The sequence below is a fragment of the Eublepharis macularius genome, chromosome 6, assembly GCF_028583425.1.
Source record: "Eublepharis macularius isolate TG4126 chromosome 6, MPM_Emac_v1.0, whole genome shotgun sequence".
NCBI classification, from domain to species: Eukaryota; Metazoa; Chordata; class Lepidosauria; order Squamata; family Eublepharidae; genus Eublepharis; species Eublepharis macularius.
The window spans coordinates 126,202,373-126,326,509 of record NC_072795.1 but is presented as its reverse complement, the minus strand read 5'-3'; the positions used below and the strand labels follow the sequence as shown (position 1 = coordinate 126,326,509).

The following is a 124,137-nucleotide window of genomic DNA, read 5'->3' as shown; positions in this document are numbered from 1 at the left end:
AATGTGGTATTGGCTACTGTGGGCAGCCAAAAAGACAAATTAGTGGGTTCTAGATCAAATCAAGTCTGAACTCCCTCTAGAAGCTAAACTGACGCTATGATATTTTGGGCACATCATGAGAAGACAAGAGTCACTGGAAAAGTTGAAGGCAGTAGGAAAAGAAAGGAAGGCACAACATGAGATGGATTGACTCAGTACAGGAAGCCACAGTCTTCAATTTGCAAGGCCTGAGCAAGTAAATTATAGGATGTTTTGGGAGGTCATTCATTCATAGGATTGCCATAAGTCAGAAGCAACTTAATGGCACACAACACATACAAATAAACACAATCCATGAAGAAAGAGAAAATAACTATGAAACTGTCATGGACTGGTACAGCCCAAGCAGAGTTGTCCAAGTCCGGTCTGAGGTCAGAGCACAAGTCCAAAGCCAGGAGTGAGTCCAAAGTCCAGAATCCAAAAGCCAAGTCAGGAGGTCTGTAGGTTAGTTACCAGTCAGAGTAAGGGCACTCCCGAAACAAGGTCAAGGCACAGTCCAGGGATCACACAGCAAGGCAAGATCCAGCAGCTTAGCCATAGTCAGAGCAGGATTCTGACGTGTTGCTTCCACACCTCCTGGTCCTCTGTGGCTGGGTTTTATAGACAGGCTGAGCTTGCAGCCAGCTGCTTGGGAGCTATCCTGTGCTCACTCCTCATCACTCTCAACAATCAGCTGGCGTCTGGCCAGGAGGCGTGCACTTTGCCGCCTCTCCTGCAGCTCCACACGCTGCTTTTGTCTGCGGCACTCTCTGGGTGAGGCTGGAGGTGTGGGCGTCCTTGGCTGTGCTTCACCAGAGGTGTTGGAGCTGGAGGGCATTGGTGCCTCTGACTCAGCTGCTGGCTGAGGACTTTGGTCAACTGGCGGCTGGGCTTCACCGGTGGTGTTGGAGCTGGAGGGTAGTGGTGTTGGAGCTGGCTCAGCTGCTGGCTGTGGACTCTGATTAGCCAGCAGCTGTTCTTCCCAATTGCTGGCTTCTGCTGAGTCAGGGCTGGCTACACAGAGCTCCTCTTCTCCTGAGGAGTCAGGGCTGGCTACACAAGGCTCCTTTCAGCGAGCCCAGACTGGCCCATGACAGAAACCTTATGATGTTCCCTATTAGATGAACAGCATGCAACCTAACAGAATCTGCAGTGACTAACCCCATGGAGGTTGTTGCATGAAATTTTTTTAGATTCGGCACGTTGCATCAACTGTCAGTGTTGCAGATCAGTGATTAAAAACAAAACGCTTTCTGGACCAGTTTTAAGTTCAAGCATGGAATTCACCTTTCCTTTTTTTTTATTGATACCTGTACATCCCGATTAATTCATTTCAAACTTACAAACATGCCAAACATTTTTTATAAACACTTAATATGTTGATATTATATATTTTCTTCTAAGTTCAGAATTTCTCACCGAAAAGAAAATGAACTGGAAAAAATGAACCTTACTCTTGAGTCTCTCATAATGGAAGTTAAAGACGGGGAAATTGGTAACCAGACTGCCGCGAGGAAGGCCGAGCCAAAATTATGACAGTCGTAAGAGAGAGCCAGTGCCCCAGATAACACCAGGGGTGGCGTGGCCTGTGTGCTTACCCTGATGTTGGGCTAAGTCAACAACCATGCGCTTTCTCTGTGGTGGCCCCCACCTTGTAGAATGGCCTGCCTGAGGAGGTCGGGAAGTCTCCCACTCTCCTGAGGCAATTTCGCGCAAAACTCCCAGATAACAGCGTCTTCCCGGCGCGATTTCACGCGAGAAGATGGTGTCTTCCGGGTCTTTCGTGTGATGTTCCACAGGCAGGTAAGACGTGTGGAAACGGCCCTGGTTTTCCACAAATGTAATCTGCCTCGGACCTCAGTGAGAAAGGTGAACAACAACGACAAAATAATTTTAGTAACTTTGCAAATATATTATACAGTGGAAAGAATACATCTGGATTGGTTAAAAAAATTCAGAGCATTTTAAAAATTATGTTTTTAAAAGAAATCACAAGATAAAATGATGTTCAAATTTTATTTTTTATAGATGCTTAGGTTTTCCAAAAACAAGACCTATAAACTATATATTTGATTTATAAAATTTATTTGCTGTATTTTCACCTCAAATAGGGTCTCAAGCCAGCAAGTAACAAATAATTAAAATCTTTAAAACATTAAAATAAAATTTTAAATTTATACAAAAATACAATAAAATACAATAAAAGCAAACAAACAAACAGACATACACACAAGCATATATTGGTTTATAACCTTGATATTTTACTATATATGTGTATGTACATTTATAAATCAATACCATTTTTAGAGACCGCTGCAAAAAGCCTATTTACTTAAAATGAATTTGGTCTATATGATTTTTATCAATATAATTTCTTACTTGGCTCTTTTATGTTTAACATATATAGTGTGTATTTATTAAAGAATTGTTTTATGAGGATTATATAGCTTTTGTAATGAATTTGATCTGTTTCTCAGCCTACTTTAGTTTATTGTCAACAACAACAACAACAAAAATTAGCCACACTCAATACTTGCTGGCAAAACTGTCACAGAATGATACAGTGATTAGTACTTCGGTGATTTGGAAAACTTGTGTATTTAAGCTGAAAGGCAAATTCTGAACAGTGTTTCCAAACAGCCTCTTCCGTCTACCAGAAATAGGAACTCGGCATTTTCAAGCTTCAACAAAAGTCAGCAGAGAACCTGTCACACATTCCCAAGCTTGAGAAGGGTGAGCTTATGTATACATTTCTATTCAGGCCATAATAGGAAGCCACCCCGAACTTGCGTCAGCCACAGATCATTGTAGATGCCCCACCTTCAATATTATCTCTGACTGTGAAGGAGAATAATTATATTGTTTTCCCTGACGTGACGTTTTTTAATTCCCAAGCCTGGGTTCCAGTTCAGGGGCCCTGGAGTGTGCTGCAAGCAGGGCCGGTGACAGAGTTTCTGGCGCCTGAGGCCGGGGGCAGCTTCAGGGCTGTTGCCGCCCCCACACGCACGTGCAAAGCACGTGCGCACTTGGGCTGTGTGATGATGTCTGTATGTGACATCATCACGCAGCATGCCGCTGTGAGCCAGCCCCATTGGCGCAGCAGGGACGGCACATGGGTGGCCTCCCAGCCAGTGGCCCCGCGCTGCCCTGGCCGCTTGCCGTGCCTGGCCCGCAGCTGTGTGCAGGCAGCAGCAGCATGGGGCAACTGAGGGGGAGAGCTGGGAGGCTGCCCGCTCAAACTGCCCCGCACTGCCGCCTCCAGTACGTGCTCCCGCCCAGGCACGGCAGCTGCGGGCCAGGTGCGGCAGGTGGCTGGGGCAGCACATGGGCAGCTTCCCAGCTCTCCCACTCAGTCGCCAGTGCTGCTGCCGCCAGCTCCGCGGCACGCTCCCCCCTCCCCCAGCGCCCTCTCCGGCTCCTCAGCGCTCGAGGTAGCAGCCATACCTGCCTCCATGGACGCGCCAGCCCTGGCTGCAAGACTGAAAGGCTTTTGCTGTCCTCAGAAGTCTTCCGTGGACTCATGAACAGATCAGTGATGGTTGTTTAGACAGTTGGAAAGGTCTCCCCACCGCATCTTATGAATCATTGGGCCAGTCCAAGACGAACAGGATGGATTGCTATATGTGCAATTCCCCAGCCGGGCAAAGAGTGCCCCCAGGGCCCTGTAAGGCAGGGAGTTGAAGCCCCTTCTTTCTCTTGCCACAGTCCTGATCTGAATTGGGGCCCCACACACATACACGGGAGATGTGTTCCCGGCATCATGACATGAGGCTGTTGGAACAAAAGATGGGTAATGGAGAATCCAGGTCCTACTCTCAAAAAACTCCTATTTCTAGCTTGCACAGGTGAGAGGTGATATTTTGAGCCTCCTGAAAGGCTAATAATTCCCTGTAAGATGGAAACTAGCATAGTGTGGTAGGAAATTTCCCTCCTGACTAGGGTTGCCAACTGTGGGCTGTGAAATTCCTGGAGATTTGGGGGTGGAGCCTGGGTAAGGTGAGGTTTGGGGAAGGCAGGGTCCTCAGGGATTATATAATGCCATAGAGTCCACCCTCCAAAGCAATCATTTTCTCCAAGGGAACTGATCTCTGTCATCTGGAGATCAGTTGTAATTCCAGGAGATCTCCAGGCCCCACCTGGAGATTGGCAACCCTACTCCTGACTATGAAAGAATTCTGATTTTTTTATTTTTTACATGGAGGAATTCTACAATTTTGACTCTTTCCACTCATAGTGGCCCCACCCTTGTCTAACGGGACAGTTTGTAGCACTCAGCACCAGTGGCACTCTCATTCAAAAACAAGCCCTGCCAAGTTCTAGGAGATTTACTTGCAAGTAAACCTGGGTAGGCTCCATTGGTTCGAAGCCCCACTCTTTCAGGGCAACTTGCTGGGTGACCTTGGACAGGAAAGAGAGCAGGACTTCTGAAGGAATCCATTGTCACGGGGCCCAGCATCCTTTTTGCAGGCAGCCTACTCACGCCTATTTGCTCAACATCTTTTGCTAGCTGCCGTTTTTATTGTTTTAATTGGCCTAATATGTTGCACTGCCTTGTCTGGTCAAACCGTCTGGCCACATTTCTTCCAGGATCACAGATCCAGAGGAGTTAGCCATGTAGTAGCAAAATAGAAAAGAGTCCAGTCGCACCTTTTAAGACTAACCAACTTTACTGTAGCATAAGCTTTCGAGAACCACAGTTCTCTTCGTCACATGCATCTGAAGAAGAGAGCTGTGGTTCTCGAAAGCTTATGCTACAGTAAAGTTAGTTAGTCTTAAAAGTGCCACTGGACTCTTTTCTATTTCTTCCAAGGAGGCTATCGCAACAATGCTCTCACAATGTTCTATGCAAACAAGCAGCCGCAGTGAGCTGCTTGGCCAGAGATGAGAGGAACAGCTTCCAACCTCCCAGGCACCAGCTGCCGCTGGGTCAGCTTGCCCCAGTCATTGTCCTCGGCTGCCTTGGGCTGGGCCAAACCACTCGAGCATCCGCTTAGGATGGCACAATGAAGAGGGCACCAATGTAGTGCAAGAGACTCGCTTTCTCCCAGGTGTAATGACCATCAGAGGAGGTTGGCATCCCCTCCTAGGTCTGCACCACTACTTGTCAGCTGTGTGCAAGAGGTCTCGAAGCGGCAGGGACAGGCATACCTCATTTGGGTTGGCAAAATATCTTGCGGCAAGTCAAAGGATGGAGATCACAAGTGCCCAGTCATTTTCCCACAGGAATTCTCTATGGCTTTAGGTTTCTAGCTTGCTCTTGCTGCATTATTTAGAGAGGCCAACCTCCAGGCGTGGCCTGGAGCTCTCCCAGAATTATACAAGAGCCTGCGTGGTGAAGAGGTTAGTGTCAGACTAGGATCTGAAGGCCCAGGTTCGAATCCCCACTCTGCTATGGAAATTTTGCTGAGTACCTTGGCCGGTTGCATCCTTTCAGCCCAACCAACCTCACAGGAATAAAATGGAGGAGAGGAAAACAGTGTGAGCTGCTTTGGGTCCCCACTTGGAAGAAAGTTGGGGTATAAATAAATAAACACAGAACGCAGCGGCACGCGTCCTTACTGGAACGCCAATCCGAGCGCGCATTCATCCTGTGCTGTGCCAGCTGCACTGGCTCCCAGTGAAGTTCCAGATCCAGTTCGAGGTGTTAACCTTGGTGTTTAAAGCCCTTCACGGACTGGGACCTGCATGCCTGCGGGACCGCCTCTCCCATTACGTCCCCTGCAGGGCGTTGCGTTCTGCATTCAAGCAACTCCTGGTGGTCCCCGGCCCAAGGGACATCCGTCTGGCCTCAACCAGGGCCAGGGCTCTTTCTGCCCTGGCCCCAGCCTGGTGGAACTCTCTCCCGCTGGAGATCCGGGCCCTGCGGGCCCTGCTACAGTTCCGCAGGGCCTGTAAAACAGAGATGTTCTGCCAGGCCTTTGGCTGAGTGCCAGCAGGTGTCCTCCTTCCTCCACCTAAGACCACCGCTTCTTCTGGGACTGCCCTCCGCCATGTGCTATGCTCATATACAGACTCCCAAATATTTATTTAAATAGCCTGCGCCTGGACTATTTTAATTACTCTTTTAAGATTATTATTGATTTTATGGTTTTGTGATTGATTGACTGTGTTTTGCGACTGCTGTTAGCTGCCCTCAGCCCATTTGTGGGGAGCATGGGGTATAAATCGAATCGAATCGAATCGAATCAAATACATACATACTTACCTACCTACCAGGGATCAGTTCCGTTGCAGAAAATGGAAGGTGAACTCTGTACCTTTATACCCCGCTGAGGTCCCTCCTCTCCCCAGATCCCGCCCTCCCCAGGTTCCACCCACAAATCTCCAGGAATTTCCCAGCCCAGAGTTGGCAACCCTGTACCGTTTCTCGGATTGTTACCATAGCCGTTTCATGTTTCTGCCTTGTTTCACATTTCTGCTATCCTTGCTTCTTGGCTGTCTCTGCATTGACTTCTAGTCTCGGTGAAAAAAGGCGGACTACAAAACACACCCGGCCGCGAAGCAAACACCCCCTCGCAGTCAGAACGGGCCCGGCTGGCGCCGCGTCCCCGATTGTTTTTGGGCAGCCGGCCGCATCTCCAGGAGTGGGCGGCGTTCCCAAAGTCCCCGGCGGGCCCGGCGCCAGCTGCCCTCGCCCGGACGCGCCGCGCCTCGACGCCGCTTTCCCGGGCGGCCGGAGCAGCCGCGAGCAACCCCGAGGGGAAGGAAGTGCTCGCCGCCCTGGGCTGGCCTCTCGCAGGGCTGGGGTGAGCCGGCTCTCGCGGCGGCAGGCCTCCAACAGGGCGCCCCGTCGGCGGCCGAGCTTGCCAAAGGCTCGGATCGGCATGGCGGCAGCAGCCTCAGGTAGGGGATCGCACGGGCGCCGACCGGCAAAGCCAGAGCAGGAGCCGCCTGGTTGGGACGGGGGGCTGCGGACAACCGGTGCGTAATTCAGGCTTATTTGGGAGGTTCGACAGGGGAGCACTGTTGGATTGGATTTTTTTCTTAAAAAACGCGCGATCTACAAACTTTCATAACTTGGTTCAGCGTGGACCCTAACTCTGCAGTTACTCCGGTGTCATCATTCTATGGGAGTCAGTGGGTTGGAGTAACTCTGTGTAAAATTATGCTGTGAGTCACACAACACGGGGGACTGCAGTATAACAAGATAGGTGGGATAGATTGGGGTGGGGGCTCAGGAGGATTGGAGTTGATCAAATGATGCCTGGGAAAGAGAAAGTGAATACAGAGAACTTCTTCCTCCTCCCTTACAGTACTAGAATTGGATGGGGGGGGCATCCAGGGGAGCTGAAAGGCAGTATTTAGATATATATTTGATTATTTGTTGCTGCTGCTGTTACTTACAACTTTCTCTTTGAGATTCAAGGCAGATTGCAAGACTGATAAACTTTTCAGTCAGTCGTTTATATGTTTATATTCCACTCCCTCCCCCCCACACACACACCCAATGGAGTCCCAAAGTGACTTACAACTTCGTTCTGTTCTCCATTCAGATCAGTTTTGGACCAGTGTAGGACAAACAAAAATAAATACTTTTGGAAGCACCTCTTTACTCGACAAGTAATTAAATTGCGGAATCCACACATGATGGTCATCATGAGTGTAGATGGCTTGAGTGAGACGGATTCATGGAAGAGAGATCTATGGTTGACTACAAGACATACAGTGAAATCCTAAACAGAGTTACTCCAGTCTAAATCCATTGAAATCAGCGGGCTTAGACTGGAGTAACTCTGTTTAGGATTTTTCTGAAAGTGTCTGAAGGAAGCCTCCATATCTAGAGGCAGTAAACCTTTGAATACCACTGCTGGAAGGCTTTGCCAGGAATGTTTTGGCCTCTGTTTTATTTCTTTTATTTATGTTGTTGATAGACTGCCTTTCTCATGAGACTCAAGACTCAGGGTAAATCAATGCAATCCATAGGATTAGACATCTCATAAGCAATATAAAAGGACTAGATGGCAGTTTGAAAATAAAGGATTAGACATGATATTTAATACACTGCCCAAAATGGACTGCAAAATGTGTATAATATGCATATTCTGCTGAGCTCCTGGAAATTACTGAGCTGCAGTGGTCTGCACAACTGGAGTCTCTGAGCTGACTTCAAGGAGAGACCCTTGTGGACTTCATTGCAGTAATCTAGTCTTGATGTCACTGTGGCATGGATCCTGGTGGCCAGAATGGGACAGGCTTATACCCTGGTTGTTTGGCCTTCCGGGGCTACTGGCTGGCCACTGAGTAGAACAGGGTGCTGGAATAAATGGACCAGTGGTCCGATCCAGCAGGGCTTATGTGTTCTTATGAAGCATGAGATGAAGAATTTCAGCAAATAGAACATTTAGCACATGCCCTGCAAGACTGAGATGGATCATCTAGCTGTTTATTAATGGTAAGCACTAGCAGTCTTTTAGTCTTCATAAAAGGTTTATTTAAAAATCTCATAAATAATACTCTGTATGAGCCAGTTCTCACTACGTTTGACTGACCTGGGGGTAGCTGATTGACAAGAGTATGGCAGCATTTTTTATTTATTGGAGGGGTGGAATTGGCTGCAGTTTAACCATATCTGGTCCCCAAAGTGATTCAGAGTACAATTTAAAAACCTAAAATAAGAAACCTTTAAAATGGTTCATGATATGTAAAGGGGGAAACCATTTTTCCCCACCCTAAAGATAAGTAGGATTTGATTCCAGCAGGTGCTTTTGTGTCCTAGAAACTACTTCACCAGACGCAGTGATCTAGTGTGGTGTAGCGGTTAGAATGTCAGGCTAGGACGTGGGAGACCTGGGTTCGAATCTCCCCACTGCCATGGAAGCTTCCTGGGTGAGCGTGGGCCAGTCACAGACCCTCAGTCTAGACAGCCTCACAGGGTTTTTGTGAGGATAAAATGGAGGACTCGCTTTGGGTAGAGAGGCGGGATATAAATGAACTAAGTAACCGATTAAATGTTGATGCCTCACTTGGAAGTAATTTAATAAGTGAAATGATGAAGAAAAAAATATTAACAGCGGGACCAAAGGGCCACAAAATGCAGGAAGTATATGGCGAGATGCAATTACATCAACTGCAGATATAACCTAGGAAAGTACAGAGGCTATTCACAATAGCAGGAACTGGCAAATCCCCTGGTTTTGCTAAGCTAGTTGACACCTGTGGTGGCTGCGAAGTCCCCGCTGTTTTTTCTCTCCTCTTATGAATGTCTGCCTAGTGAGAACATACAACTTACAAAGCAGCTCTTGTATGCTATGAAATCTGATGGCCTTGTTCGTCTTTATAGTTTCTTGTTCATTTTGGTTGCAATGAACGAACCCCTCTGCAATTACCATCAGATCAGAGAGTCCCTTTGCCAACATCAGTTTAGTGGGGAAGCAACGAATCCATCTCTTGTGGCGTCACAGCTCCAAGGAACTCTCAAACTCTTACCTCCACATTTCCTTTGCCAAGCATACCACTACACTGAACAGTGCATTTGCCCTCGCTCTTTAGATTTGACAAGGGGTGCAAATAACATGTACTTTTGTGGGATGGGGGTGGAACAACTGATTTTCCCCACTTCACCGTTGGCCAGTTTGCACAAAGTAGTAAAGATACAGCTTACATCTTTGCCAACTCTTTACATTCCAGTCCAATGAGGGTTTACTCAGAAGTAACAGAAGAAAAGAGCAAGAATCCAGTAACACCTATAAGACTAACAACATTTGTGGTAGGGTATGAGCTTTCGTGAGTCACAGCTCACTTCTTCAGATACCTCCTGTTACAGACAGACGAACTCATCTTGATCTTACTCAGAAGAAAGTTATGTTTTTTTCATGGCATGTTAATATTCATAGCCTAGGTCTATGTGTGTTAGTTCAGAGTTCATTCAATTAAACTTATTTCCGGGTAACAACAGAAAATTACGGGCAGTGTTGCCTAGGGCACACTTTTCCCAGTTAGGTGTTCGGAAAGCCAATGAAATCAACGGAGATACGTGTGCTGTCTCTACATAAGAGTGCAGTCTTGCATCCTGATCCTAAGTTTATTTACTCAGATATAAACCCACTAATTTCCATGTAACTTTTGTAGCTTTAATCTCTCATTTCTGATGTTACCATTTATTTTACCTAGGTCATCACAGATCAGCAGGGAATTGAAAGACAGTTACGTCTTTGCCTCACCACCAGGGCCTTCAAAACTGTGGTTTTAGTATAGCCTTGCCAAACTGGGGTTGGCCGCTTATGTCTGGATGTACAAGAATCCAACTTGGCTTTTGTGCTTGTCTGTGGACTATATGCTTTCCTTACCTATTGTTTTATTTTTTATTTTGCTTCATTTATATCTTACCTTTCTCCTCATGGGGGACCCAAAATGCCGTCTGTTGTTCTCTTGTCCTCCATTTCCCCCCCTCACATCAGCTCTGTGAGGTGGGTTAGATTGAGACTCTGTGACTGGCCCTGGGTCACCCAGTGAGCTTCCACGGCAGAGTGGAGAATTGAACCTGTGTTGCCCAGATCCTAGTCTGTTACTCTAGCCACTACCCCATGCTGACTCTCTTTGTTGTCATAGCCAAATGTCAGCGAAACTCTGTTTTGCCTAGAATTCAGCATCACCCCAAGATGGGCTTTACATGCTCGCAGGAAAGTATGTGGTTGGATTGTGTGTAGCATTAGGTGCATCAAAGCCCAATGAAATCAGTAGGCATAGGCCTACAGTATTTTCTTAGGCTCTGAGGGTAAGAGTGAAAACACAACTGAGTTTCTCTTCCCTTTTCATGCCTCTTGTTAGCTCACCAATGTAGGGTGGCGGGGGACTTGCTCATGTTCCTTATGGGGAGGTGCATGAGCTGTTCTCACATGAGGAGCCCACCCACGTTACCCACAACAGAGGAAATGTAACAAAGTGGTGTGTGATGCCCCTCCCAGGCGACTGTTATTTTTACATTCATATTTATTAATGTATATCCTGATTTCAGGGTATCGAAAGCCTCAAGGGATCTCACATGTCACATAAAATAACAATAGAACTTTTATCTTCCTCTCCAAGTGAAAATATTTTAACAGAGCTATGAGGTAGCACCTGATTCAAACATTATGTTGTATTGCCTGGTCTGGGGAAGAGTATCTGCTTCTACCCACAAAATGAATTTTTTTTACGGGCACGCTTGCAGGTAATGTGTTTGGTAGAGGAACCCACAGTAGTCTTCAGTGAAGCATGATGGTTTGTAGTGTTCACAGTACATTTGGGATAGTTAGTGATAAAATTCAGGGGTTAATGATTGGTCAAAGGAGAGAAAGCCCCAATGACTGTTATCCTTGAGTGTTAAGAAATATGTGCTCAACAGGTAAGATTTGGCAACTGGGGAACACTAAATGAACTGTTGTATGCCACAGAGGTGAAAGGTTTAAACACTGTTTTCCCTGTCCTTCTTCCCAGATCAATTCACACACACACCCCTTAGTTGCTTTGAAGTTTACAAAAGCCTGGAAGATCCAGTCATGGATTTCCCACATCAGGTCAAGCATTGCCCGACCTTTTGAGATCAGTGGACTTCAGCTTGCATCGGATTGTTTCCTCAAACATAGAAAAGAGTCCAGTAGCACCTTCAAGACTAACCAACTTTACTGTAGCATAAGCTTTCGAGAATCACAGTTCTTCAGATGCCTCTGAAGAAGAGAACTTTGATTCTCGAAAGCTTATGCTCCAGTAAAGTTGGTTAGTCTTAAAGGTGATTCTGGACTCTTTTCTATTTTTGCTACTACAGACCAACACGGCGAACTCCTCTGGATCTATATTTCCTCAAACAGGATCTCCCTTGACTTTAAGCCAGATTACAAACTCTTTTCCTAAACTCAGGCCCTTAAGCCTGCATGCAGATCTCTTCCCCAGTGTGGTTTTCCGGAAGAAGACAAGCTGAGAGGGAATGATAAAATGTTTGTTAATAATTGCAGTGAGTAATTAGCTCTATCAATGGCTTTGTTATGCATTCTGGTCGAAGGACTATGGAATAGCCATACCCCATGAACTGCTGAGCTACTGTTCAATCTCAGGAGTGCCTGGAAGCATGTCTTGGATGACCGCTCACGATCTGCTTATTGCGACTTGAGAAGAGAAAACGGGAGCAAATTGGGGTGGCTGGGCTGTATGTTTGATTTGTGTTGCATTCACATGCTCTCTGCTGCATTTAGGGTTGCCAGCTCCAAGATGGGAAATTCCTGGAGATCCGGAGGGTGAAACCTGAAGAAAGTGGGGTTTGGGGAGGCAAAAGACCTCGGCATGGCATAAATCCATAGAGCCCCCCCCCCAAAGTAGCCATTTTCTCCAGGTGAACTGATCTCTGTGGCCTACACTGTTGCAATTCCGGGAGACCAGTTGCAATTCCGGGAGATCTCCAGCCACTACCTGGAGGCTGGCAACCCTAGCTGCATCTCCTGAATTTTTTTCATTGACAGTGTATGCCTCTGTGTGTTTACTCAGAAGTAAACCTCACGGAGATCAATGGGGCTTTACCATTGGGGGAAATGCCTAGAGCCTGAGTTATTTTGCAGCGTCAGTCCTATGATTAAAACGGTGCGATCTTAAAAAGAGTTACCCCTCTCCGAGGCCACTGACTTCAATGGATTTAGAAGGGCATAATCCCATTTAGGATTACACCATGAATGTGTTAAGACGGGTAAAGAAACAATTCAGTGTATGCAAAAATGAGGAAATGAAATCGCTTCCTGATTTCGCAAGGCTGATCGCATAACTGCTAGTCATACGCTTGCCTTAGCAATGGTCTGGTAACAGTACCCATTCTCACGAAAGCAGAAGCTCAGATATTTTCATTGGGAAATGGATGGATTCTTTCATGGACAACTTCTTAGAATAACCCCATTAGAGTGGTCTTTATTCTTTTAAAAGAACGTAGCGTACATGCTGAATCAATAAGGGAAGCCACAGCTTTCAATTTGCAAGATCTGAGCAACTTGACAGCACATACACTCATACCTTGCCAGCAAAGAACAGCAATAATTTGAGCAAAATGTGTCTTATTTACCCTTTGATTGCAGATCCTACAAGAATTGCCACATTTTACTTGTAGCTTGAGGCAAGCTTGCAGATAGAATAGAAATAATTCACAAAGAAGTATTATTTTATTTATTTACTTACTTTATTTATAGCCCACCTTTCTCACGGAGGAAGCAAGCCTAATTAGGTCTACTCAGATGAAAGTTTCGTTTTATTCAATGGGGCTTATTTCCAGGAAAGAGTTCTTAAGATTACTGCTTGATACTCAAGGCAGATTACATAGGGTGAAACAATGCAGTCCAATAGCATGAGACGTATAATAAGCAGTGCAATAGGACTAGGATTGCGAATTGGAAACAATACAAAAAACTATTGGATATGATATATCAAACCATGCACAAAATGGAATTTCAAGAGGTGATGACAAAGTGGTAAGAGCTGTATAATTTATTCAATAAACCAGTTTGGTGTAGTGGTTAAGAGCGCGGGACTCTAATCTGGAGAACCAGGTTGGATTCCCCACTCCTCTGCTTGAAGCCAGCTGGGTGACCTTGGGCTAGTCACAGCTCTCTCAGAGCTTTCTCAGCCTTACCCACCTCACAGGGTGTTTGTTGTCGGGAAATTAATAACATACTTAGTAAACCACTCTGTATAGGTGTTAAGTCACCCTGAAGGGTGGTATATAAATTGAATGTTGTTGTTATTATTATTATGATGATGTTATTATTATTATTATGATTATTATATATACTATAAACAGCAGCATAGATTACAGTCCTGTTCCTTTTATAAAAATGTCTTCCTGAACCATTCCGTTATACTATAGCCCTATTACCTTATAAAAATGCCCTATTGAACAATACTGTTTTTCATCGTTTGTGGGATGACTGAAGTGCGGGAGCCTTCCTGACCTCCTCAGAATGACCGTACCCCAAGGTGGGGGGCCACAGCTGAGAAAGTACATGTACAGGCAGCTGTTGGTTTTACCGCTTTGCAGGGTGATACCGTCAAGAACGAGGCCTGTTTTTCTTGGCCAAACTTACGCTAAGGCAAGTGTAAAGCAATACCCAAAGAGATAAGCCTAGACATATTTTGCAGAACACGGGTGCAAGTGAAATCATAGAAGCATCAAGGCTGAGGGCTGGTTACAGCATTCTATTCAGATTCTGCCATGGAGGGGAGGGGTCACACCCATCCTGGATTGGGCATTCCACCTCTTTCATGACTTCTTGTAACTTATTTACATTTACATGACCCTTACTCCCTGCACCCTCTCCCCCCTTCCTTCACCACCTATATATCTCTGGCCAGTTTCTTCATACCCTCCATGCATCTGACGAAGAGAGCTGTGGCTCTCGAAATCTTATGCTACAATAAAGTTGGTTAGTCTTAAAGGTGCTACTGGACTCTTTACCATCTGGTTAAGCTATCAGACCCCAGGCTGGGCATAATAGGTTTGCAGAGGCTCATTTCTATGGTGACTAGTTGAATGATGGATCCTAGTCTGTGGCAGCCTGTAGCCTTAGGCAGGTCCACTGTTGTGAAATGTGGCATTACAAATGGTGCAATTCAAATTTCTGCTTGTAAAACTTTTTTTTACCTTGTTTCGCTTCTGCACAGAAGAGCCCCCCAATGCACATGATGTGCTGATTATGTACGGGAAAGACGCTAGAGAGTGGTGCCAGTACCTTCAGAGCCTCTTCCATTCATGCCGAGACCTCCAGACCTACCTCGTGGAGAGCGGGACTCCTATTCCTCCTGAAAAGTTGGAGCTCTTCAAGAGCAGCCGGTGCACCATTGTATTGCTCTCCTGTGACCTGGTGAAGACCTTCCAGGCCCCGGCGGTCCTGAAGAGCCTGCAGGAAGTGCTCCAGCCGCCTCATAAAATCGTGAAACTGTTCTGTGGTGTGGCAGAATGTGAGGATTACCAAGAGTGCTTCGAAGACTGGTCCCGGTGGAAACTGTTGACCTATGATGACGACCCCGAGACCTACGTCGCAGCTGTCATGAAGGCAATTTCAGAAGGAGGTAAGCCGACCGCATCTTAGGTCAGAAACGGGAGGCAGTTCATGTTCCAGCCACTCGTTCCAGGTTCTCAGTGCTTGGCAGATCCTGTGCATAAAAGGGCTGCGTTTACCAATTGCGCTGTCCAAACAGCTTGTAAGGAGCATTGATTTTTCACACCAGTTTGGTGTAGCGGTTAAGAGCGTGGGACTCTAATTGGGAGAGCTGGGTTTGATCCCCCACTCCTCCACTTGAAGCCAGCTGGGTGACCTTGGGTCAGTCACAGCTCTTTCAGAGCTCTCTCAGCCTCACCCACCTCACAGAGTGTTTTGTTGTGGGGATAATAATGACATACTTTGTAAACTGCTCTGAGTGGGCATTAAGTTGTCCTGAAGGGCGGTGTATAAATCTATTATTATTATTATTATTATTATTATTATTATTATTATTATTATTATTATTATAGGGGTCATTTCGTAGAAAAAGAGCAGGAGGAACTCATTAGCACAATTCATTAGCATAATTCATCAGCATATGCCACACCCCTTGACATCACCAGAAGTGTGTCATTAGCATAACTGATTTGCATATGCCACGCCCCGTGACATCACCTATCCTGGCTGTTTTGGACCCAATTCTGGCCATTCAGGGCCAAAATTGGGCCCAAAATGGCAAAAGGGGCTGAAAATGGCCAAAAGGGGGCATAAAATGGTCAGGATTGGGCTGCTGCTGAGTGGGAGAGTGATCCACCACCTGTCAGAGGCCCGATTCGGGCCATTTCGGCCCCAATGCAGGCTGAAACGGGCCTGAAATGGCTGAGGGTCAGGTGGGCGGGGCCACCTGACATGTGACCTCTTTGGGGAACTGCTGGAACTGCTACTACTACTATTCCTATGACGATGTTGAGCCATTCTACTTCAGTTTCACTTTCTCTTTTTTGATGTGAGCATCAGGTGAATCTGTCAATTCTTTATCCTGCCCTCCCACAAAGGAGTATGTTGTGGCATACATGGTGTTCTCCCTTCCCTCTTTGTCCTCACAACAAGCTGAGAGAGATTAAGCTGCTAGTATATGATCCGCAGGTCTCCCAGTGAGCCTCATAGCTGAGGGCCAGACTAGACATGATGGGATCTTCATTGTTATCACAAGGATGCTGTCTCCATTTGAAAGTAATTGTAAAATGCTGTGAGGGCCTAATTGGTTAATAAGGTGTGGGGTTTGTGTGTTCTGCTTCAGGCAGGCGCCGATGTACACAGAGTTAACACGGGCAGAGAACAGGAGCTGGTTATCAGAGGCAGGTTGCCAGAGTTTAATAAGCAGCGTCCGTAATTGTGCAGGAGTTGCCTGTACATGGTCGGTCTTCTGGAAAGCAAGTCTGATACAGCCACAGCAGATCAGCATCTAAGAGCCAAAACAGACAAGATGCCTGATGCGTAGAGGACATGCATCGGTTTCCCGCAAGGTTCCATGGGAAATGTAGTGAAAAAGAACCTCTGCCAGGGAGAAGAGGGAAAGAATCCCTCTTCTCCCTGGCAGAGGTTTTTTCTCTAGGCATCTTGTCTAGTCCACTCGGCTCCCTATTGCTGCTGCCAGTGTGCGCCTGTTGCTCCCCTAAAAGCACTCCATAGCCAGAGAGAGGCGAACGCGCTGGTGGCGGCGAGAGGGAGCTGATTGTGCTGGTGGTGGTCAGAGGGAGCTGGCAGCGGCAATTGGTCCCTTGTCCCTCTCGCCACTGCCACCATGCTCGCCTCCCTCTGGCTGCTAAGTACATTTAGGGGAGCAAGAGGAGTGCGCTGGCAGTGGCGAGAGGAAGCCGAGCATGCCAGCGGCAATAAGAGGGAGCTGGCAGCGGCGATCGGCTCCTTGTCCCTCTCGCCGCTGCCGGTGAGAATCCCTCTTCTCCCTGGCAGAGGTTCTTTCTCACTACATTTCCAATGGAACCTTGTGGGAAACCAACGTGTGTCCTCCACGCATCAGGAGTCTCATATGTTTTGGCTCTAAAATAACATGTTGAAGTCATTCTGAAGGACCCTCTCCTATACTTTTATGCACTTTGATCCCTACATCACGACTGTGACACGTCTCCTCTGGTGATATTTCTCCTTCCTCTGTAACTGATTACTGGTGCTGAGCTTTGAGGCGTAGTGACGTGCGTTGGGACTGTAAATCCCATCTACATCTGCGCCAACATTAATCTTGCGGGTCTGGGGATCCTGGAGGAGACAGGGCAGCTAGCCATATTGTAGCTGAGTTCCCAGTAGCAGCTCCATTTAGAAGCATTGTAAGGATTCAGTTTGGGTTGGGATAATGGCATATGAATGGGGGAGGTAGGAGATAATTAACAATAGTTTCCTTTTTAAGGATTTGAGTCCAGTGGCATCTTAGAGACCAAGTAGGTTTTCAGGGTAAAAGCTTTTGAGAGTAAGAGCTCCCTTCTTCTATAAGATCCAGAGGAGTTAGCTGTGTTAGTCTATAGTTGCAAAGTAGTAAAGAGTCGAGTAGCACCTTTAAGACTAATCAATTTTATTGTAGCATAAGCTTTCGAGAACCACAGCTCTCTTCATCAGATGCATCTGACGAAGAGAGCTGTGGTTCTCGAAAGCTTATGCTACAATAAAGTTGGTTAGTCTCAAAGGTGCTACTGGACTCTTTACTCTTCTTCTCTAAGGGTCGCACAACCTGGGTTTGTGCAGACAGAAAGCAGCTTTGGGGAACGGTGTGCATTAAAAAAGAGAGAATCCAAATGGGCTTGGAAAGCTGCTGTGGGGATAAGAAGAGCTCCAGCCTTTCTCCCAAGCTTCCACCACCACCACCTCCCCCTGTGCAAAAACAATGCAGGGGAAAAGTTTTCCCATTTCTGTTTCCTCATGTGCCCAAAATATCTCCACGTGGAGCAAAAGAAATGGGAAATCCTCTCCTTCCCACTCTTTTAGCACAGGGGAACTTACTAAATGCAGTAGCAAATGATGTTGCCATACCATATGAGCCATTCCATATGAACATATGAAGCTGGCCTTATATGGAGTCTGGCAGTATCTTACCTGAGTTCCTTTTAACTTGAGCCACAGGAGATTGAACCTCGGACCTTTTACAAACCCAGCATGCACTCTACCAACAATCTTCATTCAAGATCTTATTCATTTCAGAAAATAAAAAGTGTTATCCCTAATCAGGGCTTTTTTTCAGCAGGAACGTGGTGGAACGGAGTTCCGGACCCTCTTGAAAATGGTCACATGGCTGGTGGCTCCGCCCCCTGATCTCCAGACAGAGGGGAGTTGAGATTGCCCTCCGCGCCACGTGCAATCTCAACTCCCCTCTGTCTGGAGATCAGGGGGCGGGGCCACCAGCCATGTGACCATTTCCAAGAGGTTCTGGAACTCCGTTCCACCACGTTCCCGCTGAAAAAAAGCCCTGTGGCAAATGCTGATTAATAAATATCTGTGGGGAAGGAGAGAGTAAAAAACAGTATTTTCTCAAAAAATTACAGAGAAGGAAAGGTATCGTTTGAGAACGCCAAATAAGCCCCAGACAGCAAAAGTATCACCTTTGATACTAGTGATATTCCATTCCAAGTTTAACTGAGATAAAATTGTCCAATGGGTACGACAGTTTTACCTAATGGACAGTGCAATTCTGTGCAGTGTCAAGCCCAGTCTACATAGCAGTATCACATAATGATATAATGATATCACGTAGGAATATCACCTAAAGAACAGGGTCATGTTATGGGCCTCAAAGATGAAGGAAAAAACACAATAAAATAATGTATGTATAATATAATTTCTAGTCAGATAAATCATATTAATAAGCCAATTTTAGATGCTGGAAATATCAGTTGCAAAATAAAAATGATTTCCACGGTTAATGGAGATTGGAGTGGTTAGGTGGATGAAGGCTTTAAAATTAATTGCTGAGTTCATAAATGATAATACTGTTTATTAATCCTAAGGTGATTCTGTTCAGTGACAATGATGAATTCATTATGAAAACCTTCTGTTACTTAGTGGGAAATGTCAGAAAGAGCCATCCAAAACTGAAATTGTGACCCGAGCCATAATATTCCAAGTTTTCCATATGTTGTAAGGGGATATATATCTAAGAGACCATAGTTCTAAATATGCTTACTGGCGGGTCATTTTGAAGAAAAAGAGCTGGAGGAACTCATTAGCATAACTCATCGGCATATGCCATGCCCCTTGCCATCACCAGAAGTGTGTCATTAGCATAACTGATTTGCATATGCCACATCCCCTTACATCACCTATCCTGGCTGTTTTGGACCCAATCCTGGCCATTCAGGGCCAAAATTGGGCCCAAAATGACCAAAAAGGGGCCCAAAATGGTCAGGATCGGGCTGCTGCTGAGTGGGAGAGTGATCCGCCACCCGTCAGAGGCCCAATTCGGGCCGCTTTGGCCCCAATCCGGGATAAAATGGGCCCAAAATGGCCGAGTCAGCTGGGCAGGGCCACCTGATGTGACCTCTTTGGGGAACTGCCAGAACTGCATTCCTGCGCGTTCCCCCTTGAAATGAGCCTTGCTTACTGGGAAGTGAACTCCGTGTCACTTATTTTCAAGTAAATGTCTTTATAATCTGGCAGTAACACTGAGAAGATTCTTTCTTATAGAAGTTAAAAATGAATCTTAACCAAGACGAGAGCCGCGCAAATGCTAAAATTAAACCAGTGCTGTACGTTTGTGGGTTTTTTGTGGAAGAGGTTTTTAAAAAAAGAATAGAAATGGCATCATCAAAAGGACATTTTGTGTATGATAAGATAATCAGTGCGGACATGTAACGGACAGAGAAGAAAATGGCACGGCTTTGGCTGCATTTGGAGGCTGTCTGGTGCATTTGTCCACGGTTATACTTTTAATTCTCTAAGACTCAATAGGGACAAGTTGGGATGCTATAAGATGGGTTTGAGGCAGTTGTGTTTCTGTGCTCTGGAGCCTTCTTTGGTAGGTCAATGGATAGCAGGGATTTCAGGGCATTGAAGAGACTTTGAACCTCTGCCCTAGCCGAAGTGAAGGACAAATGTGTGCTCATGTGGAAAGAAAGAATAGAGTTAGATTCTTAAAGAGACAAGGCAGGCGCTAATTTGAGTAGGTTGCGGCCCCCCTGGGGGATCTGATGTGGGGTAGCTTATCTGGTGCCTTGGTGGCCTCAAATCACATGTAATTTCTTTCCTCGTGATCTCTTGAAGAAGCAGTCGTTTCTTTCTGTGCACTGAATTTTACTCATTCCCACTTGCATCACCTGAGACATTGACATTATGGTTCCTAAGGTTCCTATTGTGAACCAGATCCCTCATCCGCCTGAAATCACTTTAAAACCTGATCTGTGACTTTTTTCACATTAAGGCCAGCAGTCTGATCCCAGTGGGATTCAAATGAAGCCTGTCCCTTTTGTGCAAGTTCAGTTACCCTAAAACGTTCCCCTCCTGCCATGACGACCTGGTAAGATTTCAGAGGTTTGCAGGCTTCGCCCGGTTGCTGGTCAGATCCCCTGGAAACAGACTTAAATTTTAAATAGGGAAAAAGTATATATTTATTTGGAAACAACTGCAAATCAAATGTATACTCTGTCCTGCAGTAAAATCCTGTCACTGGGATAGCTCTAACAATCACTTTCCCTACATGAATGAAAAGCCTGGATTTCCTTATTTCCTTCTGCCCAGCCCGAACTTCATAGGCTTACTGCTGGGCAGCTCCTTGTTGATGTTGGTAGAGGCTGCTTCACACAGTCTCCCCCCCCCCCCGCCCTGCATTGAAGCACTCCTCCCATCTTATAACTTCTCTCCCCCTCCTGCCCCCACTTTCAGATACTTACCAGGGGATCTTTCAGCAACTGACTCCATCTAGTTCTTGACCATAACTTAGCAACTTCAGGACACATGTTACAAACTGTGTCCAGAAAGAGTTGGGTGGCCTGTAGATCCCATCTTGTCTGAAAGACTCAGCCGCAGATCTTCTAGCCTCTTTCCTAGGTTATTTGTGCTCTTTCTCCTGCCTTCGCCTTGTTGATGAATTCTCCTTGCCTTCAGCGTCTCACTTACCCAGCTTTTGGAAGGCCTCCGCTGGTAGCTTTCTTCTCTTTGCTGAAGATCTGCCTTCCACCTTTCCCCCTACTTTTTTGCTGTTTCAGCTGCCACTTACTTACCCTCTTAAGAAGGGTATCCACCTATCAGCTGCTGACACTGGATCAATCCTTGTTCTTTTTGGCTCTGGAATCCAGACTTTAGGAGCCCCCTCCAAACATCCTTCCTCACTGAAAACCTGTTCTGAGCTTGAACGTTCCTCTTTAGCCAGTTTGGTGTAGTGGTTAAGAGCGCAGGACTCTAATCTGGAGAACCAGGTTTGATTCCCCACTCCTCCACTTGAAGCCAGCTGGGTGACTTTGGGTCAGTCACAGCTCTCTCAGAGCTCTCTCAGCCCCACCCACCTCATGAGGTGATTGTTGTTGTAGGGATAATAATAACATACTTTGTAAACTGCTCTGAGTGGGTGTTAAGTCATCCTGAAGGGTGGTATATAAATCGAATGTTATTATTATATAAATCAAATATTATTATTATTTAGTGCTTCAACAACTGAAAAACCCATTGTAACAATTTGAAACCCTTCTGCTGCCCCTCCTTGCAGAACTTTCTATCCATAAACAAAACAACATAACATGTACAAACAGTATTGATTTTTCTTGGAGGAGAACCCATTTCTCCACAGCGTCTAACTGTAGGTCTAATTTCAGTTTCGATTAGCAGAGGAGCAGATAAGCATATTGGATATGTAGCCTATGGATAAGGCGCCTGGACTATTTTAATGATTGTTTTAAGATTGTTACTGATTTTATAGTTTTATGATTAATTTATTGTATTTTATGGATGTTGTGAGCTGCCCTGAGCCCATTCGTGGGGAGGGCAGGGTATAAATCCAATCAATCAATCAATATAATGAGAACACAAACACTCCAATTTAGCTCTATAAAATAGTTTACTACATAAAGGATAAAAGGTTACATTGGAATAAAATGAGAAATGCCTAACTAGGCTACATCTTTGCTAGCTAGAGAGACTGCTATATCCTAAGGTTTATAGGTGTTGACCTATAAAGCCCTATGCGGACTGGGCCCAGCATACCTTCAGGACTGCCTCTCCCCATATGTTCCCCGGAGGTCGCTTCAATCAGCCACTAAGAACTTGCTGATGGTCCCTGGCCCCAGGGAGGTCCGCCTGGCCTCTACCAGAGCCAGGGCCTTCTCAGTTCTGGCTCCGACCTGGTGGAACTCTCTGTCTGAGGAAACTAAGGCCCGGCAGGATTTGTTATCTTTCCGCTGGGCCTGCAAGATGGAGATGTTCCACCGGGCATTTGGTGGGGGCTAGGCTGTCCTCTCGCTGGCCATACCACTGAAGACCCTCCACCACCCATGCAGGACAATGCTGCATTTTAATATTTAATATTCTACACCCGCCAATTTTAATGGTTTTCTATACGATGTTTTAATGTTTTTATAATGTTTTTACTGTTTTTCGTTTGTTGTCAAACCGTCCTGAGCCCGTCTGACGGGGAGGGCGGTCTAAAAATGTAATTAAATAAATAAATAAATAAGAGTGAGTTTAGACTGAATAAAGAGCAATAAAACTTCAGTATATCTTTCTACTTAATTGCCCCTCCCCAATAAACTGGTTGCCCAATAGAGAATCCTAATTCTACTTCATTAAGAATAGAGACTCTTTTCTGTGGTGGGAATCCTCACTCGAAGCCTAAGTGGTTACATGCAAATAGGTTAACTAACTAACATGAACAGTTTACATTCAGTCATGAAAGAGTTAAACACTTGCCAATTCCCAGCAAACAAATCTAAATGTCTCTTCTCCATAGTACTGTCATCGCACCCACACGCTGAGACTGTATAGCTGGTCCAGCATGCAGAATCAATAGCATTTCAGAACACATTTCCTCGAAGGTCTATAACTTTAGCCTCTGGTGTACCTGCAGCCTCCCGACTGAGTTTCCTAGTGCTGTTGCTGTCAACCTGTAGAATGACCGTTGCCTTTCCTTCTTCTGCACTATCTAGCAGCCTGTTTACACAGTACAAACTTCACGTCGAGTGAGCGAGTCGTGCGGGCAATGTGTCCATCCCAAATCCTTCTAGGTGTAAACACGGGTGTTTCATAGCCTATTGGCGATGCAGTGAACTGGGGCTGAGCATAGCCAAGCTGGAGGCATTTGCTTATTCAGGGAAATCCCCAACTGTATAGAAAATAACTCATTTGGAAATTAACCCACCACCCCAATGGCTCAACAATGAACGATTATGTGCGTTGCCCTTTAAGAGTCACATAATGTTGATGGCAGCTGTTTACAATGGGGGGAAGGAAACGGGGGAAGCATAGCCCATTCCCTAGTAGGTAGGCATGACTTTCATTTCTGACTCTGATTACTGATTAATCAATGTTTGCTGTTAGTAGCAAAGCCACTAAAATGGTTAGCAGTGTCGTGAGTGCATTTGCCAGGTTTCAGATAGTAGCACAATTATGTTGGTCGTTGTTATCTGTGATAGCCGTTTTCTCCAGGATTTTATTGTTTGCTCACTCAAGTAAATCAATAGACACTGTGGCGTCCTTCCTCCGATTTGTTTCCTGGTGCCCACATGCTCTTTTCCTGAAGTATTTATTTCCCATAGCCAGTCCTGGCTTTTCGCTGCCTTTTTGGAGAAGGAAGTGGAAGAATTTTTGTGTGTGTAGGAAGCAACCCCCTCACAAACAGCTGCTTCCATTATTGAAAGATGCTTATTTATTTTATTAAAATAAAATTAGACTGCTCTCCTCACAAGTGGGCTCAGAGCAGAGCATAATAATATACACAGAAAGATAAAAACAATGGTAGCAATTACATTATATAAAAGCATCATAGTACAGTGCACATAATGTATCCCCGTTTTTCTAAACAGTAGGGCCCGCAGGGAAGAGTGACCAGCCATCTGATAGCAACCTAAGTCAGGAGGCCACATGTTCCCCCCAGCCACCTCACCCTACTGGCAGAAGGCCTGTTGGCGAACTGCCTGCCTCAACTCCCATAAGCCTGGTGGAACATCTCTGTCTTACAAGCTTGGTGGAACAACAACAGGTCCCGCTGGGTTTGCATCTCCAAAGACAGAGAGTTCCACCAGGTGGGTGCCAGGGCTGACCGGAGCATTCTCCGGGGAACATAAGGTGAGAGATGGTACACTTAGCTTGCAGCTTCACAACCTTCTGTAACTGGCCACAGAACCCCATGGCAGCCGTTTTTGTCATGGTACCCACTCCCTGTTCTCAACATTTCCAACATGCCCACCTGCCTACCAAGACTGGGAACCCCTGATCTAGATAGCACTGCTTCCAAACAATTGCTTTCAAGTATTCCCCACATTCTAAAGCCTGCATTAATTGCTAGGGGCTCTGTTGTCCTGCAGTAGGGGTCCCTTTGTACATTATGTTTTAATTGCCTCTTTCCTTTTTAAAAAGATGTTTTCTCTGCTTAAGCATAAGTGCACAAATGATTCTTTTTTAAAAAAAGAAGCAGATGTTCAAACTTATTTGCTTGGAGTTGCCATCCTTGTGTGATTTTTTGGCAGAAATAGGCATAGCAAGGTTGTAACATGGCAGGTAGCACTGTATTAAATGCTGTCCAGAACCAGGGTCATTTACTCGTTCCAGCTGACTGCAGAAAAGTGATACTTGAGCGGTATTAAAGGGCCATAATGTGGAAGGGACCCTAGATGTAGGCTTACCAGTCCCTCAGTGATAATGGGGGATCCCCCACTCCCACCTCTACCCCTACCCACTCACCTGTCTGTTGGTGGGGAATGGCGCAAGAATGGGCCTCCTGGGCATGCTCCAAGGGCGGTGCGATGATGTCACTTCCCAAGAGTGACGTCATCGTGCTGCTCTGAGATTGCTCCCGCGCTTTGCAGTTGGCTGATTTGGGCCCCAGATGGGCCGGATTGGGCGCATTTGAGGCCCAAATCGGCCTGCTGTGAAGCATGTGAGTGCTCCTGCACCTGCACAATGACGCCACCTGGAAGTGACGACACCACAAGTGACGTCATGGGACACAGAGAAGGCTACCTGCCCTCCTGCCAGGAGGGTAAGGGAACCTGGCAACCCTACCTGGGCATCTTCACGAAGGGTTCTTCTGTCAGTGAATCTCATGTTCTCTGCACTCACATTGCAAAAAGAAAAGACTTTTAAACCCCAACTAGAGGTATTTTTGCAATTTAGAATGCTGTTTGGATCTTGGATTGCATGAGTGTGATGAGTACTTTGGGGGATAGGGCCCGTTATATTGTGAATAATAGCCCAGGTGAACCTGTTATTGTCAGATCTCATGAAGCTAAGCAGGGTCGGCCTTGGTTACTAATCTGATGGGAGACCTCCAACAAAGACCAGGGCTGCAGAGGCAGGCAATGGCAAATCACCTCTGTTTGTCTCTTGCCATGAAAACCCCACCAGGGGTCACCATAAGTCAGCTATGACTTGAGGGCACTCTCCACCGGAAAACCCTTCCTCTACTTTTGCTAGGTCATTAACGGAGGCTTCCCCCACCTGGCACCGACCTGATCTGGACAGTTTCGGCCCCAATCGAGGCCTAAATGGCCCCAAATTTTTCAAAGTCAGGTGGACCGGGCCACCTGACTGTTGGGGGAACTACCGGAACGGCGTTCCAGTGCATTCCCCCTCCAAATGAGCCCTGCGTTAACCTAAAGGGAAATGGACTTTGTGGACCTTTTTGAGCTTGTGAGCACCTTTGGAACTCTCTTACACAGCATGGTGGTCACAGCCGCAAAGTGGGTGCCACAAAATGGCTGTTGCAGGCACAACTCCTCTATAGTTTGATTAGGAAACATCGTGAATAGGAGCTTGGAATGATGCTCAAAAGTTCCATCCTTGACCATTTCTAGTCATTCTCATGAAAGGAAATGCTTTGTTCTCATAGGCAGGCTGGGCATTTGGAAACCAAAGTGTACCTTTCCCAGTGAGAATAAAGCCCTTGAGTCATACAGTGGATTCTTAGGGTCAAGTTAGACGGGGAGGTTTTTAAAGGGGTTGGGTACAGGCTTCCTATATCCAACTTTGGATTCCTGCAGCCGCACAGCATAACAAATGGCCTCAGAACACCACTAAGGGAAGATGAAGGGCTCCTGCCTCCCTCCTCAAACTGTTTTCCAAAATTGTGTGTGTGTGTAGGTGTCTCTGTTTTTGCTGCTCCATGTGATGTATTTTGTGTAAGAAAAACAGGAAAAGGCCCTCCCCTGTGCTCTTTTATTATTTTTTTATTATTTATTTAATTAATTAATTTATAGCCTGCTTTCCCCACATGCAGGATCAAAGCAGATTTATAACATAATACATAAACAATTAAAACAGTTAACTACATTGATAACAATCATAAAATACACTATTAGACGTAACAAGTCCAATATGAGAAACAGCTGTGGGGGAGGCGGGAGTGCTTCCTCCCCCCGTGGAGGCATTCGGAGGCTATTTGGGCTCTCTTTTATTTTTAACAGCCATTTCCCACAGCTGCTTTGTGGCTGCAGGGAACTCGAGTTGGGTCTGGGAAACCTGCACCCAACGCTTTAATAACCTCCCCATCTAGTCTGACCCTTAGCAATGTCTGTGTCTAGATACTGTTGCTAGACACTGTCCAGGGGGGTCTTTTTTTATTCCAGTATAGAGACTGATGCAGAATCTCTGATTCCACACATGTTGGATAATGCACTTTCAATGCACTTTATCAGTCGTTTGAGGTGGATTTTTTGTTCCGCACACAAAAAAAATCCGTTCCAAATGATCTATAAAGAGGATTGGAAGTGCATTATCCAACGTGTGTGGAATCAGCCCTTGTTTGGACAGAACACATGTATCATATCTCATTTCTGGCACGTTCTTTTCCAAACACCTAAACCACATTAATAACTAACTAACTAGTTATTTATAATAAATAAATAACTAGTTGCTGAAGTAACAGAAATAATGTTATTCTTTGTACTCTCACTTAGATTCTGGTTGTGATTCGGTGACTGATGCAGACGGGGAGGATGTCAGCGATCGACGTGACTCCTGTAATACGTCAACGCAGCGGCAGCGTGGGATGTCAGGGACCAAAATGGGAAACCTAATTGCTGTACAGCCGAATCGCATACGCTGTGGGGTACAGTATGTCTCAGCTCCCTCAAAAGGATCGTGAGAGATGGCATAGTGGCAAAATGTGACCGCTCTGGGAACGGCGACCTGGTTCTGTTGCCACCCTTGGCATTCCAGGCTTCTTGTTACATGGCTAACAAAACCCAACAGCCTTGTGGTGATCTTGGTCATGGGTGCAAATAACCAAGCTTCACTTTGTAAAACAAAACGATACCAATGCAAAACCGAAACATAAGAACATAAGCCCTGTTGGATCAGACCAGTGGTCTAGCTACTCCAGCATCCTATCTCATACAGTTGCCCTGGATGGCCAAACAAACGGTATAGAAGCCAAGGCTTTCCCCCAGTCTTACTTCCTGGCACTGTTGTTCAGAGGTTGTTTGCCTATGGAAGTGGAGGTTCCCTTTAGTCACCATGGCTAGTAGCCACTGATACTAATAAAATGTCAGTAAGAACATGAAAATCACTTCACGTGTCTGCAGTGTGAGTCAGAAGTGCCCATAAAATTTTGTAGGTATTTATTTTGATATTTATACTCTGCTTTTCTCCCTGATGGGGACCTTACAAAATATAATATAGTGAACAAACAAATAATAAGCTGCATCTTGGGCTGTTCCTAGATCCAGTGTCCTGGCTCATGTATAGGCACTGGCTATGAGCCACAGGTTAAAAGGCAAGGGATAACAGCCTTTTAGCTCTTGCGCTTTGGTGTATGCCTTTGGCCATCCCCAAGCTTTATATCTGGAACAGGAAAGGAAAACTCAGGCTCAGCTAAAATCTTACACAGCTGCCAGAGGTTATTCTCCTAAAGCTGTTTCTTGAAGTCTTCTATAACCGTGGTTTGTCGATGTTTGATCTGGATTTTTCTTAGGTAGTAGATTTGGATTTCTATCCTGGGCAACTTTCCAAGGGCAACTTTATCATACCTGATGAGTATATTCCCAGCTGAAGTAAAAAAAAAAAAGAATAGGAAATGTTTTCTTTAGAAGCAGGTTTTGCTTTCTCAAAGGGTCACGTACCTTCCTCAAGGTATTTCCTCAATCTTGGGTTTTTTTAAATGAATAGGCCGCTAGCTTCATCACTGTTCCCGTGTTGTTGATACAAGACTCAGTCAGATCTACAGATATCAGAAAGAATGGATGGATCCAATTATTTAATTTCCTCTTTCTCTGAGGCTAAGACAAATTGTTCACAGCAGCCACCACATTAGGAAAGACGAGTGTAGGATTGAGGCTTTTCAGTATCCTGAGGTTTTGATACAGCATTGTACTATATTCTCCCTTTCCTTGGGTCTTTGCCTATGTAGGCCTTCCCACCTTTTGTGTGACGACCTGCAGTAGTTTTGCTCTGAGCTTCCTCATTCCCTTGTTTTCCGTCTGTTACCTTTTGGTGTTTTCTCAAACGGACTTGAAAAAGCTCAGAGAAACGAGGAAAACATAAAGAACAAATACAAACTGAGAACATGCAGAAGCTCTGAGAGAAAACATTGGCACCCAAAGTGTGGGAAAACCTGTGTGGGAAAGACTCATTATGAGTGGTCGTGGGTTTTAGGCGTGACTAAACCCAAGACTGGAGGCATGACTAAAACCAAGATTGGACTAAAGATCCAATCTTCTTGGATTGAATGGGATTAGCAATATTCAGTTGACTGGTTGTTTTTAGACCAGCCATTTGGTCTGGAATTGACAACATTTGTTTACTCTGTTATAAAGAATTGAAAGCCAGTGTGATATAGTGGTTAGTGTGTTAGACTAAGATATGGTGGATCAAATCCGTATTCTGCCATGGAAGCTACCTGGGTTACCTTGGGCCAATCTCACACTCTCAGCTGAACCCTACCTGCCAAGGTAGTTGTGAGGATAAAATGGAGAAGAGGAAAATAAGTTAAGCTGCTTTGAGTCCCCATCAGGAAGAAAGGCAGTGTGTAAAAGAAAGAAAGAAAGAATCCAGATGATATTGTTGTCAGAGTGTTACATTTTCAGCAGAGAGATAGCTGCTGTAGCATAGTGGTTAAGTGGTTGGGTTACAAATCAGCACTCTGCTGGTTCGAATCCCACTATGGCCTTGAGCTAAGCAAGTGGCCTTGGGGAAGCCAATCCTCTCAGCTCCGGCTCCCAAGCTATATTGTGGGAATAATAACAACACTGACTTTGTTCATTGTTCTGAGTGGGGCACTAATCTGTCTAGAAGAGCAGTATATAAGCACAGTTACTAGTTTCCCTGTTATTCTGCTATCTTTTTTTAAAAAAAACCAACTGATTTGTGGCTATGTTTTCTCCATGTAAGGCACTTGCGTCCCCAGCCTTTCACATGTACCCAGGCAAAGTACCATAGAGGTGGCTGACCAGAGGCATGGCCTGAGGGGTAGTTGGTGGCAGAGTTGGCAATGCCTGACAATGCTGCCAATGAGCTCGTGTCCCCATCTACTTTAGCCTTCCTTCCTTCCCTCTACATTAGCTTTTGTTTCTGTGAGAAGAATAAAGGGAGGGAAGCTGCAGAAGTTCCACAGGGCCTGAACGCATTTCAAGTTCCAAAAGGAGCCGAGGCTGCCTATAGCGTGGAGACTGCAGAAAACTTTCCGTCCTCTAGTGTCTGATGACTACCTCACCAAACTCCCTTTTCCGCCTGTCCTAGGCAACCATCTTGGACATTCACACACAGTAACCACCTGAGGAGGGCCTGCCTTCCCTCAGCGTCTGCCTGGGAATGGAGGAGTGGAGCCAGGAGGAAAGAGATATAGGAACTAAATACAGGATAGACATTTTGGTTTCTTTCATAAGAGGCCAGGATCACTGGTTAGACTAGTAGTATCTGGGAGATCCAGGTTGGAAATCCCCCTTTACCGTGGAAGCTTCTCTAAGTGATCTTGGGCCTGTCACACCTCTAGGCTTAACCTGCCTAACAAGGAGAGTTTTCTGAGGATAAAATATAGGACAGGAGAATTATGTAGGCTAGTGTGAGTTCCCATTGTGGAGAAATGTGGAAATATCTAAAATAAATAAATAATTTGAGCCATAAATATACTCTGCTCTTAATTTCCTATAAAAAAGAGACCCTTTTGCCTGTCTTCCTCAAGTTTGGTAGGCAGAATCCCATCAAGTGTTCTTTCTGTGAGGATTTTGTAGCAAGTGCCTGTGTCCTTCAGTGTACTTAAAATATAAGAAGATCCTGTCTGGGCCAGATCCCAAGGTCCATCTAGGTTAGCTAGTCAGATGCCCCTGTAGTTAGTGTTCAGTTTCTTTTGGCCATCACAGTTTATAATTCTTGGCCATGTATTTGTCTTTCAAAAAGCCCCTCAAGGACTAAATAGAGAAGATGCTGGGAGAGCCATAGTTTTCGCATGAGATATTCACGCAAAATAAATTAATTCCCAATCCCAGAGTCCTGAAATACCCACACAAACCCTGTCAGTTTATTTTGACAAAAACTGGCAATGCTGTTGATATTTCCCCCCCTACAATAAAGGAAAAAAACATGAAATCTGGAGGCGTCTGTTCAAGATACTCCCCCATGTTCTGCTGAAGAACTGTGTGCTTTTGTGTTTGTTTTTGGGCTAAGTTTTGGGTTTGTTCTGCTGAAGGACTGTGTACTTTTGTATTTGTTTTTGGACTGATAAGCAGGGCTTTTTTTCAGGGGGAACACGGGGGAACGGAGTTCCGGCTCCTCTTGAAAATACTTGGCAGTGCTTGAAAATAATATGATTTCCAAGAATCCCATGTGTTTCTTCCTCATTTTCCTCTTGAGTTCCACCACCTCTTTTCCCAGAAAAAAACCCCTGCTGATAAGTTTTGGGTTTGTTTATTCTGGCTGTGAATAGATGTTGAATTTTTATCCCTCAGTTGTTTATAGTGCATTTTTGTTGTAATGCAATATGGTTTATGTTTTTAATATTACGCTTTACTTGAGCCCAACATTTTATGGAGAATGGGGGTTATTAAGCTGACTGTGCCCCTGGATATTATTGGATTATAAATCAAGATGTTCTACTTCTAGGTGCGGACAACAATGTACATCATTCTAAAATGTAAGCTGGATAGCCAAGTAAAAATTGAAGTGGAATTTTCTTCTGAGCATTGTCAGTCCGTGCGAGTCCCTTCCAGGTTGGAGAATGAGTATACAGTGTCAGTTTGTACACCTGGTAGGTAAAAAACTTTCCCTCTGTTGCTAACATGCATCTCTGTGGAGGAAATTTGTTTCAAACCTTGCTCCTCATTGCAAAAAGGTGAATTAGCCTCAGGTCTTTTGTAAACGGAAGCTGCTGCCTCGTCTCATGCAAGTGTGGAAGGCTAAAATTAAGTCTGTGTAAGCCCAAAATAGGTCACTATTAGATTGCTTAGAGCTAAGGCCACGGTTCTTGTTTTTTTTTCTCTCTCTATATTTTTGCCTTTGTGTGTAATGTCTGAAGTTGAGCCTTCCATGTCTTATGAGCTGTTGCATGCTCTCCAGGCGTAGGGAGAGCAGCCTTTACAGGAAGCAGAAGTTGACTTGTGTTTCCTGCTGCCTTCACTTTTGAAAGAATGTGAGAAACCACTGTTCGTTTTCATTGTGTGGTGTTTTAAAATAATGTATGGGGGCTTTTATTCAAATATGAAAGGTTATTTAGCTTCAGTGGAAATACTTCACATCAGAATAGCCATGCTAAATTGTACTCACATGACATTACAATCTGATGAGCATATCTTTGACTCTTGAACCTTCAGAGGAGTATTTGGACCCCTTGTGTCCATATGTTTGGGAGAGAACACCGAGAAAAGCAGTTTTGTATATTTTACATGATACACAAACATACAAACATTCCCTAAGTATGTTGCTACACTCAGACATGATCCCAAGTTATACTCTAACAGAGCACCGACTGTTTGTTTGACCTGTCTGAGTATACTTCTCTGGCCCCTCTGCCCTGCGCGTGGCATGCAATTAAAACTTCCAGGTTTAACAAATCTTGAAATAAACTCCAGTTTCCTCAGATATCTGAATACAGGTGCCAAGGTGAACTTGAGCTTTTTTGCATTTCACAGATTTGAAATTCTCAATTTCAGTTTAATCTCTGTTTAATGACACCATGCTTAGCCTCACAAATCTTGGATTAATTTCACTGGGTTCTGTTGCCTGAATGCCGCTCCCATGTCAACAGCGTAGGCTTTGTGGCAATTGCTGTTGCCGTTCATCCACATGATAGCTATGCACAGAATTGGGGAGAGGCTGTGGCTCAGCAGCAGAGCATCTGTTTGACATGCAGAAGGTCCCAGATTCAATGTCTGGCATCCACAGTTAAAAGATGTGAAAGATCTTGACCTAAGACCCTAGAGCAGTGGTGGCCAAACTGCAGCTCTGGAGCCACATGTGGCTCTTCTAGACGTACTGTCTGGCTCCCAGAGGTCTCTGAGTATCACCGTGGCCATACATTTTATTTTAGTCTAGTTTATTTCCCTCCCTTCTTTCCATGTCTTTCCCTCCTTTTTCCTTTTTTCTTTCCTTCTTTCTTTCCATGTCTTTCATATTTTCAATAAAAATGTCAGGGTCGCCAAGTCCGACCGACTCAGAAAATATCTGGGGACTTTGGGGGCGAAGCTTAGCACTTTGTGATGTCACAGCCAAAAGTCAGGTGATGACTCTTCCCAAGCTCCGCCTCTTCCAATGATGTCACTTCCAGCATACTGCACCAAAACCCTGTAACGAGACAGTTCCCGTGTCTAAAACCAAGTTTCAACTTGCCAAGAGAAAGATGGATCTCTCTCCGGGGAAGCCGAAAACAGTTAGTCTTTAGACCTGTCAAACAGATAAGTTCTTTGAACCAGCTGTTTATCAGTACATTTATTTATATAGGGTTCAATATTGCTTTGCAACTCCCCATCAAACACACAGACACCAATCTAGAGTTTATTTCACTTTATTGAAAATACACCCTAGTTTTTTAATGAAGCAAGCAATCAAAATATAAATGGCTATTAATATGAATCCTATAACAATAGAACATAGAAAGGCAATAAGAAATAAGTTCACTAACATTTCTCAATAAATCCTAAGTTTACATTGCTCAAAGTTTCTATGAAATACATAGGTAGAGATGGTTTCTCACCTAGATTCTCCCAAGAGATCTCTTCCATCAGTACCCTGCTTATTCTTTCTGTGTTTGCAATGATATACCTAATCATATGCAAATATTTAGGGTCTATTCACATGATAGCACAAACAAATATTGATTGGTTTGACACTTCACTGAATATTCATAATTTCATAGTACAGCCTTCCAATTAGTTAAAAAATTATGTCATAATCTGTACTGCAGGAAAATACTATAAATCTCTGACAAGTGTCAAGAAAAGTTAAGTTGAACGATCACCATTGGTTGAATCTCTGATAGAGGAACATCAATCTCGGTAGAGTCCACTATTTTAATTAATTGTCAAAGGATGAAAGCACACCTGTTGAATTACCTTATACATAGAAAAAATACACTGAAAGTTCATGTAAAGTTTAAAAGTTCATCTAGAGAGTATACAAGCTAGGCCTAGTATTGTTCAGTATTGATTATTGGCATATGATCTTAATCTATATTGGCATAACAACCCCACCCCTTCCTGTGATGTCACTTTCAGGACATTACCTCAAACCCACCTCCTCATCTGAAGTCATTTCAATGCATCATGTCTTGTGGCTCTCAAACATCTGACGTTTATTCTATGTGGCTCTTAAATTAAGCAAGTTTGGCCACCCCGGCTCTAGAGAGCTGCTGCCATTCTGAGTAGACAATACTGATGGACTGAGAGTCCGACTCAGTAAGGGACAGCTTCATGTGTGTTCAACTTGCCTTTTGTGTCATTGTAAAGAAGGACTCTATAACCAGGTACTCCATGAAATAAAGACCAGTCATGTTTCAAAAGACAATCTTAATATAAGTATATTTGACAGAACCACAGACTGGTCCTAAACGTCAAGCCGTTTTGGATGAAATGCTTTCTCATTTGCAAGATGCATTTTGTTCTTGGCTGGAATTTAGATAAATGTCATCTCACCTTATAAACATTTGCTCACATTTTTCTCCATGGCTTCTTCTAGCATAGTAAGTTTCCATTTGGGTCTTGTGTGATGGGTCTGAATCTTTTTTCCCTTTCTCAGACTTATCACCTGGCACAGTATGTCTGCGATTGTATGCTGGGGATTTAATGGTAGCTGAAGCAGACATTAGCTATTATACTGACATGGAAGAAATCAGCGACTTGCTGACTTCTGCAGCAAATCCAGTGGAATTCATGTGCCAGGTAAAATGTTTAAGTGGGTTTTGATGGGGTGGGAGAGAGGGAGTGATTATTAAATCTCTGAGCTAAAAACCCGTAATGCTAGAATAACGGCTGATTCCGCACACGTTGGATAATGCACTTTCAATGCACTTCATCAATCATTTGAGGTGGATTTTTTGTTCCGCACACAAAAAAAATCCATTCCAAATGATCTATAAAGCGGATTGGAAGTGCATTATCCAACGTGTGCGGAATCAGCCAACATTGGAATACTTCACCTTAAATACAAGGGCTGTGATCGGTTGTTCTTGCGCAATATCATGGCAGTAGAAATAATGGCTTTGGAGGTGATCTCTGAAGTAATACAGTTTGTATGTAAGGTTGGCTACAGAGATATTTGTGCAATCATATGGAAATCGAAGTGCCTAGTTCCAAACTTGACGAGATTTTTTTTAGCGTAGAAATCAGCCAGAGTGCAGCTATTTGGCATGCACTTACTCGGATGGTGAACTATAGTGTAGATATGAGATTGCCCATGTTTTAAAAAGGAAAGAAATGGCTCCTCAACAAATGATAGATTTTGCTGATCAGGGAAAGGCAGACTCCAATAGAATTGGTTCGATGTGCCATGAGAAGCGTGGAGGCTTAATGGGTGGATGGTGATACTACTTGCAAGGGCCAGGAAAGATGGGGAGTTGGAGGAAGGCTGTTCAAGCTCTGATGAACTTGTGGCATAAGACAGAATGAGGACTGCAGAGTTTTCTAGATTAAAGATGTGTTTCAGCTCAGAGCATCTGCATAGTGATATCCTGGGAGGTCTTGAGAGCTCCCCACAATGGAGGTGTTACCTGGACCTTGTGAAAAGAAGGCTACTTCTAAATGGAAGCTATTCTCCATAGTCCTTGAATTAAATTTCCTAAATGGAAAGAATGGCACCAGAATCAACCCACCCGTTGTCGCTATTCGTTCCAACAGAATCATGTAGCTTGAAATAAACAGTGAGTAAAAAAGAACTGTTGACATAGCCACAATCCCTGCGCTTGTGTGTTTAGAAGCTGTGTAACAGAAGCAAGTTGCCTCCTCCACATGATCATTCCATGGATTCTAAGGGCTTGTTTTCTAATCCTATATCCAAAATGTTCATACATCCCGCCAAATACAAGCCAATAACCCTCACTTTGCAACAGTGCAGTCCCCGTTGCATCACTCTGGTTTACATTTATGATGCCTAGTGATTCATTGAGGAATCTTGATCCATTGAAACTTTCATAATAGTTCCTCTGCAAGGAACAATCTTTTCTTTCTTGTACAATCTTGAGGTTTCATGGTAATGGAAAAATGTGAATACTATCTGGCGTAAATATTTCTGGTATAAATAAAGGACCGTCTCTCCCGATATTCCCCACTTTGACAGCGGCACTCATCTGAGCCAAGTCTGAAGATGGGACCCAACAAATGGGTAGGATCAGCAGCTGTCCTCCTTACCCAAACATTCTTTGTTGTGGCTCCCACTTGGTAGAATGGCCAACCTGACGGGGTCAGGAAGTTTACAGCACTTCTGTTGTTTTGCAGAATATATAAAATTGAATTGTTAGGGAGGACATGTTTATAAAGGGACAAGGGTTGTAGTTTAGGATACTGTTTATTGTATAGTAAAGAGTCCAGTAGCACCTTTAAGACTAACCAACTTTATTGTAGCATAAGCTTTCGAGTGCCACAGCTGTCTTCGTCAGATGCATCGTCTACTGTACTCTTTACTATTTTGCTGCTATAGACTAACAAGGCTAACTCCTCTGGATCTATGTTTATTGTATGAATTTCTTGTTTTTACTACATTGTCTTCTAATTTCTGTAATCCAGTTTTTGCATTTCTACTGTCATGCCCGATAATGTTTCTGTGGCTTGGTTTTCTCCACCTCTTATTGCAATGTTTATTATATGCCTTACACCGTTCCTATTGTGTTGCTTGGTTTTGTAATCCTCCTTGAGTCTTAGCTAGAAAGGTGGACTACAAGTAAATAAAATAAACAAATGCTTGCCTTTTTGTATCCAGGCATTTAAAGTAGTTCCTTACAACACAGAAGCTCTGGACAAGATCCTGACGGAGTCATTGAAGAAGAATCTTCCTGCAAGCGGTTTGCACCTCTTAGGAATAAACCAGCTAGAAGAAGAAGACATAAGTACAAGTGGGTGTTGGTGGCAATAGGAAAAATACCATGCGTGTGTTTCCTTCTGTTTGGAAGTCTTTTTGTACTAAAGATACTTCTGCATTCTGTGAAAAAGGCTTAATAGAGTTTTAGGAATGAAAGGCGGGGGGGGGGGGGGCGCGGAGAATAAGTATTGGACAGGCTTTGCCATCCCATGCAACACAAGCCAAAAGGTGATTTGTCCAAGGTTGTTTTTTTAAACTCCAAAGTATTTTCTAGTACGATTTGAGGAGCGGATGTACACAAACTTGCTTTGCTCTTCAGCTTTTGCTTTGAGATGGAGCTCAGCTTGGAAAACTCTCTCATTGTTAGCCTTGCACAATGAAATAGGCATGCTACAAGTGGGGACCTGCAAGGACTTGTGGGGGGCATCTCATCTTCCCCACTTATACCGTGTCCTCTTTCCTTTCCCCCCCCTTTTCCTGTTTTCTTGTCTCCTTCCTACCCACCGTTGTCTGCCCCCATCTTCACCTCCCACCTGGTGGCCTCTCCTCTGTGACCCAGTTGCATGGTGGGGAACCTTCAAGGACTTGCAGGATGTACTTTACTTTTCCCTGTATCCCCTACTACTACTACTACTACTACTACTACTACTACTACTACTACTACTACTACTACTACTACTACTACTACTACTTATTTCTCTCTTCCTGGCAGTCTCCATATGCTCAGCTTTCTCTGTGTCCTCCTCCTCTTCAAACTCACTAAAAACCTTACCTTTTATCTCCCCCCATTCACTTATATTTCTTGATTTGCTTCATTTATATACTGCCTTTCTCCATAACGGAGACCCAAAGCAGCTTACATCCTTCCCTTACCTTCATATTATCCTCATAGCAATCCTGAGAGGTAAGTTAGCCTGAGAGTGTCTGGATCAAAGCCACCCAGTGAGCTTCCGCAGCAGAGAGGAAATTTGAACCTGAGTCACTTAGATTCTACTCTGGAGCTCTAACATTATTGTGGTGTTGGAGAGGCTGCTGTTGAATACTAGCAGGCAACCAGGCCTGAGTTGTTCATGCAAGTCATGTGGTATCAAGTCACCCAGTGGTTGCTTCTGGGCTTGCCCCCAAGCCCTCCCTCAAAGACCCAAAAGCCGTTGAAAGGCCGTCCCCCTGTCTTTTCCTGACAGAAGCCAAGGCTGGAATAATGGCTAAACTGTTATGGTAGACTAGCAACAACCATTGACGGCATCTGGTTAAAGCCACAGATGCTCCTTTTATCTTTGTGTGTGTGTGTTTTAGCCCCCAATGTGTTTTTTTAGATTTCAGATTTTTCTGCAAACCTGGAGCATTTTTCAGGTGAAAAGGAAGATCTATCTTATCTATTCATGACTCCAATCTCCAGTTTTAAGTATCCTCAGATCAGGGCCACTTGGTTATTGGTATATATAGTAATGTGCTGCATTGACATTAGGGTTACCAGTTGGAGACTAAGGCGTTCCCTTTCCCAGACAATGTGGCCAGGGGTGGTGGAGGAGACCCCGTCAGTGTCTGTGCCTTGAAAATAATTTCAGGTGGGTAGCCATGTTGGTCTGCAATAGAAGAGCAAGATTTGAGTCCAATAGTTCTTTGAAGACCAGCAAGATTTTCCGGGTGTAAGCTTTCAAGAGTCAAAGCTCCCTGAAGACCCAATACATCAAAGCATATATCAAGACCCAATATAACAGACGTTAAATTGAGTCTGTCAAGACCCAATATAACATCTGTTGTTCTGGTTTCTAGGAAAGTGCACTTTAGGGCATCATAAGTTTCTCAGGAGAAGTTAGTGAGGATCCTGTAACAGAAGAGGTAGAGTTAATGGCAGACCAGCTACAGAAGGAATTAACAGAAGAACTGCCTGTTGTCTGTAGCCAGGGTTTTCATTTCTTCCTTTTGTGAATTGTGGCTGCTTATGCTTTTCTTGTAACTGCTTCATCCCTGCAAATAGGTGGTTTTAATGCTGACCTCACAGAGGTGTGTGAGAATTTGATCCATGTTAATATTGGTCCTCTGTATGCGCATGTGTGTGTATGTGGTATATCTAGATTGCATTCTCTATTGGTGCTTTTCTACTAAAAAATTTTCCTTGCCTCAGCCCCTGCAGCTGCCATTTCCTCCCTCCAGCAGAGGACTTAAAAAGAAAAACCAGGAATTGCTAGATCCCCATAGCATTAGAATGTTATAATGATCTGTTGCCAGAACAAGCTAATTCTTAGCTTTCATTTTTAGCATAGTCTTTTTTAAAAAAGTAAGCACTTAAAGCAGATGGACAAAATTACCTGCTCTACCCCCTGGTGAAATCAGTACTGATTATGAGATGGCAGTTGGGTAGGGTTCGTGTCTTTATACATTTTGTGAATTGTGGACCCAAAGCAACTGCTGTCTTTGTGAGGGAGGCCTCCCTAGTGAGATAACAAACACCAGATTGAATTCCTGTTAGATCCTGTCCAGAGTGTGTTCTCAGTTCACACAGGGTGACTGAAATGAAAGGCCAGGATTTTTCTCTGTGTGAAGAGAATCCTTTTCAATATGGCAGTATTCTGTGGCAGATGTTCTCTTTCCCTTCAGAAAAGTTCCTTCAGAGTTGAAGGTCTGAAAGCTATGGATGGAGACTGTGAAGAACGGTCTCACAAGCCTCGTTATCTTGGGTTCTAGGAGATCGGAAAGGCCCTCGCTGCCGTTCTGGGTCTCCACCCGGTGAGGCAACCGTTCATCTTACCCCTGGTGGTTATCCGCTTCTCTCTGGGTAATAACTACTGCCACCAACAAATCTGAAAGAGTATCTCCAGCTAGATGGGTTTGTACTTCTAGCACTCTGAATATGTGTTGCGGTTCAAAAGGCTCCGCTTAGCTGCTGCTGCTTCCGCTTTGCTTGTACTGTCTAGTGTGGAGATAACCTGTCGCACCTTTGCACTTTCCCTGCTCCTGGAATGGTGCTCTAGGAATGGTGAGTTCACTGCCTGCCCCTTCCTTTTACTGCAGCTTAGATAACAAGACCAAATAGGCCTGGTGTGTTCACAGACTTTGAAATCCCACATATAAGCAAGTTTAATAAACAGAAATAAAAAGGAGTACATATGATCTGTACAAACTTCAGGCTGAGCAAGGATAAAAAGAAAAGCGAAAACACAATCCTCTAAGCCCTGAACTTACCCTAAACAATGTTAAAATTAGATTAGGAGAGTAATCAGGATTGGGTCCTTTGCTAAAGGTTTAGTCCTTCATAGCTTGTACCTCCCTGGCCAAAAAACAAAAAAGTGAAAAAGAGCTTCTTCTACATGTCCTAAGAATTTACAATCTTCCCTTTGGGAGTCTTACCCTCCCCTTCTGCAATCAGTTCTGAGCTTCCTGCCTGAAGAAGAAGAAAAATTATTTAGCTGTTTGGTTTTCCTATGTCCTTTTAGTTGTGACAATCTAGCAAGGTGTTAAATGGTAAATTTTTTGTCTTACTTCAGCCAGAACTATTTGCATAACTAGCCCTGAAGTGCTTGGGAGAGACAGGACTCATCTCCTGTAGTTTACCTTTTGCCAGGTATGAGCTTGCAGCCAGGTTCCCGAGTGCACTCTAGTCCCAACAGTTGAATTATTGAGGCAAATTCTAGGGAGGAGGGCATTTCTCCTGAGATGATTTCGTCTCTTGTGTGATTTTTCCTAGTTTTGACCAGCCTGAGGTGATGTGCACTCTCTCTCTCTCTTCCCCCCCCCCCCCAGGTCAGAGAGATGAAGAGCTGCCCACTCTGTTGCATTTTGCTGCAAAATACGGACTGAAGAACCTCACAGCCCTGCTGCTTACATGCCCAGGAGCCCTGCAAGCCTACAGTGTTGCCAACAAGTATGGTCTCTACCCCAACAACATTGCAGAGAAACAGGGCTTCAAAGATCTCCGGCAGTTCATTGATGAATATGTGGTAAGAAGGATAGTTAGCTTTCTGTTTTCCCTTAACTTGCCCCTCTTGGTAGCAGGTTGCCGAACAGCAAAAGGAATGCTTATTAGCAGGGCTTTTTTTCAGCTGGAACGCGGTGGGATGGAGTTCCGGAACCTCTTGAAAATGGTCCCAAGGCTGGTGGCCCCACCCCCTGATCTCCAGACAGAGGGGAGTTTAGATTGCCCTCCACACCAAGCGGCACGGAGGGCAATTTAAACTTCCCTCTGTCTGGGGATCAGGAGGCGAGGCCACCAGCCATGTGACCATTTCCTCCGACGGCAACCCACTGAGTTCCACCACCTCTTTTCCCAGAAAAAAAAGCCCTGTTTATCAGCATAGAAGGGAGCCTCGCATAGTAGTGTGAAGGTTGTTGAGCTGGTTCCAGTGTTACATTTTACAGGTTTATCCCGCAGAAAGTGATAACAGCATATGGATGAATAAGACAATGTGATTTCTTGTTCCAGGCCTAGGTCATATGCATGCCATTTGTTAGGCTCCATCTACACATTACGAAGGCCATATGTTTGTTGGGAAACAACATGCAGACTTTGCATCAGACACAGAAAAGGAGTTTTATGCCTCCAGATGCACACCATCATTTTTCCGTTTGCGACTCGAGTAGGCAGGGAGAAGCTGCTGTTGTCTGTTCCAGAGCCCATGAGCTGCTGAGCCACTGAGCTGCTGTTGGCTCTGTTGTGAAATGTATGTAGTCATGTAAGGAAACCACGTGAAAATAGCCTCCAGATTTCTTCTCAGAATTAGGGCTTGGAGACATCTGTGGATGAGTGTTCGATGTATTTCAGTTTTCATCTGAGAAAAATAATATCTCTCGCAAGTGATGTTAGGTATATGCCAAGAATGAGATTTGAGAGTGGGTTGGTGTCTTCACAAGTCACGGGCAGAGGCTAAGCTGCGTCTTCTGTTGTGTTTTCTTGGGATTCTGCAACCAAAGTTCTTCAGTGATGTAATATATGTTGTAGACTTTGGCAGGCAACTTCCTTTCCACTGCCACCCCATCTCAAATACTGGTTTCCACATACCCACATGGTCCGGCATTTCTGCTGTGGCATGGCTTCCCCTAATTAATGGATGGTGAAGAAGGGCAGAGTCACCTTGCAGGATTGGGGAAGTGATATGCGGGGAAGAACAGGATTGCCGAGGCTTCTTTGACTCAGGACAGCTATGTACTCCAATGGAACATGGAGCGTGCTGAAAGTGAAATAATTATTTTTAAACGTTGGTGTTTAAAACAATCCAAAAATGAATGAGCTATAGAGATGCTGTCTTTAGAAAGGGAAGAAGAAGCTTGGCTTGTGTGCATGAAGGCTGAAGCGAGCACTCCCTTACTGGTGAGGGTTCAGTAACTATAGTAAAAAATTAAGAGTGGTTCCAAAATGGTATAGGTGTTGTGTGAATGGTGGTGCTGGGACAAACAAGCCACGCATGAGTGGCAATCGTGTTCTGAAATGACAGAGGACAAGCACTCTGGATCCCCCTGCTGTGTCCAGAGCCTACTGACCTGTGTGGATTTTATAACACACTCACTGTTGTGGCTTTCTTCAAAGGGCACTTCAGATTGTAGTTTGCTGAGACTCTGCTGTTGAAGAATCCCTGTCTGCTTTGCAAAAGTGATGTTCCCTGGGGAAATAGAAAGACTGTTAAAGGAACTGAAATGGACTAACCTAAGAGCACATGTGTGGAGAAACTCTTCTTTTAACCATAGGCATGGCAGATGAACCTCCACCCTTGAGAAATTGAGGAGCAGGACAAAAAAAAAATGGCCAGAAAACAGCCTCCATAGTGACGCTCTAGGAATGCCCCCTGCCTCTATGGTCTTTATCATAGAAGTTAAGGGAAGTTCATGAAGTGTCACTCAGAAGTGACATATCCTTTCCAAACTCAGTCTACTCTTCCCAGGCACTGCCCTCAAAATCGCTCAGCATTTGCTGAGGCAGTGCTGGCAACATAGGCATAATGTTCACAGCACCCCATAGTACTATTGATATGGCAAGTTCACAGAATCTAATCATGGATGCCTTCCCTCCCTCCAACATACCAAGCCAACTTTTTCCTTTTTATTGTTGGTAGGCACAGGATTTCCCAGCATGTTGGTCAACTAGAAATCAGTGGGTTTCTCAAATGGAACTGGAAACCAAGGAGTGAATGTTTGTTACGCTGGTATTTCTCTCTCCATGCTCGTTCCCCCACACTGCATCATCACCCCCATCCTCAAAGCTGTCTCTCATTGGTGGTAGCCAAGTCAGTAGGTGTGGTCACTAGCGGCTCCTCCTAGGGAACTACATGTCCATGTTGTGCTGTGCAGGTGTCAGCTAGTTAAGCCATCCCTCTGATTAAATAAAGGTTGTTTCCAAACAGGTTATTTTTCTCGGGCGCTATGCTGTGGGGAATAGTCTTGCCTGGTTGTCTGCAGCTGCCCTTGCTCAGTGGAGTTGCAGGAGCAAAATGGGAGAAGAAACAGCATTGTAAAAACCTTAGAAATTTGGGGAATTCTTAGAGCATTGCACGACACTGTTTTCCCTCCTCTACTCCCATCCTGTATGTTCCCATCTTATTATCCTAGTTGAGGAACTATTTCCTGCTTCCTTGGAGCATTTTGGTGCATTCATGCACTTCCCAAAATTTCCCCAGCTTTTCAAAGATCTTTCCCAAATTGCTGCAGAGTTTTGGGAAAGATCACAGCAAAGCTTGGATGGCTGTCATGTGGATAAGAAGGTTTATATTTCCTGGTTCTTACAAGCAGCATTTTCCCCTACTCCTATCCCCACAGCAGCCATTTCCTCTGCCAACCACCCAGGAACTTTTTAAAAACTGACAGTTGAATATCATTATAATAATCTGTTATATCAGGTTCTATAAATTGCCAGCTTTCATTAAAAAAACTACCTCTAGCCTCTTTCAGTGTGGAGATATAAAGGGAAAGATATATCTCTGCAAGGAAAGGGACTTGAGATTTACTTTTATATCTCTGCAATGAAAGGGACTTGAGATTTACTATTAGAGAACCTAATACACAGATTGTTGTAATGATATAACCATATTTAATTACCATTAAAAAACAACAACCTGGAAAAGCCCCTGGTGGCATGGGGGTGTTGGTGTTGGTGGCGAGAAAACTGCAGGAAAACATGCCAAGTAGAAGCCCTGCTGCTACTATACTGTGTCAGCAGCTATAGCAGCACTGGGGGAAACTACACAAGCCTCTTGCCGTGTGGAAGGCACTGAGATAAAGCAATCACTTCTAGAGCAGAGGCATATTTACAAGGATTAGTATCAGCTCCTACTGGCAGGGAAGGGTGAAGTGAACCTGGAACATAGTGCAGAGTCAGAACATAGTGCAGAGTTTGTTTTTATGCTGTTAAACCTGGCTTTTATCATTATTTAATGTACCGTTTTATCAACGTGTTTTTATCAGTAGGTTGTAATCTGCCCCGAGCCCGTCCACAGGGAGGGTGGACTATAAATTTAATAAATAATAATAATACTGTATGTGCACCATCTTATTATCTAGTATACATTTTCCTAGGATGCATAAAATAGTTTCCCATTCACATTTTAAATAGGAGAGAGTGTCAATATAGCTTTGGGCACGTCTCCTTTTTTTGTTTATTTGTATTTGAGCCATGCTGCAGCAGAAAAAATTCTGCTTTGCCGCCATCTTCAGCAGCCTCTACACCCGTGTTTCTATGGGTGTGTGCACATGCAGCCATGAGTTTTCTTGAGGCTATTTACTTACTGGGGTGGATCCTTCCCCTTATTACTGCCTCCCTGAGCAAAGTTTATTTATTTAAGTAGTTATACCCTAACTTCCCTTATGGCTCCAGTTTGAAGCTTTCTTCCCACTGGAGTGATGCTTGTTGATGGAGAACGAGCCACTGAAGTTGGATTTTTTATTTAAAATCTGCTTTTTCATTATACCATGACTGAAGTGGTTAAAAATAAAAATCTATTTCGGCTCCTGTGCCTCTTTGCGTACTGCTCGTTCCTTCTGTTGTGCACAACACCCAGCTTTTGTCGAAAAAGGTTCCCCCAGCAAAATTTTGCTCTCAATGTTCAAGGCTATCTCTTTTCCAATTTTCCTTCCCTTTCCTCCTTCATCACATGTGGACTGGGTTAGAGATGGGCACGATCCGCATTACGATAGAAAAACCCCCACGATAATGGCGATCGCGCGATCGCGATCCGGCGGATCGTGATCGGCCACGGCCAATGATCCAGCGATCGGGAGAGGCCTGGATCGGGGCGTTCGGGCTCGGATCGGGAATCTAGACACTCAGGCGCCAGCAATCTATTCCCCTGGCAATGGAGCCAGGGGAAAGCCTGAGCTCTGTCTGCCCTCCTTCTGTCGCTCTGGAAACCCGAATGGAAGCCCAGCTTTCCTTGATCAGCAGGGCTTCCTTCCAACCACGGAGCAGCAAAGCAGTCACAAGTTGGGAGAAGACAGCCAGGGGAGGGAGGGGGAAGGGGGTGTTCTGTAGCCATGGACACTCCAATCTCATCCCTGCAAACCCTGATAGGCAGCTCTGATGGCCAAACACAGACCTTGTTGCTGCCTCCTCGTGCCCGCCAGGCCCGACGGCCGCCGGCACCACCCACCTTCCCACATAATACCAGTGTGCTCCGCTTTGGCCTCCACGATCCGCGATGCACGGCTCGGGAATGGGAGATGATAATTGGGGATCGTTAATTTGGGATCGTTGTCGGCGCCGATCCACAATCCGCTGGATCGTTAAAAATTTTTGGATCGTGCCCATCTCTAGGCTGGATATCACTTCACTGCCTTTAAACCCGGACTTGCAGGATTATTCTGCAAAGGCTAAACTTTGCTTGAGTGCACTTTGAACTGACTGTGGGTAATTTTTTTGTCTGGTGCCGCGGCAGTCACTGCTGCCTCAAAGCGGATTCTCCTGGTTTTCTTCCCTTCCCAGGAGACAGCAGACATGTTGAAGAGCCACATAAAGGAGCAGCTGATGGAGGGGAAAGAAGATGATTCCGTTTATGAGTCCATGGCTTACCGCTCCACTGACCTGCTGATGAAATGTTCTCTGAATCCTGCCTGTGACGAGGATCTGTATGAATCCATGGCTGGCTTGGTTCCTGGGGCCACAGAAGACTTGTGTATGTATGGAGTTCGACTCATTGCTGGGAAATTCCATATCTGCAATATTCCCTGCCATAGAAGAAGTTGTGTGCATGAGCAGAGCATTGCTATGGCTTGCCACCAAAGATAAAATGGCAGCATGGCAGGTGAAAGGAAACTGATTTACCTCCTGGTACTGCCACGGGGAGAGCAGAGTGGTAAGTGGCAGTACTGCAACCCAAGCTCTGCTCACGACCTGAGTTTGATCCCGGCGGAAGCTAGGTTCAGGGAGCTGGCTCAAGGTTGACTCAGCCTTCCATCCTTCCGAGGTCGGCAAAACGAGTACCCAGTTTCCTGGGGGTAAAGTGTAGATGACTGGGGAAGGCAATGGCAAACCACCCCGTAAAAAGTCTGCCAAGAAAACGTCATGATGCGACACCCCCCCCCATGGGTCAGTAATGACTCGGTGCTTGCCCAGGGGACCACCTTTACCTTTTTACTGCCACGGGGTGGTGGTGTCATATAGCCCAATTTCATCAGAACTTGGAAGCTAAGCAGGATCAGTATTGGGATGGGAGACCATCAAGGAAAACTCTGCCGAGGAAGGCAATGGCAGCCCCCCTCTGCTTCTCACTTGCCTTGAAAGTCCCTTACTGGAGCTGCCATAAATCCATTGGGACTTGATAGCACCTATGTACTGCCACAGGGCTACAGACCAAAAATCTTCATAGCTGCCCTCCTGGTACATAGTCCTTTTGCCTCCATGGCAAGTTTCATGCTTCTGATACATTTGTTTTTATAGAATTCATAATTTGCTCCTCAGGTGTCTGTGTTGACATTTGGCTTGCTACAGTCCATGTTCTTACCTCATTTACATGAAAAGAAAGTTACACTGCTGCTTATAATCTTCTTGACTTCATTAGATAGCCACGTTGGCATCTCCAGGGACTTGTTTGTGCCCTTTATAGGGCATGACGTGACAGTGGATTTCAGTGACCTACAAGATTCCTGAAAGCATGTGAGCTTTTCTGTTCATCCACTTCTTTTGAAGTGGTGTATAACCATGTTGGAACCACGTTGGACTTTTTGAGTAGTTTTTCTTCTGCATGTTTGTTAAATTTGACATGGTGTCAAATTTACAGTAACAGACAGTACACAGTAATAATAGTAATAATAACAACAACATTTGATTTATATACTGCCCTTCAGGATGACTTAATGCCCACTCAGAGTGGTTTACAAAGTGTGTTGTTATTATCCCCACAATAACAATCACCCTGTGAGGTGGGTGGGGCTGAGAGAGCTCTGAGAGAGCTGCGATTGACCCAAGGTCGCCCAGCTGGCTTCAAGCAGAGGAATGAGGAATGAAACCTGGCTCTCCAGATTAGAGTTCTGTCGCTCTTAACCACTACCCCAACTGGCTCTATATAGTCTACTGTCCCCAACCTTGTACCAACACATCTTTCTGAACCATTCTTTATTTGGGGGGGGGGCGGTCCTTAGGCAAGTTGTCCCCTATGACGCCCCTCATTCAGACAGGTGGAGAAGAAGAGAGCAACTGGCCATGATGTTGGCCTGCTCACCACTGCTGTGCTCCCTGGGCAAGCCATCAGCAACTTAGCAAAGATGCTACTGCAGTGGAGAGAGAAGGGTTGGGCAACGGAGTGGTGATGGCGGATTTTCTATTCCTACTCTTGGGTGCCATCCCTGTATGCTTGTCTGCTTAGTGGGACGAGTGGAGAGCATTCTTAAGGAGCAGTAGCAGAGCTCCCCACCCCCTTCCCTGTCTGGCAGCTGCCTGAGAGCCAAGCTACAAGAGATGAATTACACAAGGAGGTGTATGTGAAGGGAGTCGCAATGTTAGCCGGGAAGCTGAGTTTTAAAAGAGATCAGAAGGCTTTGTCAATTTCCCCTCTTTATAGAGCCAGGGAGATCCCTGCTCAGGGAGTTTGTTAATTTCCTCTTTGCCTCAGAAGGCTCTGTCAGTTTCACCTCCCCTTCTAGGAGGCAAAGAGGAAATTGACAAACCCTCTCTCCCTGGCTCTGTAGAGAGGGGAAATTGACAAAGCTTTCCGCTCTCTTTTAAAACTCAGCTTCCCAGCTAACTTAGTGACTCCCTTCACGTGCTCCTCCTTGTGTAATTCGTCTCTTGTAGCTTAGCTCTGAGGATGGCAACCCTCAAGACTTGCCTGGCGACAATTTCTTTCTTATTGCCTACCCCCTCCCTTTCATTTTTAAAACTGGATTGACACTGGGCCCATGCTCACGATACAAAGGCAGGGAAAACCGCAGTGGCAGGGGGAAAGCAAATCCCCCAAGCACTCAATATTGCACATGTTTACAATTTATTCATTGAGTTAGACTATTCTGCTGCTTTTTAGGCTCCAGGATGGAGCCGGTACCACCCAAAGGGTTTTCCGGGTTTACTCCCTGCCTGCCTGTCCAAGCAAAGTCTTGAGTGCCTGCCGTGTGATTCACAAACAGCAGAAGCCCGGTCAGGTTGGTCCTGGCGGCTGGCTGCTGACTGAACAACAGAGCCCCTTTTCACTTGCATATGTTTGTTTTCCCATTGTTGTTCAAGAAGAGGTAAAGCAGAAGAATAGCTTGGGCTGCATGTGGGCGGGATGGGAGGGGAGAGGAGAGCCAGCTGAGCCTATCATTGATCTGGGGAGTCTTTGGCTGCATGGTTTGTAAAAAGCAGAACGGTCCCCCCCACTAGCCATTTTTAATGGAATGTATTCATTTACTGAGTTCCTGTAGAAAATCTGCAAAATGTTGCTTTGTTCTAGTATTTTCCCTGTTGTCCACTCATCTTTTCTAGATCTTGGTTCATGGCTATTTTTCTGGCTTCATAGTTGCATGGCAAATTTGCTCATTATGCACCGGAAAAGTGATGCTGGTGCACCTGGCAGAATGACTATCCCTTGTGGGAATTGGTGATGTGGTGGGGATATGTCCATTTTTCTGCATTGCTTGGCCCAGTTACGCTACTTTGGTTACTCTGCCATTACAATATCCTGCTAGGTAGTCCATTCTCCCCGCAGCCATTTTTTTGCTTTTTTTTTCAAATCCGATTTCATTTTTGGACAAGTGCCTTAATAAAAACGTGGGCTTCCTTTTCCAATACTGTTGTTTCTTGATTCCTCCATTCAGTCAGCGAAGGTTACCCTGTTCGTTGCATTTCCAAGTAGTTCCTATTCTAAGCAGCTGCTGACCCTTAACTCATTGCTTCCTCTTTGCACCTTGCGTTGACTCATTCTTTTTTTGCACTTTCAGAACTGCAGCTTGTTAATAATAAACAAAATAAACGAACAAGCAGGCAGCTGCTGTATAAAGGAAATGGCTAGCTAAAGGTCTGGCACAGCTGCAAGGAGACCTTTGCTAATTAATAAAGTCAGTCCCTAAACAAATTTTCTAGGGAGTATGTCCCACTGAGTGCTTCTTAGTGAACATACCTAGGATTCTTGCATTGGGGGAGTGTTATGGAGATTAGAGCACTGTGTGAACTTTGCTCTTTGTGGAATCTCAGTTTTAATTCAACTTTCAGCAAATAGAGGAAGAACAGTGCTAGGGCAAGTGTGGGAAAGACCCTACTTTGTATAAACGGGGGAAGACTGAATGTTTCTCCTCTCTTTTCAAAGGGGAAAAAAGAGTGGGGAATCAGGAGGGAATCTTGTGTAGTGAAGGCTGAATATTTTGGTGGTTTGATGCTTGGGGGAATAGGTTCCGAAGAAGTTAGATCTGATTGAACAGACACGGGATGTCTTAAAAAGCTTGGGCAGGTCTCCTTGTCCTCCTCTTACAGGTGAGCTATAGTGTCTCCCCACAGAAGAAATGTATGTGCCCTGGCACAGAGTGGGCAACAATTGACTTCCACTTCCTTTTCTCCATTGAGAAAAGTCTCCTGTGCTGATTAGCAGGGAGATCCCTCTGTCTCCAGGAGTGACCCATCCTAGTCAACCCTTCCCATCGCTACAGAGGTTTCAAGCACCTATAAGTCACACCTCACGACCTAATTGTTTTACCATGACAAGTGATTCTTAGAGATTTCCCCCATTCCTGAATGACATTGTACTTGACTGATACAGAAAAACAAATTGAACACACCACCTGCCATATGAATGAAGTGTAAGATATTCCGGGACAGTCCCAAGGTAGCTAACATGTCCCAAGTCATACTTACCTGAGGTGTTTCGGCATGGATATTGAAGTCTCCAAGGACTAAAAATCTCAGGAACTTCAGTCCAAGACCACCTCTAGGGGTCCAAGGATAGGCAGCAAAGCGGACAAGACACTGACATAACCCATATCTGTGGTGTTTCCCAAAGTAACCCAACAATATTCCGCACGCGTTGGATAATGCACTTTCAATGCACTTTATCAATCGTTTGAGGTGGATTTTTTGTTCCGCACACAAAAAAATCCGTTCAAATGAGCTATAAAGAGGATTGGAAGTGCATTATCCAACATGTGCGGAATCACTCTATAATAGCTCCCCTCCATAACATTTAAGTCTAGGCTCCTTGCTATATGGTTTGCTCTGACCGTGTAGAGAGTCTCCATACAACTATCAAGACTATGTAACACTCATGTGGAGGTCTTCCATATGGGTAGTGTGGTCCACGTGGGGAGGGCAGCCGTTTTCAAGTGTTATGCCTCCATGTGACGTGCTGCCATTCTTCCCGGTGGTCTTCCACGATGATCAGCCCTCTAGAAACCAATGGGGCTTTTAAAGAATGCCATGAAATATGACAAAGAGCAGAACCACAAGTGACAAAAGGCACATATTGGACACTTGTCTGCTTCCCTCAAGTTTTGATGGGAAATGTAAGCATCCTGGTCTCGCAGCTTCGCTCTCTGACTGCTGTCCAATGGACTTTTCAACTGTCACTTGTCCAACAATCCGCCAAGCTGCCTACATTTCCCATCAAAACTTGAGGGAAGCAGACAAGTGTCCAATCTGTGCCTTTTGTCACTTGTGGTTCTGCTCAAAGATGAGGTCAATCTTGTTTGTTACTGGATCTTCTCTTAAAGTAAAACCAGGAGCACTGATTCCAATTGCTAAATTACTGGTGTGGGGAGTTCTGGTTCAGATTAAAAATGTATGGATTAAAATTCTTACAACTTTTATGCCATACACTGCAGAGACATAATTGAATTTAGGGAGCTTTCTAAATTGAATCACTATACGAGAAGAGCCTGATTAGTGGGTCAGACTAGAATCTGGGAAACCCAGGGTCCAATTCCCGCTCTGTTATGAAAGGTTGCTGGGTGACATTGAGCCAGTTGCACACTCTCAGCCTAAACTCCCTCACAGGGTTGTTGTGAGGATAAAGTGGATAAGAGCAGGGCTTTTTTTCTGGAAAAAGGTCGTGGAACTCAGTGGGTTGCCCTCAGAGAAAATGGTCACATGGCTGGTGGCTCCGCCCCCTGATCGCCAGACAGCCCTCTGGCAATCTGTCTGGAGATCAGAGGGCGGGGCCACCAGCCATGTGACCATTTTCAAGAGGTTCTGGAACTCCATTCCACCGCGTTCCAGCTGAAAAAAACCCCTGGATAAGAGAATGTTGGAAGCTGCTTTGGGTCCCTGTTGGAGAGAATAGTTGGGATATAAATCAACTAAATAAAGTAAGCATTTATCTAATATAATGTGGAATGTAATGATGCAAAAATTATAATCCTAGGCCACTCTTTGTATAGTAACAATTGGTTACTATATTTATAATTTAACATTGGTTAACACGCTTATTAATTTCAACTGCCATTAAAGGGGATTTTGAAATTTAAAAAGATTAAAATTTTTGAAAGAGTGCAGTGAATGTATTTCAATTTTCCAGATGTAGAAATGCTTCAGTCGGATACTAGCAGCTCCCGGACAACAAAGGACTACATGATGCGCAGATTCTTAGAAGGTGAGCACATGTGGGGAAAGAAAAGGTTTTGAATTGCCTGGCTTGAACACCCTCTTATCTGATCCCAGCCAAAGAGCTCCTACCTGATATGTATCAGATCCATAGTATACATAAATATGTGGCCATTTTCCAGCATTTTATATGTGCTGTCTCTGTACAAAAAAGGAACATGGTAATCAGACTGTTTCATTTCATTTCAATTATTTGTTTTTAAAATATCTCACTCACCTTTCTCTGCTAAAACAATGCAGGCCTAAAGTAGTTTACAATAAATAAAGATGGTGTACAACAAAATCTGAATTTAAAGTGTTTTCAATCCAGAACCTCAAAATAAAATAATGCATTTGCGTGTCACCCGCTCAGATACGTCTTTGCCATTTTAAAAATTGCTTTATTTCTCTCCCACTCCTCTCAAGTCCCTACTTTTATTGCTCATGGTAGACCGAGACTGAGTACAAGTAAGTCAATGCATCTGTTTTGCAACCAATTTTTATTAACAATTCCATTTCAGCTTCCAATGCTGGACCAATAAAATGGTGCTAGAAATACAACAACAGTGTAACAAAAGCATGCATTTGGATTCTGTCACTGGCACAGATTTCTAGATTGTAGTTTCAGCTGTTGGAAGCTCAGCTGTTTTTGTCCAGTAATATATTTATTTATGCTCTTCAGTTAAAAAAAAAATCTGATTTTCTGTTGAATAGTCCAAAAGTCTTGCTAATTATTGGTTGCCTCGTCCTGAATCCAATAATAGCAATCCCCCACAAAGAGGGGTAAATCTCAGCAGCTGCTCTATGAGCCCTGGTTCAGACTGCCTGGGATTCTTCAAGAATGTGAATTTGAGGAGGAGAAACTACATAGTCAGTGCAATCTTGAACAGTTACTTTAGTTAAGGCAGCTGATTCCAATGGGCATAGAATAAAGTAACTTTGGCTACGATTGCACTGCTAGTATGCAAACGTGTGTAATGAAACCCAGTTCCTTTGGTTTAAATTAATATATCACTTTCTGGAGGGGATGTTGTTGAATTAAGAAGTAGCAACCTTTTCTCTGCTGGCCGTTTTTCCTACTCCAAAGGCCCGCGGGCGGAGCTGTCCGCACTCCTCCAGACCCCAGGAGTCTAGAGAGTTCTTGCGGTTTATGGGATAATTTGGCTTCCAAGGAAAAAAATTGGGCACCCAGCCTGCCCCGTTCCTATGCTCAAAATTGCCTCTTGCAGCAACTGCCTTTCGTTAAATAATCTGCCAGAGGTTAATTACATATATTTACATATAGCAAGTAGTTAAATTACTGTAATTTGACCCTGAAAACATGCAGCTGCGGAGACAAATGTGAGCTCTTTACAAGCCACAAATGCGTTCAGTCCTTGCTGCCTGGTTTTAACCGCTGTTGGGCTTTCCTGCTTGCTTGACTTGCTCCTAATTTTCATGGCACGTGCTCCACAAGCGTTGGAATTAGTTTTGTTACCGTTCTTCCCTCCCTCTACATTTGGACAGTTGTGGGGTCAGTTTATTTTCTTCCTCATGTGTCTTAAATAATAATGATTTTCATGGGGAGGGTCAGCCTCATCAGTGTTGTTATCAGTGGTGTCACAGCACCTGCCCCCCTTTATTTTTGTGCATGCTTATATTGATACCGTGATACACACTGCAATCCTAAGCAGAGTTACCCCAGTCTAAGCCCATTGACTTCAGTGGGCTTAGTCTGCAGTAACACTTCTTTGGATTGCACTGATAATGGCTGAATTTTTTTAAAAGATTGAAAATGAACACTTGCACAGGGGGGTTCAATGACAGATGCAAGGCTTTGGAGTGGGGGGAGGATGGCATCTTTGGGGAGGCTGCAAGTAGCAAATTGGGAGGGGGAAAATGAGCTGTCCTCCATTTTTCTGGGGGTTTCTTTCACTCAACATCCCCCTCCCCACCGCCTGCCTTTGCACAGGGGAACACAGAGTGTTAAGAGCTGTTCATAATAATGTCTAGGAGGTTTAAAGGCCTATAATTTTAGGCTTATCTCTAGAGACTTTTTTGAATTAAAAGGTGTAAGAATGGCGATATCCCAGGCTTGGAGAAAACACCCCAAAAGGTTTATGTGATCAAAGAATGTAATTAGAATAGAATTTAAATAATTCAGTCTCTGCACATGGTAGTCCCGGAGCTTTGATGTTACTGATGGAGAAAGTTATCCTTTTAATCTTCCCTTCTGACACAGGAGCCTGTTAGCACTCCTTCGATATTAAACATGCCTCCAGAGTTGGCATTATCTGTAATTACAGCAGCTAGCATAATTGAAAAGCCTTACAGAAAATTGCTACATGGTTTGTGGTCACCATTCACTGGCTTCCAAATCGTCATGGTGCTCACTTCTGAATATAGCACTTTCCAGGGGTCATTTCATAGAAAAAGAGCTGGAGGAACTCATTAGCATAACTCATTAGCATATGCCATGCCCCTTGTCATCACCAGGAGTGTGTCATTAGCATAGCTGATTTACATATGCCACACTCCCTGACATCACCTATCCTGGCTGTTTTGGACCCAATCCTGGCCATTCACAGCCGAAATTGGGCCCAAAATGGCAAAAAGGGGATGAAAATGGCCGAAAAGGGGCCCAAAATGGTTAGGATTGGGCCGCTGCTGAGTAGGAGAGTGATCCACCACCCATCAGAGGCCCGATCCAGGCCATTTCGGCCCCAATCCAGGCCAAACCGGGCCCAAAATGGCCGAGATTCGGGTGGGCGGGGCCACCTGACATGTGACCTCTTTGGGGAACTGCCGGAACTGCGTTCCTGTGTGTTCCCCCTCAAAAATGAGCTCTAGCACTTTCTGAATTTACTTTCTATAAATACTTATAAGTGTTTTTTCAAGCAGTGAAAATCTAACCAGCTGCATCTGCATCATTGGTCTAGAATTTCCTCTGTTCTCTTCCAGAAATTCTGAATTGTCAGAGCGCTCCTTATTTACTCTGCTTTAATGCTGATATTAGCAGAAGTTTACGGTTATGCACAGTATTACTGAAAACCGCAGACATACTGCATTTTTATTTCTCCAGTTACATGAGCTCTGAAGATTTTAATTTATTACTGATGTTTCCTGTTAATTTTTACCTGCATTATTCAGTTCAGGCTGGTTATCTGAAGGATTAATAAAAGTGCTGTTGAACTGCTAATAAAATCTTATTCTTACATGTAGGGACAAAAACATTTTAATGCATCTCTAGTTGCATGCTTGCCCTAGTCCTGGATAGCCCAGGTGAGCCTGATCACATCATATATCGGAAGCTAAGCAGGGTCAGCCTTGGTTAGTAATTGGATGGGAGATCTCCGATGAACACCAGGATTGCAGAGGCAGGCACTGGTAAACTAACTCTTAGTTTCTTGCCATGAAAACATTGCCAAGGTCACCATAACAATAACAACAGTACAGAAAAAAATTCTAAACAACAAAGGAGATAAAGAGACAAAAGATAAGGAAAAGCAGAAATACCCATTACACAGGGGGGAAATTAAGATACACTTTACACAGATTATCTAGAACACGATCACTATACATCATTTGAATATTATCTTAAAGCCCACAGGAAACCATTCTCAGAGACATTTCCTCTCTCTTCCACTGTCTTGCTATTAAACCAAAAATATTATTATAAAGTATTTAACAATATTTACCGCTACACCCCTTCCACATCCAAATCAATAGCTCAGAACACACAACATTTGATTTATATATCGCTCATCAGGACAACTTAACGCCCACTCAGAGCGGTTTACGAAGTGTATTATCATTATCATTACAACAATCACCCTTTGAGGTGGGTGGGGCTGAGAGAGCTCTGAGAGAGCTGTGACTGACCCAAGGTCACCCAGTGGCTTCAAGTGGAGGAGTGGGGAATCAAACCCACCTCTCCAGATTAGAGTCCTGCCGCTCTTAAGTACGACACCATAAGTCACCTATGAGTTGAGTGCACTTTCCACCTCCACAGTTGCATGCTTGCAATTTTAGGATTACAACACAGCTTTTGAAAACTTGTGCGGACTCATGTATAGTCAGCCATATCTGTACCATCAAATCATATATCTGAATGGAAAAGTTATTTATTTATTTATTTGAAACATTTATAAACCTGCCTTTCTCCCAGATAACTGGGATGCAAGGTGGGTGACATCAGTAAAAACAGTATAGGGCATAATACTTATAAATACCAAAATTAAAACAGCTATCAAGAAAAAAAAATTAAAACTTAAGGGGCACACAGGATTTCTGTATAACCTCCCCCCCCCCCATTTTAGCTTCCTAGTTTCATTCTCTTTATTTTGCTGCTTCTTCTGGTGATTTTTTCCAATTTCTCCCCTTCGTTTTTCATTCAGTGGGTTGGGATATTCAGGCAGACCAGCTGATACAACGAACTCCCCTGCCATTTTGCAAAAATGAAGTGCATACAGTTGTTCAGCTCTGCAGGGATTTTCTTCTACTGTTAATTTGCTTTCTAGGTGTGAGCATGACTGTGCCAGAATTCAAAGACAATACATACCACCTGTGTGAAGATGAAGAAGTGTATCACACTGTGGAGCAAGACAACTTTCCTCTAGAACTGATCAACAGACCCCCGGTTCCTGTGCCGAGACCTGACCCTCCAAGGCAACAGGACAAAGAACCCTACATTTATAAAGGTGACTGCACAAGAATTATCTGGCTGCTATTTTCCAAACACGAAATAGAAACGGCTGGGATGGAAACTCTTGTGACTTGAATGCTCCCAGGCTGCAGCCTCCTCTGGCTGTATGTAGGGCCACAGTCTGTGTCATTTGCTGGGGACTCTCTCATGCAGGGGCAATATTTGTATAACACAGCATCCCCACGTGGGGAATGAATGCCCACGCAATGATTTGCACAATTGTGGCAGCCATTTTCTTGCTGTCCCAGGTGTGACAATCACAGAAGCTGTCCGTGCGGGTATGCCCAATGGGGAGGCCTTTGCCCCTCCAAGCAAGTGCCTGCAAATGGACACTTCCTGGCCATGAACATGAAGGTGGGCCTGGTGTACTCCAAGAGGCAACTTCACAGTAGTTGCCATGTGTACAAACCCGCCTCTGGTTCACAGCTTTCAGGATTTTCAAGACTAGACCACAAAGGCGATGCTCGCATTTCAGGGAGGAATAACACTTGATTGTGCAGTCTGCCTGCGCAAATGCTAAGGTGGCTTTATTTTGATATCCTCCAAATGTATGAAAATGATGCACAGAGTATGGAAATTAGCGCAGCCCTTTCAGCTGTGATTTATATCGGAGGTGGACTTAAGTGCATAAGAAGTGGCTTGCGCCTGCTGCACCTTGTACATCTGGCAAGGCTTGGGTAGGTCCTAGTCAACCATTGTTTGAAGTCAGCATCTCAGTCCTGATGATGCTGAGTTTGGGCAGGTTGATTATTGACGGTCTCGTTATCTCGCATGATTTGCTAGGTGGGATCCTTCCAGACCCAGGGCCAAATACAAGTTTCTTTTCTGCTGTAAACCCTTCAGCATTCCACATGTTCTGCAATTTAGATTTCCATTGGCTGCAGTGGTGATCAACTTTACCCTAGTTCTGGCTGTCAGACTGTGATGACAGTGATAAGTCCATCTGTCTTGCTCTTCGATTCATTGGTTGGCCAGTGGGGGGTTGAAGTTGACCAACAGGTTTCCACTGGTCCACCACAAGCCAGATAGTTCAGCCACATGTTTTGCTTAGCAAGGGAGTTTGCTGACTTCCCCTGGGTTGTGTGGTCCCAACTCCTGAATGCTGTTTCGATTCTGCGGCATTGTCTCATATCTTGAATAGCTTGTCTTTGTCTAGTATTTTCAGGAAAAGACTATGAGAGCTCTGGGAATCTCTATGTGTCTTCAGAGAACCTTAGGAAAGGTGAGTCAGAAGGACACCCTTCTTTGCATGGTCCAACAGCTTGGTTGGGGGCATGTTCTGACTTCCATGAACAGTTAATATAATCCATCATTGTGAAAACTGTTCTGACTGTAAAAGCAACTGTGTGCTTCAGGGGTTGCTGAATAGTAGCAAGATTGTCCTCTTTCCTCCTTGCACATGCAATGTAGTCCCTGTCCATCGTCATGATAATTTTAGCGGCTTGACAAAACTTCCTCCTCACTCATCTTCCTTCTGGGTTCTGTGCTTGGATTAAGGAAGTTTTTGTTCCTTTTCATTATCTTATCCATGAATCCCCGTGAGAGTGAGGAAGATTCCCTTTGACCAGCTCAATGTTGTAGGCTAATCCTACCTTGGCTTCTACTCCTACTATTAGCTTTACTTGGGATCTTCCATGCAAAGCTGTGTAGAGACAGAAGGCCAACAATAGGAGGTTAAACTGTATACATTTCAAAGTTAAATATCTAGATAGAAAACAGTGCATGTTTGCTACTGGCCGGGCCATGTTAGCAAGAAATGACAGGGGTTGGAAGAGAGACTGGGGTATAAGCTGATCAAAAAGTAATTTTTAACTGCTAGGACAATGCATCAGCAGATGCTAATAGTTAAGGTTTTAAATGCCTCTTGGCATGGTATGATCTACCTCACAGGGTTGTTGTGAGAATGAAATGGAGGAGGGGAGAATATTGGAAGCCAAACTGGGTCCCCATTGGGAAGAAATTTGGGATATAAATGAGGTAAATAAAATATTTATAATTCTTGTTTGCAGAACATGTGTTAAAACGTTCTTAGAGGAAGCTTCACACAAGTTCTTACAGCCTTGAAAAGCAATGTTACTACTTCCATGTTGGGAAGAGTGTTAAAGCTGAGAGTTCATGGTTTGTGCTAGGATTTGGGTTTCGGAATTCCCCAATTTCTGCTTTGAACCTCAACACTTACATTGGTTCCTTCATCAAGCGATAGTCAGTTTTGGTTAAGCCATGTGCTTGAACCGAAGGTTCATTTCAGTTTCTTTGTTACAATCGTTGATCAGCAGAGCATAACAAATAAGTCATCAGTGCACAAAACAAGTATATGAAGATTTCATAGCCTCTTTAATAATAAGATATTAAAATATTAAACCAACTGTTTCCTTACATGTCCAGTTGGCAAGGGCAAATATGTTGGGAGTAAGATATATGTGAATATCTCCCTTCCAGAAGAGCTGATGGTAATACATTAAAATGGGCCCAAGTAAATACTCTTCAGTATTTAGAGATTTCTGAGAAAGGTAGTCCGCTGGGGCATAATTTTTGCCACAATTCCCAACCAACAAAGCAGGTTGATCCCATGCTCCATGAACGTAAACAGCTGTATCCCATATTCATTGTTTAATTATTTCTTTAGCTTCCAAAGCCCAAGGTGCATTAGCACTAAGAGGTCTTGAACCAGATGAGAGCCAGTTTGGTGTAGTGGTTAAGAGCAGCAGGACTCTAATCTGGAAAGCCAGGTTTGATTCCCCACTCCTCTGCTTGAAGCCAGCTGGGTGACCTTGGGCTACTCACAGCTCTCTCAGAGCTCTCTCAGCCCCACCCACCTCACAGGGTGATTGTCGTGGGGATAATAATAACACACTTTGTAAACCACTGCGTAGGTGTTAAGTTGTCCTGAAGGGCAATATATAAATTGAATGTGGTGGTGGTGGTGGTGGTGATGATGATGCCTAGAAGTATTAAATGAAGATGGAATGGTCCAAGTGTTTTTTCTTTTTTTTCAGAGGCAGCAGACAAAGCTTTGAGGGTCCGTTCCCAATCCAGTATATATGATCCATTTGCTGGGATGAAAACCCCCGGGCAAAGGCAGCTGATAACTTTACAGGAGCAAGTGAAGCTGGGGATGCTCACCGTGGACGAAGCTGTCCTGCATTTCAAAGAGTGGCAGCTCAATCAGAAAAAGAGATCGGACTCATTTCGTTTTCAGCAGGTGTGTGGTTCAGAAAGCGCTTTCACGGGTAAAAGGGAAGCAGCGGCAGCATTAAATCTTCCCCACCACATACAGGTTTTTATCTACCATTCTGGTGACTATGAGCAAAGCTACAAGAGACGAATTACACGAGGAGGACACGTGAAGGGAGTTGCAGTGTTGGCCGGGAAGCTGAGTTTTAAAAGAGATCAGAAGGCTTTGTCAGTTTCCCCTCTCTACAGAGCAAAGATCCAGTTAATAAAAACCAAAAACATTTGATTTTGAATATAATCACAACAGCCAGGATACTATATGCGAAACTCTGAAAAACGACAGCCATCCCAACGCAAGTAAATCTGATTGAAAGGATTTTTGAGACAGCTGAAATGGATAAATTGTCGACTTTATTGAAAGAGATGGACAATACAATATATAATGACATTTGGGACTTATTTTATAGCTAGATACAGAGGAAATCTGAAGAAAACTAACTCTTAGTTAGGATGAAGACTTTTATGGACATTATTTAAAATGAATGGAAAAATTTGCAAATAAGTGGCTGATCTGCAGAACAGATTGATGTGACAAGAAATATATTAGATTGAATGGTGCAATGTATTAGAGTGATATAACATGAACTTCTTTTCCCCATCCCTCTTTATTCTGTATTCCCCTTTTCTTAGTAAAAAAAATAAAAAACTTATTATACAGAGCCAAGATAGCTGCTCAGAGGGTTTGTTAATTTCCTCTTCGCCTCCTAGAAGGGGAGGTGAAACTGACAGAGCCTTTGGGAGGCAAAGAGGAAATTTCCAAACCCTCTGAGCAGCGATCTTGGCTCTGTAGAGAGGGGAAATTGACAAAGCCTTCTGATCTCTTTTAAAACTCAGCTTCCCAGCCAACATTGCAACTCCCTTCACGTGTTCCATGTTGGAAATAGGTTCAGTATCAGTACTTAGAAGAGACTGGGAGAACAGTGAGGACTCATGGACTGATTCCGCACACATTGAAGAATGCACTTTCAATGCACTTTATCAGTCATTTGAGGTGGATTATTTGTTCCGCACACAAAAAAATCCATTCCAAATGATCTATAAAGAGGATTGGAAGTGCATTATCCAACATGTGCTGAATCACTCATGATGTGTTTTATAAGTTTTCTTTAATTGTTGTTCGTAGTATGTACAGTATGTATTTTTAAAAGTGTTTTAACGTTTTCAATTGTTCACCTTCTCGGGGACCCTAAATTGGATGGAAAGGTGACATTAAAATGTTATAAGTAAATTTAAAAGTGTAGGGACAGGGATAGGTTTCTAAGTTTAGAGAAACTGCCTTAAACCAAAAGGAAAGGTGGGGCGGGGGGGGGGTAAATATTTAAATAAATAAAAACATGGATTGGGAGCCATGGGAAACAGCTGATCACTTGCTAAGTCTTGCTACTTGACCACCAGAATTGTTCTTTAAAAACATGCATAGTGCTGTGATCCCATTTATCTTGTCTGAAGCTCGATCTTGCCCGTTTGGTAAGTACTTATGAATAAGATACATGTATTTATCCAAGTTTTTGCATTTTCAGGAAAACTTGAAAAAACTACGTGACAGCATCACACGACGACAACTTGAGAAGCAAAAGGCGGGCAAACATTCAGGTGCGTGCGTATGTGTCATCAATTCACAATCGACTTATGACAACCCCAGCAAAGCTTTCAAGGCAAGTGAGAAACAGAGGTAGTTTGCCAGTGCCTTCCTCTGCAGAATCTTCCGTGTTGGTCCCTCATCCAAGTACTGGCCCTGTTGAACTTCCAAGATCTGATGATATCGGGCTATACCATGCTGCCTTCTTTCCCAACCATTCTGGTAAAAGACTTTAAATAGTCCTGAGTCTATGATCAAAACAAGAGCAGTTAGAAGGCAATCTGCTATACAAAAGACATGGGTGCTGGTAGGTAAGACTACCTGTGTATAGCCATATAGTGGGGGACTCGCAAGGACTTCCTTTGCTCACCCTTATCCCAACTTTCTCATTGTCAGAGGAGTGCATTAATAATTGCTTGCAGATTGCTGAATGGTTGTATGGTTGTATGTTGTATGTCATGTGCTTGTATGTCATGTGGTTGTATGTCATGTGCTAAAAAGGTCTGGAGTAGACCAGGTCTTTGCATAGATCCTTTCCTAATCTCTTGCACAAAGAATTATTGTCATGCAGTGGTGCAAAAGATGCAGCTCACAGGAGTGCCGGATTTGTGACTGGAGTTCACTTCTCCACGATGACCAGTGCCCCCATTGGCCCATCACAAGTAGACTTAGCAAAGAAGGTTACCATCCCCAAAGCACAGCCTCAAGATTTGTGCAGGGCAGGAACATCTTGCTCTGGCAACACTAACCTGTCAAGACTGCCCACAAGTGACTTGAAGTAGCTTTCTGCCAGTGCCTTGCTGGCACTGTCGCTGTTCATACAGGGAACTGTCCGTCTAAGCTGGTAGCAGTGCAATAGGCAAAGGGGAAGTAAGCTCAGGAAAGGATATTTGTGCAGTAAGTGGCTATTGTCAGAAGGTCCTGGGGGCAACTCTCATCCTGTGCTTACACAGCATCAGCAAATGCAGAGAGGAGGCTAGCACGGTCAAGAGAACCCAAAGCAACTCTGCACATTGTTTCTCGTGGAGCAGGAGAACCGCTTTGTGTGGGGCAGTCAAACAATCCTGCCTGGTTGCAATTATAGCTGCAGACACCAAGGGATTTGCTAACGGGGCACTTGTCCCAAACTTTAAATGTCTATGATCTCAAATGGTTTTTTCCAGCATGTAGTTACTGTCAGATACGCCTCCAGCATATCTGTCATGAGTTATGGATTTCTTACTGCAGTGTGTAGTGTACCTCTGAGAACATGCAGAGGGAACCTGTTTTGCTGGCTGGTTGCTAGCTGTTTATCTTGCAGGTGTTTTGGTTTCCATTTCCTGGCTGGCCTGAGAATGTGGCCTTGAAGTTCCAGCAGAGACTGCACCAACCTCCTAAGAGACTGAGCAGAGCTCATCCTTTCCCTCCTCCCCTCTCTCCTGGCTCCCTGGCTCAGCGTGCCAAAATCCTAACTAACTTTCTTTCCCACTGGGGGCATGGACTTTGTCCTATAATTAACCTTGCTTTGCTACCTTGAGTCTCTTCAGCCAATGATCCTGTCTGACCATCTTGATACTGGTATTCTTCTTTAATAAAGTAACTTTAACTCATACACCTGAGTGATGCAGCGAAGTGCTTGGGGAAAATACCTGCCAAGACCTGACAGTTGCAAGATCACTGCCATCCCCATAAATGACTCTTGAATTGATCTGTTTTCTCCCTAGACTTGGAAATCACTGTGCCTGTGGGACATTCCCAGAATACCCCCAAGAAACCGGAATGTGGCATATATGAATTTAGCCCCCGGAAAAATATCTTCCCACCAAGTAAAGAGATTAAGCGAGGGGACTGGAAAACAGAAAGCTCATCTAGCTCTACAAGTAAGTGTGCAAGCAGAAAGCCAGCCCAAGAGGCTTGAGGGTGGTTTGGAAATGGTATTTCATTTAGAACTGCATTAAGTTAATGTTAATATTTATTGATAGGCTTATACAGTGATTTTGAAATGTAGGTTTTTATATATTTCTCTATCTGCTATAAGCCGCTTTGAGTGCTGTATGGTAGAAAGGTGGCTAGCAAATGTTTTAAATAAATAGAGTGATGTACAATAAGGTTGATTCGGTTCAAGAGGGGTCTCCAGTTATTAAGGTCGGTGGCATTTATCAAATTTGCCACTCCCATCCTGCATTTCACTCTGGTTCACTGTATATTCTACTATTCTGAGCACTGTTCCCCAATGTGGCACCCAGCCCATGCTCCAAGAAAGCGGGCAAGCTTGTTGCCCAGTGAAGCTTACTGCTGACGGGTGGTTCCTACCTGTGAAATCACCAGAGGGATGGAAGGATGGTTGAGCTGCAGACCTCATTCGAGAGATAGAAACCGAGAGTCCAGAAAAACATGTTGATGCAGCCGTGGTTATAGTTAAATATATAATAGCTTTATCTCCTGTTATTGTCTGTGTGTGTTGGGTAGGGTGGCGTACAGGGCATACCGTAGTCACATGGCTCTTTCGGTTTCTCATCGTTGCCAGTGTGGGTCTCTGTAAGCGACAGACTGAGAGCAGAACCACAAGTGACAAAAGGCACAGATTGGACACTTGTCTGCTTCTCTCAAGTTTTGATGGGAAATTTAGGCATCCAGGTCTTGCAGCTTGGCTCTCTGACTGCCGTCCAATGGACTTTTCAACTGTCACTTGTCCAACATTCCGCCAAGCTGCCTACATTTCCCATCAAAACTTGAGGGAAGCAGACAAGTGTCCAATCTGTGCCTTTTGTCACTTGTGGTTCTGCTCTATGCACTGCTGGTATAGAATGTTCAGTGACCAGGAGAGGTTTCAGAATCCTGTAGAGTTCCTTGCAGCCCTCCCCAAGCAAGCACAAATAATTTACCCAGAATTCATCTTTTCTTGATGCACGGGTTGGATTATTCTTGCACCGTTTGGCATGTTTTAGTAGTGTAAGCACTTCCTTCCTCTCTTCCCCCATAATGTATCAGAAGACTTCATACTTCTCCAAAAATGATTAACATTTTCACAGTTCAGTTCAGTAACCGAATTTGTTTCTTTCTGACAGAGAAGTCCTCACCTCTGTGGGAGAGAAATGCCACCCTCCTCACTCTTGGGGAAGTGAATAGTGGCAAAGTTGAGTGAGTGGTGCAAAGTTATGGCCGTATCTACTTAGAGGAGATTGTTCTTCTAATACGGGTCTAAGAGGAGCGGGGTCTTCAGGGCTACAGGATGGAACTGACATGTGGTTTCTCAAAAGTAAAACTGAGTCAGTGGGTCTTGTTTGTTAAAATGCTTAACAACCAACAGCTGTCGCTGGGTTTATTCTCCAACCAGGTAGTTCAAGTAACCGATCCAGTACTCGAAGTTTACTGAGTGTCAGCAGTGGGATGGATGGAGACAATGAGGTAATTTTTTTTCTTAACACAATTTTTTCTTCAGCAAATTTAGAGAAAAGATGACTAATACTGAGATTTATAAACTGAAAGTGTGGAGAAAGTAAATAGAGAAATCTTTTTCTTTTCCATAACACTAGATCTTAGTGGTTGCCAATGGGCGTCAGATTTATAACAGGTAAAAGAAAGTATTTAATCGCACACTGTATAAATTACCTTATGGATTTAGATACACCCACTAATACAGAGGGGTTTGAAAAGGATTAGACAGCACGAATGCCAGAGTGGTGTAGGGATTAGAATGTCAGATTGGGATCTGTGAGAACAAGGTTCTAATCCCATTTCTACCAGGGAAGCTTGTTTTGTGACCTTGGGCCAGTTATGCACTCTGAGCCTAACCTACCTCACAGAGTTATTGTGAGGAGATGAAAATGACATAGGTCACATTGGATCCCCATTGGGGAGAAAGGCTGGGTACAAATAAAGTAAGTAAATAAATTGTCCAGGAACCAGCCCAAACTTGGTGCGGCACCCGGGGGTGCAACCCCCTCCCCAGCGGCAACAGCAAAATGTCCCCCCACTCTCTGGGCACCAGAGGGAGGCCCAGCTTACCTCTGGGGCCATGCAGGGATAAGGACAGGTCCAGCGAGCTCCCAGAAAGAAGCTTCACTGGGTGAGAATCCTCCTTCTGCTTGGCGGCAAGGCCAGAGGCCTACGGGAAGGCCAGGCGGCTGCTGCCACAGCCAAGTTCGCCCTCCCCCTGTCCATCTCCTGGCACAAGTTATCCACCAGGGCAACTAAGGCCATTTCAGTCCCACAACCAGGCCTGAAAACAGATTGGAATGGATCCAAACAAACCACTTAATTAAGGAATCCCTGAAGTATCCCAGCCGCTTCTAGTTCAATCACCTTGCTCACAAATGTATATTTAACACTGGCCATTAGTTATTCAGATCTCCTGGGTCAAGAGCAGGTTTCTTTAGGAATAGATGCACCACTGCCTGCTCCAAGGCAGGAGCGACCAACCCCTTTCTCAGCGAAGCATTTATTTACTGTGTCCCGGACTCAGCCTGCCAACCCCCCCCCCCCAGATTTAAGCAGCTAGGAGAGCACGGGTTGTACAAGCAGGTGGTAGGTTCCAAACGTCCAAAAATCTTGTCCACATCCTCAGACTGGACCAGCTGAAAGGTATCCCACACAACTAGATAACTTGGAACCCTGAGATCATCTGATCCGGACACTGCTAATGGAGAGTCCAAGCTGAAGCAGCTGCAAGAGATTTGATCTGCAAAGTGTGGAACAAAATTGTTGTGGGGATAATAATAACATACTTCGTAAACCACTTTGAGTGGACGTTAAGTTGTCCTGAAAGGGGGAGGGGTATATAAATTGAATGTTGTTGTTGTTGCTAAAATGATTGAAAGAGGCTGCAGAGCAGTCCACCTCCTCCTGTAGGCCAGAACCTGACCACCCAGAAGAGATCTGCAGGTTTGCAGTGTGTGGATGCCGTGGTGGTGGAGAAATGTTTTTTCTTCGCTCTGTCACAGAGCAAATGAGCTCAAGACCATATCTTGTTGCTTTTGTCCTTTCTCCACTGTCACTCCATTGTCTTTTCATTGTCCACAGCCCCTCAGTAAACCAAGGTGCTGCCTGGCCTCTTAGATCTGAAAGAGGGCACCTAGTAGTGATCATGTTAATTTCCTGGATCATTTCCTCTTTCCAGAGGTCAACCATGGCATCAGCAGGTGTGCTGATCATATCAACAGAAAATTCCCTTAATACCATCTAAAAACCAGTTTGATCCCTCAGGCTTTGGGGGCAAATCATCTTAATCAATCTCCCACCCTCACAGAGTCTTGGCATTCCTGTAAACATAACCCCAGCAAGTAGTAATCTGTCCATGACATGGGGACCATCTTCAGTTTGGTGTAGTGGTTAAGAGCAGCAGGACTCTAATCTGGAGAGCCAGGTTTGATTCCCCACTCTTCCGCTTGAAGCCAGCTGGGTGACCTTGGGTCAGTCACAGCTCTCTTAGAGCTCTCTCAGCCCTACCCACCTCACAGGGTGTTTGTTGTGGGGATAATAACAACATACTTTGTAAACCACTGAGTGGGTGTTAAGTTGTCCTGAAGGGCAGTATATAAATCAAATGTTATTATTATTATTCGATCCCCTACCTTCGGATCATCGTTTTCCTGCCCAGAGCAGAAGAGCAGGTCAAGAGTGGCCTGCACAGGCCCATGGTTGTCATGGAGACCATGAATCCCTGAGCTGCTCCTGAAAAGTTAGCCTCAGCAAGGATGTTGAAATCTCTTAAAACAACCATCCTAGGAGTCTTCCACACCACCTCTGAGACCCCCCTCACTAGCTCAGGCAGGAAGATGACTGGGCAGTACAACAACAGAATTCCAGTCCTGTTGTGCAGACCCAACTCTAAGCACACACTCTCAAAACCAGAAGAGTCAGGGACCACAGCGTCAAGGCAAGGGGATAAAATCCCAATAGACTGCAGAGCACAAGTAGCTGTCCTGTTCTCTGGGCCTGGAATTCAAGATAGACTGTCCATGACTATCCAAGATAGTTGAGTGGCAGCAGCAACTCAAAGGAAGCCTTCACCATAGAGTTTGAGGAGAACCGAGATGAAACAAAGACATGAGATGTTGGTTCCAAGCTTAATCAATTGCGATCCCTTTAGAAGAACAGGTTTAAGGTGGTGCAGTGAATGCTGGGCAAAAACTCACTTCCATGTTCTTGATGTAGGATAACGAGATGCCAGAAGTGAAGAGAAATTTTAGCCCTATGACACATCAAGGGAACAAGCCACACTTCACGACATCTGGAAGGACTCCAAGAATACCTCCTCGTACTGCTAGCAGGTTTAGTATAGTAATACATACCTTTGTTTAGTCAGCACAAAGAACTAGGACCTGATTTAAACATGGGGCAGAAGAAGTTAGTCTGTGTGGTGCTTCAGGATTTCGTTTAAACTGGACTCTTTAGTGCGATGCATGCAGTGATAACCAGACAGGGATCTGTAACCTGGGCAGGCATTCCACCGATGTGCTAATTTTGCACATGTAACAGCCCACTTTAAATAAATCCTTGAGCGTTTGTGAGACTGCGTTCTTTTGCCCCACAGTGTCATGGTTAAATCATGCCCAAGGCAATTAATGCAATATTTGTTGATAACATCATTATTATAGTATTGACTAGAGATGGGCACGATCTGAATTACGATTTCAAAAATGCCCCGATTTTGGCATTTTCACCATTGTGACTCAGCTGATCGGTTCTGCCCATGGCAACCGATCCAGCCGTCGGGAGTTTGCTAGTTCGGAACTTGATCGGATGGGTCAGTTTCAGTTCGCAATTGCAGACTTTCTGGCGCTAGTAATTAATTCCCAGGGCAACGGAGTCAGGGAAATGAGCTGTGTTTGCCCTCCTTCTGTCGCCCTCGAAACACGAATGGAAGCCCAGCTTTCCTTGATTAGCAGGCTTCCTTCCAAACACGGAGCAGCAACCCAGGGGAGGGAGGGGAAAGGGGGTGGGCACAAAGGAAAGGCAAAAGGCAGCGCGGGAGGCTGGGAGGCCGCCCGTGCCGTTCGCCTTTCCCCAGGACAAGGGGCGTGTGGGCAAGCCAGCTGCCCCTTGTCCTGGGGAAAGGCAAAAGGCAGCGCGGGAGGCTGAGAGGCCACCTGCGCCATTCGTCTTTCCCCAGGACAAGTGGTGCATGGACAAGCCAGCTGCCCCTTGTCCTGGGGAAAGGCAGGAGGCAGCGCGGGAGGCTGGGAGGCCACCTGCGCCATTCGCCTTTCCCCAGGACAAGGGGCGTGCGGACAAGCCGGCCGCCCCTTGTCTTGCGGGGCAGGTGAACGGCGCGGGCAGCCTCCGAGCCACTCGCGCTGCTGCCAGCTCCGCAGCGGACGGGGACGAATGGCTTGCTGCATGGGCAAGGGCGACTCAGGAGCGCGCACGCGCGCACAACAGCCTGACTACGGTTGCTCTGGGTGCTGGCCTCCCCGATTTCCGATTTTGGACCGGAAATGAGACTTGATCGGTTAGAATCGGGAACCTGCGTTCGGCAGCAGCCCTGATCCACGACTGGCTTGATCGGGATTTATTTTTGGATCGTGCCCATGTCTAGTATTGACTAATAAGGTTGCTACTCTAAAGATGCTTTTGTACTAGAAACCAGTACTTGCCATACTATAACCTTCTCTTTTAAAAACAAGCTGGTTTAAAATGAAAACTGCACTTAATGCAAAAAAATTTCGACCAATGGGAATGGCTACTTCGTAATGAAGGAATGGTAAGGAAAATATCTCTCTAAATCATCATAAAGGAAATAGTTCATGTACATATATTATGGCTTGCAACTGGGGACTGGGAGGTCACTGCAGATTACTCACTGACCCATCTTTTACTCCTATTTTAGGCATGATAACCAGCTGATTTTTGCAATTGGCTCAGTACTCTTTGTAAATATGTGTGGCTACTTAGCATTCAAAGAATATTACTTTCCATCTCATGGTGAACTTGGATCTACCTGGTAACTTGCTACCAGCCTTGCTCCTAGTTGAGATCATTTGAACTGGTTGAGACTGAAAGGGAGAGAGACTTCGGGTTTGTAGTGGATAGCGTAATGAAAGCGTTGACCCAGTGTGCCACAGTGGTGAAAAAGGCAAACTCTACGCTGGGGATTATTAGAAAAGGGATTGAAAAGTAAAACAGCCAGTATTATAAGGCCTCTGTATAGATCTGTGGTGCAGGCTCACTTGGAATATTGTGTGCAGCTCTGGTCACCGTATCTCAAAAAGGACATTGCGGAGCTGGAAAAACTACAGAAGATTAGAACTTGACGGCATTTAGTGAAGCTGACGGGCAGCAGATTCAGGACAGACAAAAAGAATATTTCTTTACACAACAAGTGATTTAAGATGTGGAATTCATTGCCAGAAGATATAGTGAAAACCACAGGATTCGATAGTCTTAGAAGAGGATTAGAGAAATTCATGGAGGCCAGGTCTATCAGCGACTATTAGCCATAGTGACAAAAGGGAACCTCCCCATTCAAAGGCTGCAGATCTCTGAATACTGGTGCCAGGAGGCAGCATCAGGGGAAGGCTTTGGTCTTGATGCCCTGTTTGTTTGGACGTCCAGGGCTACTGGTTGGCCACCGTGTGAGACAAGATGCTGGAACAGAGGAATCACTGGTCTGATCCAGCAGGGCTCTTCTTGTGTTATTGAGCGGCGCAAAGGGCAATCTAAACTCCCCTCTGTCTGGAGATCAGGGGGCGGGGCCACCAGCCATGTGACCATTTTCAAGAGATTCCGGAACTCCGTTCCACCACGTTCCCGCTGAAAAAAAGCCCTGGTTGATTCCAACTAGCAGTTGTCTATAAAAACCTGTCATGGAAGCAGATAGTCAAAGAAATGCTATGGTGGTGGTGCGGTGGGTGGGTGTTATCTAAAAATACAGTATTTGTAACTATAGTCTGTTTGTGAAACCAGGATTTGACTTGCTGCAAGGCCTAAACACTGAGGTACCAAAATGGCTCATTTTTAAAATTTCTGTTTTGTTGCAGGCCGTTGAGCAGCGACAGCATCCGCCCACCTCCGGTGCCCCCAAGAGGCCGTGAAATGCTGCACTAAAATCCTTAGAACAGTGAATTGTGGAGACCTGGAGTTTCATTCTTAAGACTGACTTTTTCATGGTAACAAGCTTTAAGTATTGCCAGGATAAGTTTTCCCCTCTTTCTCCCCATTAATGGAATAATTTTGGCACAGACGTTTACCTCAGAAACAGAGCTGAGAACAAGAAGTTGGATTCTTCCCTGTAGTGGCTTTTCAGAGCTGGTCAGAAAAGAACTGCAGAGATTTCTCGGAAGCATCTGATTCATCTAACTTAATCACAGCAGACCCGCAGGGACCCAATCGTCTTCTCAAAACCTCTCAATTTATTAAAATATATCTTCAAGCAGAAACTTTTCTTTGTTTATCCACAAATGAGATAGTCTGCACTACTTCTTCATGCCGTCTGACAATAGAAATGTTCACTGAAAAGGCAGGCAGACCAGTGCCTTTTATGGTCCATGATCTTGCAGACACTCAAGTGAAATCAGTGATACCTTTGAAATCTTCCCCGGTGCTTACAGATTTTGTAATGGCTCTGTATTTCAGGCCACCAAACCAGTACATAGACAAAACAGCAATACAGAAATGCTGAGCCGCAATTCCTGATTTAAGTACCAGAAGGAATTTCCGTGGAACTCTGTGCTTGCCTTGCCAGTATGGTACTTCTGTGACGATTTATCAAAAGCCAGCTATCCAGCTATGGATGTAAAAAAGAGGCAGATTCTTTCTAGTTCATGAACATCAATAAAACATGCATAGAAGTGTTCAGTTTAGTTTGTGTTCAAGTGTTGCTTACTTTCTTTTTTGCAAATGGGGGGGGTATGAAGGAAAGGAGAGCCAACGTTCTGAAAATGTGGGAAAACGCTAAAGGAGGTGCGTGGCTCTTAGAGATAAGGCAGATTAGATTGAAAAAGTGACAGTTCAGCAAACAGACCTTCTCTCTCTGTCCCTTTCAGGTGACACATTCTTCGTGTTCTACTATGATAGTAAATTCCTGAGTTTAGGTGAAAGCAAAGCTATACTTGTCAATAAACTTCCTGGAGGAAGAATACACATGGACAAGTAAATTAATCTTGGCTTGTTGGAACAGTAGGTAAAGGTGCAAGCACCAAGTCATTACTGACCCATGGGGGGACGTCGCATCACATTTTCTTGGCAGACTGGAACAGTAGGTGGATGGAATGTTCTATGGCGGAGGACCCTCGTTCCATTAATTTGGGATAGGATGGAAACACTGCATGCCCCTGTTTCCATGGTGTCTAACAAGTTCAACCTCTTCCAAGAGAAAGATGTAAAGCCACCATGCTCCTCATGGAGCCCTTCTCTTTGTCCACAAACCTGCACCTACAACCTCGCAGCCTAGTTTCAGGCCGTGGTATTAGCCTAGAGAATGTAACTCTTTAGATAGGTTCTTTCCCTTGTTATTACCAGAAGATATTGCTATGGAGAAATCTGCTACAATAAACTGTAAGTTCTATCTTTCTATGAATTTTGTCTGAGGATTAATTAATGCACGTTTGTGAGGGTTTAAACGCTTCTGACTAAATTACTCTGCTATGTTACTCTGCTAAGTTACTAAACTAAATATATAAAATACCATAAATCTCTAACAGCCCCATCATCTTATACTGCTTTGTTCCAGTTATGATTTGGCCAACTGTCAGAGATAGCCCATCCAGTTTCTCTTCTAATGCTAGAATCAGATTAATATCTCAGTTCCTCATGTGGAAGCCCCGCCTCCCCACCTTGGCTGTTTGTGAGAACTGCCATGTGGTCACGCAAATAGGTCGCTGATGGTGGGTTAGGAAGGCCAGAAGTTAGAATGTATTTTAGAGGCAGTCTTGAGTTGAAAAAGTTTGACAAACTCTAACAGAAAGGCTAGGCAAGCGTGGTGAGAGACAAGTGGAGGAATTCAACACCTCTGCCCTTTATATGCAGGGTGCATTTGCAGAAGTTGTGTATACGTTTTCAAGCATCGTTTCCCTTTAGAAACTCCTATGATGTTTCAAATACTATTCAGTTCAAATGCCTGTGGTATATGTAGGGCTTCCAAGTCTGGCTTGGGAAATTTCTCGAAATTTGAGGATGATGCCTGGAGAGGGCAGAGTTTGGGGAGGGCCCAGTAGGAATGTGCCCTCCGAAGCTGCCCCTTCAGTGGAACCAATCCCTGAGGTCTGGAGATCAGTAATAATTCTTAGAGCTCCAGGTCCCTACTGGAGGTTGGCAACTCAAGGTATAAGGAAGTTTTGTATTTTTAAGAACTTCCTGGTTGTCCGTTATATAAGCTTTGCATGTACTGTAGGCTGATCTTATAATGGTGTTCTTTCTGTTTGTGTTGTGACTGTATTTTTGCTCTGGTCTTCACATACAATTTACTGGTGATATCATGTTGGCTGTATCAAGCCTATACAAAACAAACCCTACAGTTAGACTTCGAAAGGCCATTGCCAGCAATCTGTACATGGCTACGTAGCAAAAGCCACGGTCATCTTCAGAAAGTATGTAGCTGCTGTATAGGAGTTTCTGGAAAGACGGCATAATACTGAATTTAGGCTGATCCCTGCGTGAAGCACTATTTAAAACATTTTGTCTAGGGCAATGCATTTCCCTCTTTGAGGGAATAGTTTATTATGCGCTTTTCACAAAAAGGCTCTTCAGAAAAATCCATTGGCCTAACTGAACCCATCTTGTGCTGTGAGCAGTTTAGAAGACATCTCCTGAACACCCACAGACACACGTATGTCTTTGACTTCAAACTGTGGCAGCCCCAGACATGTTCTGGTGACCACATACAACCCCAATACAGTTGGGACTTAAAATAATTTCCTCACAATTAATGCTATTGGGTCATCCATCCCTTTCCCCAATACCACCCCATCTGGAGCTTGCTATTGAAAGGCATACATACATAGTGTTAGGAAAACAGCCCACACATCCCAGAATCATTTCATGTTGATGGAGACTTTATGCAGGAGTACTGCCGCTAGAACCAACAGGTTGGTACCAATTTTAATTCCACCGCAGAGTGGCAGGCAGGCCATCTCCCTGAATGGAAATAAGCAACCTGTGGAGAGATTTGGTGACTTTGCTGTGCCTTGTGACTTATCACCCACTCAGAGCAGTTTACAAACTATGTCATTATTATCCCCACAACAAAACACCCTGTGAGGTGGGTGGGGCTGAGAGAGCTCTGAGAGAGCTGTGACTAGCCAAAGGTCACCCAGCTAGCTTCAAGTGGAGGAGTGGGGAATCAAACCTGGTTCTCCAGATTAGAGTCCCACGCTCTTAACCACTACACCAAACTGGCTCTCAGTTTGTTCCCTGATTCTGATTAGGATTCATTTGGGGGGGGGGGATATCAATGATAAAGAAATATCCTCTTTTCTGTAAGATTGCTTGGCTGAGATACCACTCCAGTCAGTGTCTGAGCCATCGTTCCATGGCTGTGAGAAATAACAGTGAGGGGAGAGGGTGGCCAGCAGTATGAGTGAGCAGAGCACCTTCTACAGCCAGACTAGAAGAACTCAAGCTCCCAGCCTGCCAGAGATTCCAGCTTCAAAGACATGCAGTGCAGCTTACTCGGTTTTTCTTCCCAATGGGAACCCTAAGCGGTTTACATTGTTCTTCTCTGTTGTAATCCTGGGGAAACTGACTACATTCAAGAGGCTGAAAGACAACACTTGTTTTCTACAAATGCAGGGCTTCCCTTGAGTATGACCTGGAAATTACAGCGGGTCCAGAAACCCTGCTGCCCGTGTCTTGATGGGTGTGCCTTTCAGAACACATGTAACTCCAGTTCTGCAGCAGCTACACTGGCTTCCCGTGGAATTCCGGATCAGGTTCAAGGTTTTGGTATTAACCTATAAAGCCCTAAACAGACTGGGACCAGCATACCCGAGGGGACCGTCTCTTCTCATATACTCCCTGGAGGGTGCTGAGATCAGCCGGTAAGCACCTACTGGTGGTCCCTGGCCCCAGGGAGGCTCGATTGGCCAGGTCCTGGCCCTGACCTGGTGGAACTCTCTGTCTGAGGACTCCCAGGCCCGCCAAGATCTTGTCTCCTTCAGACAGGCCTGTAAGACGGAGATGTTCTGCCAGGTGTATGATTGAGGCCATCAGGTTTCCACCAAATGAGGCTCTCTCCCGGTCTCCTCTATGTCTGTAGGGGGTATTGACCATCTACCCCCCATATATGAGCGACCACGCATGGTTAAGCCGCACCTCCACCTCCGTCAGATGTTATATAGTTTTTATACGGTAAGCAGGTGTTTTATTAGAAAGCTGTGTTAATTGATTGTGATTTTATTTTGTATGTTTTATCTTCTGTTGTGACCCACCCTGAGCCCACTTGCAGGGAGGGCGGGATATAAATATAATAAATAATAATTTTAAAAAATACATCTGACCTTGCTGCCAAGCTTGGCCGGTTTGTCCTCACCTGCAACTACTTCAAATTTGGTAATGATTTACTTCTTCAGATTAATGGCACAGCCATGAGAACCCACCTGGCACCACAATATGCCAACATTTTCATGACCGACTTGGACCAGCACTTCCTTAGCTCCCACCTCTCTTGTATCTGAAAATCACTGATGACATTTTTATCATCTGGACACACGGAAAAGAAGTACTGGAGAAATTTCACCAGTCTTGCAGCAACTTCCACCTCACCATAAACCTGATCATGAATCAACCCTCACAAGAAGTACATTTTCTAGACACGACTGTACAAATAGGTGATGGAAGCATAAAGGCCATAATAAAATAAACAGAATAAAAAATTGTTCAACTTTGATGCACCAGAAGTCCTCTGCTTGCTTTTTGCTGCAACAGCACCATAAGCCTGTGAATTTATCATCCACCCAACATACAGTACACACTGAGGGGTGGGGCATGGCAATCTCCTGGAATTAAAACCGATCTCCAGATGACTGAGATCAGTCCCCCTGGAGGAAATGGCAGATCTGGAGAGTGGCCTGTGTGGCATCACCTCTCCGCTAAGCTCCCTCTCACCCCTAAATTGCTGCACCCCCAAACCTCCAGGAATTTCCCCACCTGAAGCTGGCAACCCTAACTTGCTCATTGCAGTGAATAAGCACACATTTTCTAGGAATGTTTATTTTATTTATGTCATTTATAGTTCGCCTTTCTCACTGAGACTCAGGGTAGATTACACAATGTGAGATTAGTACAATCAATATCTAGGGCATTTCCATAAACAATGTCATAGGGTAAATAAATGCAAGTTTACAAAGACACAGAATTAGCAAGAATCCATTACAAGTTGAAGAAATGCTGAAACAGAGCATAAGCAATTCTAGGGCTGACATTAGACAACATAGCCATTCTAGGACTGATAACAGACAACAACTGCTGTAGCTATAGGGTTGCCAGCCTCCAGGTAGTGGCTGGAGATCTCCCAGAATTACAACTAGTGTCTAGGCCACAGAGATCAGTTCACCTGGAGAAAATAGCTCCTCGGGGGTGGGGGGTGGGGGGGTGGAGGATTCTATGGAATTATGCCATGTCAAGGTCCTTTCCCTCCCCAAACCCCACTTTCTCCAGGTTTCATCCCCCAGATCTCCAGGAATTTCCCAACTTGGAGCTGGCAACCCTGTGTAGCTATCATTTATTTATTTGTGTCATTTATAGTCTGCCATTCTCACTGAGACTCAAGCCGGATTACATAGTGTGAGATTAGTACAATCAATGTCTAGGTAGGGTTACCAGCCTCTAGGTAGTGGCTGGACATCTCCTGGAATTACAACTGATTTTCAGGTGACAGAGATTTATTCACCTGGAGAAAATGGCTGCTTTTGCAGGGTAGACTATATGGCATTATACCATTCTGAGGCCCCTCCACTCCCCAAACCCCACCCTCTCCAGGCTCTACCCCCAAAAAAATCCCCAGGAATTTCCCAGCCTGGACCTGGCATCCCTAAGTCTAGGCTATTTCCATAAACAATGCCATAGGTTTACAAAGATATAGCATGAGCAAGAATCCAGTACAAAGATGAAGAAATGCTGAAACAGAGCACAAGTAATTCTGGGATTAACATTAGACATCGAATGCGGTAGCTATCGTTTATTTATTTGCATCATTTATAGCCCGCCTTTCTCACTGACTCAAGGCGGATTACATAGTGCGAAATTAGTACAGTCGCCGTCAAGGAACAATGCCATACGGTAAATAAAGACAAGTTTGCAAAGACCTAGCATTAGCAAGAATCCAATACAAAGTTGAAGAAATGCTGAAACAGAGCATAAGCAATTCTAGGACTAAGCGTAAAAGAGAGAAGGCAGCACTTTACTGAACTGCTGCAAGAATCCAGGCGCCGGTGAGAATTCCGCGCCCGACAGCCGACCTTTAGACGCCGCCAGGGGCCACCGGCACCCCCGCGAGTCCGAGCCCAGCCTCTGCCCACCCGTCCGCCGGCGTCACTGCACCGCGCCCCTCCTTCCGCCCTGCGACGTTCGCGGCATTTTGGCCCGCGCCGGCCGCCGTAAGGAGCGGCGGTTCCGGCGTGCGCCCGGATGACGTGGCGGGAACGGCGGAAGCGGCGCCTCCTTTTCCTCGGCGGCGGCGGGTGGCGACGGGGATGGCGCCGGCCGGGCTCGTGTGGTGCGTGGCGGCCTTGCTGGTGGCGCGCGGCCGGGCCGACGAGCACGAGCACACGGTGAGGGCCGCGGAGGGTGGGCCGGGCCTGAGGGGCGGGCCCTGGGCCTGTCAGGGCCTCGCGCGTCTTCCAGCCCCGAGGGCCGGGGCGGAATTCTGGCTGGGGCGGGTGGGCGCCTGGGGCCTGCCTCGAGCGGGCCGGCCCCGCAGCCCCGACGGGGTGAGCCTTCGGCGGCGCATGCCGTCGAGCCCCGGCCCGCGTAACTGTGCCCGGCAGTGGCGCTTGGAACTTCCCCGGCGGCCGCTTTTCGGGAACGAGTTGCTGGGGCTTGGGTGAAATCTGGATTCAAGTCTCCGCAATGAAGCTTGCTGGGTGACCTTGGTCCAGTCGGGCTGTCTTCGTTCTCGCCTACCTCACGGGGTGGTTGTGAGGATAAATTAGGAGAAAGGGGTATGTGATGATGTACGCTTAGAGGAAGCTTTCCATGGTCATAGATCCAGAGGATCTCGCATCTGACGAAGAGGATTGTGTTTCTCGAAAGCTTTATGCTACAGTAAAGTTGTTTAGTCTTAAAGGTGCTACTGGACTCTTTTCGATTTTCCTAGATCTAGATCCAGAGGAGTTAGCCATGTTAGTCAGTAGTAGCAAAATAGAAAAGAGTCCAGTAGCACCTTTAAGACTAACCAACTTTACTGTAGCATAAGCTTTTAAAAATCACAGATCTCTCTGTCAGATGCAAATCAGATTGCATCTGACGAAGAGAACTGTGATTCTTGAAAGCTTATGCTACAGTAAAGTTGGTTAGTCTTAAGGGTGCTACTGGACTCTTCTGTTTTGCTTAGAGGAAGGGGGGTTAAAATCTCCTGGCAAAATAAGCCTGAAGAGCAGCACCCGCTAATAAATGCAGGCGCTTTGCTGGAAAGCGTTTCACTTAACGTTCCTCCGACTTGCAAGGTATAATAGCCATACTGAATAAGTAAACTGAGTAAGTAAACAGAGAGCCACGTCTATTAGTAATGACTGCTGAAAGCAACGTATTAATACTTATAGCTGACTTACAAGTAGGCCAGTGATTCTTTGCATTACCGCTGGGGAGCTTATTGAGAGGCAGCAGGATGTAATCACCATGTGATTTTTGTTATGGTCAGGTCTTGGACCCCTGTCCTGGATATGTACTGTGTAGTTTTGGTTGTGCTGTCGTTCAAATACAGTCTTATCTTTAAATTATAGGAAGAGCCCTCTGTGCAAGTACAGAATGGTCCAGAGGATCAACTTACTAACCTTATTCATCTTGCAAAAGGAGTAAAACAAGGTTGTTTATTGGCCGCCATGCTTTTTACTTTTTATGTGAACGATATGGTTCCCCTTATTAAAAAAGCATGCCTATTGTGCACCCATATTAGCAGGACAGGAATTACCTGTGCTACTATATGCAGATAATACAGTCTTATTATTGAAATCAGCTGTAGGCCTCTGGAAAACAATCAATGCCTTTACTAAGTACTGCAAACAAGAGGGGCTCTTGGTAAACTAAAACAAATGGAAAGTTATGGTTTGTTTTAAAAAGTTAGACCACAGCCAGAAAATATGGAAAATTGAAGTTGTTGAAATCAAACTAATGGCCCAATATAAATACCTGGGAGTGCCTTTTAGCCAAAAATTAGCTTAGAAATCACATTTCAAACTACCTAGGGCTATAGCTAGACCAAACTCAAATGCTTTCTCATTAGGTTTTATTTTTCAATGGGTGAACAGTATATTCCGATAGCCATCAGAGCTTTTAATGCAAATTCAGGAGACTTGGGTCACATTAAAGACCAACACAATTTTAATCCAGTTTATGTGAACTACTGTTCACTTCTGCATAAATGCCTAAGTAGTGAAGTTACATTGCTGAAAGCATAGTGGCTTGTATAAGCCTTGCTTAGAGAATTCGTGGTTATGATGAGATCTGAATCAAGGACTTCATTGTTTACATTCTTAGCCTCTGTGTGTGGTGCAGACGAAGGCAGCCTAGTGGGTTTATGGAAAAGCTAAGATGGTCCAGGAGAGTTACATAGCTGAACATCTTCACTTCCTGTTGTGCTGCACCAGTTGAGCACACACATGAATACTTGCTTAGGAAGATCATTGGTATGTCAAAGTTACTATTGCCTACTCTGACTGGCAGTGGCTCTCTAGGGTCTTTCACTTCAGCTGCTACCGGACACTTTTACCTGGAGATACCAAAAATCGAACCTGGGAGTTTGTGTATATGCAAAGCAAATGCAGTGTCATGGCTAGGGTCTTATAACCACACCCCAGTGACTTCAGCACTAGTGGCTTTAGTATTTGTATAGCCTCAGCTATGTGTTTGGGGCTTTGTAGAGTAATATCTGTAAAAGAGAGGTCCCTGCTTTGAGGAACTTACAATCTAACTTTCCACAGAAGGGAATTAGCAGGGATGGAAAGAGGAAAAGTAAGTGGGCAGTTGGTAATTAGAGACGAATGTATGCTTATATTTACTCTATGTTTCCATTGGGGGTTAAGAGTTTGGGTTGCAGGGGCAAGAAGCCAAATCACTTCAAGAACTAACATGGCATGCAAATGTCCAAGCGGCGTCTGCAGCTCATAGTGCTGTTCAGCAACTTTGGATGGTGTGCCAGACTTTCCTGTCGCAGACTGGATCTGCAAGAACTGATCACATCTAATCAGCATTGAAACAGATTCACTGCTTAATCTGTTCTCTTAAAGCTTGAAGCATTTGATTATGGAATGCAAGGGAGATGGAGGAATCCAGGGGAAAGCCAAACGTACAGCCCATCTGTCAGCGTGATTCATAACATGTTAAGGGATACAGAAAACAGATGAGGAGATGGACTTGGGGAAAGGGAATGAGGTTTGATTTGAGGTTTCATTGAGTTTGAAATAGGAATTGAGGTTTGAGGTTTCATTGAGTTTGAAATAGTGGAGCAGTGGATGGACACTGAAAATGTGTTACTGGGTGGAAGAAATAATTCCAGAGGAGCAGCTGTGTAAGTATACTCTTTTCAGTAAAATAGTAAGTATACACTGAAAACTAACACAGGAACAACATAAGAGCCGGGTGTAGTGGTTAAGAGCGCGGGACTCTAATCTGGATTGATTCCCCACTCCTCCACTTGAAGCCAGCTGGGTGACCTTGGGCTAGTCACAGCTTTCTGGAGCTCTCTCAGCCCCACCCACCTCACAGGGTGTTTTGTTGTGGGGATAATAATGACATACTTTGTAAACTGCTCTGAGTGGGCATTAAGTTGTCCTGAAGGGCGGTATATAAATAAAATGTTGTTGTTATTATGACTTTTGTAATTTAAAACAAATGTTTTCCTGCTTCCAACTTTTAGGAGCTTAGGCAATTTTGTGAGGGACAGATCTGTTGGTGGCTACCAGCCGTGGGGAAGAAAGGGAACCTCCATTTTCAGAGGCAGTGAATCTCCGAATATTAGTGCCAGGAGGTCACATCAGGGGAAGGCCGTGGCCTCTTTGCCCTGTTGTTGGCCTTCCCTGACAACAGATTAGCTGCTTTTTGAGACGGGGTGCTGGATTGATACACCACAGGTCTGATCCAACAGGCCTGCTCTTAGGTTCTTAAAGCAGTGAATTATGTTTAAGTTTGATACGGAAGTATTGCATATATTTAACTTCTCCGCTGCCCTTCACAATGGATACTCGAAGTGTCTTACAGCATCATTCTTCCTTCTTCTATCTTACCCTAATTGCAATGCCCCTCTGAGTTAGGTTAGGATGAGAGTTACTGATCCAAGGTCACCCAGCAAGCTTCAGTGACAGTGGGGATTTGAACCCGGGTCTCTCAGGTCCTGGTCCTAACATTAACCACCTTGCCATGCCAACTTGTGCAAGACTACAGCTGGTGTTGTGCGGAATAATTTTATGTACACTTCGACTGAAATTTCTCAGAAGGGGGGCATTTTTACTAAAGCTTGTCAGATCTCCTATTGTTTTGAGAACTTTGCAAAATCAGGCGTGAACACATTTTTCAGACATCTTTATTTTGAAATTACAATTAGACCCCAAGAATCTTGCTTGGTGGAAAACAGAAGTACAAGATAACACCATGCTATGGATTTATAAAAAGCCCCACCAAGTTTATTTTTAACAGTTTTTAAGTGTCTAATACATAAATATACATGTACAGACAGATATGACCACAAAAAAGAATGTATAATACACACACGTGCATGACCAACGCACGTCCGGTATTCCATGCATTTCAATCACTTCATCAGAGTTGCATTTCACAAGTTGCCTGCACACAGCAAACCTACGACTTCTTAACCTGCTTGTAAATTATTCAGAGCTAGTTAGCTTCTCCTTTCAAGTGGCACAATCGATAACGCCAGAAATCTGCATGTGTTGTTTTTTATAAATCCATAGCATGGTGCTATCTTGTACTTCTAACGCTCACACTGTGGTCCAATTGTTCTGTATTTGGTGGAAAACAGTGGCATTCTCATCTATATTCAGCATGGCTTTTATAGGAATAGTTCATCGTAGATCATGTCGTGTTTCTGGAAATTCAGACCCAGTGTGGTATAGTTGTTAGAGTCTTGCATTAGAATCTTGGAGACTGAGGTCGTGACACCCACTCAGCCATCAAAACTTGCTGGATGACTGTTGACCGCCCAGCCTAACTTACCTCACAGGGTTGTTTTGAGGATAAAATGGAGGAGAATGATGTTGAGCCCCCTTTGGGTCCTCATGGGGAGAAAGGCAGGGTATAAAGGGAATAAATAAATGTGACAGGACATGGTTACTGTAAGCATTTTCTTTATTTGTATTCATTTATAGTCCACTTTTCTCACTGGGACTAGAGGCTGATGCTTGGATTATTGGTTTTCAACCTTGAAGCATGGCTGGCTTGTAGCAGCCTTGCAAAACTGGTCTTCTGGAATTGGTTATTCTTGCTTTGATCAGGATGCAAGCTTTCCACAACAGTGATTTTAACGGCAGTGATTTTTTTCCCCAATCAAAGTATTGAAGTTGGTCTCAGCTATAACTACTGGTAGTTTGTTTTCAGCTCTGTTGTAAGCAATCAACACACACATTTTTTTAAAACAGATTTTATTAAAAAAATTTCAAAGACGTAACAGAAATCCAATTGTTGTAATTTCAATGTTAGCTATACAATCACTTATAAACTATATTTACTATGGATATGCTTAACAGTATCTTCTTTCTTGTTGCTTATTCTAATCAGAAATTAGTTACATATCTATAGCGTTCTATAGATTTTTACTTATGTTATAGATAAGAAGTGATATATTTTAAATGTTCTCTTATTGTTCTCTTCTTGATTAGGTATTTAATATTGACTGGTAATGTGTGTTTATTGGGTATATGTCATTCTTGTGATGAACTCAATAAAGGGCTGCCATTTCTCATTAAAACCTGTTGTTTTGTTGTTTTCAGTCTATCATTGGAGTCCTTCTGTGATCTTTTCCATGATAATCTGATTGCAGATTTTCGTGATCCATTGGTTTATAGTTAGTGTTTCTCTAGCATTCCACTTTACTGTAATCACTGTTTTTGCTGCTACAAGGAGGCTACTGATGAGTTCTTTTCTGATTATAGGAATATTTGTGTATTGCCATAAGTCAATAAAGATTATTGTCGGTTGTAACAGTATTGAATAGTTAGTAATTTTATATATATAATCTAGTACTTCCTTCCAGGTAGTGATTATTTTTTTACATTTCCACCAGCCACCAGCAGCGGACATATGTACACCCATTTCCCCACATTCCCACCAGCGAAGCAGTGAATATTTTGCAGTTATTTTTTGCTAATTTCTTTGGCGTGTAATACCAATGGGTTATGACTTTAAAGGTTTGTAATTTGGTATTTATTATTGATGAGTTAAATATTTTTGATGCCCAAATTTTTTCCCCATTGCTCTGGCATGATTGTTATTTCCCAGTCTTGTTCCCAGTTTGATCGATATGAATGATTTTTTTGTTTTTCCTGCTTGTAAGAGGATAGTATACATCTTGGATATAAGCCCTTTCTGTTTATAATCATCCTATTCTAAATTTTTTTCAAATTCTGTCTTGGGTTTCTTGAGAATATTTGTTAGATATATTTGTGATGCCATATGATTGGTGTAAAGGTATGAAAACCAAGGAATATGTTGAGTAGTCTTCTTTTCCAATTCTGCTTTCGTTAATATTCTTTTATTTGATGATATATCAATCAGGTGTGTTAATTTAGTTTGTTTCCAAAATTTGCTTGTTTGCTGTGTTTTGCCTGGGGGAAACCAGTCTTGCATTATAAATGATGAATAATGGGAGATTTTAGGAAGTAGTATTTCTCTATGAGTGTCCCATGTTTTTAGTATGTCCGCTAAAAAACTATTTTGTCTTATTTTTGGCAATTGGCTTCTTTTGTTATTCCACATTATCTCTTGAATAGTATATGGGCGATATAGTGGGGTTAGCGTTTGAATCCAGTCAAGATTTTTTCCGTTCTGCAGCATCTGTAAAATACTGACCAGTCGAGATGCAATCGCACATGTTTTTAAGTCCGGATAGTTGAAACCCCCTTGAAGGCTTTTCAGTCTTAGGGTGTTAAATGAAATTCTTGATTTCTTGTTATTCCATAGGAATTTATTAAGCATAGCTTGCCATTGTTTTATAATGGCTGATGTTAATATTATTGGGATTGCTCAATAAAGAAATAATATTTTTGGAAGTATAAAATATTTTATAAGATGAAATCTGTCCATCCAGATATATTGATGTTTGTTTCTTTCTGTTAATTCTTGTTTGATTTATTTGATTTTTTGGAAGTGATTATACTTAATTAGTTAGTCTAAATCTGTTGGAATGTTGATGCTAATACTTGATCTTCCCACTGATATTTAAACTTATTGAGCAGTTGTTTTTTGTTTTTGTTGAGATACTTAATGGTAATATACTTGATTTGGATGAATTTATTGTTAGTCCAGTCACTTGTGCAAATACATGTAGTATTTCTTGTAGTTGAGTTAAAGAGCTTTCTTGATTGGTGATGAACATTAACATATCATCTGCAAACTCATTTAATTTGTAAGTTTTTGATGCTATTTTTAATCCTTGTACTTTGTCATTATGTCGGATTGAGATTGCAAGAGGTTCCAGTGCTATTGCAAAAAGTGTGGATGATAGAGGGCATCCCTCTCTTGTTCCTCTTGACAATAAGAACATCTCCGATGACATTCCATTTATCTTTATTTGAGCTGTAGCTTGTGTATAGATCGTTTTTATTGAGTTTATAAACTTTGTTTCAAACCTCATAACCTTTAATAATTCAAGTAAATATGTTGTTTCTAAAGAGTCAAAAGCTTTTTCAATATCAAGTCATAACAATAGTGCTTCAGAACTTTGATGTTTACTAGCTGATATTATGTTGAGTGTTTTATATATATTTTCTGTCAGATCTCTTCCTGGGATAAATCCAGTCTGGTCTTGATGTATGTAGTCCTTAATGAATGAATTTATTCTTGCAGTAATTGAGGTGCAAATTTTGTAATCTCGATTTAGTAACAAAATTGGACGATATGAAGCTGGATCTTTTGGATTTCTTCCTGTAACCATGACGGGAGTTGTTGTCTAAAGTTTAGAAGTGCATACATGCATAAGTTAATGAATGAACAATAATGAATGAATGAACAATACTGTGGATGAATTTCTTATAAAATTCTGGAGGGTACCCATCCAGTCTGGCTGCTTTATTATTTTTCAACTTTTGAATAATTTCTCGTATTTCTTAAAGCATGCAATTTGTACAAAGGTTGTGAACATACTGGAACTGCATTTGAGCAGATCACTGCAGACAAGGTGGACTGATTTAAATCAATGTTTCCGTTATGTAGTTCCCAAGTAAATGAATACTAATTTGTTGCTGTTATAATAAAAACATACTGGTGCAAAACTGAATCATCTTTATTACAGCCTCATAGGAGCTACTGTGACTGTGTCACCAAGTTCAGTTTTAAGAGATTATATATTTGTATTCTGATACAGGTTTTTTATTTTGATTACTGGATGGTGAAGAAGGCAGACCCCAGGCATACTTCACCATTGTCCCAAGCATTAACTAACACAGAGTGAACAGCATTCCTACTAAAATCCTGACAATGCTTATTCCTCCACATCTGTTTGGATAAAGATATATCTATTCCAAATGGTTTAATTGCTCAAATGTTTCATTTTTCCTGATCCATTAAGTAGCTGTCATGATTCTAGAAGCAGACTAATATCTTTCAGTGGTGTCTGAAGAAGGAAGCTCTGATTCTCAAAAGCTCATACCCTAAAAATCTTGTTGGTCTCTAAAGTGCCACTGGACTCAAATCCTGCTTCCATGTTGGGTGGTTAAGCAACGTTATGCCAAGATTTCGGCATTCTTATGTTTTGGATCCTGGGTTTTTTTTTCTTAACTGTGTATGAATTTATAAAACATTGACTGAATCTTATTTTAATAACAAAAGATTAACCAGTAAGGGAAAAATGACCATAAAGTAGAACAGGATTCTAGGTAGTATTTTAGTCTTTAACACAGAAACACATCCTAACCACGACATGTTATATTTGCTCCAATTGTACAGGTCTTTTTTTGGTTTAAATATCACATCCAGGATTTGCTGTATCGTGGTTTCTAAATTGCCTGAGTACTGAGCACCCAAGCATTTGATATTTTCATTTTGCCATGAGGAGTTTTAAAGTAAAACAATATCTGTTTTACCTTCTTTTACTCCCAGCCCCGGCAAAACCAATTTGAAGTTCTATCCACATTTAACTTTAAACCAGGTTATTTGAAAGAGAGACTTATTATAGTAAAAATTTCAAACACAGTTTTTCACTTTAAAAAAATAGTTTTTTAAATCCACCTTGACTGCAAATTTCGGTGGATTTTTATCCATCTGTTCTTCCAAAATAATTAAAGCTAAACTTGCTGACTTGCAGAATCTCCGAAGGATTGCGTTGGTTTGTGCAAAGCATTTAAATAGAAATCAGCTATAAAAGACAAGGTGGCTTCTTTTATAAAGTGGAAATCCTTTCTCAAAGATAAAAATGAGACTCCGCAAACTGACAAAACAAATGTAAATTGATAGACAAGCAGAGGAAGAATTTGAGGAGTAAATTGCTGTATCGGCAGCACCTTAGATAATTTATTTTTAATATATCGGAGGCAGAAAGGTTTTTAGAGGAAACAAGTTTGAAATGATCCCTAAAAGAAGGTAAGGAAACTCTGAAAGAGCTGCTGAGTTTCCATTAGTCTGTGCTGCAGAAGATGTGAGCACAAACAACTAGCTGTGATTGGGCCTGTTGCTGGATTGAAGGGACTCTAGGGGGTTGGTTAAGCTTGCCTGTTGGTTAAATTATGAATACATTCATATGCTTATGCAGGGAGTGATTTTGCCTGGTTTTCCATCCTCTCTGCAGCTTCCTGACCTGTGAGGCTGACGAACCCGTGTATTCATACTCTTTTACCCCTTCTAGTGGCTGGCAGGTTGATTTGTTTTGAAAAAAAGGGTGCATGGGGACATTTTAAATCTCTCATGTTATTTTCTCAGCTTTCTTACTTTTAACAGTCTTTCTCTTCTTGTTTCCGTGGACGCATTCTGTTTTGCCATTTCTGTACTCTTCAAAGTCTGCCTTATGTTGTCTCTGTGTTAGTCCTGTCCCCAAGTGTTCATATCCATTCTAGGATGGCCTTTGGTGGGGATTTTATTCTTGACTTGCTCTCTTTGGGGCACTCATGTGTTAAGGGGTACAGTTGGTTAAGCATTGACGCCCAGAGGAAGATGACATTCTCAGGATTTCTTTCAAATTGAATCAGCAGCACAAATTGTATGACAAGCCTGGTAGTGCAGTTTGGTTCTCTGAAGCGGGTAGCAGGTGCTGTTGTGAGAGTGAACGAATGGCAAACTGCCCCTGCATCTCTCCATCTGCCTGCTGGGCCCCCTTGTTGCTTCAGTGCAGTCCTAGAGAGTGCCATGGCTGTGTGCCTCTGGATTCTTTTGTGCGAGAGCATACACGCCCAGTGATTAGAACTTTATTTATTTACAAGATTTTTACCCCATCTTTCCACGCTCATGGGATCACCAAGGCAGCTAACAAATGTATTCGTGTACTGATTTTAAAGGTTCTTAAGATGAGACATACATCATTAAAAAAAATTAAAGCCAGAGCTTAAAATGAATACAAAAAATAAAAATAACAATTAAACATTGTGGAAGGAGGAGGAATCATTGAGGGAATGCCAAGTGAAACGAAGTCTTCATTTGATGGTGGAAGATGGTGTCAGGACTTGCCAGGTAGAATTCCAAACACTTCACTGTATCACTCAGGTGAAAGAGTTAAAGTTGTTTTTATTAAGGACTAATACCAGTATCAAGCAGCTCAGACAGTAACATTGGCTGGAATGCCTAAAGGTAAGAGAATACAGATAGATATAGGGTGTGACTTTAAATATCAGTACTAGCACCTTGAATTGCACCCAGAAACAAATTGGAAGCCAGTGTAAATGAGCTAAGACTGGAGTGAAGTCCCCACCCCCAATGGGTAAACAGTTCATGAGGAATTTCGGCAGGCAAGGTCTGAGAAGCAGGCCTGGGAAGAAGAGAGGAGGGGAAAGGGAGCTTTGCTTCTCTAAGGTCAAATTCTTAGCTTGGCAGGAACTCAGTATGAGAACATCTCTCCTGTAACGTAGACAATCAGTATCAGCACAGTCAGCACAATAGAAATCAGACTCCACTCTGTATGTACTCAGAAACCCACTTCAGAGACAGAGGCAAGCAAATGCAACAAACACATGACAGATATGCAATGTTATCTGACAGATGGCAACAGAAGGGGACAGGCAAAACTTCTTGTAAAGAGTTCCAGTGTCTTTGGTGCCACTACTGAGAAGGCCTCTTCTGGGTTACTTCCTGCCCGATCTCAGCAGGTGGGGCACCTGAAACAGGGCCTCCAAAGATGACTGGAGTGGTCAGGTGGGTTCATAAGGAAGTAGGTGGTCCTTCAGGTATGTTGGTCCCAAACTATATGGGACTTTAAATATCAGTACTAGCACCTTGAATTGCACCCAGAAACAAATTGGAAGCCAGTGTAAATGAGCTAAGACTGGAGTGATATGATCACTATGACCTACTCCAGTCAGCGTCCTGGCTGCAGCATTTTGCACCAATTGAAGTTTCTAAACTCTTCTCAAGGGCAGGCCGACGTAGAGTGCATTGCAGTAATCTAATCTAGATGTAACCAGGGCAAGTGCCACACTGGCTGGATCTTTCCTGGCCAGGAAAGACTGTAGCTGGCTAACCAGTTGAAGCTGATAAAAGGTACTCCTAGCCACAGCTGCCAGCTGTTTTTCCAGCAGTAAGTCTGACTCCAAGAGCACTCCCAAACTGTTCCATCAAGAGGAGCGCAACACCATCCAGAAAGGGTGACACCTTAAATCCTGAGTCAGACCTTCTGCTCTCCAGTAGCATCTCTGTCTTGGGATTAAGCTTCAGTTTTATTAGCTTGCACGCCTTCCAAAACTGCCATCAGGCATCAGTTTAGGGTTTCTGCAGCCTTCCTGGGATCAGCTGGGAGTGTGAGATAGAGCAGAGCGTCATCTGCATATTGGTGACTGCCCACTCCAAATCTCTGGATGACCTCACTCAGTGGTTTCATATAGGTGTTAAAAAAACATAGGATAGAAATGTGTGGAACTCCACAGACTAAAGGCCAAGAGGTAGCAGGAGTTCCTCAACACCGCCTGCTGAAACCTGCCCTCTAGGTAGGACTGGAACCACCGTAAAACTATGCCTCCCAGTCCCAGTCCAGAAAGGCCAGAAGATGAGAAAGTAGAAGCCAGTTGAGTTAGTGGTCTTTTCTGAGAAGTGTTGTTCATTATTGTGGTACCTGCCCATTCGGATGGCATGTCGCTAGCAGCAGAAAAGGTGTGGGAAGGAGGAGAGTGGAGAGGGCAACCCGAGATGAGAGTAGGCAGCCAGCCCCCCTTCCCCAGCTGTTTGCAAGGCTGCTCTTCATTGGGAATATGTTTTAATGTCAAAGTAGTTGACAGCATGGGGGTTAAAAGTACTAGATGAAGGTGTGGGTGGGCTTTTAAATAAGGAGAAGCAGAATGTGCTTGTGGGGCAGGTTCGGTACCCCTACCACTCTTGACTGCTGAAGGTAGAAGATAAAGTAAAGACTACTCAGGTCTTTATCAGTATTCAGTTTATCTTTTAAGTTAAAGCCAGTTTCTCCGAGCTTGAAGGAAGGCAGGATAAAGATGGATGGATAGATGATATGCAGCAAGAAAGGACAACCATCCTATGGTTACTTTGCTCATCCTGTCCTTTGCAACCCATGGCAAATAGGCAGGGCTTTTTTTCAGTGGGAACGCGGAGGAACGGAGTTCTGGCACCGCTTTAAAATGGTCACATGGCCGGTGGCCCCGCCCCCTGATCTCCAGACAGAGGGGAGTTTAGATTGCCGTCCATGCCGCTGAGCAGAGCGGAGGGCAATCTAAACTCCCCACTGTCTGGAGATCAGGGGGCGGGGCCACCGGCCATGTGACCATTTTCACCTAGGGTAATTTAAACTTCAAAAAACTCCTCCCTTCTTCCAGCTGTCCCAAAGTGACGTCATTGTGCGGTCCTGAGTTCCACCACCTCTTTTCCCAGAAAAAAAGCCCTGCAAATAGGTAAATTGTAGAAAGCAGTTGTGCTATTCTGACTTTGAAGCGTCTGTTGTATATTTTCTCATGAGCACCTGTTCGGCTCTAATGAATGCCTCATTCTTCTAAATATGCTTGCTTTTCAGTACCAAGACAAAGAAGAGGTTGTCCTGTGGATGAATACTGTCGGACCATACCATAACCGCCAAGAAACCTACAAATATTTCTCTCTCCCTTTTTGTGGTGGATCAAAAAAGAGCATTGATCATTACCATGAAACACTGGGAGAAGCTCTTCAAGGTGTTGAATTGGAATTTAGTGGTTTGGACATTAAGTTTAAAGGTAAAAACCAATCTAAATCTCTTTTATCAGTACTTTCTGAAATTGCATGCAACTATCCCAATCTTAAACTCTTGAAGAAAGAAAAAAAGACCTATCTTATTTTCAGAAACTTGTAAGCAAATGTGCTCAGGATTGTAGAACGGAGTTCCTGCCAGATAGTGATAATAGTATAATATTACATCTGTTTCTTGAAACACGTGTGCACTTGTTCCTGGTTAAGGGTTCGGGAGCAGACATTTCTTCCTGTTTTGCATGAATTCTTCCCTCCTGCCTTCACTGTGATTAAAGGTTACATCGGCACTAGCCTTAAGAAAGGTTAATGCTTGCCAGGGTATGCCAACCAATGTTCTAAATTGGTTAACATGAATTGTCCCTGGAACTTGCACAGGAGGAACAGTGTCTGACATTCCTAGTGGAATCCCTTAATTGCAGGAAGAAAAATTGAGTGGTGAGAGTACTGATTTACTTTACTCTAAACAAATACATTCTTTAGAATCTCTACCCATAATCTGTATATGATGTAGACTTTATGAAGCTAGGATGAATTTGTGTGTGTAGGGCAGGGGTTGGATTATCAGAGTGCAAAGGTATGTTAAACGTATCACAACAGCAAATCCTTCAATAAATTGGTAGCAGTGATACTGAATTTTACAGAAGTATTTTTGTATTATAAAGACGAACCAGCTTTTTTAGCATAAAATGCAATGGATTAGAGCTGGCCATCAGAGTATCTGGCTGTGGAGACTATTGTAGCTATCCTGTAAAAGGAATGTTTTAGCCTGGCACCTAAAAGAAAGCAAGGTAGGCGCCAGGTGAATCTCCCAGGGAAAGGCATTCCAGATGCAAGGCCTTTAAAATATACTCATGTTTTGTTATCTCTGTTCTCATTCCATCCTGGTAGAACAGCTGCAATGCAGTCCATGTGAGGCTACCTATGAAGACAGTTCAGAAGATTAAACTGGCCCCAAATGGTGGCAGCTGCATGGCTTGCAGGTGTACTTTTAGAGAATATACCTTGCCAGTATTGGAAGCTCTACAATGGCTGCCAGTTTGCTTCTGAACTAAACTCAAACTGGCTCATTTGGCCTCAACCAGGGCCAGGGCTTTTTCGGTCCTGGCCCCAACCTGGTGGAACTCTCTGTCTGAAGACACTCGGGCTCGCCAAGATCTGGTATTATTTTGGCAGGCCTGCAAGACGGAGGTGTTTGAGGCCAATATTAGGGCCATAATTGAGCCTCCCTTCGCCTTTTCCTATCCAATGACATCCCTTCCAGCCGGGATACCAAATAAAGTAATTTTGACCTATAAAAGCCCTGGACTACATATCCAAAGAACTGCATCCCAGCCCTCCAACTGAGGTCATCATCTTCAGAGACCGTATTCTGTGTGTCCCACATTCTGAAGATAGATGTGAGTGTTTCAGTAATGGCACCTGTGTTGTAGAACTTCTTCCCTCCAGTGGCTCACCTGGAGCCAAGTTTACATCCTTGTAGACTCCTGGCAAAAATACGTTTCTATTCTCCCAAGTGTTTTAGCTCCCCTGTGGTTGATTTTAACTGCCATACATTTTTATTATGCTGCTGTTATACCTATGTCAATTTTTAACGCTGAATTTAGTTTGTTTTTTGATTATTTGGATGGTCTTTTTTAAGGTTTCTCTTAGTTACTTATGTGTTACTTTTAGGGGTTAATGTTTACGATTTTAATTGAATATTGTAATTGTAATACATTGTGAGCTGCGTTGTTCACAGTTTCGTAGACAAGTGAGGTGTTGATGTTTTAAATAACACACCCATGGTTCCATTATGGTTGTGTGAGAATATCTGTAGCGGGTGAGCAAACTGTCTGTAAGAGAAGCATTTCCTCCACAAATGAGCATTTCGTTTAGGAATATAACCTTCATAAGAATCTAGCATTCCCTGGAATACAGTTTTTAAAACACTGCCATAGTTTAATTCTTTTTAAAAAAAGAATCAGTATCTGAAGGTTTGTGTAACCTGAGCCTTCTGAGAAGTACAAAGAGCCTCTCCTTGTTTTGCCTTTGTTCTGGCCTTTCAGTTTCTTGGGGCTAAAGCAACATATATGAAGTCAGGAGCCAATTTGGCATGTAACATTTCTTCTGAACTGAAGACACCATTCCAAGCTCACCTGTATTGAAAAGAGAGCCTAGCTCAGTAGCAGGCATCACCTTGTCTGCTCAGTTGCTCTTTAGTTGGGAGCACACAGTTTGGAAAGCATCTTTTAAAAAGCCTGATAAACATGTGGCTAGTGGCACTGGCTACTACTAAACCTTTTCCTCTAGGCAATTTTTTTTTGTTGCACCTAATTCTTCCCTTAATAAGGATCTCACTCAGGGATTATAATGCATCAGCCTAAGCATTTTCTTTGGATGAAATCTTGCTCTGTAACAGACAGATTTGTGTGTAGCAATAAAGCTTCTGAACTGTCCAGTTTGCAAAATTTATTTATTTAGGTTTTTGCAAATTTATTTTGCAAAACCTAAATAAGCATTAGAACTTCAGATGTCTGAAAACAAGGATCACTTTTGAGAGCCTGATCCTCAGTACAAATTATTTAAGTGGGTTCTTCTTGTTTAACTTTTTCCCATCAAGGTGCACAGAAACTTCCTTAAAGTTTAAATCTTCGTTCTTTATTGAAATAAACCCTAATCCTTTTAATTAAGCAAGAAAATAGAATATAAATGCATATTAAAATAAATCCAATTAGTAATGAAACATATACATGCAATAAAATTAAATCTTTTAAGATTTCTCAAAACCATAAGTTTTCAAATCAGATCATACTTAGTCTACTATGAAATGCATTGGAATTTCATAAATGCACGGATGCATACTTTTTTCACCTAAAATATTCTGGTTGAAATTTCCTTCATCAAATCCCCAGTTTCTTATCTTGGTGATATCCTTTTATACTGAATGATTTTTATGGTCTATAGAGACGTTTCTAAGATCTTTTACATGTGGAAAATAACATAAAAATGTGATTGATCCTAAATTCTGCTGGTTCTTCATATTTTTAATTATGTGACATTTTGTTAAAACCAACTTACAATGCCACTGTGCACCTGCATAGTCTATAAATCTTTGAAGATATAAAAAACCCGGCTAGATTAACAGATTACACTGTTAATTACACTGTTTCTAGCAATTAAAATATCATGTATCTTCTTTTTTTCCAACTACTTTTAATTGGCTGTCATAGATAAAGGAGCATCTGTGGTTTTCCCCAACATACTTAAGAGCTGCATCAAAGTTCATACAAAGTTTTCTGAACTACTTGTGTATAACTGGAGTATATATATAAAATCTGTGACAGCTGTGTTCTCAAGGGCTGAACTTAGAACGTCAGTGCGCTGGCCCGCAAGGAGACTTTCTCTTTTCATTGCTGCTCCTCCCTCTGCTACTTGGCAGTGGTGGCCCCCATTTTGAAATGAAGGAGAAGGGGAGCAGAAGGCCAGTGTTGTATATAACATTTTCCCCACCTGATTTGGCTAGCTAGCCATGCAGAGCACAGGCCCACCACATCATACTCTCTGCTTCTGATAATGTTACATGACCCTCATTGGGAGGAGCAAAGCACACATAGTCAAGAGTCACTTCGCTGCATTGACAACTCTGTTGTACCCTCTGTAGCCTGCCCTTTTATGACAGTCGAAGCACCTCTAGTAATAGCAGGCTTTTACTGCAGCATTTTTCCCATTGTCCCAGTGTATTTGCATGAGAGTTTAAACGCAGTATGTCGTCTTTCTGTGTATTTCTTTCCTCTTGTGCTCTTTCCCCAAGCTTCTGCACAATGCACTTAAGGAAACAAAGGCCATCGCAAGTCAACAAATTATAACTGTTAGGCTTAAAGACCTTGTGGGAGCTCAAACTTTGATAAGTTAGCCATTCTTACTTGTTTGATTCCCTCACTGCCTAAGATTCCTGTGACTTCATTCTTGCTTCTTAACCGTTCCAGTGTCTTCACTGGGAGATTCTCCTTTTTGTCCTTCTTCTTCTGCTGGGAGTTCTTGGCACTTTATTCTTGGTCCCATGCAGTATTCCCTGCATCCGTTGTCTTAATGACCTCAACAAACCCCATTTTTTTTGTTTTTAGGACATCCAGCTATACCTTTCCATCCAGACCTTTCTGTCTGTGCCTGCCTTCATACATCTCCTTGTCTTAACTCAGCCTGCCCAAGACAGAACTGCTTCCCTTTCCTCAGCTGCTCTCAATATATCAATATCACTACTGTCCAGGGCTCATTTTGAGGGGGAACGCACAGGAACGCAGTTCCGGTAGTTCCCCAAAGAGGTCACATCTGCTGTCCCTGCCTACGTGACTCTCGGCCATTTTGGGCCCGTTTCAGCCTGGATTGAGGCCACATTGGGCCTCTGACGGGTGGTGAATCACTCTCCTGCTCAGCAGCAATCCAGTCCTGACCATTTTAGGCCCATTTTGGGCCATTTTCAGCCCCCTTTTGCCATTTTGGGCCCAATTTTGGCCCTGAATGGCCAGTATTGGGTCCAAAACAGCCAGGATAGGTGATGTCAGGGGGTGTGGCATATGCAAATCAGTTATGCTAATGTCACATTTCCGGTGATGTCAAGGGGCGTGGCATATGCTAATGAGTTATACTAATGAGTTCCTCCTGCTCTTTTTCTACGAAATGACCCCTGCTACTGTCCATGTTGTTGGCAAGACATGTAGCCTTGGCAGCATCTTTGACTGTGTGGGAGCACCGAGAGGGAAGAATTAATCTGTTGACAAAGTCATTTTGCTTCTTCCAAGTGCTTTGCACTGTTCCCCTTGGTTAAACTAGAGTGTGTTTTGGTTATCATCTGCCTTGGGTGTTGTAACCCTCTCCTCCGGGGCCTTTCCTTGTTGTATTTCACCCCCTCTCACCTTGACCCAAATTTTTACTGCCAGATTCCATCCTCTTCTCCTGTTATGTAGATCTTAATGCCATGCCTCAAATTTATATACCGCTGTTCCTTAAAGCTCACTGCAGATTACAATAGAAGAAAAATTTTCACAGGAAACATACAGCAATGAAACGGAACAACACAGCTGTTGGCAAGCAATTATAAACTAATGGGCACAGAGCTTCCAGTCTCCATCTAGCCTTACCTTTAAAGATCTCCACAGCTGTGGTGCACTGTTTTTGTGCCCTTATTTATTGCTCTGTACCTGTGTAACATCCCCTTCTGTTCTTGACACACACACCCTTGACTCCTGGAACTCTTTCCTACAGTGCCTGCCCAGTGTCATTCTCTTTCTCCCTTTCTCCCTTTTAGGGGATGCCTTTGACTTAGTTCCGTGATTTGGGGGTTTTTTTTGTCCTTTGGGTTTTTTTGTCCTTTGTGGCGTAGATCCCCTGGGGTTTTCTGCCGGCACAAGGATTTCTGCTCATGGAGTACAACTTTCTCACCTTCCCCCTCCCTTGGCAGCCTGCAGTGCTGCCCCTGTGGGACACGGGACTCCAAGGAACAGGATTTTGAGGGCTATTTAGGGCTGCTGCAGGAGGTGAGAAAATCCTGATCACAAATCCAAAGTTAGAACCTGTGAAAAATATGCCTGAAGATGTGTAAGCGGTGCTGGCTGAAATTTTAAAAATGGAGTTTCTCAGGTCGCTGAATTCTGCGTCCACTCCGGACTTTTCGTGTACTTTTTAGCAAATGGATCTTGCTGCAAATAAAACTGTCATGCTGTGCAACCGAGTGCCATCCGACGTAAGATAATCTCGCCTGCAAAAGCTCATGTCACACGTGTTGGCCTGTCATACTGCAAGGCTCTTTTTTTTTTTTGCTTGCTGCAGCAAATGGAAATGGGTACATTTTTGATCAGGCTAAGGAACAAGGTGTTCTCTTAAGTACTGAAGAGTACCTTGTTTGTAACTGATGTGCCAACTCTGACTGTCCCTGGAAATGAGCTTTCAGGGAGCAGTGAACATATTTAAGTGGCCACATCTAATATGTACTATTGAGCGTCTTCCCTTCGCTGGCATTAAACAAGGACTTTAAATAAATAATGCATCTCTTTTATAAACTGCATATGCCTTTTGAATGGACAGGAGCCTGCCTATTCAACTACACAAGGCTTCACAGCATTCTTGCTGACCCAGACCACAAACATGGCCCAAGGGAACATAATGATTGCCGTCCCGGGTGGTTCTAGAGCAAGCCCACTTTGTAGTGCTCCAGGGAGAGGCAGCCATTTGCCTTTACCACAGTATCTTGCCCGTTAACTTGGGCAGCAAGAGAGAAATGATTCGCTATAAGAAACGTGCTTCAGTTTGCCTCCTGTGTACTTAAGGGGATAGAGTAATAAGGAACTCAGGCTCATAAAACAGAAGATCAAAAATGTTTCTGGCTTCTCTGTGGCATCTTGGGATTGAAGATGGGAAATCAGTACAGTGAATGTAACTAATCAACCAAATGTAGAGCTAAGATCTGCTACATTTGTATATTTATCTCAAAACTGTTTAGCCAGATCTCAAATGAAAGAATCTGTTCCCAGCACTAGAATCTCACTGTTCTGAGCAGTAGGGGAAGGTTTCCTGTTATTTTTTTTCTTCCGTATTTCTGTGTTTTCTATCTAACTGGTCAAATGCAATGGTTCTGTCTGAGGAGGAGGAAAATGCAGGGTAAAGGTCTGTGTAGATCTGCTGGGGGGGTGGGGAGTTGGGTTGTTATGGCGGTTCAAAGAAAAAGTTGTGTGAAATGAAATGTGCCCGAGCATCTGAGACCGATCTGGGGATTTTTGAAGTTTTGTTGGTGGAAGTAGAGCAACATAAAAAGAACAGCTGGTCTTAGACTGAAACAGGCAATGGCCGTATTTGGCTGGTGGATTCCTGCTACAATGATCCTAGGGTGGATCTAATGTAGGATCAATTATAGCTTGTTCCATAAATGTCCTGTAACACACTGTGTTAATTTCTACAGATGATGTGATGCAGACCACCTACTGTGAAAGAGAGTTAGACAAGCCAACAAGGGATGCATTTGTATATGCCATCAAAAATCACTACTGGTACCAGATGTACATAGATGACTTGCCAATATGGGGTAAGACCTGTTTGCTTTACAGAATAATAATATAAAACTGGAGTCCTCATCGCTATGCAGCTTCTTTTCTGTCCCTACTTCAGCTCTTCAGCTGTTCAGGTCTTGCACCCTGCCTCGTGCTCTGCCCGGCTGTGGCAGTTGGCATGAGCCTTTTAGAATTTAAGGAGCAAGATAGGCAGTTGTGCAGTTTGCTGCTGGACTGGAGTATCCAACAATTCAGAATGAACACAGTGGAAACTTTTCAGAGTTGTGGTGAAGATTCCATAGCAAGTCCGTCATGCTTTGGGCAGAAGCCCCCTTAATTACAGACCATTAAATAGCTGGCTGTTGCTAAATATGGCCATGCACTGGTTTCATGAAGTCAAGATCCAGTTCTTCCCCTATCAGCAAAGCAAAAGTAACAGTAGCAGCAGAAACAAGAGCTACCATAGCAACAACGGTCATTTTCATGGAGTTCCTGGTAGCTAGGGTTGCTTCCACTGGCAGCTCCACAAACCCTGCTGCTGCCTGGTGGGGTGGCAGGGAAAAATTAAAACAGAAACCACCACCACATTAATGGCATGACATTGTTTCTGGGGCAAACCAGGTAGTGAAGTCATGCCACACTAGGGTTCTGAAGAAACTCTATGATAAAACCTTAGAGTTTCTGGTGAATTTTAGTGCAGTATGATGTCACTTCTGGGTTCACCCTGGAAATGATGTCATACCATTGATGTGATGCTCCCACCCCCCAGTCTCCTGACTGGTGCCAGTCTGTGGCTGGCAACCCTACTGGCAGCTTGCTACTTATAACATTAATTGGCAATAGTACCTTTCATATTAGTCATTTATGGAAGGCTCCAATCAGTAAGAACCTGGAGAATGTTGCAGAACCTAACGCACACTATGTAAGAAGCCCCCAAGGGCAATGCTTCTTCCTCATCTTTGTAATTGAGGGGAGAGGCCAAAGGAGAGCTTGGGGAAGAGGGAAGAACAAGCAGGATGAATGGCTAAGGGAAGGGAGGACCCAGGTAGGCAAGACAAAGGTGGGAGAAAACAGCAAGCAAATGGGGTTCGAGTGGGGAAGCATAGGCTGGCAGAGGAAAAGGAGAACAGCTGGTGGGGCAAATACATTTCCCTACCCCATGCATGAGTCCTCATGGGTCCTCTTGTTGTATCATTAGATTTCTGCTACTCTGAAAACATCTCAGAAAATTTCTTTCCTATTTTTGAAAATTGCTTATGTAGAATACGGGTGACTTTTCAACAGCTGTTATAAATAACAGTCTCGTTTCCCATCCATCTCTCTGCTAACCCAGCCTTGCTGTTATGTGGTGCTTTGGGGCTCATTTTGAATTGAGGATCCATTCTCTGTTACGGTGACTTTTCACTCTGGGATCCCAACACTCTAAAACGTCACAGTTAGGAGAATAAGGTGGTTCCAGGCAGCCAGTTGCATGCTGCTGCCTGCAATACATAGCTCTAAGATCTGCTGCTGTGACCCCTTGCTGGACAACCAATTGTCGGGGGACACCAATTAGCTCTCCTGCCGCAGAGACCATCTGCTTGCCTGCCTCCCAGTCCACATATTCAACACTGGAGCTGACTGCCCTAAAGATGTGCATTTTGCAAATGGGGATTGGAAAGTTGCAGGCTGTTTGCTTGTTGTACCCGTTGGACTGTTTAAATAATGTGAATAAAGTGTACGCTGTTGATATTGTGTGCCCCGTCTATAAAACTACATTACAGAGCTGTTGTAGCAGGTAAGAAAAGACGCATGATGTAGAACTGAGTTTCTTTATTTTTACTAACTGGATACTGTTATCTTTTTAAAAAAACTACTTGCAAGAAAGCTTGATTATGGGGTGGCAAGCGTTAGTAATTTTATCATTACTGAACTATACGTCCACTTTTGTGCCAAGTAATAAGCCTGCAAGCAGTCATTATGCAAACCTCAGAATGTTTATAAACCAGCCTGTGACAATATCAAAAGGAGCTACAGGAAAGAAGTTCAAAATTGTAGCAGAGAGTTCTTCAAACTGAGGAAGGATGTGGGAATATTCAAGGGTGTGGGTTGGTGGTTTGGTGTCAACACCTCTGTGGTTGCTAATTCAAGGTGGTCGTAGGCATCTTGGTGGCAGGTTTTATCATGGGGTATAATTGTATCGCTAGGGAGAATTCATATGAGATTGGATCCCAAAAAGTACTTGTGCGTTTTTCCTGCTGTCTGCTTCACCCATCTGCCCCCTTACCTTGGTGTGAAAAAACTAGTGTTGGAGGTTGTAGGACCCATATAGATCAAAAGTGACAAGACCTGAGCACTGCTGAGGGTTGGGGGAGTGGGGGCGGGGGAGTGGTACTAGGCAAAACCTGCCAGTGGTGCTTCTGACAGTGCCAGAATAAAGGGGAGGGGGCAAATGACTTTCCCTGTCTCCTTCTGTTCACTCCATGTGGCTCCTGCAACCTCTAGCACCAGGTCTTTGGCGATCTCTGATTGCTGAGAGAAGGGGCAGCGCAGGAAATAGCCACGTTGGCAGGAGTCTTCTGTGGGTGCTTCAGTGGATTGCGCTCAATAACGTTTCAACCACTGGCAAACTCCTTCATTCAGATGCAGTTTTGCAGCTGAACTGTGTGCTTGGGAACTTTCTGTGTAGGTCTGTTTGTGAACATCTCCTTCATACTGCAGAGTTTGTTACACCGTTTCTCAGATATTGTTATAAAATGTGCCTGCCTTAATGTAACAGACAAAATATGAGATGGCTAGACCAGATGGTAAAGCTTACTGTGGCATCTTATCAGGTTTTTTACCCTCCAGTACTTAAAATCAGGATCTCTCAATGAAGTTAGCTGCCACTAGTTTCAGGATTGACAAAAGGAAGTTCTTCACACAGTGGTGTAATTACCTTTCCCCCCAAATCTCCAAGTATTTCCTGAAAATAAAGTAGGATGAATTCAAAGCAGTTTATCCTCCTTTGGAGAGCCAGCCCCCGTAGCCCGGCTTTTGCGCGCGCGCGCTCTCGCTCTCCCTCTTTCTCTCTCTCTCTCTCTCTCTCTCGCTCGCGCGCACTTTCGCTCTCGCTCTCTCACTCACTCACTCACTCACTCACGAGTCACAAATGAAAATAAAGCAGATTCATAATGAATTCAAAGCTGCTTACCCTCCTTTGGAGAGCCCTCACCATTTGCAGGCCTGAAGGATGGGCCATGCGGCCACCCCCTCTCCTGTGGCTGGGCCCCCCCCCCAGCCACACCAACCTCGAGTTCCTACCAGGGAATCCAGGAGGTGGTGTTGGGGGTGGGTGGGTGCTGCAGCTGCTGCCGCCTCCGCCACGGCCTGCTGCTAAAGACATGGGCAGCGGGGACAAAAAGGAATCACGTGGGCGGGGCCAAATCCCACGTGACTTCTTTTCAGATGTTCTGTAATGCCATTCCAGTGCATTCCCCCTCCAAATGAGTCCTGCTTACCACAGTTATCAACCAATCAGTGACCAATTTTGTATCATCTATTCGTACAATGTTTTCTACAAACCATAAAAAAAAATTCTGGATCCAACAATTCATATCCAAAAATACCTCTGAATTTGTTTCCCAAAGGGTACCGCTGTTGGACAATTCCAAACCACATTCAATAAATCTGTACTGGGTGTTCAGTAATAGCAACAATCTGCAGTATCTAAGTGGCGGTGGTGGTGGAGAGTGCCATCAGGTCATAGCCAACTTACGACGACCCCCTGCTGGGGTTTTCAAGGCAAGAGGCTAACAGAGGCAGTTTGCCCTTGCTTGCCTCCGTATAGCAACCCTAGTTGTCCCATTCAGTTATCAACCAAGGCCAACCCTACTTAGCTTTTAAGGTTTGATGAGATCAGGCTTGCCTGGGCCATCAGGGTCAGGGCATCTTAGTTGCAAACATATTTAAATCTCCGAGGTGTTAAAGACCAACTGAATTGAAATTTATTAAAAATATTTTATTTACTTTATTCATACCTCGCCTTTCTCCCCAGTGGGGACCCAAGGTGGCTTACATCATTCTCCTTTCCTCCATTTTTTCCTCACAAAAACTCTGTAAGGTAGGCTAGGCCGTGTGTGTGTGTGTGTGTGTATGATGTAACTAACTGGACCAACGTCATCCAGCAAGCTTCCATGGCAGAGCAGGGATTTGAACCTGAGTCTTCCAGACCTAGTCTGACACTCTGACCACCACACCGCACTGACTCTCATATTATTTACCACGTTGTTAGATACATTATCCCTGATATAGTCCTGGCGTTTGCATGCAGTAGATCCTCCTATATCCTTTCCTCTTAAATTCTTCCCCTTTATTCTGAAGACTAAGCAACGTGTATATTCCTCCAACTCCATCCTTTCCTCTCTGCCATTTCTAATAATAGTTTGTTTATAATGTAAACGAGAAACCAAAGAAGAAAAATCACTCTCGAAAACTTATACCTTTGGGAACCTTGTTGGTCTTAAGGGTGCTACTGCACCTGTTCTCCTGATCTACATGACTACCCACCTGAAATTATTCCAAGAGAGTTTAATGGAGAAATGGGCACAATTAAGGCATCTAAAATAGTTGGTTTATGAAGTATTGAAAAATTTGTTTACAGGAAATAATGGATGACTGAATGTCCTATAATGCTCTTTGTAGAAATTACAAACTTTTCCTCATGTTTCTAGAAATCCTATTCAGTTTTATTATATGCCTTATATACATTATGGAAGTTGGATCCTGAAATACTGAATTTTAGATTCATGCATAACTTGCATGAATCCTGTGTAATTTAGGGGATACAAAAAAGGCAGACCGACTGTAACAATTTGACAATTTAAATCTGCTGTTGGAAGATGGTTGTTATTGTTGAATATATCATAAATGGTGAAGTGTCACTGTTGCCACCAACAAAAAGTAACAGGCTTGCGAATAATTGCTTAACTGGGAGGAGTAGAAGTTGACTGCGAGTGAGGCAGCTACGTAGGTGTGACGGGCTCTCCCTGCTAGGAAGAGGGAAGAAAACTCTTTGGAGCAGAGCTAGGTCAGATAGTTACCTGGTGAGAGAGATCACTAGCCCCCCATGGGTAGAAGGATCAATTAAGGTTAAACGCCCTCAAAGGCTGCTGCACCCTGTGGGTGTTTTTTTAGAAAAACTAGCATGAATGACACTGGGTAGAAATAATGCAATATTATTAACAACTTTTAAAAAATTCTTCATAGCTGCAGAGGCTGCAGTAATCCCCTCCCCTCTGTCTAAAAAACGAACAATTCTTTTCTTGTCGTGCTTAGTGTTGCCAAGATCTGGCTCTTCGCAGTCTTTAACAACTGAAAAGAGTAATTGATGAGTAATTTATTAGGTCTTCACGGAATTGTGCTGTTTCTTCTTGAGACACAACTGCTTGTGCGGATAGTGTCCTGCCCAGGAAAGACTTTTTTTTAACAAGTTTAAAATAAAGGTGTTGGTGGGGTGGCGGTGAAAAGAACAGGATTTTAACAGTCTTTGCTCAAATAGAGACCAACATCATGTGGGAACATGGATGAGGAACCATTCAAGTGGCTGAAATGTTAGAAATCCTTGCTGTGAAAACATCCCTGGAAGAGTTTCCAGTTTAACAAACTTTCCTGTCAATGCCTTTGTTGATTTCTGGTATAGGGAATCGATCTGGGTGCTTGATGTGACTGATTCAAGATCCAAAATGATCAAGATCCGTTAAGGAGTGAGAGGGGGGAGCCTGGTATACAAGAGAATTGAAAGTAAATATGCTGAAATAAGGAACAAAAATGTTCCACAAAGATCTAAAAAGTCTTAACAGGTATAAGGATCAAGGTTTTATCAGCAACAAGAAGACTAAGCACTAAATCAACAATGACAGTTTGGGTAAACAAAGGTCTGGCAGATTTGACATCAAATGGAGGGTTGGGCCATTTGACAAATGAGATACGGCATCTGAGATAAATAATATACACATGACAGGAGAGATTATCCAGAGAAAGATATCATTAGTATGCTGATAACTAGTTGTGGTTCTCCTTTTCATCAGATCCAGTTTTTTAGAGTGAATGAATATAGTGGTGGGGGGTAGCATTTTGGGCTAGGAGCGGGAGGTGGGTTAAAATCCCCATTCTGTTAATGAAACTCATTGAGTGATCTTGAACTGTTCACGACCTCTCAGGCTAATCTACCACACAGGATTGTTGTGAGGATAAAAAATGGAGGAGAGGGAGGAGTGTGTACCTTCCACCCTGAACTTGATGGAAGAAGGGTAGGATAAAAACGGATGGATAGGTGGAAATCATTGAGCCAGTTGCCTGGAATCCATAATGGGCTGGAATGAGATTAGGAGAGAAAAGAGTGTGGTGTAGTGTCTAGAGTGACGTTCTAGGATCTGGGAGACCGTGGTTTGATTCCCCATTCTGTCATGGAAGCTAGGTGGGAGACCTCGAGCCAGTCACTCACTCTCTGCCTAACCTACCTCACCAGGTTGTTATGAGGAAAAAATAGAAGAAAGGAGAATGATGTAAGACAGATTGGGTCCCCATTGGGAAGAAAGGCGGAGTTTAAATGAAGTAAAATAATAAACAAACAAAATGGAGGACTTCAAGGACATACTTGTGTTCTTATTTTCAGGGTATTTGAGTTCTGATAATTGGTAGGAAAGAATGAAAAAAGATGGCCTTCTAGTTTAACTGTGAATGGTAGCTTTTCTTTACTAAACTTTGAATTTTCACTTCCTTCAGTATCTCAGAGGTTGGTAACCTGCAGGTTTACTTATTGATCAATTAACTAGCAAGCTTTTCATATCTTTAGATTACTTATAGGCTGCACTTTCCATAAAAATCTCAAGGTAGCATATGAAATTAAACCATAAATCAGTTTTTTAAAAGTATCAGTACAGCAATGTAAGCAACAACAAAACAGTTTAAAAGCAGGAGATAATTCAGTACAGCAGATGAGAAGACTTATAAAACCCCACTGTATGGACAAAATAAATACCACAGCACTGAACATAATGTGTTGGAAAATAAGCTTTTACTGGGGCCCCAGTTAAGTCTTGCTGATTCATTTTCACCAGTTGAAGTTTATGTATATTTTGCAAAAGGTAGCCCCAGGTGCAGCATATTAACCTAAATCTGGTTGGAGCATGGGTTACTATGGGTGGATTTAACTTCTCTGGGAATGGCTCCAACTGGCAAACACACCAAAGGCACTATGCATCATAGATTAAAACACTGACTTTGGAGAAGCCGCAGAAACTCAGAATGAGGAATTTGAATAGGCTTCCCAGTCATCAGAAGAATGCTTCTAAATGGCTCCTTGCCCTTCCTCATGATCAGTAGAAACAGCACAAGAGCTTTGGGTAAATGTGTTTATTTTTGTGCAGAATTTGAGTTACTTTAGGTCAGATTTCTGCATGCATGATTTAAATGCAGAATACACGGGTGGTTCTATCCTTGCAACCGCTGAGTTCATCTCTGAGCACCTAGCTGACTGTGCTTCTTTTTGTAATACACTAGTTTGGATGACTTGAACTGAAAGTAACAAATACACTGGAGTTGTGCATCTTAATTTATTACATTCTATTCTCCTTCCTCCGCCCAGGTATTGTTGGTGAAGCAGATGAAAATGGAGAAGATTACTATCTCTGGACCTACAAGAAACTTGAAATAGGTTATAATGGAAACAGAATTGTGGATGTGAATCTGACTAGTGAAGGAAAAGTTAAACTGGTTCCTAATACCAAAATCCAGATGTCTTACTCTGTAAGTAATTTAAATTCATATGCAACTTTAACTTATTTTGGTAAAAGCAGGCATAAATGGGCAAATTCTTAAATGGAAGGAGGATAGTTTAATTCTGTCATCATTCAGAACCAGCTGCTGTGTACTTCAGAGCAGTAGATGAAATTCATCTCTCCTTGCTGTGCATTTATAAGCATTACTTTCTAAATTGGTAATCCAGTTTTATTGTATTTTAATATGTAATCCAGTTTTATTGCATTTTAGTTTGTAATCCCCTTGAGTCTCAGTGAGAAAAGCAGACTATAAATTAAGTAAATAAATGCCTGCTTAGGATTTGTGATACTTGACAGTGTGAGGGTTATACATAACCAAAAATCTCACCAGGTGTGGCTTTTTTATCATAGTATTAAAATCATTGGGCAAGCTGTACCTTGGCAGAATTTTCGAGAGGTTTTTATGGCCCACGGTCTTCTAGTCTCCGCAGTTCTCCTGCCTGATAGGGTTGCTTCCTTCTTGGCTGCTTTTTCCTAAGATGGACATGAAGAAAATGGAGGCGGTTTTACTTGTCAGACCACAGTTTGTGGCTCTTGGTGGTCACTGGCCATGAGATGGTTGCCTTTAGCCTCTCAAAGTTCCATGATCGGCAGTCTAGAGAGAGATGTAGCGGTAGGAGAAAATGGCACCTGTTGTTTTAATGCTAGTCATGAAGATTTAAAAACATGGGACTGATGCTAGGAAGAAAAGGTGGCAGTCCTTACCCTTTATGATGCATGTAGAATGAGGCTTATGGGGAGAGGGGTTATACTTTAGGCCGGTTTCCTTTCTTGGTCAGTTGGAAGTGATGACCTTAAAGTGGGCTCCTGTGGATTTGCACCTGAATATTCTCCATTTTTCAAGTATATTTCTCTGTTTCTGTCTCTCTCACGCTCCAGGTGAAATGGAAAAAGTCAGATGTGAAATTTGAAGATAGGTTTGACAAGTACCTGGACCCATCTTTCTTTCAACACAGGGTATTTTTTTCTTAATTCAGTTGCATTTAAAGTTTATATACATTATTGCTAATAATAATTTAACTAATTCCACTGCTGGTTATAATCTGAAGAGAAGTTGTCTTTGTGGATTTTGGATACTGCGTGTTCAGGTTTTAACTAAACCCAAGTGAATTGAGAACAGCAATACAAGAATATATCCAAACAGGGCTTTTTTTTCTGGGAAAAGAGGTGGTGGAACTCAGTGGGTTGCCAGCACAGGGGGCAACTCTTGGCAGGAGGTGGGGCCCCTGGTACCACATGTGCGACTGCAAAATGCGCGCATGTCCCAGGGCCAATGACGTCACTTTGGGTCAGCTGGAACAAGGGGGCAGTTTTTAAAAGCTTAAATCGTCCTCGGCAAAAATGGTCACATGGCTGGTGGCCCTGCCCCCTGATCTCTAGACAGAGGGGAGTTTAGATTGCCCTCCGCGCCGCTGGAGCAGTGCAGAGGGCAATCTAAACTCCCCTCTGGCTGGAGATCAGGGGGCGGGGCCACCAGCCATGTGACCATTTTCAAGAGGTTCCGGAACTCCGTTCCCCCATGTTCCAGCTGAAAAAAAGCCCTGTATCCAAATTAGATGAGTTGGGTAGCACCATGGCAGATGAAGTACCATGTTGGTAAGTGTAAGATGATGCACGTTGGAAGAAAAAAATCCGAACTTTAAATATATGCTGGTGAGTTCTGAACTGGCTGAGACTAAGATTGAAAGAGATGTCGCAGTTATATACCTTAATGAAAACGTCGACTTGGAATGCTGCTGCTTGAAAAAAGCAAATTCCATGTTGGGGATTTTTAGGAGGGATTGACAATAAAATGGCCAGTAATGCAATGCCCTTGTGCGGCCTCATTTGGAAATCAGTGTGCAGTTCTGGTCGCTGTATCTTGAAAAAGATATTTCAGAACAAGGAAAATACAAGAGAGGAGAAGGCTTCACATAGATGGCAACGGAGGAAGCAATGACGAATGACTGTGAATGGAGCAGAGTCATCGAAGCATTCCCCCCTCGATTTCCTTCATCCCTGGTTCAAGTCAGGAACTGAAGGAGGTGGACTAGGTGATCTACAGGGACATATGGTGAGGGAGCACCACTCACTCAATATCACTTATAAACCGCATCAGGCAGTCTGCAGCTGTGCCACAGGCACCACCTAAGGGCAGTGGCAGAAGGGCGGCAACCCTCTGGAGGGGGCAGGACAAGCCAAGAAGCTCTGCCAGCATACAGTAAGCAATTTTAAACAGAAATAGCATATATGAGCATATGAGTGAGCATTTATTCTATATTTAAACTGCACAAAAACCATGAAGATGAAAACAAGGTTGCACTTACCTGTAATGGTTGTTCATCAAAGGGTCTTCTGTGCAGGTGCACATCCGTCCCTCTTGCCGCTCTGTGAACTCTCTGGAACCTTTGTTTCTGGGGGCGTCTCTAGTGGCGGCATGGAGAGAACAGGGAATAGCGCCCCTCCTCTTGTTCATGTGATGATTTTGGCAGGAAAGCATCCAAGGGAGGAGGGTGCTCCTAGTCTAGAAAGCTCTGGAAATGTTCTCTGTGGCTGGCTTGTGCACATGCAGTCCCAAGTGTGTGCCTGCACAGAAGACCACTTGATGAACAACAGAAGTGCAATCGTGTTTATTAACCCTGTGTGTGCACCACTCTGAGTTCCTTGGAAGTAGAAGGGCATACAGATCTGCTTTAATATGCTGGGGAGTTACAGTATTATCTACAAGGCTGTGAAACCTAGCACATAGTTCACGTTTGTTTGCTTTGGATTTTAAAAGCTGGCTTTAAAGGTGTTTCAACAAAATCTTGATCTCTATACGTGGCGTTTGTGTGCCTAATGAGGATTACTTAGCCTGAAGTTTATTTTGATTGCTCTTTTTGCCGTTTGATTAGAAAGCGGACATATTAACAAAATAAATGCCTCTTTTTGATTGTAGATTCACTGGTTTTCCATCTTCAATTCCTTCATGATGGTTATCTTCCTGGTGGGCTTGGTGTCTATGATTTTAATGAGGACGTTGAGGAAAGATTACGCTCGCTACAGCAAAGAAGAAGAAATGGACGACATGGTGAGGAAAATCTCGTTAGCTAATTTTTAAAGTGTTTATGGAGCTCTGCGTACGTCACAGTTTAGTTCTCTCTCCCCAGCTGGCGGAATAGATTTGCTGTCACTTCTGAGTGTCAAAGCAGTCCGTGAGGACACTCCGTTGCAGAAAGCTGTATATGCTAATTGTGGGCCTGACTGTGAAGCAAAGGCTCTGAGGTGGTCGCGTTAGGGAAGGCTTTCCTGCTTATTCCATGTTTCCCTGGCTTCAGTTTGACTAGTGAGGCAGTCGCCTACATACTTCTTTCCTTCTGTGGTCTGCCCCTTCTGTTAGGGGCTGCCTGCTCAGTGGGCAGCCCCTAACAGAAGGGGACTTTGTTGTGTAGCGCAGAGGGAATGCCCTCTCTAGTGGAATACCATTGTGCCTTTTGCCTAGGAGAGCCGCCTGACATTCACATGTGCAAGGCCAGCGAAACGCTTAGAAAAGGTGCTTGCCGTCACACTCTTTTCGCTGGAGCAAGGTCCTCTGGAGCCTTCGGTCATGCGGTTAATCGAACAAACACCTTAAAATCCATATGCCCAATAAAAAACAAATAGCCATCATTCAAAACACATTCTTGCCAGGAAGGAGGAGGACGGTCTTGCAGCAAGCCCACAGTTCTTTGGCTGGAGACTGAGACCAGCCCGTACCTTCCCCTTTGCCTCGGACGGCCAGAGTAACTGAGAAGGGAGAGAGAAGCAAGCTCCCACCAACTCTTTTCTATTCTGAGCAATGGCCTGGGCCGGGCTGATCTTCTTTGCTGATATGTTTGCTGAGGGTGAGGTTGCAATCTGTCAGGAGTCCCTGGTTCTCTGATGGAAGCAAGAGTGTAACGCTCAAATGTAGGAACTTTCTGCATTTAGGCTTGTGCTGATGCTCTCCCAATGGCGTGGCTACTCCAAAGCCTATCAAAGAGCAATAGCCAGGCATGTATGTATGTATTTTATTGTAACAGTCATTAGACCAGCTATACATCATAAAATCAGAGCGTAAAGCAAGATAAAATACGTTGTTTAGAATTCATATACTTCAAATAAAATATCCAAACACATATCCTAATACACCAATATAGAGGTAAGCTTAACAAAATCCTGAATGAATTTTATTTCACTGTATTCCCCTGATATAAAAGCGGTATTAGGCAGAAGTCTTTAAAACTTAATCAGGGTGAGGGGACTCCCTCGTGGCCATTCCAGTATTTGATGGTCTGTTTTGTTGCGCAATCACCTGGGCGCAAAACTTAGCTGTCTTCCTAGCGACAGCTGGATTTTTGTCAGCCAATAGCTTTGCCAAGGATATGTTATCTGGTATCCCCGCCGATCCAGATAAGAAAGGAAGAATTGTCAAGTCTCTAATCGAAAAAACATGTGTTCCAGTGTTTCCACCTCTTCAAGGGGACACCCGCAAATCCTTTGAGCATACAGTAACTTCTTATATCTCCCTTCCGTTACCTTGGATGGCGTGGCATCACATCTCGCTAGAATGAAAGCCCTCCTATAGGGAGGGAATAGCCAGGCATAAGCAGTTGTATGAAGAACTACACGATGAAGTTAAAATGGCTTGGTTAGAGCTGCTAAACACAAGGGATTGTGGCTAGGAACTGAATTTTTACAAATAGGCTGAACTTTGGGAAATGAGGCTTGTAGTACGCATTTTTGGGAGCTGTGTGGTTTGATACAGGCCAACATTCTGCTTGGGGAAGCCTTGAAATCTACTTGACACAGCTATCCATTTTCTTCTTTGGGAGCAGCTCTCGATTTAAAACCATTTTCTTCTTGTGCAGGACAGAGATTTAGGGGACGAATATGGTTGGAAACAAGTTCACGGAGATGTCTTCAGGCCATCCAGCCACCCGTTAATATTTTCATCGCTGATTGGGTCCGGCTGCCAAATCTTTGCGGTTTCTTTCATAGTGATTATTGTGGCGATGCTGGAGGATTTATACACGGAGTGAGTACTGCTTTGCGCCTTTGTCATATTTCAAAAGGTCCTGCACCTTATCCAGCAAGCCCACTTCCATGCATTTGAAACTGAATTTTCCAAGACTGAGGCACTAGGGAGAGGAGGGCAGTTGCTCCTAGAGCCTGTCCCCCCACCCCCCTCCCCAACATACACATTGTGAGCACAGTTCTTACACACTTTCCAGGCACAGGGCCCTTAAGAATAATTTTGAAAAGCCCCAAGGTTTCAGTTGAATTGGGACAGTGTCTGGTGGGGAGTATTTGTGTGGACAGTTGTGTTTGCTGGGCCTGGGATCCAAATTCAGGATCCTCCTCTGCCACGGAATCATTGTGTGATCTGGGACAAGTTACTGCTGATTGGTCTTTGTTCCTCTCCTACTAAAATGGGAATGATACTTGCCTTAGAGGGCAGTAGTGAGGGTGCATAAAGAGGGTACAATCCCAGTTCTATATAAAGTGTTACTCGTAGGAGCAGTAAGTACAGATGCAGTTAATATTTTTCTGTTAATCACTCAGATTTGGTCTGGTGTCTGTGGCGCATTGGGAATGAGACAAAATTCCCCGTCTCTCTCCCAGTATAACCAGCTGTACCCCCTGCAGTCTGCCTCCAGGGGATTGGTAGCCCCTAGAAAAAGCATAGGGACCAAGTAGGGCCTGCACTGGGGAAGGAGAATTGATGAAAATCCCCCATTCCCTTTTCTGCTGGCAAATATGTCTTTCACAAGTGGAAAACAAGGCTATAGCATTAAGCCAGCATGTTTCAGAGGACTGATAAAACCTCTTTGGATAAATGTGGACTCTGCCCCCTCCTCCCTGCGCGCTCACACACACACACACACACACACGCTGGTCTTTCTAGAGTGTAATGTGGAAGACGGTCTTGTTTTTCTTGACCCACAGTATCAAAAACATGTTCTGATTTAGGGTTTGGAGTGTGGCTCTACTTACTTTCTACATTTGCACATTAAAACACCGGCCAGCAATTTTCACTAAGGAGATGTCACGATGGAGGGCAATGTATGTTCGGCTTGCGTGTAATTTGATTGTAACTTGGGAGACGCTTTCAGTTTCAGCATGGGAGGTAGATGCCCTTTGAGGCAGTTACCTTCTTGTGTATGTGCCTGGAACGCAACATTTTCAGCGCTCTCCTAAGCAGACTTACATTTCTCTAATTACATTGAAATCATTGCTCTTCATGGGGCCGCCAGTTGCCTTCGGCACTTAACAAGTAATAAGGATGGCCTGCAAGTGATTGGGCACTGATGCTTTACGAAACTCGATTCTCCTTTTATTTTAGGACACCCAAGTGTCTAAAATAGGCATGCGTGAGTAGATAGGCTAGTAATTTTGGGGGATCCAGCATCTCTAGTCGGAATTAATCAAAAGCTAGTGAGAAGCAAACATGCATTTCCCTCCCAATTAAAAAGACCATGTAGCAAATGTCTGAGTCACTTGGGGGAGGGGAAGTTCTTTTGCAGTTGCCTGACAGTTGTGCCGGATCACGCACATTTCGTGCGTCTGCCTTTTTCATTACTTTATTTGGCATATAATAATGATCTGAACTGTTCTTATTTTGTCAGGCATCTATGAAATACATTTTCTGAAATAAAATGCATGCAGAGGTATAATTCTCCTCCTATCATGCAGCAGTGGAATTCAGCTCAGGTTAAGCATGAGTGTGTGTGTGTGTTTGGCTGTGTATGTTAGGTAAATTCCTGTATATTCTTGTATTTTCTTGGATGCTGATGATTGGGCTTCAGATGAAACAGGCTACCTACACCTGTTGCGTTATGTTCATGAGATGCTGCGACTTCTGTCATCTTGATCTTTGGGATCATGACTTGGGTATCTACAGACAGGAAAGAGGCTAAGGAACGTTTTCTGAGAGATGAGACCTCCCTCCCTCTGGTTCCCGGTTGTCTTCCTGCCATGGAACAGAAGGGAGGGTTTCTGAATGAGTTAGGAGTTCATCAAAAGGTTCCCCCCCACCCCAAAAGAAAGCAAGCAAGAATACTGGATGTTTTCTCCTAGCCAGGCAAGGAGAAGGATGCCCCGTTTCTCAAATCTCCCTTTCCCTTGTTTCGTCCAAGCCTGTTTAAAGATCTGCAACTGCTAAGAGATGCCAATCCACCAGCCACAAGGAACATGGAAGAGATTACAAGGCGAGGGGAGAATAGAACGGTTTCTTGGCAGCCCATTTGTCCCATAAGGCAGTTCCCACGCTTGTCAGTCTCAGCAGAGCCACAACACTCCATAGAGCCGCACGGGAAGGGGGCTGGCTGCTGCTCCATGGCATGTAGATGGTCCCAGGTTCCATCCCCGACACCTCCAGTGAAAAGGATCAGTTAGTAGATGATGTGAAAGACTTCTACCTAAGATTCTGAAGAGCTGCTGCCAGTCAGAGTAGACAGCACTGACCTTGATAGATCAAGGCTCACGATAAGGCTATTCATATGTTCATGTGTGTTCAGCACTGCCCCAGACCACATCTGGTCTTCGTTGAAGCCTGCTCAGGCCCAGCTATGTGACTCACAGTTGTGTCTTTGCGCTCTGCTGAAAGCTGAGTACGTAGGGATGCTCTCTAGGGGTGGGAATCCAGAACTGAAGGAGGTAAAGACAAAGAGCCCTCTCAGCTAATGAGGAAAACTCTGAACTAGTTGTTTGAATGGAAAAGCTAGATTTCTGGTAAAGATGGGTAATAGAGAAATAATAATAGTAATAGAGAGCTGCTGTAGCACAGTGGTTAAGTGGTTCAGCTGAGAATCAGCACTCTGCTGGTTTGAATCCCACGACTGCCATGAGCTCAGCAGGTGGCCTTGGGTCAGCCACTCCTCTCAGCCCCAGCTACCCCAGCTGTATTGTGGGGGTGATGATAACACTAATTTGTTCACTGCTCTGAGTGAGGCACTAATCTGTTTAGAAGTGCGGTATATAAGCGCTGTTGTTGTTGTTGTTACTACTAGTGCTACTAGTACTGCTACCTAAATGGCAGACAAAGTGTGTGAAAACTGAACAGTCCTAAAAATAAGGAGGGGGGAGAGTTGGTCAGCTTAAAACAAAATAAATTCTCTTATAAAATTTAGATCTAAAAAATCTGAACTTTACACCAACCTCGTCATACTTAGGGTCCAGCCAATTCTCAGTGGAAGGCATGAAGCTTCCCCCCCTGTGTACCCCGCCCTTCCTTTAAGGTCCCCTCCCCCAAGAATTCTTGCAGTTATGTGACTTGCATGGCAATAAAGGAGAGGTTGGAGGGCTGCAACTAGAAAGAGAAGGGAGCAAAATCACCTCTTTTCCATCAGCAGGGTGATTTTATAGAGCTGTTTCTGAATTTCCAAACATACGTGTAAGATATACTACTCAGATGAATGCCCCACCCAGTGTTGAATTCCTCCATGTCCAGTTATGGAACGTGCCTGTTGGCCTAAATCTGCTACCAGCAGAATCAGTTTAGTCTTGTTTAATGTTTAACTTTGATTCTTGTTAACAGTAGCAAATCAGCCCTATTTTAACTGATCTAGTTAGCCAACAGTTTCCCTGTGCTGGTCTCTGAGCCAATCACTTCATCTTCTATTATTAAACATGAACAGTGTTAAAAAGCTTTTCTGTAGAAAATCTGGATAATCGTTTAAAAGAAAGAGAGGGGGCCAGTGTTATCAAACAGAGCAGCCCAGATACAGTTATGATTCCCCCATCCCACCCACCACAATGTCGTAAGAGAAAGTAGCAAAGACTTTTTAAACACCGCTATTTTGAAAAAAACTGACCCCCAGAATTTTGGACTCTTGGGGGCTGTCATCTTGACGATCTTAACATGTGCACAAAACTAAAGATCCAAAGGATGGATTCATTTAATAATAAAACACTTTGAAGCTGTTTCAGCCACTGTGGACCCACTGCATGCCCCAGATAACAGCCGGCTCGCATTTCTGAAGCAGACTCTGGATATGGCAGCTTATTTCCAAGAAAGATATGTAATATTTGGTGGGGGGGGGGTCAGGGGCTAACCTTAACATGGTTTTGAACTCCAGCATTTAAAGGAATAACTTACCCAATAGCAAATACCTAGATGACCATCCAATAACAATCACAGCCCTCCATAATAATTGACACTTGATGACAGCTAAATTTAAATGCCAGGAGACTCCTCCCCCCCCCCCCCCCCTGTCCGACATGACTCCTCTTTAAGATTGGATTGCATCCTATCAGGGCTTTTTTTCTGGGAAAAGAGGTGGTGGAACTCCGTGGGTTGCCCTCGGAGAAAATGGTCACATGGCTGGTGGCCCCGCCCCTTGATCTCCAGACAGAGGGGAGTTTAGATTGCCCTCCATGCCACTCGGTGCGGAGGGCAATCTAAACTCCCCTCTGCCTGGAGATCAAGGGGCGGGGCCACCAGCCATGTGACCATTTTCAAGCAGTTCCAGAACTCCGTTCCACCGCGTTCCAGCTGAAAAAAAGCCCTGCATCCTGTTATCAAGGCATTGGTCACAGATAGTTCTAGACTTCACACCTGGCTCCGCCACAACAGTGCTTGAGCTACATATCTTTCTCCTAGGTCGCTGCTAGCCCTTCATGGCAGCATTTCAGTAGGAACTTCCTTAGTAAGTTAAAGTTAATCTTAGCATATGCTTGGTATGTAAGCTTTTTATAGTGGGCAGTTATCTGTGTAGACAAAAATACATGTCTTTCATTTTAGGAGAGGATCAATGCTAAGTACCGCTATTTTTGTTTATGCTGCAACATCCCCAGTGAATGGCTACTTTGGAGGAAGTCTTTATGCCAGACAAGGAGGTAAGCATTTTTTTTTACTACTACTTTTGTAGCTGCATCATATTAAAGGTAATTTGGGGAGGAGTTTAATCTTGCTCCCCAGTGCTGCTGCTGACTTTTTGGGATTATCCGTACCAGTAAACATTTCTGGGGTTCTTGGTTCCCCCCCCCCCCCCCCCCGCCACCAACCAAACCTGTTCCTCTTCTTTCCTAACGTGATTGTTTGTTTTAGAGGTATCTAAAATGCTGCTTGTCTCAGGACGTTCCCTTCCAATATCGGGATATGAAATTATTGAAAGCCTGGAGCATTTTTTTTCCTCTAGACTCAGAAGCTGATTTTGAGCGTTCTAGCTTGATAGAGAAGCTGTTCATGAAACTAAAGCTGTCACTTCTATTGTTTATCTTTCCAAATATTAACTTCTTGCGAGTATAATGTTTATTAGGTGAGGAACAGTGCCGCATTAACATGGGGGTTCTCAGGGTTTTTTTTCTGGGAAAAGAGGTGGTGGAACTCAGGACCATGGAACTCAGGACCGCACAATGACGTCGCTTTGGGTCAGCTGGAACAAGGGGGGAGTTTTTTAAAGTTTAAATCGCCCTTGGTGAAAATGGTCACATGGCCGGTGGCCCCGCCCCCTGATCTCCAGACAGAGGGGAGTTTAGATTGCCCTCCGCGCCACTCTGTGCCGGAACTCCGTTCCACCGCGTTCCTGCTGAAAAAAAGCCCTGGGGGTCCTCTGTTTTCATTCTACAAGGAAAAGTGGTTCACAGATCCAGTCTTCAGCTCAAGACTTTCTGGCTGAGTCTCGTGAGCTGAAAAGTGAGCATGCTCTAGCTGTACACGCGCTGAATGCTCGCACAACACTTGTGAATTCACTGATTTTTTTTTTTAAAAAAACAGTATTTAACTCTCTTCCCTTTGTAGTCCAGCTATGTCCATTCCTGCTGATCCTTTGATTGCGCTGCTGCAGCCACACCACGGGCAGCATCCAGCTAGCGTGTTCCTGTGTCCATTTGCCGGGCCCTTGCTACTTCTCACTAATCCCACCCAGCCAGTGTGGTTTTTGAGTTAAGATGGGAAACGGGCCCCGTAGTTCTGAGCCTCAAATGCACTGGAATATTTCTGCCTGCAGGAAGGCGGTGGATAAAGCAGATGTTCACCGGAGCCTTCCTGATCCCTGCGATGGTGTGCGGCACGGCCTTCTTCATTAACTTCATTGCCATCTATTACCATGCATCCAGAGCGATCCCTTTTGGGACAATGGTGAGTAGTTCAACAGCCCCACGGGTTCCAGCTGCGAAACTGCAAAGACTGGGATGCTTTCCCTTTAACACACCAATTTCTAAGAGTTGGTAGAAGCTTGCTTGCAGAGATTTTAATTTTGTCAGGTTAACAGTGGAAACAGGAAAATAATGTTTAGCAATCTGTTCGGAGGATTGAGGTCTAAAGGTATTTCTTTTTACACAGTCAAGATGAATTCACTATTTTTATTGTGGGTTATGCTGCTTTTGTGATTTAGCTGTGATAAATTACAAGCGAACAAGTCGTTTAGCTTAGTTTTATGGGGTTTTTTTTACCACAGTGGGATTACATTTTGCTGTGCTCTTGTCCGTTTAAAATGCATTGTTACACCTAAATTTATTTTTACCCGCAAAGTAATAATATAATAAATGTGCTTAATCTTGGATGCATTTTATATCCTCTCGTCTTTGTGACTGTGAGTTTACAGGTGGCCGTATGTTGCATATGCTTCTTTGTTATTCTTCCCTTGAACCTCGTTGGCACAATACTCGGGCGAAATTTGTCAGGCCAGCCCAATTTTCCTTGTCGAGTCAATGCTGTTCCTCGTCCAATCCCAGAAAAAAAATGGTAAAGTATGAATGCCGTTTCTTTTTCTTTTTTAATGTGGTGTGATGTTTATTGTATTTCCTTGAGGTTTTTTTATAACATTTATTTGTGGAAAAACATTAAAAAAATAAAAAAGCAAACAGGAGAGGTAAAAAAGAAAGAAAACTGTGCTGGCTGCAAAAACACAATTGGCAAATCTATACGTAGATATCTATAAAAGATTTCCAAGTATCTAAATATAAGCCCATATGCACAGTTACCTTCTATATGCAATACATTCAAATGTTAAGTTTATAAGGTCTTCAATCCAGTGCTTTACAAGAGGTTTGCTTTTGTCTTTCCAACGCTGAAGTATAAGTCTTTTAGCAACTGTAAGGGCACGGAGGGTCCATTTCTGTTGAACATCGGTTCGATTCCAAAAGACAGACAAGTAATTTAACAGTGCATTAACATTCTCACAAATAAATGACTTTTCTCAGGGCTTTTTTTCTGGGAAAAGAGGTGGTAGAACTCAGGATTGCACAATGATATCACTTTGGGTCATCTGGAACAAGAGGGGTTTAAATTGCCCTCGGCGAAAATGGTCACATGGCCGGTGGCTCCGTCTCCTGATCTCCAGACAGGGGAGAGTTTAGATTGCCCTTTCTGAGAAAAGAGGTGGTGGAACTCAGTGGGTTGCCCTCGGAGAAAATGGTCACATGGCTGGTGGCCCCGCCCCCTGATCTCCAGACAGAGGGGAGTTAAGATTGCCCTCCGTGCCACGTGGCACGGAGGGCAATCTCAACTCCCCTCTGTCTGGAGATCAGGGGGCGGGGCCACCAGCCATGTGACCATTTTCAAGAGGGTCCGGAACTCCGTTCCACCACGTTCCTGCTGAAAAAAAGCCCTGATTAGGGATAACACTTTTTATTTTCTGAAATGAATAAGATCTTGAATGAAGATTGTAAAAAGCCCTGAGTTTTCTAACACAAAATTAATATGACTAATAACTTCCTCCCCTAAAAACAGAATGACTAAACATGCCCAAAGCACATGCTTAAGAGATGCAGTTTGAGAATTACATCGCCAGCAGTTAGACACTGTGCTTAAACCTTTAGTTGAAAGACGCTGTGGTGTCCAATATACTCTAAACGTAATTTTTACATAAACTAGTCTTTCATATGCCAGAGAGCTTTGGTTTTTCGCTGCAGCAGGTGTCCTGCTGAGCAAGGAACAGGAGGCAAAGAGCAGCGTTAGAGCTAACATCATGCTTTGAGTTTAGCAGAAATTGCCTCCTTAGGTGAGTGGATTTCCCAACGGACTGGCACTCAGATCCTGCTTACCTGCAAGACGCCGGAACCCTGGAATTCATCTTCAATTGAAACTTTCCGCTGGCAGATTTCCGAAGAAAGTACCTGGAGCCCCACCTTCTGGGTTTCAATGAAGCGCTCAGAGACCTTTTAGTACTTGGTGTGAATGTCTTCTCAAGTCAGCCATGATCTTCCCTTTGATTTCGTTGTGTTATGGAAGAACGCTATGATTAAGCGTCTTGCTCCATTAGTTTTTCTCTAATGACGTCAATTCTGCTTGTTTTTCAGGTTTATGGAACCAGCTGTTATTGTTTGCCTGGGCGGGATTCTCCCATTTGGATCCATTTTCATTGAAATGTGAGTTGCCTTTGCCTAAAAATAAGCAAACTGTTTATTGGTAAACTTATATGATGCTTATGTGTTCTAGTTAAATAATGAATGTCTGTACAATGAAATCTTTGTCTTTAGGTATTTTATCTTCACCTCCTTCTGGGCTTACAAAATCTACTATGTCTATGGCTTCATGATGTTAGTGTTGGTTATCCTCTGCATCGTGACAGTTTGTGTGACAATTGTATGTACGTACTTCCTACTAAATGCAGAGGACTATAGGTGGTAAGTGTGTGTTGTTTATTTTTTTTAAATTGCCCAATCTTAACCAACACGAAAGGCTAGGTAAAAATGTTGGCCTATTTAAGTGAAGAATCTCCAACATTAGTATTTTTTAAAAGTTCTTGCCCATTTAGATGTGAAAGGGACAGAACTGGGGGAAAGGAATTGGCCAAAAGCAGTTTACAAAACGGTGCTATTCCTGTTAAATTTTTTTTTTCATACAAGTCTGCAAATGCCTTAATTTTAACGACATTTTAATCACAATTTACAGTGATTCTTGTCGAGGAGGGGGGTACTGTGTTGTTTCCAAACTGTTCTCTGCATGATTGAGAGATTTGGGTTTGTTTTGTTTTTTTTCCTTCAGGCAATGGACGAGTTTTCTGTCCGCTGCTTCGACTGCAATCTATGTTTACATGTATTCCTTTTATTACTACTTTTTCAAGACAAAGTAAGTAGTCTTTGATGTTTATGTGTTCCATTTTTAAATAATAAAACTTTCATTCAGCTAAACTTCTAATTATTGGCTTCAGTATCTTTTTTATTTAACACAGAAAATAGCAGGCTTCAGAAGTATCTTGAGAAAAGCTTGATGATGAAAACTTTTTTTTCTTCTTTCTCTCTCAGAATGTATGGCTTGTTTCAGACATCATTTTACTTTGGTTATATGGCAGTATTTAGCACAGCCTTGGGAATAATGTGTGGTAAGTTCAGAATGTATTCATAATCTCAGACTATATCTTTGTTCATTCCTATCCTTTATTTTTAAACAATTGAATTTTGTGTTTTCTGTCCCAGTTAAATTTCTGTCCCAGTTAAATTAAATTACTTTTGTTATGTTAACATGCTTGATTACAGTGAACAAAACTAAGAAGTCTGCAGATTTTGGTTATTGTCCCCACATAGGAATTTGCCCAAATATGTGAATGAATGGATAGAATTAGATGCAGAGGAGTTAGCCGTGTTAGTCTGTGGTAGCAAAATCAAAAAGAGTCCAGTAGCACCTTTAAGACTAACCAATTTTATTGTAGCATAAGCTTTTGGGAACCACAGCTCTCTTAGTCAGATGCATGGTACAGAAACCAGTTTCTGTACTATGCATCTGACAAAGAGAACTTGATTCTCAAAAGCTTATGCTACAATAAAATTGGTTAATCTTAAAGGTGCTACTGGACTCTTTTGGATAGGATTAGTTTCTCTCGATGCTTCCTGGCAGTCATTCACTCCTCTCTGCTCCAGTGCTGCAGATCTTCTACTTCCTTCTAATAGCTTTCCTTTCTCCCGTCAAAGCTCTTTGAGACAATATTCTTGAGCATCAGAAATATTTATGACTTAAAGGATGAAAGGACTGAAAAAAATTCATTACAGCTAAGATGATTTTAGGATCTTTTATCACAAAATAAAAAGAACAAAGCACCTGGGATCAAGAATTCAAAGTAGCAAGCTGAAAAGGGAGTAAAAAAGATGCTTTAAGATCTTCATAGTTGGTCCAGCTAGGTTGCTGGTAATAATAACAACATTTGATTTATATACTGCCCTTCGGGACAACTTAACATCCACTCAGAGCAGTTTACAAAGTATGTAATTATTATCCCCACAACAATAATCACCTTGTGAGGTGGGTGGGGCTGAGAGAGCTCCAGAGAGCTGTGACTGACCCAAGGTCACCCAGCTGGCTTCAAGCAGAGGAGTGGGGAATCAAACATGGTTCTCCGGATTAGAGTCCTGCCGCTCTTAACAACTACACCAAACTGACTCTAGCCAGCCAGGTTGTGGAGGAAGTGCTCGGGATTGTGGGTGGGTACCCCAACCAGCTCCTTGGTAATGTCAATAGTAGGTCCAGTGCTGATATGGTGGTTAGAACATCTAAGGCCAACATGGGTCCTGATACTAGCCAGCCATACATCACTGTGCTAATTTTAACGAAGAACAAGGATGTCCCTTCTCTTGAATCCCCCCACAGAGGGAAAAGGACAAGTATGACTTACCTGGCTTTTTTCTTCTAAGTTTTCCTCCTCAGCCCATTTCTCTCCTCTACCACTGCCCCCCCCCAAAATTATGCCCTAAATACTCCTCCCTGTATCCCAGGAGCATAATTAACTCAGGACAGGTTCAAGGGCTTTTGTGTGTGTATCATGCTTGGGACCTCACATGCCAGCTGGGTGCTGCAGTGCATGTTTTCAGTCACTTCCAGGAAGCTGCAGCCTCCATGTTGACCGTGTGTGACGGTAAAGTACAGCTGCTGGAAATGAGTAGAAATGCTTACTTCATGCCGACCAGAATCCGTGCCAAGCACGGTGGGTCTCATGTGGTCAATATGGCTCCTAAGCTGCCCTAAGGAATCAATAAGTTAGGTAGATAATTTCCTTCTTGCAGGCCAGCTTGCAAAACATTGAGCCTGATGATGTGTATAGTCCAATAGTACTTTCAGATAAATTGCACATTGGATTGTGGCCATTGTTAAACTTCAGTTCTCTTATCTGATACATGTATTTTTGTCTCGTTTTTGCAGGAGCTATTGGCTATATGGGAACAAGTGCCTTTGTTCGCAAAATCTACACTAATGTGAAAATTGACTAAGAAACTGAACTCTGAAACAGTCAACATTTTAGGGGTGGGGTGGGGAGGGAACAGAGTATATAAACTTGCACACCAAAAAGCGCAAGAAGAAAATCGTGTGTGTAACACTGGGCACTCTGTGGGTCTCTGTTTTGTGGATCATTTAAAGCAACATCTGTTTTCATTGATCCTGCATTCTTACTGACTTTCTCCAACTGTACTCAGCAAATGCTTGGATTTGTATTCCGTAGGCATTACCACAGTGCAGGCTAATCTTCCCAAAAAGTAGCGCATTAAAGATGAAATAGACTAGCTCTCTTCAGTGAAGAGGACAAAACTGTATTTAAGCATTTGTTCCATTCAATTAAAAAGGAAAGTGAGAAGGCGGCTCCTTAAACTAAGTAGTTACTAGTACTTAAAACAACACTCTTCCAGAAAGATTTGTTCCCTCCAACTTTAATGCTATTTGACAGGGTAAAGTAACGCTGGGTGCTACCAGGTGTCATTTGCAGTATCAGCGTATACACATAACACACGTTTATTCGAACATGGCAAATAATTTGCATGCAATGTCAACTTACGACTCTTAATTGGGCCAGTTTCCCATCCATTCATCTTTAAAGGAATATCCAGCTATATCTGAGATCCATCCATCCAAAGAAACTTTGAATACTAAAGGTGGAGTTCTCTGCACTGTAATTTGTTTGTACAGTTAGGAAGCAAAAATGTTTAAACGAAGACGATGCAATCTGTTTTTATTAAACACTTGGAGGTCTAGATTAAAGAAGAAATAACTGAATGTCTGTAATTTCTCTATTTCTTTTTCTTTTCTTTTTTTTTTGGTTCCAAGCTGGTTCTCCTTTTTCTGTCCCCCAAGGTTGGAGTGTTTCATTGATGATTTAAAAGGAGTAATAAGTGTATAAAACATTAAATAATGTAACTTAGATGTAGCTCCCAAATGTATTTGGATGTACAGATTTACTAAAGAATACTTTTTTCTGATGATTCAGTGTACAAATGTGTGAATTTAGGTGGCTTTTTACATCTTGCCTGCTGTTGCATGAAATGATTTGGGGGGGGGGGGTGTTCCTCGCAATCTGTGTGTGTCTTGTTTTCTGTTTACAGACGCTCTTTCAGAAGCAAACACTTGTAATTTATAAGTTTAATTTTGTTAGTTCTTGCTGGAGACTGGTGTAACCTCTCAAGCAGAGCTGCTTTTAAGTGTTCAGGAAATGAAAATAAACTTTTCAGACAAATGTTCTGATTGTGGAGGGGGCGGGGGATAGATAAACTTACGCGCAGCAATACTTGTTTTTAAAAGCACTGCGGCAGAAAATCTATTTCTGTATGAAGTGCTAATGTACCAGAAGCCTGAGGATTTGTCGCAAACCTGTTGAAGGGGTTTCTTTCTTCCATCTAGAAAGAACTACCCCGATGCACGAGAAGAGGGTTCTGACGAAGAGTTTTGAAGATGTAGGGGAGAGAGAGAGAAGGGTTGGCAAATAAAGGTTCTAGTTTTATGGATGTTTATTTGTAACAAGGCCTTTGGAGTTCCTTGTTTCTAGAGAAGGCTTGGGATGAATTTGGCTTGTGACTGCTTGGCAAGGCTGATACCAAAAACTGAAGGTGTTCCTAAAAGACAAAATTGCTGTGAGCAGCAATTGTTCATCCTAAATTGCTTATGTATACAACAAACCGGTATTCCACGCCTCCCCCCCCCAGATAATTTTACTTGGAGATTTATTTTAATTTGCAGATATTTGTGCAAGAGGAGAAATAAATACAATTTACAGTGAGCAAGTTGTAGTTGGAAATGTTACCTGTGTGATGCATTTTCAGATTTGATTCTGCAGTTCTTTGTATAGAGAGTAGATACTAAATGATCTGGGGCCCCTGGTTTGTTAGTCTTCCCTGACCATTCTCTGAACGTAACTATCGATTTCCTTCTAAATTGTAATATAGTGAGGGGAAGCTGCCAAATGCTGCTCCTTTGGTTTCAGCGTGATTTGCACACAAGCCCCGTGGAAACAGTCTAAAGCTGCTGTGTAGTGATGTGACTGTCAGGAACGCCTTGTGATGCAGGCTAGACAGTATCTCACTCTGCAATTTGGAAATGTCCGAATGGGTTAGGCATCGCTTGGCCTCATTAATAATTGTTTTCTGTTTCTCCATTATTGGGTTTGTGTTTTCTGTGCCCCAAAAGATCCTAATTCTGTACCAAGGGGTAAAACAAATTTTATTACCTGAATAAAATAGGTAATTAAGCAATATGCTTACTTTATATAATTGTTCTTCTAGTATGCTTTTTTTTTAAAAAAAAAGACCAGGATTGAAAGATGGGAATCGTACGCAGATCCGGCATCTGTTGTGAGTCAACCCATGGGAAGATGGGTAGGAGACCCCTGGGGGGAAGAATGTATAAAAAGTATTTACGGCAGCCTGTGCCTGATACTCCTGTGGGTTTTCATCTTTTCACCATATCCTGTTCACACTTCCAAGGTGTTTCTGCAGTTGCATGGCAATACATGCCTAAAACAGTGGGTTGATGTAGGAGGCAGACTTGCAAAACATCTGTAAGCTGAATTGTGAAATTCCTGTCTGTCTGAGTGTCCTCATTCTAAAAGGATACCTAATGTTGCAGAGCACACATGCACACCCAGACATTTTATACGCTTATGCAACATAGCCCCTGCCACACAGTCATGGAAGCTTACTTGGATTTCAGAATATTTGATCACCGCGAGCATGTTAGAGGTGATCAGCCAGTGTGGTGTGGCAAGAATGATGGACTAGGATCTGGGCGACGAGTTCGATTCCCCCTTTGGATCCCCCTTGGGTAGAAAGGTGGGGTATAAATGAAGTATAATAAAAATAAAATAGGTGTTAGAAGCACAATGCTGTCTAGATGCTGCAGAACATTCTGGGCTTGTGTAACAGTGTTCTTCCTTGCCATACTGCTTGCTTTCATTAGCCAGGGTGCCTCAAGCACCATCTCCAAAGTGGCCACTACTCTCTTCAGAAGCACATTGGCATCTCTTGGGCCCGTTTACTTCTGAAGCTCAGGATGAAGGCAGCCTTTTTTGAACATCTCAGAGACGGCATTAGAAAAAAAAGTCCAGGAAAGTGCACATTGGTGCTTTGTTTGGTCTGGCAAAAGATCGGCAGGGGGGTCTTTTCTGACCCTGCACTGGGCCTTGGAAACCGTCAGAAATGGGTAAGGAGGTCTCCCTGCTTTCTGAGTGCCTCCAAATCCAAGTGTGTCATCAGGAAGGAGATTCTTCCCTATCTCTCTCCTTCATGTCCCAGTATGAGTGGTCCAAATCTATGGGGCTTTGATTAGAAAAGAGATGAAGGCCTTCATGGTTTTCTTCTGTTGGCTGAGAAGGGCCCCCATCTTAGAAGCGTGGCATCCGCCAAATCACTTGATCCTGTCGTCTTCAGGAGGAGATGTGCTACTACCCACTGCTCAGGTCAATAGGTTGGATCTGCAAAGCGTGTGAACACCGGTGA

General features: G+C 43.8%; 2 protein-coding genes across 3 annotated transcripts; both read left to right on the top strand.

Moving 5' to 3' along the window:
* The first annotated feature begins 6,648 nt into the window (after window positions 1–6,648).
* On the top strand, window positions 6,649–70,825 carry PIK3AP1 (phosphoinositide-3-kinase adaptor protein 1). 2 transcript variants are annotated; one of them, XM_054984190.1, is made up of 17 exons: window positions 6,649–6,861; window positions 14,632–15,036; window positions 27,050–27,201; window positions 31,188–31,332; window positions 34,314–34,456; window positions 36,489–36,621; window positions 40,332–40,528; window positions 45,493–45,682; window positions 51,482–51,556; window positions 56,046–56,225; window positions 57,387–57,452; window positions 59,227–59,432; window positions 60,985–61,057; window positions 62,747–62,902; window positions 64,360–64,430; window positions 67,179–67,294; window positions 70,004–70,825. In XM_054984190.1, the coding sequence occupies exons 1-17, from the start codon at window positions 6,843–6,845 to the stop codon at window positions 70,068–70,070; spliced, it is 2,394 nt and encodes a 797-aa protein (XP_054840165.1). In that variant the 5' UTR covers window positions 6,649–6,842; the 3' UTR covers window positions 70,071–70,825. The 2 variants fall into 2 exon arrangements, with proteins under 2 accessions (XP_054840165.1, XP_054840164.1); XM_054984189.1 differs by having other exon boundaries at window positions 14,629–15,036.
* Window positions 70,826–76,600: 5,775 nt separating this feature from the next.
* On the top strand, window positions 76,601–121,632 carry TM9SF3 (transmembrane 9 superfamily member 3). Its single transcript, XM_054982868.1, has 15 exons — window positions 76,601–76,729; window positions 89,500–89,695; window positions 96,640–96,762; window positions 104,334–104,494; window positions 105,406–105,483; window positions 107,444–107,575; window positions 109,374–109,540; window positions 114,248–114,342; window positions 115,455–115,585; window positions 116,052–116,191; window positions 117,748–117,816; window positions 117,928–118,074; window positions 118,436–118,519; window positions 118,696–118,772; window positions 120,581–121,632. The coding sequence occupies exons 1-15, from the start codon at window positions 76,652–76,654 to the stop codon at window positions 120,646–120,648; spliced, it is 1,746 nt and encodes a 581-aa protein (XP_054838843.1). The 5' UTR covers window positions 76,601–76,651; the 3' UTR covers window positions 120,649–121,632.
* The last annotated feature ends 2,505 nt before the right edge of the window (window positions 121,633–124,137 follow it).

Bases quoted from the DNA above. Each gene is read 5' to 3' on its own strand.
- PIK3AP1 (XM_054984189.1), top strand. The intron at 56,226-57,386 runs GTGACTGCACAA...GTCTTTGTCTAG, and splicing joins AGAACCCTACATTTATAAAG to TATTTTCAGGAAAAGACTAT. The intron at 64,431-67,178 runs GTAATTTTTTTT...TTCTTGATGTAG, and splicing joins GGATGGATGGAGACAATGAG to GATAACGAGATGCCAGAAGT.
- TM9SF3 (XM_054982868.1), top strand. From the start codon at position 76,652: ATGGCGCCGGCCGGGCTCGTGTGGTGCGTGGCGGCCTTGCTGGTGGCG. The intron at 114,343-115,454 runs GTAAGCATTTTT...TTCTGCCTGCAG, and splicing joins TCTTTATGCCAGACAAGGAG to GAAGGCGGTGGATAAAGCAG. The intron at 115,586-116,051 runs GTGAGTAGTTCA...GTGAGTTTACAG, and splicing joins CGATCCCTTTTGGGACAATG to GTGGCCGTATGTTGCATATG.